Genomic DNA, 144,179 nt, shown 5'->3' on the forward strand with positions numbered 1-144,179 from the left:
CAGTGGCCACTAGTTTTGCAGGTCGGCACTCAATCCACTGAGTCACATTAGCCAGAGCTGTTTCTCATTTTAGACATTTCTGTACAGGCTGAACTTTAAAAACATGTACAAGGATCACTTCTATAAATTAAAAGCATTTTAAAATACAAGAAATAAGTAAAATAAAAAGCATTCATCATTCAGTGATTGCTTCAATAGACATGCAATACTATGTAGGCAATGGAAAAGAACAAAGTATATCTATTCAGATTTTAAGTAAGAAAAAAATTACAGAATGATATTATATGGCTAGGATAATACCATTTACATCAAGTGTATGTGTGTGTAGGTAGATCTGTATATGTGCACACCGCACTGGGAGGGTATTATCAAAGTGATATCAAAGTGGAGAGGAGAGAGACTTGTATTACTTATTATATTTTTATACCTCTCTCTACTGTTTGATTTTTTTCCAGAAGCATGCTTTGAATATGAATGTATATGGAGTATTCTGCAGGTTCAAAGCTGAAGTGATTTTGAGTGTTTCCCTTTTCTTTCTTTGTCATGGAAGAGCCAAGTGTGGCAGTATTGGGTTATGCACGAAGGTCAGGATCTTACACTGACGTACAGTGAGGACACTCACTGGTTCTCGGCCCCTCAGTATCATCACGAAAGGGAAGTTTGTGAATTGAATTGCTCCACTCTCATGACTCAGTGTCACCACAGAGCTGACCAAAGTTTGATTCATGTTTCTTTTTATGTTGCTAGATTTCCTTCCTCTGCTTGGTTTTGACCAGAGCTCACCAGGATTATGCAGGATTCAAATCACCAAATCCAGTATCTGATGACTGTAACACAGTATCTGTCCCATTCTTTGGAGTCTTTACTAACCCTGATACTTGTTAGAATCCTTTTAGCAATTCAGTTATTTTACTTTATTGTGGAAAGAACACAACACAAGAAAAATTTAAGTGTACAAGACAGTATTGTTGACTAGGGTACAATATTGTACAGCAGATCTCTAGAACTTAACTGTTATCTGAAAATTTTTGTTTATTTTTGAATTTTAATTTTAAAATTTTATTTGTTTGTTTATTTTAAGCAGTAAGCATTTATTTAGCTTCAGAGTTTGCAAGTCAGCCATTTGGGCTTAAGATTCAACTGTGTAGTTTTCTGTTCTCAGCTGCACTTGTGCATGTGTAGGTACTTGGCTGCAATTGGGTTTGGAGGTAACAAGCCATATATGTTTTTTATTGTTGTTCAATTACATTTGTCCCCATTCCCCCCCGCCCCATTACTCTTCTCCACCCTATCCACCCCCACCTCTCACATTCAGTCCTCCCTTCCCACATTGTCTTTGTCCATGGGTCCTTTAAACGTTTTCCTTGACAACCCTTCCCCTTCTTTGCCCCGTTATCTCCCTTCTTCCTCCTCTCTGGTTACTGTCAATTTGTTCTTCATTTCCGTGTCTCTGGTTATATTTTGCTTGCTTGTTTGTTTTGTTGATTAGTTTCCACTTATAGGTGAGATCGTATGGTATTTGTCTTTCACTGCCTGGCTTATTTCACTTAGTATAATGGTCTCCAGTTCCATCTGCACCAGCCTGTGAACTCTTTTTTTTTTTTAAATGGAAGAAGTTAAATTTATGCACACCTTAAATTAAGCTGTGAAATTTGTAGTGAAAAGAATAAATTCTACAAAACAGAGATTTTGCTAGTATGCAAACTCCCAGTCCATTTGCATTTGACATCTTCAATCTACTCAATTGATTTGTTTAAATGGTAATTTTTCTGACCAAATTCAGTTATACGAGTGATAGCTATGCCCTTGACAAAGATGACAAGAGTGGTATTATTGTGACTGAGAAAGTGGAATATATTTCTTGTTTGGTAGAATTCACCAGTGTAGCCATCTGGTTCCGGAGTTGTCTTTGGTGGAGAGTTTTGATAACTGACTCAATATCCATACTAGTTATAGATCTTTTCAGACTTTCTATCTCTTCATGGTTTAGTCTTCAAATAGGTTGTAAACTATTTCTTCTAGTTTATGTAGGTTGTTGGTGTGTAAGTGTTCTTGAAAGCCTTTTATGATTTTTAAAATAATTTCTGTGACATCAATTGTAAAATCTCTTCTTCCATTTCTGACTTTATTTGTGTATTCTCTTTTTACCTTACTTTCTCTAAGGGTTTGTTGCTTTTATTTATCTTTTAAAATATTTACTCTCAGTTTTACTGATTTTTTTCTGTTGCTTTCTTTTTTTCTACTTCATTTATCTCTGCTTTAATTTTTGTTATTTCCATCCTTTTACTAACTTTGGATGGGTTTTTTTTTCTTGCTTTGAAGTGTAAAATTGAGTTGCTTATTTGAGATTTTTTTTTTAATGTAGGCCTTTATTGCCCTCCTGCTGCTTTGGTACTAAATATGGACTGCTGAATAAGTATTGGAATGTTGTGTTTTCATTTTTATTTGTCTTGAGGTTCTTTCTACTTTCCTTTTTAATTTATTCTTTGACCTGGTGGTGGTTCAAAAGTATGATTTTTGTAGTTTTCCTCTTATTGTTGATTTCTAGTTTTATCCCATTGTAGTTGGAAGAGTGCTTGGTACGATTTCAGTCTTTTTAAATTTGTTAAGACTTGTTTTGTGACCTAACATGTGGCCTCTTCCTGGAGAAAGGACAATGTGTCCTGGAGAAGAATGCGTGTTCTGCCGCCGTTGGGTAGAATGTTCGGTATGTGTCTCATAGGTCAATTCGATCTATGCTGTTATTCAAGTTCTCTTTTTACTTGTTGATTTTTTTAAAAAATTATTATTCAGTTACATTTGTCCCTATTTTTCCCCCATTACTCTTCCCTGCCCTACCCAAACCCCATCTCCCACATTTAATCCTCCTCTGATTGTCTTTTTCCCTGGGCCCTTTATACATGTTCCTTGACTTGACCCTTTCCCTTCTTTCCACTGTTATTCCCCTCTTTCCTCCCCCTCTGGTTACTGTCTGCTTGTTCTTTATTTCCAAGTCTCTGGTTCTATTTTGCTCACTTATTTGTTTTGTTGATTAAGTTGCACTGATAGGTAAGATCATATGGTATATTTCTTTCACTGCCTGGCTTACTTTACTTAGCATAATGCTGTCCAGTTCCATCCATGCTGTCGGGAAGAGTAGGAGTTCCTTTTTCTGCTGCATAATATTCCATTGTGTAAATGTACCACAGTTTTTTGATCCACTCATTTACTGATGGGCATATAGGCTGTTTCTAGAACTCGACTATTGTAAACTGCACTGCTATGAACATTGGGGTATGTAGGTTCTTCTGAACTGGTGTTTCTAGATTCTTAGGGTATAATCCCAGCAATGAAATTGCCAGGTCAAAACACAATTTAATTTTTAGTTTTCTGAGGAAATTCCCTACTGTTTTCCATAGTGGCTGCACCAGTCTACATTCCCACCAATAGTGCACCCTTGTGCACTGTCCTCCACATCCTCACCAACACTTGTTGAATTTGTTTATGATGGGCATTCAGACTGGTGTAAAGTGGTATCGTATTGTGGTTTTAATTTGCATCTCTCTGATGGCTAGTTGAGCAATTTTATATGTCTATGGGCCTTTTCTATGTCCATCTTTTTAAAAAAATATTTTATTTATTAATCTTTAGAGAGGAAGGGAAGGAGAGAGGGAGAGAAATATCAATGTATGGTTGCCTCTGCCGAGGACACACAATGTATCGTGTGTCCCCTGCTGGGAACTGGACTGCAACCCATGCATGTGCCCTGACTGGGAATTGAACCGCGATCCTCTGGTTCGAAGGCCCGTGCTCAATCCACTGAGCTACACCAGCCAGGGCTTATGTCCATCTTAAAGAAGTGTCTCTTCAGGTCCTTTACCTATTTTTTAACTGGATTGTTTGCCTTTCTGGTGTGGAGTTGTGTGAGTTCTTTATATATTTTGGGGAATGAAACCCTTGTCCGAGGTATCATTGGCAAACATATTTTCCCATACAGTTGGTTCCCTTTTCATTTTGCTGATGTTTTCTTTGACTCTTTATTTTCATGAAGTTCCATTTGTTTATTTTTTCCTTTATGTCCCTTGCTCTAGGGGACATATTGGTGAAAATATTGCTGCATGGAATATCTGAAAATTTCCTGCCTATGTTCTCTTCTAGGGCTTTTGTGGTACTGCAATTAATATTTAAGTCTTTTGTCCATCTGGAGTTTGAAGAGGGTATTTTTCCTTCATCTTACACTTCTGTCCTATTTGTTAAATATTAATTGACTATAGAGATGGGTTTATTTCTGGGCTATCTATTCTGTTCCATTAATTTATGTGTGCGCTCTTATGTCAGTACCAGTCTGTTTTGATGACTGTGTGGCCTTGTAGTATAGTTTGATATCAGATATTGTGACCCCTCCTATTTTGTTCTTCTTTTACAAAATGCTGAGGCTATTTGAGGCCTAATAAGTGAATTTGGCAAAACAGCAGGATACAAAGTCAATATTCAGAAATAGAAGGTATTTTTGTATACCAACAACAAAATATCAGAAACAGAAATTAGGGAAAAAAATCTCATTTGTTGTAGCAACAAGAAAAATAAAGTACCTAGGAATAAACCTAACCAAGGAGGCAAAAGATTCAGGAAACTACAGAATAGTGAAGAAAGAAATTAAGGAAGACACAAATAAATGAAAATACATACCATGTTCATGGATTGGAAGAATTAACATCATCAAAATATTCATACTACCCAAAGCAATTTATAGATTCAATGCAATCTCTATAAAAGTACCAAAGATATATTTCACAGATATAGAGTAAACATTTCAAAAATTTATATGGAACCATAAATGACCCTGAAGAGCCTCAACAATATTGATATTTTGTCTGGAGGTTCTGTTATTGAAGGCAGGGAACTGAAGTCTTTTACTGTCACTGTATTGCTGTCTATCTCTCCATTCAGTTCTGTCAGTTTCCTTAACATATTTAAGTGATCTGATATTACGTGCATATATATTTATCATTGTTAGATCTTCCTGGTGATTGACATTTCCTCATTATATAATGTTCTTCTTATTTTCTTGTGGCAGTTTTTCATTTAAAGTCTATTTTGTTTGATGTAGTCATAAGTATAGCCACACCTGATTTCCAGAAATCCCGATGTTATGTAAGAAGTCCATCTACCCAGAAGCCACCATAGCTTCACCCAGAGAAGCCATGTATAGATGCTCTAGCTAGCAGTTCCCTCTTAGCTTGGTCTTCTGGCCAAGATACTAGACATCTGAATGAAACCGTCTTGGACTGTATAAAACACTCTGTATGTCAGATGAATGCCATATGTCCTCTGTCAATGAAACAGATTTCTCCAGGTGAGTCCTGCTTAAATTCATGACCCATGAAATGGTTTGGAGGTAGTTTGTTATACAGCCATTTGTAACCATTGACTCCTGTTATTCCCATTTCAGATTAAGCCCAAATATGGACTAAGTTTATACTCCTTTTTCTCTCTCTGCATTGAAATTTAGATATTAAAATATTATCCTTTTGATTATCAATAAATACACATATATTTTTACCTGGTAGTGACCCAATATGCCTATTGTTTTCTTCCCCTTTGTAATTTAATTTTATTTGGTATTTTCATTATAGTAATAAATATTTGGTCTATTTTAAAGAGCTATATCATATTCTAGATGTCATAGTAGGCATAACATCCTTCTTTTGTTGGCATATCTGCCTTTCTTCAAGCATATACCTTGCAGTTAGGTGAGGCCATCTGAATGAGTTCTGGCCAATACAACATTAAAAAGTGCCCTGGCTGGTGTAGCTCAGTGGATTGAGCACGGGCCTGTGAACCAAAAGATCATGGTTCGAGTCCCAGTAAGGGCACATGCCTGGGTTGCAGGCCAGTTCCCAGTGGGGGACGCATGAGAGGCAACCATACGTTGATATTTCTCTCCCTCTCCTTCCCTTCCCTTCTAAAGATAAATAAAATCTTAAAAAAACATTAAAAAGTGATATGTGCCATTTCCAAGTCTGTCCCATAAAAAGTACAAGTAATCATCATATCTTTTCTAATCTACTAGGTTAATGGAAAGAACTCTGAGAACCTGGAGCAAGGCACAGACACATAATAGAAGGAGCGTGGGGCCCTAATTGACCGTGTAAAGCAGAAACCTTACAACCTGCTCACCCCCACAGGACTGTATGTTGAAGGAGAAATAAACATTTAATTAGTTAAGACTTAGAAATTGTAGGGTGCCTCTGTTATGGCAACTGGTATTTTAAATGCCTCTGGTTCCATCAGGTGCATTTACCCAGCTGATAGAGTAGGATAGTAATTACTACTGACTCCAAGTAATCATTACATTTTCAGTTAGTTAATTTTAGGGGTCCAGCTTGCATTTTAAATTTTTGAAAGAACAATTTTACTGGTCTGTCAAAGGTAAAGCTGTATAATGTCTATATGCAAAACAAAAGAAAACCTTGAATTATAAATTTGTGTCTTAAAAATTACTTACAGTTAGTGTAGAATAGAGATACTAGTAGTATGTTGTCTGAGGTCACACAGTGAAGTGCTTCCACCATTCATTAGTTTGTTCATTCATTCTTTATACCGTCAATAGGGACAAGACATTGGAAACCCAAAGATAAAGGAGACAGACACACTTCTTTTAACCATGGCGTGTACAATCACGTATTTACCTGGATGGCCATGGGAAAGCCTCTAACCTCTCTGAGTTTCCTCCATTTGTAAAATGAAAACAATATTACTGTTATATTCACTTCTATGGTTCTGGTGGGGTTTAAATGAGATTAACCATATAAAACGGTGCCTATCATGTACTAAGTGCTCAATAGATATCAGTTTTTCTTTTTTAAAAGCATCATTCTAACTTTCTACCATTCTTGATAGCTGGGTAACAATAAAGATTATCAAGGTGGGATCCTTAGCCTTAACTTTTTTCCCAAATAGGCAGCACCAGAACTTCCGGTCATCTTGCTGAGAAACTTCCTTGCATTAAGGCTACTGAGTCAACAATATTCTCCATAAAAATAATTTTTAAAAAATATTTATAATTACTCATTATTTTCTCTGGTAAACACCTAGTAATGGAGTTGCTGGGCTAAGGGATAGATCTAGGGTAGAAACTACCACTTTCCGAAGTGTTTACATTGTTTTATGTCTCCATTAGAAAAGTGTGAAAGATCACTCCTCATCCGCACCAACATTTGGTAGTATCAGGTTTTTCATAATTCTGATGAATCCCAACTTACCTATTTCCTTTACTTGTGTTTTCTGTCCTAAGAAATTAGTGCCTAATCCAGAGTCATGAATATTTTAACCTATGTTTCCTTCTAAGAGCTAGTAGAAGTCATGCTAAGAGTATTCCTTCTAATAGCTATTGCTATTACATTCAGGCCTATAATACACTTTGAGTTAATTTTTGCATAGGGTGTGAGGTAAGGGTACAAACAGATTCTTTTGCATGAGGATGGATATTTGTTGAAAGCAACATTTGTTGAAAAGGCTGTTCTTTTCCTATTGAATTGTCTTGGTCTCTTTTTAGATGTGAATTAAAAACCATTTGACCACAATGTGTGGGTTTATTTTTGGACTCTTAAATCTATCCCATTGATCTATCCTTGTATTGAGTTGGCCAAAAAGTTTGTTTGTCCATAACATGGCTCTAGTAATGCTTAGTCATCTCCAGCTTTATTAAAAACAATTTTGTTAGATTGTATTGTGACAGCTGTCATATCAGCATGCATTTTAAAAAAAGTATCAACATTGGTGAATTTTTGTGTAGCCATTTTAATATAGAAGATGGCAGAAAACACAGTATTTTCAGCATATTATGCTTTATTGTGTCAAGAAAGGTGAAAACATAACTGAAATGCAAAAGAAAAATTTGCATAGTATATGGAGAAGGTGCTGTGACTGATTAACATGTCAAAAGTGGTTTGTAAAGTTTTGTGCTAGAGATTCCTCAGTGGATGGTGCTCTGGTTGGGTAGACCAGTTGAAGCTGATAGCAATCAAAGAGAGACATTAATTGAGAACAGTCAATGTTATACTATGTGGGAGACAGTCAACATCCTCAAAAAATCTAAATCAATAAAGTTGTTTGTGAAAAAAATGCAGACTTTTTGGGCCAACCCAATACATATCTTTAAAAAATATATCTGCATTTCTCACCTTTAATCTATTTGTTATAGAATATGAAAGCCTCTACATTCAGCAATAGTAGCTATTACTGAAAACAGTATTACCACAAACTTTGTGGCTCAAATGAGGCTGCACTCAAGGCATTGCTCAGGGATATGGTCTCCTCCCAGGTTCCACTGGGGACAGTTCTGTTTCTGGGCTCATGCAGAGTTTGGGTTCTTGTGGTTATAGGACTAAGGGCGTCCATGTTTTGCGACATCCAAAGAGCTGTGGATGGCCTTTCACAGCTCTTTGCTTTTGCATAGTTTTCATTGGAGTAATTCATTGTAGTTCTAACTTGCATTTAATTTGTATTCCCTGATGACTAATACTTGCCCTAGAAAGTTCCTCCTTGTCCATTTTAGCCAATCCCTTGTCTTACCCCTTAGAACTAACTACTGTTTTTCTTAGTTTCCACCATAGACCAGTCTTTTCTGTTCTAGAACTTTATGTAAAAGGATTCACACAGTTTACATCCTTTAGTATAGTTGTCTTTTATTTAGCACACTGTTTTCAAGATTTATCCATGCCATTGTGTCATTAGTTTGTTCCTTTCAGAAGAAATTTTTACTGTAAAGATTTTCTATTTCAACTTATTTTCATGTAATTTCTGTGTGAAACATTCTAGCTTACTAGCTTATTTTATTTTTTTACATTTCTCATCTAATTGCTAATTCCTTTAGTTTTAGGTGCAGTTTTAAGTTTGTCCAGTTTTGGATCTCTCACTTTTGGCTTATTCCTGGTTTTATCACACCAAGTAGTTGCTTGCTTAGACTCATCAAGGGTCATTTTCTTCTTTCTTTCAAAGCTCACATACTTTGTCATCTTTTTGCTAACTTCCCTATTTAAGTGTGTATTTTTCCAAACATCCTATTTTTCCTACCTTAGATTGTATTCTTGCTTCTGAGTTATTCAAATAAAGAGTCTAGAATTCATACTAGTTTCTGGAAAATTAGGAGAGAATTATTCACACATGGTATGAATATCTAGAGTGTTTTTGGAAAAACATTACTAGAGCCATGTTGGAAAAACACTCTAGATATACAAGGAACCTGATTCCCTCTCTGCTCTCTTTTTTTCTCAGGTGCCTTTGACTTTGTGGGTGAGTCTGGAAGCATTAGCTGCAAAGGCATGCATTTGCCTCTCTGGTTGCATGACAGAATGGAAATGCATAAAAGAAGCCAAAGTGAGCGTGTGCTGTTCTGAGGAATAACTTCCATGCAATCTTCAGATACTAGGTTCCATTAGAAAGTCAATACTCCCTCTGTGCTCCCCTTGCTGCCCAAAAGTAAAGCTGCTGATGAAGAGTGAGTTTGTGGTGCAGCCTGCCCACCATTCCTACCTTTCTTTACTCTGTACTCTTTGTCCTCTGGTTCCTGTCTTTTCTGACCTTTCTATTATTTTCCCAAATAAAGCCTGCTTTATGCAGAAGTGTCACATTAACTCCCTAGTCAGTACTCCATTTGCTGCCTGCTCCTTTTCCTTTATTTCTTCACACAAGCCTCTGCTTGCCTAGCCCCCAGCTCTTAGTAGGGTTCAACCAGAGAAACAGAACCAGTAGGGGATATGTCTTAAGTGATTTACTGCACGGAATGGGCCTACGTGATTGTGGGAGCTGGCAAGGCAGACTGGTAGAGTAGGCTGTCAGAAAAGGCAGACTGAGACGCCCCGGCACCTGCTGAAGCTGTTAATCACAGAGGAATTTCTTAAAGGAGCCTCAGTTCTGCTCGTAAAGCCTTTTAATGATTGAACCATTCCCGCCTAGATTATTTAGGATAACTTCTCTTCAAGTCAATTGATTATGGATTGGGTTCACATCTACAAAATACCTTTACTGTAATACCTAAATGAATATTTGAATAACGGGACAGTAGTCTAGCTGAGTTGATGTGTAAAACAAACCACTACACTCCGTATCCTTTAGGATTTGGCATTTATATACTGGTTTAATTAGTGACTAAAATGTTAACTGGCTGGAGCTAAATGCTCCCCAGGGCTGTTTTCATTTTATGAGGAACTCTTCAAGATTTATCTCCTTTTCTTTCTGTCTCTCTCTTTCCCTCTCTCTAAAAACAAACAAACAAACAAACAAACAAACAAATAAAATCTTTAAAAAACCTTCAAGAAATGATGGAATAATGCAATGATAAAATAAAAATAGCTGAGGAATGTATGGATGGGGGTGGGTAGGCATAGGAATGAAAACCACCACCTATTTTATAAGGTCAGGACCACCCACAGGTATTGTCATTCCTCATTGTCCCACATCTCTCCTGGTATATCAATTTTCTGGTATATCAATCATTCTCAATCTTTTATTTTTATCTCCACATATTCCTCCAACACCTACCCACCAGGCCTCCAGGTTTCCTTCCATAAATACACCTTGAGATCTATACATAATACATACATTTGGGCTTCCCTCACCCCCACAGTACTGGTCACATATTTATGGACCACAATTTTCTCCCATGTGTAATGTGTCTCCTAAAGTTATAGGAGCTTTACAAAATTACAGAAAGCTCTTGTAATATGAAAGCCAAATTTCTTATTCATCTATTAAGTTTATCTAGGGCATCGGCAGGTGGTATATACAAAAGAAACAGATTCAGTTCCTCGGCCAAAGGACCTTGGTTTTTAGTGCGGGGGACATAAGGAAATAAGTCCAGAACAGAGGAAGGAGCATTGACTCTGACTGAGAGATTTGGGATTTTGTTTTCAGTCCTCTCCTTCCTGCTAAAGGCCATGATTCTCCTTGACGTAAAGATAAGGCAGAGGCCTTTACCTTGTAAGACAATATGCACCCCCACCTCGTAATCAACCCCATCTCCCCTCCTGGCCACCAGACTAATTACTAGGGTTAAGTAACAAAATAACCTAGCATTTTCTTTAGCCGCTAAAGGAAGAAATGGACTATATACTAAAGGAGCCGTAGGATGTAGCCAACAGGTAATGGCAGGAGCTAAGAGAGTGTATATGGGACTGGATCCTAAAGATCCTGAATAATGGTGGTGAGATAACAATGTTTGGTAAAGAAGAATTTATGCATATGAGAGCATTCTCTGTAACACAGGACTTAACCCCCAGGGAAATAGCGTTAAATTGGCGCAGGAAGCTTTGGAAGGTGAAATAGAATATTCAGACTGCTTTGGAAGACAGTGAAGGATCAAAAGGCTCAGAGATATGTATACTCTAGAATGGATATATTATGTGTCCAACAAGTCTACCTTCTGACTATGTTCTGCAGAAGAATCCAGGCAGTGGCCTCAACTTCTGACTTGATAAGGAATGTGCTGGTAAAAGGGACACCAGAATCACTGAGTGCCTATCTTAAATGATTGTAACTATTAGTGGTGACTGCCTTCTGTGGGACAGGGCTACAGAGACAAGCTATGCTGTTACAATGCTGAGCTCTCCTCCCATAGCCATGGACATGGTAGGATCTTAAAGTAACAGAGGTCAGCTTGTAGGACTAAAACCATCAGAAGCAAAGTGGATGCAATTACAATAAGAAAAAAGGGAGTATGGCACTCAGGGGAGTCTGACATAGAGCGCTATAAAAATGGCTAAGAGATTGTGTGTCTATGGGTTAACGTGAATGGACAACCAATAAGAGTTTGGAGTTTGCTCAATCTATAAAATAAAATAAATCAAGGATGGATCATCAGGAGGATGAGGGCTGCTATCTAAAAAAGTCGTGATACTTTACCCAGTTTCTGTATCTGAGTCAGTTTTCAGATTCAGAGCCCAACAGGTGAAGTCAGCTGTGTCAGATGAATTCTTGCCAGAGATTACCATGGCCTCTGGAAGAGACTGATGATTTGAGGAAGGCATCTCCTTGAGAATAAGGAGCAGTCTGTGTTCCTGTGGGATGGACACAGCAGTATACCATGATGATGATGTTCTAGGGCTACCTTAAGTTTCCATCCTCCAATATAACATAGGCCAAAGGGATCTGAACCACCTGGAGATGTAGAACATAACCTTGGTTTACTATGTGGCTTCATTAGACTGAATGGACAGGAAGCGACAAGTATGTTGGTGACTTTGGAAAGACGCCTGTGTCCCAGTGAGTGGGAGATAAATCCTATGAAGATTCAGTGGCCTACGACATCCGCGACATTTTTAGAGGTCCAGTGGTCTGGGCACACCGGGACATTCCCCTTGAGACAGATTATTGCAATTGAACCATGCCTTCATGGATTTCTTTGGGTTCTAGAGGCAGCATATTTCACATTTCAACTCATTAACTGAGTAACACAGAAGGAAGGCTTCCTTCTCCTTCGCTCTCCCCCTGCCAATCTCCCAGCCTCCAGCCTCACCACTGGTCACACCCAGCTGGGAGCCTACTGCCACAGAGACCAGGGAACATGGCCCTGTGATCAGGCATAACGGTGAGGTGAAGGGTGGATCTGAGGGCAACTGGGACTGGCAAAGTCCTGCAGCAGTCACCGACAGTAAGGTAGACTAGTTCCATTAGGTCTATGATGAAATATAGACAGATTATATTTATCTCTTTAAGTAAATTAAATTAGAGTCTATTCCCCCCTACCTGAGAACACAGGATAGAGACTTTTTCAAAACCTTAAAAGGAAGAGTGCTATTCTGAAATCTTTAGCTTTGTTAAAAGATAAACTGAGGTTTAGGGGAGGAAAAATAATTTTTCTTCTACCCTTCTAAATTCTTCTGAGTAGTCCAACAATCAAATTGATAGGAGACAGATTAAGATGTAAAAAATAAATTGATTAAGTATGTACATATGAGAGTTCATAAGGACAGAAGACCCTGGGATGAATGCAGCCATTGAGGCTTATCCGCCACCCTGAACTAAGGAGAAAGTGGAGTGTGTGGTTTGGGACTTCAAAGGGCAGGAAGGCAATCACATGGAGATGGAAAAGCAAATGTTTGGTTAACAAATGTGTTTTCTGGACCACCTTTCACAACGGACAAAGGGAGGACTTTGATCAAATGGGCCTTGCTAGGTTTCTCCCTGTCTGTCACGTTTAGTTGATATTAAACTATAGTTATCTGTGATGATAGCTCTTTTCCTGGAGCAGGTCTTCTATCAATTCTTTTAGGCAAATAAGGAGAAGGTCAAAGTTTTTTCCTGAGTTTTTCATTTCTTAAAAGTAATCAACTTAAAATAGCATATAAAAAAGCCATATTTGGGGGTGGCAAATTCTGCTTTCCCCCAGAGACATAACAAGATTTTTAAGATTTTGTTTGAGCAAAAATCAATTTGAATCAGGCAGCATCCAGCCTTGCAGATGGAAGGGGCTCTGAGGAGCTGTTAGAAGTGAAAGACTTTTACAGGCCGATGAAAGCAGGCACAAGGAAGTCGTGCAGGCAAAGACGTGAGTTGGTCGTTGTAGTTACTTTCCTTGAGGGGATGGCAGAGGACCTAACTAGTGCTGATCAAGTGATTCCTGGTTGGCTGCTTTAAGGTTTCATTTCTGGTAGAACCAAAACTGTAATTCAGCCTCTGTGTGGTGACATGGAACTTAGCATAAGCAACTCCATTATGGGACTTCTTAAAAATTAATTTTGAATACTTTTTATTTTACAATTATGGTCAACATTCAATATTATATTAGTGTCAGGTATATAACAGACTGATTAAACATGATATAACTTACAAAGTGATTGCCCAATAAATCTAGTACCCATCAGGCACCACAGTTTTCACAATATTGTTGACTATGTCCCCTGTGCTGTACTTTACATCCCTGTGACTATCTGTAACTGCCAGTTTGTACTTCTTAATCCCTTCCCCATGTTCACTCGTCCTCTTAATCCTTCCCATCTGGCAACTGTCAAAATGTTCTTTATATATCTGTGACTTTTTTATCTTGTTTATTTTGCTTTTTAAGATTCCACATATAGGTGAAATCATATGGCATTTGTCTTTCCCTGTCTGACTTATTTCACCCAGCACATCCCTGCTGCAGATGGCAAGACTGTACTTTATTTTTTGTGGCTGAGTCATATTTCTGGACCTGTTATCTTATTTTTAATAGCTGTTAATAAAAAATTAATGCTTTTAAATGTGCTATTTCATCTAGTAAATTAAATGAGCAGTTTAAAAAATACTTTAAGATGATGGTAAGTTGATGATTATTACTTTTAAAGACAGAGCACTTTCATAAAATAATTGAAAAGATGTTGACAAGAAATATAGGAAGGCCAAAGTCTAGGGAAGTAATTTAAAAATAACTTGACCCACTGGAATTTTTAAATTGAAAAAGGAATTGGAGACTCTGAACTCTGTACTATTGACCTCATCACATTACAAAGAAATTGAATTTTTATGTACCTCTCTCACCATCTGCTGTGGAGAATCTTTGGAAACTATTTATATTTAGCAATGGAAACACTTTGAAAAGAATATTTTAAGTAAGAAATAAGGGCTATTTTGGAAAGCTAATGCATGTCCTACTTTTAGCAATTTTGAATGAGTCATGATTATTAATATAACTAGCTAATTTAAATAAATTCATCCTAAAAGTAAAGTTGAGGTTTGAAATAATTTATGCTGCACATAGGCAGTAAAATTTCATGTTCTGCATCACATAGAAAGAGAATAAAGCAATAGTGGTTGCTGCCCTCTTTGGTATTTACAACACTAAGGGTAACAAATGAATTTTTGTGAAGACCCTGAAGTGGAAGATTCATTGTCTTTGAATCACCATAAGCATATGAAAAAAGCATTTGAACATGTAAAGTTCTTGAAAGAACACCAAGAAAACAATGCAGTTTAAAAAAGGGCAAAAGACTTAAGTAAATGCTTCTCCAAAGAGGACATACAGATGGCAGATAGACAGAAGGAAAGATGCTCAACATTGCTAATCATCAGAGAGATGCAAGTTAAAACCACAATGAGATATCATCTCACACCTGTCAGAATGGATATCATCAATAAATGAACAAACAACAGGTGCTGGTGAGGATGTGGAGAAAAAGGAACCCTTGTACACTGTTGGTAATGGAGACTGGTGCAGCCACTATGGAAAGCAGTATGGAGATATCTAAAAAAATTGAAAATAGAACTGCCTTATGATCCAATGATTCCACTTCTGGGAAATTATCTGAAGAAACCAGAAATACTGATTTGAAAGAATAGATTCAGCATTATTTACATTTTCAAATCTTGCCAGCCAAGATTGGAAAGTGGCCTGAGTGCCCATCAATAGATGAATGGATAAAAAAGCTGTGGTATATTTATATTATGGAATACTACTTGGCTGTAAAAAAGAAGGAAATCTTACCTTTTACAACAGCATGGATAGACCTAGAAGGTATTATGCTAAGTAAAATAAGCCAGTCAGAGAACAACAAATAGCGTATGATTTCACTTATATGTGGAATCTAATGAACACAATAAACTAGCAAAGAAAATAGAAAAAGATGCATAGATACAGAGGACACACTGACAGCTGACAGGTGGTGGGGCAGGGACCTGGGTGAAATAGGTGAAGGAATCCAGCAAACCCCACCCCCCCCCAAACCCTCATAGACATAGCTGTCAGCATGGTGATTACTAGAGGGAAGAGGGGTGGAGGGAAATAGGTGAGGGTAAAGGGGGATAAATGGTGATGGAAGGAGACTAGACTATGAGTGGTGAACATATACAGACGATGTATTATAGAATTATGCACTTGAAACCTATTTCATAACCAGTGTAACCACAATAAATTCATCAGAAAATATATATGTAAAGTTCTTTGAATCAATAAAATTTTTGCCACTAGTTTTACTAATAGTCCAGAAGCACTGATGATATTTCCAGTGATTGTCACTCAGTATTATGAATATTTGTTTACTCATGAATAATACCATGTGTCAGACATTATAATGCTAAAAAAGCACTGGGGGGGGGGCTGGGATGGGAGTAAAAGAAAACTGTACTTGAACAATAAATAAAATAAATCAATAAAAAACCCTAAAAAATAAATAATTTTCCCTTTGGAAATTAAACAAACAAACAAAAAAAAGAAAGTAAGACACCTCATTCTCCATCTCACCCCACCCCCAATAAATGCAAGGGAAGCCTTGGTGATGGTGCTGTTCTCTGTACATCAGGTCTTAGCCCTGAACTCTGCAAGTCTGGAACTCCAGTTGCCAGCTTAGTCACTGGAGGTGGAGCACCAAAACACAACCTTATTGTAGGATGCTGATTTGTACAAAAGAAGTGAGTTTGTAATAAAACATGTAATTGCCAAACTCTCTAATATTTATTTAAACCATTTACTCTCTCTAAAGGGAAAATGAGGTATACGTGACATTTCATGCTAATGGTGAGGTAAGGCAACTTGGGGCTTCAGAGGGGAGGGAGGTCCATCTGCAGGATGATAGGAAGAACAGATGTTTGGTAATTAGAAGTTTGCCCTGCCCTATAGATAGGTTATAAAAAGTTATTTCTGGTGATAATATTTATTATGGGCAAAGTCCCTAATTTAAATTCTTCAAAGGAGAGGTGAAAGTTTCTCATGAACCTTCATCTTGATTATCTCCAGCTCAAAATAATCCACATGTCAAAGTGCCTATCCTGAACCCCTTCAAACCCAAGTGAGGTTGGTGAGCGTATCTTCTGGCACATAATAAGTGCTTAGTTAAGGGATGCTACTATTTGCAATAGTGCTTCACAGCTTACAGAAACTTTTCACATGTTCTATCAAGTCTTTGATTCTCACAAGAACTATGTCAAGTAATGGGTCTGGTTTTACATCCGTTTTGCTGGTGGAGAAAACAGCAGCTCAGAGAGTAAGTGACTTGACTGAAATCTTGTAACGGACACAGTTGACATCTGTTGCTTTGGTTGGAACAATTTCCTTCCTTCTTTTGGAAAGAGGACTCTGATTTTCCTTTAAGAAACTACCCTGTGCCTTTGTATAACTCCTAGCAGGACTGTCAGTCAAGAGACCCGGCTCCTCCTGTTAACATGTGACCTATGCTGGCTCATCAGAACCCTCTCTATCTTCTGGATGTGGACTGGTGTACAGGTAGGCATGCGATCCAAGTAATTTGCGGCTTTATTTGTAAAGACATAAAATAAATTAATTCGAGGAGAGAGTTGGCTTTGCTTGGGAGTTGGAAGGACCATAAAAACTTGGATCTATTTTCCATAGAGCTGCTATAGCGAAGCCAACACAGAGGAAAGCCTGGGGTGGGGCGGTGAGAGAGAGAGAGAGAGAAAGAGAAAGAGAGAAGGAGAGATTCTCATTTCTTTTGAGGAAATGGATATTACTATGCCTGAAGCCAGAAAAACTCTTAGATTTTCAAGTTCAGTGAGTCAGGAAATTGTTTAGGTAGATTTGGACTTCTTCACTTGCAACCAAAGAACCCTGAAGAGCAAATGTCTTAGCTGTTGTTGAAACATGTCTTTTGACATCAAATGCTTGGCTATTTCCACTGCTGCAAACTTCAGAAAGGTGCCCCTACATATAAATGTCAAAACCGATCAGGCACCTTGTGGTAGATTAGGGAGCCTACCCTCTTTTCATGGAGAAACACCATTTTAGGTTCCCTTCAAGTTTTCATTTAAAAAATTCTGTCAAGAGAATGAGAAGACAAGCCACAGACTTGGAGAAAATATATGCAAAAGACATATCTGGTAAAGGGCTGTTATCAAAAATACACAAAGAACTCTTAAAACTCAAGAAGAAAACAACTTGATTAAAAAATGGACACTCTAAACAGACATCACACCAAAGAAGATAAATGTGACAAATACACACATGGAAAGATGTTCTGCATCACGTGCCAGTAGGAAATACAAATTAAAGAAACTATGAGTTACCATGACACTTCTATTGTTGATGGGATGGCCCAAATCCAGAATACTGACAACACAAAAAGTGTGTGAGGATGTGGAGCAACAGGAAGTCTCATTCATTGCTGGTGGAAATGCAAAATGGGGCAGCCGCTTTGGAAGATAGTTGGGTGGTTTTATCATATGATCCAAGACTCTTGCTACTTGGTATTTCCCCAACAGAGTTGAAAAATTATTCTGCACAAAAATTTGCACGTGGGTGTTTACAGAAACTTATTCATAATTGCCAGAACTTGGCAGCAGCTTAGATGGCCTTCAGCAGTGAAAGGATAAAGGAACTGTGGCACCTTCAAAAAATGGAATGATACTCTCTAGTCTATGCCAAAAAGAAACCAAACCACTAAGCCATGAAAATACATGAAGGAAATTTCAATGCATGTTACCAAGTGAAAGAAGCCAATTTGGAAAGGCTATACCGTGTTTGATTTCCAATATATGACATTCTAGAAAAGGCAAAACTATGGAGTAAAAGGATCAGTGATCTCCAGGGTCTAGTGGGACAGAAGGATGAGCGGGCAGTGCACAGAGGATTGGTTTAGGGCAGTAGAAATACTCTGTGTTGTGCTATAGTGGTGAATACACATCATTATACCTTTGTCCAGTCCCATAGATTACACAACATGAATAGTGAGCCCTAATATGAGTGATTATGATGTGAAAATGTAGGTTCATGAATTGTAACAAATGTATCACTCTGGTGAGGAATGTTCATAATGGAAAGGCTGTGTGTGTGTGGGCGTAGGAGGTATATAAGAAGTCTCTGTACCTTTCTCTCAATTTTGCTGTGAACTGAAAACTCTAAAAAATAGTCTATTGAAAAATTTGAAAAGCCATAGCTCTTGGCCTCCGCATATATTTTACAAACTTATTGGTGGTAAGGGGAATGTGTTGGCGAAATACTTCACATAAAAATGTTTTTTAAATAATGCAAGGAAGGAATGATGGAAAGTGTAGTAGAGTTGCATTGGGTGGAAGTATTTTAGCACTTTGCTGATGTGAAAGAATATTTGTCATGTAAATATAAGAAGAGAAAAGTGGTTAAAATTCCTTGAGAGTCATTTTCAGATTGGTTAACTATAGGCAAAATGATAAACTGTTTTTATGTAGTACCCCAAATTCTCTGATTTTCTATCTTCAGTTCTTTTCCTTCCTTTTAAAAATTACTTTGCAATCACAGCACCCTATATGAATGTGTGCAAATTTTTAACACTTCAGTACATTAGAAGTGTAAGGTCATGGGCTGTAACATCTTTCTTTTGGACACCTTACCCTTTCCCATCCCCTTTCCCTGCAGTTCCTGGTCCCTACATCCTTCTCACTCAAGTATTTTTGTGCCCCTGCCTCTATCCTTATTTTTGGAAAATGATGGAGAGAGATAAAGTGGAGGCGGGGGGAAGCAAATCCTGTAAGAGAAGTAGGCCAAACTTGGAGTAGATTTTATCAAATCTTAGCACATTCTAAATATAGGACCTCCTCCTGATTATATTCATGTATTAACATTTTTCTCTACTTGAGTCTCCCTCCTATCTACTCCATTTTAGCAAAAATAAAGGATGCAAGACAATTTAAGGAAAATAGCAAAATCGAAAGGTGGATAAATGGTTTCGATGTATTTATTGCATTATATTCGCTCTCCTGTTTTTTTGGATTTCAAGGTCCTTGGAATCCAGTGGACTTATTTTCCTTTTGCTATGAATATATAGTGTTTAACTCTCTGTGGATATCATTTCTTTGGATTAACTTCTTCAGAACTGTATGATTACATTTCATATTTTGTCTTGTTTTTCTTTTTAATTTAAAGACTATACAACACTTTTCTCCATTAATTCTTTTGCTAGCTACTTAATCTGTGTTACTCTTGTCTTACCCAAAAGACAGTTAGCACCTTGAGGTCCTTGAGTCTGAAGTATACTTTTGCTACTTCTGGTGTTTTTCCTGCTGAAGGCTTTACTAATTTTTCTCTGCATATTACATTTGACCTGTTTTTCCAAAGTACAGCTTAAGTTCATTTCCTCTATTAAGCTTTAAAAATTTCTTTAGTTGCTGTCAGCTGTACACTACATAATTGTACATCTGTGGTGGGCTGGAATAATGCCCCCTTCCATGGAATTCCACCTTCAATTCCCCAGAATCTGTGAATGTTACCTTACATGGCAAAATGAACTTCTCAGTTGGTCAAATTAAGGACCCTGAGATGGAGAGATTATCCTGGGTTATACAGGTGGGCTTAGTGTAACCACAGGAGTCCTTATAAGAAGGAGGTCCTTATAACGGGGGGGGGGGGTGGTGGAAGATCAGAACAGGAGAGAAGACGATGTGGCAATGGTGGTAGAGGGAGAAGAAACAACAAGATGGGCCAAGAGCCGGGTCATGTGGGCAGCTTCTAAAAGCCAGGAAAGGCAAAGAAACAGATTCTTCCTCAGAGTCTCCAGAAGTAACCACACCTGTTGACACCTTGGTTTTAACCCAGTGAGACTGACTTTGTACTTCTGAACTCCAGAACTATAAGATCATGATTTTGTGTTGTTTTAAGCTACAAAATTTGTGGTTATTTGTTGTTTGTTATAGTAGCAATAGGAAACGAATACGATGCCATTCATGTCCTTTACAGTTCTCTAGGTTAGTTCCAAATAATTTAGCACTTTAGTTCCATGCTAATTCTACTGTGTATAAATGGTAAAATATAAATTCCTGGTGGGTGGAATCCAGAACTTTTACCTCACTTTTCATACCCTAAGTGCCCTGTCCATTCTTAGGTATTCAGCTATTTGGAGTGGATTCTATCTCTGGCACATAAAAGAGAATGGCTACCACCAGTGCATTTTGAAAGACATATGTAACTCAATGAACCGTTTACTTCCTTGGCATCAAATGCAATCTTTTGTTTTTGGTCTCTGTCTCACAAGCAGTGTTAGATGCACAGTACTTGATAAATGGAGGCTGGAACACAGAGAGTCTCTAACAAGCACTTGACATGTTCAGTGGAAATCTCTGGGAGTAAAGAAGAAAAAGGGAAAAAGAGAAAACCAAGATGGGTCAGGCAGACAGTCCTCCTTATCTATTAACCTGATTCATTTATGTTACCTCAGGAAAAGTTACAATGCTGAAAAAAGAGCATTCATCAAACTTTCTAACATGAATGTTTCCTTAAAGCAAAATAGAAGAGAGGGAAAGATAGTAAAAATAGGCAGGGCGGGAGTTTAATTTTATCAATTAAATTCAAATAACCAGTATTTTCAAACCCAGGTTAAATATGCTTAATACTATGCTAAGAGCTAGAGGTCACAGATAACCCATAGGACATGGGTCTATTCTAAGGGGCCTTAGTATCTAGCTGGGAGATAATAACAGCAGTGAACTGTTGTTACCAGGCAGTTTATCAAGTGTAATCTTGTGTGATTCAGACTTTGGAGATCAGCGATATTTGGAATTTGGGGATAGAGAATCAGTACTTCATCCAGCAAATATTTTTTGAGAAGCTATTATGGTTCTCTGTGAATAATAGTTTCAGTTTGGTGTTTGCAATCTAGTAGAAAAGTCAAGAGAAATAACTAATGTGAGAATGGATTAAGTGCTAAATAGCAGGATGCTTTGTACTGAGAAAAGGTTACTTTTGTAATTTCTGAAAGTTGAAAGGGGATGTAGAATTGTATTTTTAAATTAAAGATATTATTTAGACCAAGACTTGAAAGATCAGTAAGACATTGACTAGAACATTCCAGGCTGAAGCATGACCAAGAGCACTGAAGATGTTTTATGCTTGGATGGAGCAAAGGATCCTTGAAGGGTAGTGCATTACTTTCCTATTCACATGGTAACAAATTGCCACAAACTTAAAGAAATACAAATTTATTATAGTTCTGTAGGTCAGACATCCAATACAGTTTACATTGGGGTAAAATCAAGGTGTCACAAGGACTGAGTTTCATTCTCAAAGTTCTAGGGGTGAATCTGTTTCCTTGACTTTTCCAGCTTCTAGAGGTCATCACCATCATGGCCAGTGGCCTCCTTCCTATTTTCAAAGCCAGCAATGCTGTAATTCTCTAATCATCCTTCACAACTGTTACCTCCCTCCTGACTCTCCTGCCTCACCCTTCCAGTTTTGAAGGCCCCTTTGATTATATTGGGCCCATTCAATAATCGAAGATAATCTATCTTTAAGTCAGAAGACTAGCAACCTTAATTACTCTTTTTGGTGAAACTTAATATATTAACAGGTTTTGGGGATTAAGACTGTGGACATCTTGGGGTGTAGTCATTATTCTGCTTACTGCATAGAAAGGGAGAGCTGCTTTCCAGAGGGAAGGCAAAAGAAGGGGTGTGAATGCACTGATAAGGGCAGTGGGGTTACAGGTGCAAGTTTCTGAGGTTTGACATAAACTCTGACGCTGTGTTGCCTGCAGCATAGAAAAGTGTTTGGACGGCCAAGTTTGGGAAGCAACACTAGGAGGCCACTATTACAGTCCAGGTGACATGGTTTAAGGTAGGGAGAGCATAGCAGACAGTTTTATTTGGTCTGAGGCTGCTTCTGCCCATTTCTACGTGTTTTTCATCAAAATTCATGACATTGAGATCTTGTGGATTCATGAGATACACAATATCTCAGCAAGTGCCATTTCTACTAATATGGATGCATCTGTTTTGTAGATGTTGCAACCCAGGCCTTAAAGCATTCACAACATACAACCAAGAAGGGGAGACAGGAGTCCTGGCCAATACCCCAATTAGCTAGGCTGAAGCTCATAGAGAACTAACCACTTAACTTTTTAATGGTCCAAATCTCTGGGAAGGAACGAAGTCCTTGTTCTTAAGGTGTTGCCTTAACACGGATACAAAACTGAAAAGCTGTAGAGAGTTACAGCTAACCAAGCTAACTGCTGTTCAACAAAGCTCTTCCGGTCTTCGAGAGTCCCCTGGAGCAGCCCCTTCCCGTCACCGCCCACTTTCTCCCTCCCACCGTCTCCCGTCCACTCCTTGCTCGCAGGCACGCGAGCCCCGCAGAACGGACTCAAATGACACCGCGTCCGTCACGAACAACGACGTCAGCACGGAGTGCCCGGAACAACGGGATGGAAGACCTTGGAAGCAGAAAGGGTTAGGAGCCGTCTCCGACCCGCGGTCACGTGCCCCGCGCCCCGCGCCCCGCGCCCGCCATCTTCCGCTTCCGTTTCTTCTGGGTGCGATCGCCGCATCTGTCCGGCTGGGCGCAGGACTTGTTTGATTCTTCCATACTGTAGCTGATCATCTACACAACTGCCCCTTCCCTGGTCCCAGCCGGAGGGACATGAGTGTCCCCGGGCCTCCAACTTCGGACGGGGTCTTGGCACCGCCACCCGGTGGTCTGGGGGCTGGGGAGCAGATGCCGGGTACGTGCTATCCGCGGGGCGGGCAGCCGGAACGGAGTGCGTGGGTCTTCCTGGCCGCCCCGCCGGAGTAAGCTGCTGTGGGCAGCTGCGGACCTGCGCCTGTGGCCCCTGCGCAGAAGTGGGGAACCGTGCCGGCCTCCTGTTCTGCGGAATGGGTGGGGAACGAAGTTTGCAGGGCAAGTGGTGTTTTTTGGGTGCGGTTGGAGGCAGTTGATGGTGAAGTCATTCTGCGTTCACGTGACTCCTGTTCTTGTTGGCTATTTATTACACGTTGGTGGTTGAGGGTGAGTTTGTCAGGAGGATGATGGCTTTGTAATTTAGAGATTTGATGTACACATTACTGCATCTGTATTCTTTCAGCAGTCTTTCTTTACTCCAGTTCAGAGGTATTTGAGCCCCAATGCCCTAAGGCTTCCATTGAATGTAATGGGTTGACTTGCTCTGCATCCAGAATGGTACAGTTGCTCTACCACCCTTGGGAGAGCTGAGAAGGTACTCATTCAGAGCAGTTTCGTGTTCTGTGATTCAGATGAGAAACCCTGGATGAGAAGGGCTGTAGTGCTTTGGATGTGCCTTTTCTTTTACCTCCCTTTCTAGAAACACAGGTGTTACCCCCCAAATAGCGCTCAGTCCTTTTTTTTGGCCATGCTTTTCCCCCATGGTCTCCCTCTTTTCCCACCTTCCTAAGTTGCTTCTATAAATAAGACTTCTTTGTATGTATATGCAGTTGTGTACCTTTCAGCTTGCTCCTCTGTCTGTTCACTGGATGCTTTGACATGGCTCTTTAGCACTAACCTCACAGCATGTACACAAATAAAAGTAGATGTCTGATCCTATTAATGGTACCAAGTCACTCTCACTTGAAACTTTGATATTACTCTGGATTCTTTCCTCTCATTTGCCTTCTACCTCTTTAATTTAGGGGATTCTACTATACAAGTTCCAACTCCTTTTTGTATTTTCACCCTTAAAACAGTAGTTGTAGTGCTAGCCTGCCTTCAGTCTCTTACTCTTACTTCCCATCTAGTCCCCTACTGTCACATCGGTGCTCCGAGGTGAAGCTCCACTCGGAACATTTCCTGGCTTGGAAGATCTTGCTCTCCTCTGAATTCCCCACTAAGTGTCTGTTTCTCTAGTGGCACTTTTCACATGCTGTAATCCTTCTGTATTGAAACCTTTCAAGGAGGGAGGCTTTCCTAATATATTGTTGTACTCAGAAACTAGTACCTAATATATATGAACATGCAGCAAATGTTTTTTGTATGAGTAGGTTAAGGACCCTTTTTGTTTGATCTCCCACATAAAGTACTTAGTATGTGGGTAGTACTAAGTACTACCTTGTACTTAGTAACATTTAGTGTGTATGTAAAAACATGAAAACTTAGACACTTCCACTAAGTGGAAGATTGAGGTAGGGTAGGGAAGGGATCTACCAGTTATAATGTCTATATAGGTGGGGCAAAAGTAGGTTTACAGTTGTTTGTATGGAAAATAATAGAATAATAAATAATACAAGAATAGGCTGTGTTTTGTGTACTGACATCTGTAAACCTACTTTTGCCCCACCCTGTATATTGTAAGGGGGGTGTATTATTCCTTAAAGTTGAAATGTCCTTATTGGGCATTTCTGTATAATACTTATGTTTTCCATATAAGAGAGTTGCTGTTGTTTGCAGTACAATTATAATCAACCCTTAAGCAATGGCATAAATTCTTAGCTATACTTGTTGCCATTCTACATGATGGTACATCAGTGGCAGTATCCATAAATGCTCCACGTTTCTCATTATATTTTTGTTTCCTTTGTGGAGTGCTCAGTTTTTTAAGTTAGTTCTTACCTGTTTGAATATTGCCTTGCAACTATGAGAATTCCATAGTTTGCTCGTGTTTTTCAGGATCAGAAGAAAAAACATACTGTTTCATTTTGATTTCTAAAAGCTTATTTTGAATGTGACAGCATGTTCTTTTTCTTAATCTTGCAAAATTTAAATGTGTGGTAAAACCTATACATGGAAATGGGCTATTAAGCAATGCATTATGATAAATGTATTCTATGTAGTGTTCTGTTTTGATGTTACTGAATATTACAAGATTATGATTAAAGAAAGATTATGATTTAAAGAAACTAATATTAACTAATTAATATTAGTTTAAAAATGTTTTTGGAGTACAATTTTAATAATGGGACCATTTCATTTTTTTCTCATTCTAAATTAATGATTCTAAGATCTTACAAACCAATCACTGAACCCTGTTTGGAAATTGTTTTATACTTTTCTCAGTAGTAGTAGTGATTGATGGGTATTCATTTTGAACACTTTTGAATGCCTGGCATTAGTGGTTACGGTTCCTTTATTCAAAGGAAAAGTATGAAGCATAGTTCCTCCCATCACATTTAGATTTACACACAAGACATAATACATTATTTTATATAGTAAATTAAGATACTGATCTCAATAAAGGAGAAATTCTTAGAAAATTTCTCTCCTAACAAATGACAAAACATCCCTCCTTTTACATATAAATAACATATCAAGTTATATGCCAAATAGATGTTGACCCATATTTTTACTTCCATAGAGATGAAAAAATATTTTTAGGTATTGCGTTTTTGAAAAGAAGAATTTTGTGTTTTCATTCAGTGACTGCTTCCCACTTTCAGACCTCAGGTTTCCTTAACAATCCATTGAAAATTATAAATGCTTTACATGAAATCCTGTCGTGAAACACACATAAACATACAGAATTTTGCATATTAATATTCTATGAATCTAGACTTTGTATTATAGTAGTAGCTTTAAAACATTTTGAGTGCTCATAATCCACTTTTTAGAGAACACTCAGAAGGTGAAAGTTAAAAAAAGCGGAGGAAAAGGTTCTTGTACCACCTCATGCGTATGCACTGAACCTCATTGCCAACCTTCTTCCCTGCCTCCCCACTGTTCTCTGATCCCTGTGTCAATTTAAAAGCTTCCTAAATTTGATTTTTGCTTGGGAACAGGTTTAGGTGACACTTCTCCAGATGAAGGGTTAATAGAGGACCTGACGGCAGAAGACAAAGCTGTGGAGCAGCTGGCGGAGGGATTGCTTTCTCACTACCTGCCTGATCTGCAGAGATCCAAACAGGCCCTCCAGGAACTCACGTGAGCTAACAAAAGGCAGAGATGCACTCATTTCCCTCTGACAGAGTCAGCGTTTACTATATAAGTATATACAGTATATACTGCATTAAGTCATTATTTTGTAACATTTCGTGCAGTCGAGTATTTATTGTTAGTGATAGCAAATGGGAGTGGAGGAATTCATAGCAATCTAAATATAAAAAGTGAAATGAATACTTGCAGTGTTTGGGGTCTCAGAAGTACCCTTAAATCTATTCTAGACTCTTTCATTAATTTTGGTGTTTTACCATTATTTTATAACTCTTGTCTATTGGGAATGTTGCATGATGGGTATAGACCTATTTCTGAGTTGAGATGCAAAATTGCTTCCATAAGAGTCACATTTGTATTCAGTTACTAGTTCACAAGTTGCCAGAAACCCTTAAGTACCAGTTGTTATCTTACCATTTTCTGAATCGACTGTTCTTCCTCCACTGCATTATCTTAGCTTTTTTTGCCAAAGAGCACTTGATTGTATTTGTGAGGTTCTAAGAGTTTTGCACACTGTTCCATCGATCAGTGTATTCTTTCTCCAGTGCCATGCTGTTGTGGTTTCTGTATATAAGTCTTGAAATCGTGTAGTGTATGTCTTCCCACTTTGTTCTTCAGTATGCATCGACTATTCTAGGTCTTTGCTTTCCATGTTAATTTTAGAACCGGTTTATTGTATCTACAAAGTAATTTGCCTGGATTTAAATCATGTTTGCATTGAATCTTACAGATCAAGTTGGGAGGAATTGATACCATAATGTTAAGACTTTTATTACATGTACTTGGAATAGCTCTCCATTATTTACATCTTTTTAAAATTTCTTTCTTGAGAGTTTTACATGTAGAGCCTATACAAATTTTGTTAGATTTATACCCAAGTATTTCACCTGAGGGGGTTATTGTTTACTGCTGGTGCATAGGAAAGCAACTGACTTTTGTGTATTAACCTTGCATCCTGAAACCTTGCTCTACCGACATACTAGTTCCAGGAGGTGTTCTGTTGATTTTTGGGGTTTGCCACATAGGCATTCATGTTGTCTGTGAGCAAAAATAGTTTTATTCTTTTCTTCTTAATCTGTATACCTTTTATTTCCTTTCCTTTTCTTGTTGCATTAGCTACAACTTCCAGTATGATATTGAATAGAAGTGGTGAGAATGAACATTTTTCCTTGCTCCCAGTGTTAGGGGGAAAACATCTAGATTCTCACCACAAGTGTGATATTAACTATAGTTGTTTTAAAAAAATGTTCTTTAACAAGTTGAGACAGTTCTTCTCTCTTCCTCCTGAGAGTGTTTTTAATCCGGAATGGTGTTGGACTTGGTCAAATACTTCTTCTGCATCACCTGACAGGACCCTGAGATTTTTCTTGTTTAGCTTTCTTCTTTTCGAGTATTGAACCAGCTTTGCATGCATTGAATAAATCCCACTTGGTTTTGGTGTGTAATTTTTTTTTACATTGTTGGATTTGATTGCCAGTATCTTACTGAGGATTTCTGCATTAGTGTTCATGAAATATGTTGGTCTATAGATTTTCTTCTCTTGTGATGTCTTATCTGGTTTTGGTTTTAGGGTAATGGTGGCCTCATAGGAAATGTGCCCACTACTTATGTTTGGTCCTGGTGTTTTATTTCTGGGATTAATTCAGTTTCTCTAATAAATATGACACAGTGGGCTGTTAAACAGACATGAACAGAGTAGGCCAGGTACAGAAGGTCACCAGGACCCAGGACGGAAAGCCCGAGTGCCTAGCAAAACTGAGAAAACGAGCATGTAGGGTGGGACCTTGCTCCCTGGGTGACCTTTCTTCCCTTAGCATATTGCTAGTTATTCGGGGTGGACCCTCCCCTGACCTCTTCTCGACCTGGCATGTCCTCCCTTAGAGGAGGAACAAAGGGGCCGGAGAAGAGCCTCGTGTGATTCCTACACAAGCCCTTACAAGACCACTTCTTCGAACATGAAGCCCTTAGGACAGTGAGGTTCTAACCCACATCAGGAAGAAAGTCTTGGATCTGTTGATCACGAGGCAGTTTGGGTCAAGCTAGAGATAACATCTGGGCCACTGTTGTGTTCCAGGCCCAGAAAAACAGTAAAACCAGATGAAGCTACACCATGGCTGACATCAGGACCAGATGCATTGACTAATGACTCCCTACCCTACCACCGACCAATCAGTAGACACCATGACCCTGAAGCTGATGACACCTGGAAAGCTGATGAATATTCTATTGAGATTCTGCCCTAAAATTCCCACCTTTAGGAAACAGATAAAACTACATAAGAAGAAGGACCCAGTTTGCTCACTTGCATGCTCTCTCTCTCTTTTTCTGTCTGTCTGTCTGTCTCTCTCTCTAGCATGCCCATGCCTTTCTCCATCCCCTTCTTCCCTCAGGTGCCCTCCCACCCTCTGCCTCTATTGTCTCCCTCCGGTCTCCCCTTCCCCTCTCTCCCTTACACACACCTACATCTTTTCTTCTCCCTTTCTTCTCCCAGGCTCATTACCTCTGCTTTCTTTTTCTAAGCTGTAAGGGCCCTCCTTTTGCCTCTGTAACTTGTTTCCTGAGTATATGCAGCCCAGCTGGCTTCCTTCTTCTATGGCTCACGTCTTGTACCTCTGTGATTTTCTAAGTAAGTTTTCACCTGTATCTGAGTTCTTGGCTCTGAATTGTTATGCAAGTTCAAGGACCAACATCTAACATCTGGTGCCATTTGCTGTTAGAAATAGGCCTCCTTAGATTATATTTCTCCTTGTGTGAGGTTTGGTAGTTTGCGTCTTTCAAGGAAGTAGCCATCTTTATCTAAGTTATTAAAGTTATGGATATAGGATTGTTGAAATTATTCCTTTATTATCCTTTTAATGTCCATGGGATCAGTAGTTATGACTCCTCTTCCATAAATTACATTAGTAATTTGTTTTCTTTATTAGTTTGCCTAGAGGTTTATTAATTTTATTGATCTTTTGAAGAACCAACTTTTGGTTTTGTTGATTTTTCTGTAATATTTTCTCATAGTAACAGCCTCCATTTGCTTTCCTGCTTATCTCAGGTCGTTGACTTGCTGGTTTTTCCCCTTATCTGTTCTCTGTTTCACTTCCTGTGTTCTCTAGTTGGAGCTGAAGGGACAAACCTATGACCTCTGGGGTCTGCCAAACTCAGTGCTGGGTGGTGGTGATGCTGTGACTGCCCTTTAGTCTCCTCCTTGTTATTTCTTTTTCTCATCATTGTTTCTTTTTAGCAGAGTTTTGCAAGCAAATCATGACATATTTTTTTTGTCTATGGTATTCTTTGAGATATTTAATGAGGTGACCCTTCCATGTCACTTATTCCTGTGATCCAAGCATTGATGGACCTAGAGAAGTATTATTAGGAAAGTTGGCTTCTCTTTCTCAATAAAAGGTTTTGAATCAGAATTTTTATGAGGAACCTTTGAAATTACATTGTTTGACCTTCTCACTTTATAAATGAAGAAATTTAGGCCCAAAGAAATAAACTAAAATTTCTAAGATCACACAATTGGTTATTGGTAGGGGAATCTTATAATTCCTAGGGTTTTTTTCATCTTCCTATTTATTCCTTTAGACTTGATACAGCATTTTCCCCAACTGTAACCTAAAAAGTAACTGCTGCTCATTGACTTTGTGGTGTTCTTCTAGTTTTAATATACATGTAAAACATCAAGTTTCTTGGGCAAGATATTATAAAAAGATAGTATTTGGGGATAATACAGGAAGTTGTTAAAAGTAGTAAGAAATAAAATGAATTTTAAATGATTTGGTGATTTTGGTTACTAGAATCTGAAACTGAGGCAAGAATAAAAGACACATTTAGTTTTTAGATATGGCTTTGCAGTATTATTTTGAAAAAGATTATACTAATCCAATAAGCCTTGAAGAACCAATAAGTTTCACACTTAATTTCTACCTTTAACATTAACTTACAATACATAATGCTTACTTGGTTGTGTGCTTTTTTTTTATATTTTCAGACAGAACCAAGTTGTATTGTTAGACACACTGGAACAAGAGATTTCAAAATTTAAAGAATGCCATTCTGTGTTGGACATTAATGCTCTGGTGAGTGTGAGTTAGCGGACATAACTTAGAGACTTTAGAAGTAGGTAGGTTTATCCTCCCAGCTTTGTGTTTGGGATCTTGTCCTCTAATTTTTAAAGGTTCAAATTTGTCTTATAATAGGAAACTGATTTACTTTATTGGAACATCTATTATTTTAAATTGTTATCTTTGAAATGTTGAATTTGTGATAGGAAATAGAACTTATTTATGAAAGTCTGGAATAGATCTTTATTTTTATAAATGAGACTAAAAGTAAGAAACTTTGGGGATACTGTTTTTCCCCTTAAGGAAAGTGTATCTTTTTAAATCAATTACATGGTTTTTAAATTCATATTTTATTTAACTGTATGGTATTTAATAATGTTATAACAAATTCATGCAGAAACAGACCCTTTGAAAGTCATTTACAGACACTTTATATCTTTCAATATAAACAACAATAGTTGAAACTCATCAGAAGCTTTATAACTTTTTGATGAGGGGAACTGATACTCTTTTTTTAAGAAACAAGAATTAACAAAAATTAGGAATTTAGGACTGCCTTTCTCTTTACCATGAACATTACAGGTAGCTTGGTTTACATGATTTTATGGACTTTTATGTATTGGACAAATGGTGGCTTATTAATGTTTTCTTTTTATAACAATCAGAAAGAAAGTTCATCTTGTCTAGCATCAGGCAGAGGCCTGTGGTAGTAAATACTGTGTCTTCTGCCCTGTAGTTCCTGACTTCCCGTGAAGGAGGTGGACAAGGCTCCGCTGACTTACGAATATTTGTTGAGTGAATTAGTGATAAATGAACCAAGCAGATATAAAACTGTTGTTTCTGTCTGAGGGGCAGAAACTAGATCTTCCTTTTTCGTCTTCTCTCAGCCCCAGAGCATTCTAATTGTCATCTAGGAACCGAAAACTGGAAGGTTGAGAGAGACAGGGTCTGTGAGCCGTAGGGCTCACCAGCTGTGACTTTATGTCTAGCTGCACGAGGGTTCCTAATCTATTGACACTTCTCTTTTTCTTGTCACCTGGTGACTGTTACCTTGACTGAGAATGTGGTGATTTTTCCCTTTTCTGCCATTTCTGGCTGAGATGGAACGTCCATACCTATAACTCCTTCGGAAGAAAAGCATCCTTCCAGAGGTTCTTCTGCTCGTTCTGACTTCAGAAGCCCACGTCCCTTTCAGGGCCCTCTAGACACAGCTTGGCTTTTCCTGATAGCTGGTCACTTAAACTGTCCTTTGTGTCCTGGCTTGGTCTTGCCCTTATAATAGGCAGTAGGGAATGTTTTACTTTTGTCACATGAAACTGAGGGCATTATTTGGTAGCCTTACTGAAATTTTAGGGTAATACTGCATGTTTTTAAAGCAAAATGTTATCTATGTACAAGATAAATATCTATTTTATGTTTAGTAACTTTTTTTATCAATCTGAACTGAATCTTTTCCAAATTCTACTAATGGTTTAAATAAAATATAAATATTGGAATTAAATTGTGGATATGAATAAGGCGTTAAAAATTTGACCAATTTAGGAAGGATGAACTGTGACTTAGGCATTGATTTATTTATCCATTTTGCTGTTTCAGTCTATTTTAACTTGGCTTTTTGTTTATTTGTCCATGGTAAGTTCACTGAAGCGAAACACTATCATGCCAAGCTGGTGAATATAAGAAAAGAAATGCTGATGCTTCATGAAAAGACATCAAAGTTAAAAGTGAGTTGGAAAGTTTGTTTACATTTTTTATAAAAGTAGAGGTTTAATTGTCTGTTTTTCTTTAGTAGTCATTTTCTGACTTCTTATATGCAATATATACTTACGCAATAACATACTTAATTCATGGTACATTTTTTAAAAATTTATTTTTTATTGTTTTCTTTTCAAACGTTCTTTGGAACTCCACTCTGGGTCTTTTTACGAATAGCTGGGCTGGTAGGCTTGTGTTCTCTGACTATGTCACTGCGATTCTCATTTAATGGAGTAACACATTGTTTTTTATTCTAAGGAGACCTTAAATTATCCAGAATGAATTTAAAAGTTAAATATGAAATTTATAAATGTGTATTGATCACCTCAGATCGAAGCACTGTTACTTTTAAATTAGGCCCTAATCTGTAAGCCTTGATTGTTCTCTTGGTTTTTGAATTTTTTGACATAGAAAAGAGCACTTAAACTGCAGCAGAAGAGGCAGAAAGAAGAGTTGGAAAGGGAGCAGCAGCGAGAGAAGGAACTTGAGAGAGAAAAGCAGCTAACTGCCAAACCAGCAAAAAGGACGTGAAAAGTTGGGTGTGTGTGTTCTTCCTTCACCTGTCCCAGAGTCTGGATTTAAGACGACTTCAGTGTAGACTGAAGTTAAGGTGGTGCCTTTTACTGTGTGTCCTGTGTTGAAACCCTTTCCCCAGGAACGCCGTCCCTGTGTGTTCATTTTAGCCATTTAAGAAGCTACTTTTTTCCTCCTAAGTAGAAGACACCATGTCACTTGGTTTGGATATTCATGGGTAATTTTTCCACTTTCGTTTCGCTTAATTTTAAAATTCATTATAAATTCATTTGGCCTTGAATCATTTATAAACTGGAAAGTGGTTTGATTGTTTTTTAATAGTATAGACTTTAAATCGGTAAAAATTATTATTTGGCAATACAATTCTGGGTTTTGGCAACTGCCTTTTCATTGCTTAGGTAAGAAAAAGTGCCACCATCCAATCACATGTTGCTGGGAAAAAGGTGGTATAGCTTGTGAAGGATACGGTAGAACGGTGTGTACACCATGGATAATAGCATCTTAGATATAGGAGAGGTGAGCGAGATGCCAGACAGAGTCCACGAACCGTACACTTTGCTTCCTAGCATTGTTTGCCATTTAGTTCTTATGTAGCTTCTAGGTTCACAGTAGATTGTTCTTCCTAAAGTTTGGCAGGGGTGGTGGTAAAGCTGTCACACACTCAAATATGTTTAAATATTTATAATACTTAGAGTCATCACACATAGAGATATAGTTGTCAAGCTGATAAGATAGTGAGCTCAACTTTCCGAGTGCAAAATCTCATTGCTAGTTCTGCCCTCTGATTTGCTGTGTGGCCTTATATGTAGTTACTTTTTTTGAGCTTTTAACAAATTCTTAAAGTAGAATGGTAGATACCAACTACCAATTTTATAGATAATGACAAGAAATGTGGAAAATTGGTAAATGGCTTCTGCACAGAGGAGGTAGCATGATGCTGTTAGTGTTTTCTAGATATCCACGCTCCCCGATATTCTAAGTAGAAACTTACGTGAGGGAAATATGAGGTTTCATGTTTAAGACTGAGAATATATTATTTACTGTTTTAGTATTCTGTAACATCCAGCTGGTCTCCAGTCTGTTACACAGGGACTACAGGATCTGTAAAGGTGCGTGATTAGAATGTGTATCTTTTGTAATCCACATTACATTTTTGATGAGCTGGAATCAGTACCTCTGGTCACATATCAGGATAATTGGTGATGAAGAAGGCATTAGATTTAAGTTGAGTGCTAAGAGCTGGTCTCTTTAGACGTTTAGTTTGTTTGACAGCTTTTCCTTCTTTAATGAATGAATTATGATCTCACAATGTACTCGACTTTGACCTTATGTTAAGAATATAAATATATTTTTATTTTAAAAGGCTACCTGCTGCCTGAATTGCTGAATGTACTCATTTACAATCTGAAGAAGGCTGGGCACTGTTTCTCAGGGTGGTCTGTGGACCACCCGCAGTGGTTACTTAAATGCTGGTTCCCAGGCACCACGCTAAATCTGCTGAAGCAAATCTGGTTTGCTTTTTTAAAAAGTTTCCTCAAGTGAATACATGCACTTTAAAAGTTGAGAACCACTGGTCTAGTGGCCTTGGTCAGAGGTCCCCCTGTTAGACTGTCATTATCACCTGGGCACTTAAAAAACCCCTAGGCATACAGGAGGATTCTTACTCCTCAGTCCTGAGGCAGGACTCCTTGCAGATTTTAAAGAGCTCCCCACACTGGTCTAGACTGTTTAGTAATTTATACTTATAAAGAGTGAAATAGTTTAAAAACCCATCCGGTAACTTTTGGGATTAATCTTGTGAAATAAATTCTGAATTGCTGCTTTTGATATAAAGTCAGGTTTAAGAGTGAAATATATAGCAGACAGGAAATAGAGAAATCTGGTTAATTAATTGAACTTTTTGTGACCTGTATTAAAATAAATCATGTTTACTGAATAAATGGCAATACACATAGACTTTTAGAGTTGTATTATTTTACTTTTGAAGATTTTTTAAAATGTTGAGTATATTAGCATCCACTATTTTTAGGTCAGTTGTAAATCAAAGTACTGTTACCATGGTAATTAAAATCTAACTTTAGCTGTATTTCAGTAGCTTAGAAACATATCTTACTAAACCTGGATAGAACCCTTAATTAGTCTTACTGTATTTTTACACAAAATAATGAATTGGTACTTGGGTTGAAAAAAATTGCCTTTGATTTTTGGGTTGGAAAATATGGCCTTTGTTTGGAAACTGTATCACATGAACTGAACTAAAATGATGGAAGCTCATTTTGTAGGATGTTATTGTGTAGATACATAGATGTGGAATGTATCATGGATTGTGTCGTCTGTGAGTTTTTGTGTGGATAGTTTATAAATATGACAGTTAAAAACCCTCATGTACTTGGCTGATTTTTGAGCTTACAAAATAAGGACTACTTTTTACACATTTGTTTTAAAGAGCCTCTGAGTTACCTGAAGTCATTGATCGATCTCTGTGGTGTTCGCAGCGCTGGGTGCATCACGGACATCATTTCAACCAGCCCTCCTTTGCTTTCCTCTCCTTTCCCCTTCCTCCTAATGTTCTCCGTATAGTGAGTGGGTCACCTGATGCTGGTTCACTCCCGAAATGTTTTTCAGAAAGTGATAGGAAGTATTGGGAAAAGATTCTAGCTGAAATAACCCAACTTCATAAAGTTTTTATTTCAGAATAAAAATAATAGCTACTATTAGTGGTTTGGTAGATAGAAAGTGCTTCGTAAGGATTCCTGCATCTGCGGCCTATACATAATCCCCACTAACAGAATATTTTAGATCATGTTTGTTATTATTATTTCTTTAATTTGGGAGCATTTGGACCCCTGGAAGAGGGACTTTGGTTGATGACATTTGGAGGAAACATGAACTCTCATAAATTTCTCATAGAATTTTTTATGAATGTGTTCCTGTGATTGGGTTTGTGTGTGTGTATATATACACACACATACACCATTTCCTCCAAAACAATGACCCAATAATTATTAAACCTCCAAACCTAACTGTGTACGTAGTAACACCGGTTATTTAGTTTCTAGGTTTTCAGCTTGGATGAAGGTAGTTCTGTATTGTGTATTTGTTGAGACATTGTTTTTGTACCAATTTGACAGATGTTTAAGATTTGTTGTGTTGTTAGCTTACTCATTTTGTCTTAGCTCTTCAGCATGTGTGAGGCTATTGGGGTGAGACTAGGTTTATTTTCCCAGCCATTAAGAGAGTGAAGGAGGTAGTCAAGGGAGACAGTTACGACTAGTTTAAAAAACACTGAAAGCAGAAATTCCAAAGAAATACAGTGTGAAGGCAGGGCAGTCGGAGAGAAGATAGGTAAAGTTTGGAGTGGAATAGGGGTGATAACAGAAAGAGAAAAGGAAAGGCAAAGAATGAAGTAGAAGGGAAGGGTAATGTGTCTTTTGTGTGCCCTGAATAAGGTACATTTATAGGCATGCAAAGGATAATAAATTAGTGAAATTCACCCATTTTTAGGATAAGGTCGCCCCCTACTGTCACTTCATTCTGGTTTAGATCATAAATAATTCCTAATGTGCTTCTGAAGGCCTGCAGCATTCAAATCTGGATAAGAAGGACTGAAAATCACTCAGAACATGTGGGTGCTGCTCACCTGTGTACCAGGTTTGACTGTTATTAGGGCTTTGGAAGATAGTCAAAAGTGTAGTGAACACTTTGTGCGGGGAATATTAAGCAACAGAAACATGTACATACACTTGAAGGTTCTTGGCTTCTACTTTGATCATAAAATTTAAATTTTTACAGTATGTATGGCCTAAGTAATATTGTGGTTAAGATCACGTACTTTGAAGTCAGTCTGCTGTAGATTATATTCCTGTTTGATGTGGGGCCAAGGACTTGCTCGAACCCTGTATACTTAAAGTTTCCTAAACTGTCAAGTTGGGGTAAGTGTTTCTGGCTTCCTAAGGTTTTAAGGTGTTATGATATCCATAAAAAAGCCCTTAACAAAATTGTAAACCTTAAGAATTGTCAGATGTTGTGTCATAGTATCTTGAAGTCACACCCACATGGGGGTGGTACTTATTTTGCCCCTTTGTGCATGTGTCTTTTTGCTCACAGGTTTCCACTGCTTAGGGTCCTTCCTCCTGTGATGTCTGCTTGTTGGACACCTATTCATTCTTTGCAACTCAGTTGTCACTGTTTCATAATTTTTCCAAAGCACCTCCCAAAGTTCTTTTTTCTTGTGTTCTCATAGTACCGAATACATATTGCCTTAGCACTTGCAGTATTAGGTATGTATTCCCGTATCTTTCAAGATTAAGGACATTTCTTAATCATATTATTTTGTAATGCAGTAGGGCCTGGCCTATTGTTGGTGCATTAATTGGGGTTCTCCAGAGAAACAGAGCCAGTAGGATATGTGCGTATGTGAGTGAGAGAGAGATTGGGAGAGAAAGAGACTGAGCAGTTGGCCCACATGATTGTGGGGGCTGACAGTTCCTGAGTGATCAGGACCAGCTGGCAGCTGGAGACCCAGGAAAGAGTTGATGTTCTGGCTTGAGTTCAGGGGCAGTCCGCCAGAATTCCCTCTCCCTCAGGGGATCTCTGTCTTTTTCTGATAAGGCTTTCAACTGATTGAGAGCCACTAAAGTCTACTAATTTAAATGTTAGTCTCATCTAAAGGATGTTTAGAGTGGCATTTGACCAAATATGTGGGTGCCGTGGCACAGCCAAGTTGCTACACAAAATTAACCATCACATTTGAGATCACATTGACTCTAGGAGGAGACAGATATTAAAAATAACTATAATAACTAGATTACATAAATGCTAAATAAGGAATATCACCATAAAAAGATTTAAATTCCTGCAATACAAACATGGTTTGGGGATAGTCCAAGCCATGGCTTCTGTGCCTAATTACATATTCAATTAGACTGGAAAAATGGTAGCCAGTCCCAAGATCTCGGGAATCAAATGGACTGAGAGGTAATAAGCATTCTGGACGGCAGAAAAATGGATGTCACATTTGTTGTTTAGATTTACACCTCTGTCAACTCGGGGCTGCCCAGGCCTCTTAAAAATACGGGGACTTCAAGGAAGAGTAGGGTACTTCTAGAGCCTGCCTGACGGAGAAGCACGTAGCCTGAGAAAGCGTAGACGGGACAATGCTGCCATCTTGTGGTACTTGGCTCCCCTAGGTCTACAGATGCTGTATTGTCTTGATTAGTTTAGTGGAGTTTGGCTTATGCGTTTTCAACTACTGTAAACAGTGTTTTTCAGTTAAGTCAGGATTTTCGGTGTGATCTGAACTTTTAAGCAGTGAGATGTTTGAAGGTGACTTATGTGGATGGAACATTTGATAATGTTTAAAACTACGTTTTCCTAACTTTTTTAAGTCTTAGTTTGATGTTGGGCTTAAGATTTTTAATTTTTATTTATTTATTTTTCCTCCAATCATGTAATCTATCACCATCAACAATTTTCTAAGAAAACATTACAGGCCAAAGATTTTTCTGGGGGCAAAGGCTCTAGGAGTCGTGCGTTTTTATTCCTCTGACCCTCCACATCAGGTCTTTGCTGGTAGGATATGGGTTGGGCACCCGGCCCAAGGGAAGCCAACCCGTGCTCTAATTGGTGAAAAGTTAGCCTGACAGGAGAAACCCTGCCTAGATGGGGACTATGGGGACAATTCCAGCGGCTTAGTCAACGATGGCCTTGGGAATATGTACTGGAATACTCACTCCGAATCGGCCCTTAAGTGAATAAAAAACTGAGAAGACACAGAAGCAGAGGGCATCTGAGTGTTCAGTGGGCAGGGGTAGGATCTATGACCTTCTGCTTTTGAAAGAGGATGAGGTCATCAGGCCCCTCAAAATGCTGGATCCTGTGTGGTTTTCCAAATAGCTCAGTGTGACTTGGGTGGTGGGCTTCTCTTGGGTTCCCATGGGACTTAATTACTGGACTGAGATTCCTGTTTTCCATAAATATTTCACAATACCACCCTTTTATCCTCTATTTTCCCCATTTATGAAATAACCTTGACAGATCTCTATTCATTGCAACTATAAGAACCTAACATTATCATTGTCTTTTGGGTTCCTCTAGCATGTTCTGTTTTTCAAAGTGTTTCACTCTGCATTATCTAATTTAATAATAAGGATGCTACTTAGGAATTTATGCATTTCCATGCCTGCTAAACCAGGAATCCCAGGAAGAAGTTAACAATGCCCGGGGTGCAGACGTAGTCTTGCTGCCAGCTGTGCACCTGTCGTCACTGCTTGCTGGGCTTTTCCCCTTGTTTTGTCCAATTGACACAGGGTGTCCAACCTTTTGGTGTCTCTGGGCCACAATGGAAGAGGAGGAGTTATCTTGGGCCACACAAGATATTAAATACATAAATACTAGCGAAAACTGATGAGCAAAAAAAAAAGGTTATAAATAAATTGGTAATTTTGTGTAGGGCCGCATTCAGAGCCATCCTGGGCTGCATGTGGACTGTGGACCAGGGTTGGACACCCTGGTATAGTTTCATCTCTGCCTGGATTTCTAATTCCCCGACTACTACTAGCTCATTCCCAAGCCTAAAATTCAGAGCCCCAGCTCTGTTGAGCGTCTGTTTTACGCCAGGTGCTTTACACAGGTTATCTCGTAGCAGCAGCCTTGGTGGTATTCCCGTCACCATTTTACAGAAGAGACACAGATGAGGACACATCGAGTTTGAGTAACTGCTCAGATCACAAAACTCAAGTGGTGGGGTTAGGATGCCATTCTGGAAAGAAACCCAACCGCCTTGCTAAGTTTTCTTAGGCTGGAGGCCCTAGGAACAGAGAGAGAAATAGACCTCAGGAACTTCACTTTAAATATTTTGATAAAACTATAGCAATGATAGGGAATTATATGAATATACCACCTCCCTTGCTAATTCTCTTAATCCAGTCTGATAGCATTGGAAGAACGGAAGTGGAGGAGGCATGAGTGTCCCGGTTAGGAGAGCACCTAGTGGGAAGAATGCTCAGAACTCTTTGATTTTTCTGCATGGCAGATTTGTTTCTACACCGATCGTGAAGCGCTATACCTCTCTGGTGGAAACAAGCAACAGTGATGCTGGATCTAAGCAAGATGCGGCTCAGGAGCCTTCCCTGGAGATGATGCTGGTGCTGGAGCAGACGCAAGAGAGGCCGAGCTGCTGGGAGAAATGAGCGACTCAGAGTGGCCAGGACATTCCCATTCATGGCTGCTTTGAAACATATTTCACCATCACCATCAGCACCTCGAGAAGGACTTCTTTGTTGATACCTCCCTGGATCTGCATTTCTGGGTCTTCAGCTGACGATCAGCTCTGTTTCTTGTACACCTTTGTGGCTTTGGGGAGAAATGCAAGTAGGATTAGAAGCCAGATTTTCTCCCTGGAGGGCTCTGAGCGATTGTTTCCCTCCGGGGTAGTCATGCCTCCAGAACTAACATTCTGAGACACCTTTTATCCCGTGGCTTTCCAGGATCGCTGGCTTGTTGGCTGTAGTTTTCACGTATGATGGCACCAGTCCATCTGCTTGGAGCAGTGGCAGCATCCAGGCACATGTGCTCATTTCAGATGAGACGTTCCTGACCTTTACCTCACAACCTGGGCCTCCAGTGAATTTACCTTCTCAGAATGGGGGAGCAGGAGGAGGTTGCTTCTGAAGGGGGGCCGGTGCGCCTTTCCTGCCTGGATGGGAAGTGTAATGGGAAGGAGAGAGGAGGTGGGGCACCCAGGAATCACCTTGTCCCTCTGCAGTCGCCCTGGAGCCCTGTGTTCTGACTCACCCTCCTCTAGCCAAGAGCAGTGTCATCCTGAGTGGCGGCTTGTGCCACCTTACAGGCCGGACCAGTTATTAAAGATGCAGACTGGGAGTAGAAGCAGGCCGTGCCACACCCACCCTGATCTTTGTTCTGGGTTCCTACGGTGGCCATGAGAATATGTCTTACACACCTCTACTTACTACCATAACTGACCAAGGGCCCAGCTGCAGTGCTCCCAGAATACCTGCATTTGCACTGAGGCATGCTTTCTACAGGCCGCTCGTAGCCAATGGCCCGCTCCTGGGAGATGTGGGACTTCTCCAGTGGGCTAGTTTGGCTCAAGGACTCCCCATTGATTTACTGAAGCTCTGCTCTGCAGTTTAGGAGGCTTCTCTCAGCCTGCCTTCTCTTCACTCCAACGAAAGTACAGGAAGGAATAAAGAGACAGGCATGTTGGAGAGGATCCATTATGTCAGCCCAAAAGACCCACCATGGGCTCTGTCCTGTGAGAGGGCACATGGGACACACCATTTGCCGAGCCATCCAAGTGTGCTGGTGAGGGGCACCAGCGCCACTAAGGCCAGGGATGATGGAAGGAGGGGTGTTTACAAACTGAGCTTGTTAGTATCTGTGGGATGTTAGAGGGCAGGAGGTGGCTCTTAACTGCCAGAAGCCAGGAGGCCATAATTACCTTCCCAATGGGCAAGGTTGGAGGACAGTCGATAGCTTTACTAAATGAAGTTGTGGAGCTGGTGAGTGGTGCCAGTTTAGCACTGAGGGTCAAATTAGGCAGACAGTTGTTGACCATGCTCCTTAGCATCTATAACAGGGATCAGCAAACTTTTTAGGTAAAGGGCTAGATAGAAAATGTTATTTATTTTAAATGCTTCAGTTGACTTCATTATAGCATCATGAAAACACAGAAGACATTATACCCGCAGAGGAAGACTGTGAACTAATCAGAAGGTCCTCTTGGACTTGTTCACTTCCTGGAACTGTCTGCTGGTCACCCAGAGAACTCTGGGATGCACTGACAGGCTGGGACATTTCCTCTTGCACCTCCTCATCACCTAACTTTGACCCGGACCTTGCCTTTGGTCCCCAGAGGCAAGGTGGTTTTCGTGCTCTCACATGTCACAAAATCAGCCTGTCTCAGATGGGCCAGGTCATTCTAAAGTCCGGATGTTTTCTGCCTGCTTAGCCTTTTGATCAAATCCCAAAGGAAAATCCAAGGAAAAGCTAAAGGAGTCAACTGACTAGACAGAGAAAATTTCAAGGCCTAGGTAGTAAATGAAGTGGCCTATTTCTGACTCTTCATAGGGTTTATTTCCTGTCCTCGGTAGTGCATGCATCTTACTGGTCCGTTTAGCATATAGCCCCTTCTTGCTCGTCCTGTCCAATCCAAGCTTTAATCAACAGTGTGATGGATCATTGTGATATTCTCTTGGGTAGCTAAGAAGTCCAGCTCTCTCAGACTCTTTAACAGTAGCAGGTGGGAGCATTAATAGCCCTAAGGCAAACTGTAAATGAGAATTGTCTGTTTTTCCTGCCCACAGAGCCTCTGCGGGCATTTCTGTCTGGATCCACAGGTACAGAGGCCCACAGAGCAGAGCATCCAAGTGAGGAGGTGTGGGAGTGGGTCATGACCTTGGGATCCTTGGTTGTGTCTTGTCCTGCACCACCCTGAGCTAGAGCTGGTGAGTGGGAGGGACTCCTTTACAGCTGATGGTTGGTTCTTTGTCAGTGTTGGTTCCTTCAAGGTGCTGCTTCCCACCCTTGCCTTAGTTCTAGCAGTGAGCCCTGTCATTCCCAATCTCAATTCCTTTGGTACTTTATGTCACAGTTACTGATTAGCCCCTTTGATAAAGTGATGTATAACGTGAAACACTGCATCTCTCCAAGAACAATGTAAACTCACTGAGAGCAGGTACTGTCTTGTCCATCTTTGTCCCCAGGGCTTAGCTCTGTGTTTTTCACCCAATAAAAGTGTGTTGGCTTCAGCAGAATGGTTCCTAGATAGGAAATGGGCACCAAAAATGAGCTAAAACAGGCTGTCTCAGAAGACTGTTAAAAATCCAGTAATTTTATAACTTACATTTGGTAAGCACCTGGAGGGTTAGCATTCGATGAAAAACTCAGGAGTTGGGGGGAGTGTGGGGAGTGATGGTCTTCCTGACCCCTGGGGCAGGGAGCAGTCCCTCTGCTCCTTCACCTGTCTCTTTCCTGTGCATGTTTGGAAACATGGGAAGAGTCCATCCAGAAGGGACCTTGGGGAGTTAGGAAGTTGCAGAGCTGAGGTTCTGGGCAGCGAGCATTTCCCTGGAGAGCCTGGTGGTGCTTTTGAGTTGGAAGGAAAACCTGCAGCATTATTTGCCCTGGAGGATAGATTGGGGCCTCTCCCACTTTTTGCTTCATGTATTGAGAGGATTGAGTCCACTCTCAGGTTCAATTTTATGTCTAAGGGGCACTTTGCCGTGAAGTACATCTGCCTGTACAGTAGGTAGTTAGCTTTTCCACACCTTAACTCCCATCTTTGAGAAATTAGATGTAATAATTATATACCAGGCCCAGTGTTCATACCAGTCCATTTGCCTGGCAGTCATGTTGAGCTTCTTCAGTATCTACTACAGCAGCTGCCTGAACATCAGATAACAGCAATAGCTATAATATCAGTCACTTTAGTAATTACCCTTTGTTACCTACCATACACTGAGTACCTATTCAATGCCAGGTATAGTATTGATACCAATCACTGTATCTGTATTAACTCATTTAATTTGCAAAGGGTCCTATGAGGTAGATACATATGAAAATACCCATTTTAATGATGCAGTAAGATACTTCCTCTTTGAGAGCTATGGTGTAGGATACAAAGATAGCCTTTGGTCTTCAGAGTCTCTCATACTCTGAGGTGCCTCTGGCCCAAAAGACATAGTGTTTATTTTCCCCACATATCCCTGAGGCGGGCAGACAGGTTTTTATCTCATTTAGAGATGAGGGAATTTAGGCCAAAAGAGTTGCCCCAAACCGAGTTTGAGACACAACTTCTGACAAAGACGAGTCCAGATTCAGTACTTTTTGCTGCATTCTAGGAGACCCCTCTGGACGGAGAGGCTGGATCTCCCTGTGCCGCACACACCCTTGCTCTCCAGCACTCTAGTATAGACAGATTTAACAGAACTCTTGGTTGCTGCAGGACTGAGGGTTTTCACTGTTATGCTACCTTGCTTACATATGTAGAAAACAATGTATATAATAAGTTCTTGTATTTATGCAGCCTAAAGTAGACATCTTCCTTTTGTTTTGGCTTCCTGGTATTCAACCCTTTTTCCCATTAATAAGCCTCCTGGTGGAAGTAGAGGGGCCAGGTGTGCTCTGTCCCTGTTCTGACAGCTGTGACGCTGGCCCTTGGCATAGATTTGGTCAGTGGGCAGTCCACTGAGCACCTGAATTCTCATTCCCTTTATACTGGGTCACTCCTAGAGTCATTTGCAAAGGCTACTGGGGTATTCCGCGGGTAGCAAGGCTTTTCCTGCTGAAAGCAGGTGTTGTGATTTCTGCTTTTTGATTCTGCACAGCTATCCTGGTTTCTTTCCAGTTTTCCTGCCATCATTAACCTCATCATTTCGATGGTTCTGTGAATCCGTGAAAGCCTTTAATCTCTCTTTTCTGTGTAAGTTATCCAGAGCTGGGTTATTGCTTGCAACCAAGAATCCTTATTGAGGTAGAGCCTTTGTAGTTTGTGAAGCACCTGACAGCAACTTATGTTATTATTTGATATGTAGGATGGCTGTCAGGAAAACAGCACATTTGCCAGTTGTTGGGATCGCCTTTAGAAAGCCTGGTGTAATACTTGATCATTATATTTTGTCTGCTGCACTCCCTCACTGAGGTTCTGAGACCACTCAGTGGTGTGGCAGCATGAACACGGAGCTGCTTGGTCCCTATAGGAGGGACGAGCTCCCCACAAGTCTCGCTGCAGCTGCTTAGAAGCTGGTGTCCCCTCGGCTGTGCTGATCTCTGAGCGAGGGAGGGTGTGCTGGGGCCAGTGGGTGACAGCTGCTTCTCTACCTACTTACTCATCCAAGAAGTTGCTACAGAAAAGGGATGAGGATGGGGTTCGCTGGTTTGGCAAAACAGCGGGTGCTATTTAAAGTTGCATACTTGCAGGAACAAACTCTACCATGCTCTTCCTCCAGGGCCTGTCCTTCCTGTTTTCAGAGGGTCCCTTCCTTGTTTCATTTTCTATTCCAGCCCAATTCCCATTGCCAGTCCTGCCTGCTCACCAGCCTGCATGTCTTCCTAAAGCCCCGCTGGTTTGCTTTTCATTCTCTAGGATGTTGTTGAATTGGGGTTTGTTCCTTAGTGCCAGCTCCTCCTCTCGTGTCCTCATCCCCCTCTGTCCCTAATGAGGCTTCTCCCAGTTTCCACCTCCCCAAGCACACATTTGCCACTTGCCAGCCCAACATGGGTAGGAACTGAGTCTGATTTTGTCCACAGTGTATGACTAGGCAGCAGGTACCGGTCTTGCTTGACACGTAGCAGTCAGGGACTCAGGGAATATCCACCAAGTGAAAGAACATTGCACCAGCGAGTGAATAAACTCTGGGCCCCCTCCTGGCCATCTGATGCAGCAGTCCCTTCTTTTCAGAGGAGGAGGGGTCTTAGGTGAGGTAATAGAATGAATACACATAGGAGCCCCCAGCATGTGAGATCTGCCCAGGACACATTTCTTACCTGGCTCTGATTCCGCACCCACTAACTTCAAACCATCCCGCAAGCAGCATGTCTCCTGTGAGTCTTTCCTGCCTGCAGTCTTCCCAAGTAAACCAGGGCTTCTTAACTGGGAATGGGAGGTTGTGGGGCCGGGATGTGGGGTGGGGCATTTTTGTTTGTCAGGGTGATTGGAACAGAATCTATTGGCATTTAGAGGGTGGGAGTCAGGGATCCTGTCCTGTGTGGACAGTGCCACACAACAACCGTCACGAGTCCTACATGATTCCTGGTGTCCCCACCTCTTGCCACAACACTCAAGTATGAAAAAATTTTTTAAATAAAATGTAAATTGGGTTCTAGTTGAGATAATTACAGATATGCAATTTTGCACAGGGTTAAATTCCTAGGAATTAATTTATTGGAAAAACTAAGAAGATTATACTTATTCAGAGCTTTCATATAGTTTTGCTGTTTTTTTTTAAATTAAATTTATTGGAGTGACACTGGTTAATAAAATTACATGGGTTTCAAGTGTGCGATTCTATAACAGACCATCTGTGCATCACGTGTTCACCACTGCGAGTCAAGTCTCCTTCCGTCCACCCCCGTGTGACCGCCCTCCCCTTACCACCCCTCACCCCGTGCCCTCAAGTGACTACCATAATGTTGTCTGTGTCTACGAGTTTTTCTTTCTTTCTTTTGGCTTCATTTGTGCTTTCACTTTTATATCCCACACAGGAGTGAAATGATATGGTTCTTGACTTTTTCTGTCTGGCTTAATTTTATTTAGCATGATATTCTATAGACCCACCCATGTTGTCCCAAATGGCAGCATTTCATCTTTTCTTATGGCTGAGTAGTATTTCACTGTACATATGTGCACATCTTTAGGCAGTTGTTTATTGAAGGGCATGCCGTTGTTTCCATGCCTTGGCCACTGTAAATAATGTTGCAATGAACATAGGGGTGCACATGTCTTTGTGAATAAATATTTCCAAATTTGGGGGGTAGATACCCAGAAGAGGGGTTGCTGGGTCATATGGTAACTAACTCTATTCTTAATTTTTTGAGGAGCCTCCATACTGTTTTTCCATAGCAGCTGCACCATTTATATCCCCACCTGCCGTGATGTGGGTTCCTTTTTCTGATCAGAGCTTCTTTCCCAGAGTTGTTCCCCTTTCAGAAAATCATGTCAACCGAAGCAATGCTGTAGGTTGAACTGAATTGCCAACAAAAGTCTACCATCTGCACTTGTGGTTATAGTGTTCATGGTGATTTTATCATAGATACAGTGTGAGTCCCTCTGATTGAAGATAGAAAACAATTTGTAACAGAAAACAAAAAATTAATTATTCAAAAAGTGCAAAACAAAATAAATGCAAAGAACGTAAATAATTATACTTTCAAGGTCTTTTTGAGGGGAAACCTTGAAACATCCCAAGTTTCAGTAAGACTCTTGGGGCACCCTTTATTTATTATTATATTAGAATAATATTAAAAGGAGCTCTAAGGCCTGATATTGTGGAGAACCACTTCCTTTGCACCCACCTGGAAAGAGCAGTCAGTTGAAACAGTCCAGTCAGGAAAGTATGCCGAATCGCAATGTGAAGCCAAATGACCCTGGCCTTACCCCTGCTCTCACCAAGGCAAGCCGTGGGTGGGGCTTTGCAGAGGCAGGGTTGTCTAATCTATGAAACGAGTACCAGAGGCAATTGCAGTCTTCCTGAGCAGCCGTGGGAGCCAGGTGTGTCCAGGACGCACTCGAAGACTCGACACAAACCTGCAGGGCCTCTGTCCACGGCCCGCCTCCACCTTCGCCCCTCCCAGTTATGCAAAGCGGTGCTAGATGACTGGCTAGGCGGAAAGCGGCGGGTGGTCTTCTAGCCCTCAGCTGTAATGCCCGAGGGCACCCGACCAGAGGCTCTCCAGGGTGTGCTGGGAGTAGGGCGTCAGCCCCCCCGCCGGCAGCGCCCCAAGCCGGCTGGACCCGAGTCTCTGCTCTGCCCTCTGTGCCCTCACAAAGCCCGGCACTTGGCCTTGGTGCCCGGGCTGCGGCGTCCGGTGAGGGAGCGGCGGGACCTTTCCCAACTTCTCCAGGGGGGGCACCTCGTTCTCCCCGCCTCCAGCCTCCGCCCCGGGGCGGGCGGGGCCCCAGCCCAGGCCCAGAGGCCCCGCAGGGAGCCGCAGCTTTTGCTGCGCCAGCGCTGTGGCCCCAGGCTCCGCTCGCCACCGGGTAAGAGGCTTTCCGCCGCCGATCCCTGGCCCTCGGTCCGGGACGGGGGGCTGGGCGGGGACAGAAAACACCCCTGGACCTGGCTGTAGACCCAGGTCTGCTCTCGCAGCTGGACTCGGCGGACTTGTGCCGCGCATTCCATCCCGCTTCGCACTTATTCTCCCTACCCAGTACCCACCCGCAGCTCTTTGCTTCCTCGTCTGGAACTTGGGGCTTGGGACTCCTGCTTCCCTCTAGGAGTGTCCGGCCTTGGGGGCACCGAGGGGTTGAACCTTAGGGGCAGATAAAAACTGCAGAATTCTGTCTGGGTGTGGGAATTTCTGGCGCCTTCCACTTGTTGACTGTGTCACTCAGCACCGTCCCGAGCGGGGTGGGTGCACAGCCTCCAGTTCGTCAGAGGTTGGCGTTACCCGGCCCGCCTGCCACAGCACGAACGCACTCATCCGCCGACCGAGCGCGTGGGGCCGGTGGGCACTCCCTGAGCCAGCTGCACCTGTGACGCGTGCTGAACTGGGTAGGCGTAAAGGGGCGAAAGAAAGGGTCTTCTGCAGCTTCTTTTCTTTCCTGTTTATGTTTCCCTTTAATTACCAAAGCTCACACCTAGCTTCTTGCTGAAAGACACAGAGCAGAGCCTCTGGCTTTGTGTGGGCTGCACCTCTATAATGTAGGGTTCTGCCCCATTTTTGTGCCATGTACCCCTTTAGCGGTTATGGGAAGACTTAAGAACCCTTTCTCAGTACACTGCTTTTAGAAGTATAAAATAAAAGGCACAGTATTGTAAAAGGAACCAATTCCAAAGCACTTGAATATGAAAAGAATTTATTATGTAGTAATAGATGCCTTTAAAAGTAATTCATTAAATAATATCTAGCAGTGGATCTAATAACTACCATAATTTTGAAGTAGTAATGAGCAGAGACAATATTTCAAGATATAGGCAACACCTGTCATATCAAGGGGCAACACCTGTAATTTCAAGATATAAGAAAACACCTGTGATTTCTATTGGTGACAGTCATAACTACTAAATTGCTGTGGGTGGGTTTTTTGTCTATATGTAATTGAAGAACGTGTTAAATTTTAGAGAGTGAAAAATAAAGATATAAAAGTTGTTTATTTTTCCCCACTCAAGTTCGTTAAGGTTCCCTGATAGTGGAAAGGATGCTGAAAGTTAGGGGCCATGGGTTCTCATCTCGACACTTCCATTGACAAGCTGTGTGCCTTTTGGCTTTTGAAATTTTTTTGTGCCTTCTCTTCACTGTACAGTGGAGAAAATCATGCTTTACAGTGTATTTAAGGTGCCCGGCACTGCACCTGGTGCAGAGGGGCGAAATAAGTACCATTTATTAGAACTTGCCTGTCTCCCTCACTGGACTGCAAGCTCATGGCCATCACTGTATCCTGTTTCATGGCCAATCCTGGTACATGGAATGCACTCAGTAAATATTTTTAGAATGAATAAATGGATTGGAGAGGGTTGCTTGTGGCTATATCTAAAAAACCAAAAATTCATCAAGGAGAGAGTTGGTGGTTTGAGAAGTAAATGTTTAAAATTTGGGCTTAAAAAACTTAAAAAATAATTTTTAGAGTGAGAAGAAGATGAGGGAGAGAGATTTATTGTTCCACTTATTTATGCATTCATTTGGTGATTCTTGTATGTATTTGTCAGTCAGGATGGGCTTCTTTTTTCTTTTAAACTGGCTAATAAACTAACAAATATGTAAATGACACATCTGGAGTTGGAGTGCGTGAAACATCAGTCAGGGCTCATGGGTCTGGGTGTATAAGAACCTGTGGCTGGTGTCCTGCCAGAGAAAATGAAAAGGAGGATTTCTTTGCACAAAAGTTTCTCCTCCACCTCGCTTGTGTCTCAGCTTGTTAATCCAAGATGTTGTAACACAGGAAATGTCTTATAGGGAATGGAGTGATGATGAACCCATCATTACAGGGAACCCATGATGAAATATTTCTGGCAGAGATGAACATTTCTCGCTCCTCTTTTCTTTTTGCCTTTCCCTGCCCTACCACCTACTGCATAGCTCCTTTTTGACCCTGGGGATTGGGTAAATAGGAGAGGTGGTTGAAGCTGCAGAGACTAGGCCTGAAGTAAGTTAGTTGCTTTTGAATCCCCAGCCTTAAAAGTCTGTGTAATCTAACAAATGTGGATGGTAATAGTCAAAAGGAAAGTAGGTCCTGCCAGCCATCCCTGTGATTTACACTGTGAAAGTGCTACATTGGGGCAGGAAGGTGGGGAGCAAACTTGTAAAGAACTGGAGCTTAAGAGCACATTGGGGGTTATCTACACTGATGACTTTGGAAAGCGCAAATACTGGTGTTATGGATTAAATTGTATCCCCTCAAAATTCGTGTGTTGAAGCCATAACCCTCAGCACCTTAGAGTGTGAGTGTTCGGAGACAGGACCTAAAACAGTAATTAATGTTAGATGAGACTGGTCCCAATCCAGTAGGACTGGTGTCTTTGTAAGAAGAGGAAGAGGCACTGGGGCAGGCCTGGTTATAAAGCCTTGCCATTCTTTGCTGCAGTGATTCACCGCTCGGATCAATCTGAGACATGAGTAGAACAGGTATTCCCATTTGAGTACCTGCTTGTGAACCTGTACTTCCCTTTTCTGCTCATTTAGAGGGTCACAGAGTTTTAGAAAAGGTAGGGACCTTTGAAGCCATCCAGTGCAATCCTTTATCCATTGAAGAAGAAAGAATGTCCAGAACAGTAAAGGACTGGCCCTACCTGGCACTGCCTGGGGTATGAATCTGGGTCTCCTGGCTCCTGATGCACCTCAAGACAAAACCTCACCAGGATGGGGATCTGTGCCATTTGGTTAGACATAGGGAAGACATGAGCTGGGGGAGCCCGGTACACCTGTGACCTAGCCTACTCCTCATCTTTCCTAAACTAACCAGTAAAGGATTCAGTTTAGCATCTCTTCCATCATTTTCAAACAACAAATGTATAACTGGTCATTAAATAGTCTTTTCTCATTGTGTTAAGCTCTCACATGCTTATTTTCAGGAAGTAATATGCCCGACTAATGCATGGCCAGTGTCTGTTTAGAATGAAACCCCACTCTTTGAGTCTCCTTGTATGTGAGACGCTGAGTGGGAATCCCAGCACTTCTGAGGCTGGTGAGTGAGTTTACTGTGACCACCTAACAGATTCAGGAGACGAGGCCCAAGCTGATCTCTGCTGTGTGACTGGGGGAGTAAATGAATTCCACATCAGGCCTTTCCTGAAAAGAAACCTTCCGTGTACTTTGACTAGGGGCTGACTGCGAAGGATGAACTTGAAGGGGAATTACACTGTGGTGATCTATGCACTAGAACATGAGTGTTCAAGGTCCCCCTGGCTAAAGTAAGCAGAAAAACAGGGCATATAATTCAGTCAAAACCTTTAACTTTCAGTTGAAATAATTCAGTTGACTTATTTTCTGCTTCTGGAGCCATAAAGTAAGCATTTTCCCTCTGTAAGTATATTTTCTGTTTTCTGCTTAGAAATGTGTGACTTAGTGAAATCATCAGTACCTCCCCATTAGAAGGCTTTCTGGTGGTAAAATGAGTGGAGGCCAGGGACGCTTGCAGAAAATCTCTCAGCAGCAAAGGGAGCCACTGTTCATTGCCAGCTCCTCATTAGTAACCGTTAATCAGTGACTCTTTAAAGAAAATTCCTACCATTTGCCTGTAGGGAACTAAAGAAGCCTAGTATGGCTAAACCCTGAATCATTAGGGAGCTGGATGTGATTGTTTCCTGGACAATTTGCTCCTCGTCCACTACCAAAGTCTTTCTTCATAGCTTAATATTTAAACAAATGTTTGATAATATTTACTTTTTTATTTTATCGATTTTTAGAGAGAGATAGGGAGAGAGAGAGAGAAAGAAACATGAATTTGTTGTTCCACTTATTTAGGCATGCATTGTTTGTTTCTTATATGTGCCCTGACTGGGGAATTGAACCCGCAACCTTGGTGTGTCGGGATGACACTCTAACCAACTGGGCTACCCAGCCAGGGCCAGTATTTAACAACATTTAAACAGCTTCAAAGGCAGAGTTTTCCCTGGGCTTTGCAGGACTGAATGGAGATTGCTTCATGTTCTTTATCTGTTAACAAAATAGCAGTCCAGCTCCGGAACACGCATAGTGCTGCCATTACTTAATAGGGGCTGTGCCAAGAGGAAGGGCGCAGCCGAGTAATCCCTTCGTGGGCCACTCATTTCCTGCTCTCACCTCGCTTCGGACCTTTACTGCACTTTGAGCAATACTGTTGTTGCTGACACCCTCTCTTCCTTATCTCCTCTGGAACAGTCATAGTTCACACTCTTCCTGCTTTGTCCTTTATGGCTAATTTTTCATAGAAATACCTTCAACATGTGTTTTGCATTTACACTTTTGTCTATGTTCTCATTGTTTAATCTAAGCTTTTACTGGTGATTGAATTTCTGCAACAGCCACTTACGGACCTTCACATTCTGGGTCTTTCCTGTTACAGGATAAACAGACTCTTCCTGTTCATCACCATCTCTGCAGGGCCTAGCACAGTGCCCAGTACATAGGACACACTCAGAAGTGCTGAGCTCAGCTGAATTGCTCCAAGTTGTCCTCTCAACTTTCCCCAAGGCGTCTTTGAAGACATCTATTTTGTTAAGAACTTCTAAGGACTCTCACTGCCATTATTAGCAGGGACCACAAGCTGCAAATGGGTGCCAGGGGCCAGCAGGTGACATACATAAGTGACATAGGCCACGTGGGGCTGGCATGAACGGGATCCTCATGCAGGATGCGGATGGGCCATGACTGCTCAGCCGGGTGTTGACATGTGACAGTGTGGGCCCATTGTTGTCAGAGAGGCTGAACACCTGGAAATTTTTAGTCAAGGTACGCAAAAATTTTAATCTTGGCACTAATTGAAAATTTAAGAGAACACTGTGAGCCGAACAAAACACAGCTCTGGTCTGCATTTGGCCTGCAAGTGGCTACTTTGTGCCTGACCCCTAGCTGGGGTTATGATTGTCTAGGATTAAGACCCCACACCAAAACTTTGCTTACATATGTCTTTCCAATCTAGTTTCTTTCTCTTCCCAGGGGACATCTACCTTAGGCTGCCTTCTTCCTTGACCACAGTTATGCGATGCTCATTCTAGGTGATTCTACTTCCCAAGCCTCAGCCTACCTACCCTAACCCAGACAGGCCCTTGCCTTCACTGTGCTGTTTCTACCCACACAATTCCCCTCTATTCAGCCACCTGGATGTCAAATTTGACTTTTTCCCCCCCAAGGGCCCTTCCTACCTCTCATGCCGTCATTCCCCCTTTCCTACCTCTGTCTTGGCTGAATCTTTATTTGTGTTCCTAACGCCAGCACCTAATCAGGCCCTTGTCACTCACACCTAGACCACTGCACTAGTCTGTCTTTCAGAACTGGTTTTGTCTCTCTCCTAATTTAATTTGCTCCCTCACACGAGATTCATTTTCTCAAAGCTGCTGCTCTGTTCCATTACTTCCCAAAATTTTGATACTTCGCTAGAAAGCTGCAGGTCCACAGCATGGCCCTTTATAATCGGCCTATGGTGTTCCTTTCTTGTTGGCTCCTCACAACATCAGTCAAATTGGGCTGGACTTGTGTTGCCCAAACATACTCTAGCCCTTCCCACCTTATCAGCGAAGAATTGTGGGAAACAGTTGGTACACTCAAACATGTTATTAAGAAAGGCTTAACAAAATACCTATTTACAAAGGTGTGGGCAAGGTTAAGGTGAAGCCATGTATTGCTTTGGGGCCTGAAGAAACAAGGAGAGGGAGTGATTTCTAGTGGCCCAAGAGGGAGGGGTCTGAGGAATAAATATCCCAATCTTGCTCTTTTTGCAGCCTCTAATCTGGTTGAACCCAACTGGAAGTCAGAGGACAAGGCAGGCCAGATGGTACCTGCCCTGTAGGTCAGTGCTCAGGGCTCAGAGAGGGCAGAGTGGGCTGGAGAGAGATCTGGAGGGCAGTCACTGTCTCTTAGTTCATTTATTTAATGCTGTTTCCTCCTCTTGGTGTACCTTCCCATCGCATTTCTGCTGTGAAAAAGCTGCCCGTCTTTTACGTCCCGCTCAGACTCTGTCTGTTCCATGAAGCTTCCATTGATTATTCCTACTCTTGCCAAAGCACCTAAGGCATTCAGCTCATATTGATTACACTGCATTTTGCTTCTCCTAGTTACATCTAAACTGGAATATCAACGCAGGTTTTTGGAAGCCAAACCGAACTCCCCTTCCACTCATCCAGAGATGCTATAGGTATTGGAAAATAATGGTAGCCCATTTCTTACAATTGTTCCTGAGAAGGTGGCCAGAGACATGAGTGCTACAGTCTTGGCAGACTGCAGAAGTTTTCTGTCTAGACCACCCCAGGGGGTGACTAGAAGGGCCCAGATACTTCACATATGTCTGTGGGGCACCAGTCTCCAAAAACACTGAGAGGTTTCAATCTCTATGGGGGAAAAAAATGCATTGAAATGCCAACAAGTAACTGAAGGACAACAAAAAAGTTGGAAGAAGGGCAAGATAAGTAACAAGACTTACAGAATCATCCTGGGCTGGTGGAAGCTGGGACTTGGGCCATGGCTAAAATAGGAAACAAGAAAGGGCGTTTAAGAAGGCTCAATAGAGGCAGGAAGAGGGATGAACATGTATTCCATTCTACTAGATTGTAAGCTCTGTCAGCACAAGGACTTATGTGACATGTTCACTGTTTGTTTTTCCTCCCAGCACCTAGGACAGCACATGACCCAGTGAAGCATCTCAGTAGGAGTTTTAGTTTGTTTGGGCTGCTCTAACAAATATTTGGTGGCTTGTAAAAAACAGCCTTTTACTTCTCCCGGTTCTGGAGGCTGGGAAGTCCAGGAGCAAGGTGCCAGCATGGCTGGTGAGGGCCTTCTTCCCAGCTGATAGTTGATGCCTTTCCCCTGTGTCCTCACATAGTGGAAGGGGCTCAAGGTCCCTCTGGACCCTCTTTATATGGCACTCAGACACTCACAGGGGCTCCAGCCTCATGACCTAATCACCCCCAACGGACCCACCTACTAATACCATCACCTTTGGGGGTTAGGCTTGCAATATATGAATTTCCGGGAGACACAGACTTTCAGACCATGGAATGAATTAATGGATTGATGGATTTATTCAATACCTTTATACGTCAGATGTGTACATATGAATGGAAGTAACACTTTATTCAAAAACTGTATTGGGTGTGGAGGAAAACACAAAGCACTAGGACCCATCTTTACTCAAGCTAGACAGAGATATGCACCTCTGACAATGCATAACATTCCAGTATTTACTCAGTCAAATTTTAAAACATTTTCTGCAATATCATCTTTTTTACTGTATTGTTTCCATTACCACTTCTTTCCCTTATACCCCCTCCCATCCCAGCCGTCATCACACTTGTCCATGAGTCCTTTTTTCTTTTTGCTTGATCCCTACCCCTGCTCCTTAACTGCCATCCTTCTCTCTATCTATGAATCTGTCTCCATGTTGCTTAGTTCAGTCTGTTCATTAGATTCCACATATGAGTGAAATCATATGGTATTTGTCTTTCTCTCACTGGCTTATTTTACTTAGCATAATGTCTTCTAGGTCCATCTATACTGTCACAAAGGGTAAAATTTTCTTCGTTTTTTGTGGCTCAGTAGAATTCCATTGTGTAAATGTCCCATAGTTGTTCTATTCACTTAGGCTGCTTCTGTATCTTGGGGATTGTAAATGACTCTAATGAACATAGGGATGGGGTGCTTATGTTCTTCCAAATTAGTGTTTTGGGTTTCTCAATGTATTCCCTGAAGTGGGACCTCTGGGTCAAAAGGCAGATCCATTTTTAACCCTTTGAGGTATCTCCACACTGCTTTACACAGTGGCTGCACCAATCTGCATTCCCACCAACAGTGCAAAAGTATTCTCCTTTCTCTACATCCTTACCTGCACTTGTTTGTTGATTTATTGATGACAGCCATTCTGACAGGTGTGAGATGATATCTCATTGTGGTTTTAATTTGCATTTCTCTGATGACTAGTGACATTGAGGATCTTCTCCTATGTTTATGGGCCATCTGCATGTCCTCTTTGGAGAGGACATAGAACATGTCTATTCAGGTCCTTTGCCCATTTTTTAAAAAAGATTTTATTTATTTATCTTTAGAGGGGAAGGGAAGGAATGAGGGAGAGAAATATCAATGTATGGTTGCCTCTCGTGCATCCTCTGCTTGGAACTGGCCTGCAACCTAGATGTGTGCCCTGACTGGGAATTGAACCGCAATCCTTTGGTTTGCAGGCCTGCTCTCAGTCCACTGAGCTACACCAACCAGGGTTCCTTCGCCCATTTTTTAAATGGGCTATTTGATTTTTTGGTGTTGAATTTCGTAAGTTCTTTATAGATTTTGGATGTTAATTCCTTACCAGATATATTAGTGAGTATGTTCTCCCTTTCTGTGGGTTGTCTTTTTATTTTGTTGATGTTTTCCTTTGCTGTGGAAAACTTTTTAGTTTGATGTAGTCCTATTTGTTTCTTTTTTTCTCGTTTCCTTTGCCTGGGGAGATATATTTGATAAAATGTTGCTCCAAGTAATGGCTGAGGGTTTGCTGCTATGTTTTCTTCTATGGTTTTTATGGTTTCAGGCCTAACATTTAAATCTTTAGTCTATTTTGAATTTTAACATTCTAATATTTAAATTAGAAGTTCTAATATTAAAAATACCTTTTTCTTGAAATTTGGCTTACCTTATTTTTTTTTAAATTTATTTTTATTTTTATTTATTTTTAGAGAGTGGGAAGGAAGAGTGAAAGAGAGGGAGAGGAACATTGATGTGTGAGAGAAACACCGGTTGGTTGCCTCTTTCATGTCTCCAACTGGGGAGCTGGCCTGCAACCCAGGCATGTGCCCTGACTAGGAATTGAACCAGTGACCCTTAAGTTGGCAGACCAGTGCTCAATCCACAGAGCCACATCAGCCAGGGTGGCTCACCTTATTCTTGACCTACATCACCAATAGCTGAGAAGCTCTGCTATTCTTCCCTTAGCACCTAAAGCTAATAGGCTGGGCATGGCACCAGGACTGGGCTGGGGAAATTTCTGTCTATCAGCACGGGTCCTTGTGTGTAGTAGGTGCTCAGTGAGTGCTTGTGGAAGCATTCTTAGATACAGCAGAGTTGTGACCATGCAGGTTTCATGTAACTCTGTTCTTTCTGTAATGATATATATATATATATATATATATATATATATATGAATTATATATATAATTTATGTAGGGAATAACTCTGTAAATAAAAATATAGCTTAGATTATGTTTCTTGGTTTTCGGTTCTGCAAATTTAGGTACTCTATGATTGAGACAAGTGTAACGTAGGCATAAACCTGAATTTGCATGTGTATTTATATCCTGTAGAAGATTCTCTTCTTAAACACCTTTCTCAGTGCTTCTGGCTGGTGACACTTGCCCTTTATCAAAATTAAAGAGTAAAGACATGTGAAAACTTTCTTCAGTGGAGAAGCTATCTAAAGTTTTAGGACAGCAGGTGGCAGAGTAGGACAAAGGCAGACCAGGTGCTGTGTTCTTTCACAGTAATTATTTCATTAAAAAAATCATATTGTAGCTGTATTATTTAGCTACAAGAATTTAGCCTACTTACCCACATGATTTTAACATTCTACAATAATATGTAATTAAGTGTCTTAAATGCCACCCGACAGATCACTGGATATGTAAGGAGAAGAGCAGGGCAGAACTGTGTTAAGCATGTATAATTTTCCATCTGGACAGTCAGTGAATGCGTGTTAAGGTAGGTTATTAAAATGTACCTGGGCTTTGTTTTAATTAGGTGTGGTGAGGCCAGCACATGGGGAGATGACTGCCACGAAGGAAGACGTTTTCCTTACAGTTACCTAGGAACAGGAGGCGTTGTACACCACGTAGGGCTGCACGTGGAAATACTCGGGTTGGTCAGGAGGCAGAAAATTTGAGGGGAAAGCATAGACAAAAGCCTATATGCAGTTTTTGTGAGGCAGGGGGAACAAGCTGACCAGGTTTGGGATGGGCTGATCTGAAGGATTTTCATGCGCTCTGGGGTATAGAGGCCGCCCTCGAGGTCTGGTGTCTGGCCCTGGGTTGATGAGGGCAGAGGAGTGCCCCTTCTCAAGTGTAACGGCCAGGCGGACCAGGTGGGTCTCATAGGGGCTCTGGGCTGGTTATCAGAGACGCGTTCCTAGACAAGAGGCTTACTGTCTTCAGGAGCTGGCTGGTCCGGGGAGGGGCAGTTTTTTCTAATTTCTCTTTTTTAAAAATTCATTTTTTAAATTAAATTTATTGGGGTGACATTGGTTAGTAAAATTATGTAGGGTTCAAGTGTGCAATTCTATAATACACCATCCGTACGCTGCGTTGTGTGTTCACCACCCAAAGTCAAATCTCCTTCCATCACCATAGGTTTGACCCCCTTTACCCTTTCTAACCCCGCTTCCCTCTGGTCCTCCGTGTCCTAACCCTGCTGTCCTCCGTGTCTGCGAGTTTTCCTTTGTTTTTGCCTGTTCATTTGTTCCTTTTAGTTTTATAGCCCACGTAGGAGTGAAATCATATGGTTCTTGACTTTTTCTAACTTACGTTGCTCAGATTAATATTCTCGAGATGCAACCATGTTGTCTCAAATGGCAGTGTTTCATCTTTTCTCACGGCCGAGTCGTGTTCCATGGTGTGTATGCGCCACCTCTTCTGTATCCAGTCCTCTGTCAAAGGGAACTTGGGTTGGTTCCATGTCTTGACCAGTGTGCATAATGCTGCAGTGAACTTAGGGATGCATGTATCTTTGTGAATGAATGTTTTCAAAATTTCCAGGTAGCTACCCAGAGGGGTTGCTGCAAATTTATTGATTTTATGAGCGCATGGTAAGTCTGTTCTTAATTTTGGGGGGGAACTCCATAGTGGCTGTGCCAGTTTACATTCCCACCAGCAGCGAAGGCGGGTTCCTCTTTCTCCATGACCTCGCCAACACTTGTTGTTTCTTACTTGTCCTGTTGGCAACAGCTGTTGTAACAGGTGTGCAGCGGTATCTCATTGTAGTTTTGATTTGCAAGAGGGGGGCAGTTTTGTTAGGACTAACAAAGCCCCAGAATGTCAGTCATAAAATGTAGAAAATTTAAAAATGAAAAAACTGTTGTCTAACCCAGTGCCACAAACATGATGGCTTACTTTACTTGCATGTACTTCAGATTCCGAAGAGATCACATTTAGATCACCGTAGCACTTATGGCATAACATTAGGCATTTTCTTGTCACCCAAAGTGGTATGGATTGGTCACAGGAACCTGAGCCTTTTCCAGATTTGGGCCTGTCCTTTTATAGTTTAAGTCAGAGGGTATGGTGGTTCATTCTTTGTGTCCAGTCATTTTGTCACACAGTATTCTGGGCGTGTCTGTGAGGGTGTTGCCAGAGGAGTTGGCAGCCTGCATGACCCAGATTTGGCTACCCCGGCCTGCCGCTCACTGTGGGTAGCTTCTTCCAATCAGTTGAAAGTCCAAATGGAACAAGTAGGCTGACCCTCCCACGAATCCTTTCTGCCTAACTGGGTTTTCTCCTGTCTTCTCACTGGAACCGCAATGTCCGCTCTTCCTGGGACTTGAGCCTGCTGACCTTTGGACTGAAACTACATTGTTGGCTCTCCTGGGTCTCCACCTTGCTGACTGCTGGCTCGAGACTTGTCAGCCTCTATAATTGTGTGAGTCAGTTCCCGGGAGTGTCCTCTATGTGCCAGGGAAAGTGATGACCTTTGCTTTGGGTCCCTCACTCGCCCTCTTCCAAGCCCTCTAGCTGAATCCTGGTTTTGTCCTTTATTGGCTATGTGGCCTTGAGGATGTAACCAGTTTCCTGGAGCTTTTTTTTTTTCCAGTTGTAAAGTGGGGAAGATCCTTGTACCTTGAGCACCTAGTGTGGGGCCCAGCACAGAGGAAGCTGCTGTGGGGCTGTGATGAGCCAGTTTCACAGTAGGAATCAGGACCTAGCTCCAGACTGTCCAAAATACCCATGCTATCCTGGGAAGGGGTGGGGACTGACAGAACCTGGGACTGGTTGAAGGAGGGTACCACTAGTTCAGCTTGTCCCAGAGAGGTGGCCAGAGTGCCCTGGAGGAGAGTTGTAGGTGCTAGAGGTGGATTTGCTCAGAAGCAGATGAAGCAGAAGAGGGCCTCCCTCTTGCCCAGGCCTGGGTGGGTGCAGGGAGCTCTGAAGTGGTCCAGGAGAGGAGGGTTAGCCAGGCTGTAATCCGGAAGCATTTTTATGCTTGTGTGTATTTCTGGTAAATTGCCTGAAAGAGATCTCAGAATAAAGAATCCCAACTCTCCAAGAATTCAGACATTTATTGTGATTTTTCCCATTCAAAATTAATAGTAACTATTATATTTAATTTCATATTTATAATTTTGATTCCCTACATTGTATAGGTTTTAATGCCCTTTAAACCTGGATCTGCCCCTGCCTGGAGGCCTGGTCCTCTGGGAGGTGGTGGGTGGGCCACTTAGTGTAGCTCTCCCGTCCCGCCTGCCCAGCAAAGAGGCCAGAGGGAGCTGGGAGAAGGTCCAGACTGGGAGCTTCTTTGCTTCTGAATTGCTAGCTCCTGCCGATGCCTGCATTGTTGCTCCAAAGGGCATTCAGACTGCTCACTCATTGTGTGACCTTCAGAAGATCACCTTTCTTCTTTCAGCCTCAGTTTCTCCACTTGTAAAGTGGTGTTCATACCTTTAATGTGGCTTTGTGAATTGTAGAGCTACAGAGCTATACACATAGAGGGAAGTCATTATAATTTTGATACTATAACTTGTATTTCTGTTATCTTGCTATTACTTGAAATATGCCCAGGGCTTAATATTTCAGTGACTAAAGAGTGAAGCCAGTGTCCACTCTGATACTCTGATTTTTGTTTAGACCAGGGCCTGGAGCCATTGGCCAGTGATGTCAGTGGGAGGTGCCCAGCAGGTTGTCTCCTCTTTCAATCAGCAGGCATTACACTTCTCCAGTTAGACTACAGGGCCTGGAGCCATTGATACACACACACATGTACATATATATATACACATATACATATTCACAGCTCCAAAGTGGGATATGAAGTAATTCCAGTTATACATTATTGCCCTGTATTTTTGTTGTCTTTGGCACAGTACCGTGCCCCACCTTCTCCGCAGACAACATTAGAATATTATTCTGGTTTTTCTGATCTGGAAGTTAAGCCGCTTTATATCTATCATTAGAATGAGACTGTTGTTGAGATTTTCAGGAGTTTTGAAACTTGGAACATTTTCCCTCACACATTTTTTTGGTGTGTTTTGGAAATTGTTTCTACTATGCAAATGAATTTTGACTGCAAAGCCCAGGCATTCTGCTTGACGGCTGTTATTAAAGAGGATAAAACTGGTTTGGGAGGACTTGGTGTTTATAGATACCCATTCCAGAGATGAGCGTGGGTAATGGCTGAAGTGGAAGTCACCTGCTTGTCTGAGTGCAGGAAATATTTACGTAAACGCTTCCTCTTTCGGGAGACAGCCATGGCGTGTTAGACTGCAAGGGAAACTGAGGCTGAATAATCTCACGTGCAGTGGGAGGAAATTAGAAACTTAGCCAGGCCTCCTCCTAGATCACAGTTTTAATACATAGTGTTAGGACCATGAAAAAGTGGTTGCCCTTTTCTGGGAAGTCACAAGTTTCGCCGTGATTCTGGCATTCTATGGGTATTTTAGAAAAGCAGATATGGCGACTTTCTATTCACCATAAAATATCTTTTTCCTTTTCTGCCAAACAGCAACATCCTAATTGGGGATCTCCTCCACTCCTCAACCATAAGAAAAATCAAATTGAGTGATTTAAAAAATTTAAAACACTACAGTTCATCAAAGAACACTTGAGAAAAGCACTAATGAGATATGAATTACAGTTATACTAACACATTGCTCATATTTAGGTGTCAGTACCATGAAAAATGGTTTTGCTCTTTTCTGGGAAGTATGGAAAGTGTATCTTTAAAAAATTCAACCTCGGCACATTATCACTGTCTTGTTGTTGTTGATAAAGATCACGGAGATAGTAGAGTGTAGTGATTTAAAGAAGGTACTGGCACCAGAGTGACTGAGTTCAAATCACCATCTATCACTTACAGGCTGTATGACCTTGAGGGACTCACTTAATTGCTCCCTGCCTTAGTTTTATCATCTGTAAAATAGGGATGATAATGGCAGCCTACTTACAAGTTAAATGCTTATAAAAGACTTAATATATGTTAGTTATTATTATCAAAGTATTTTATCTTGAGAGTATCATGCTAAGAGAAATGTCAGTGAAAAAAGCTAAGACTCATAGGATTTCACTCGTATGTGGGACGTAAAACTGACACTCATAGACACAGGCAACAGTACCGGTGGTCACCAGAGGGTTGGGGGTAGGGGTCAGTGCAGGGTAAAGGGGGCCACATATATGGTGATGGAAGATGGTTTGACTTTGGGTGGTGGGCACACAGTGCAATATATAGATCATGTATCACAGAATTGTACACTTGAAACCTACGTAATCTTGTTAACTAGTGTCACTCTAATAAATTTAATTTAAAAAGGAAAAATTATCATTGCAACATTAATATATTATATGGTAGAAATTTCATACAATACAGAAAAGCAGCATAATCAAAATTAGCCATTATTGTAAAACCTAGAGAAAACCACTCACCCAGGGTTAACATTTTGCCGTCTTTTTTAGTGCATTTTCTCTTACTGTAGTTGAGCTCAATTTCTCATATTGTATTCCAATTTGCATACTGATCCCAACATGAGCACTTCCTCTGCTCTTTGTAAATATGATTTGGAAGGACCTATATAGTCTTTTATAATGTCTTTCTATAATCATCTTGTGTAAACGTATTTTACTTAACCTTTCCCCAAAGTTTTGACATTCAGACGGCTAAGCCTGCCCCCCTAACCCCCCATATTGAATTGAAATAATCGTAAATTAACCTTGGTTGAAATAGTCTGGGACCTGAGCTTTCCCTGGCCAGGGTGGAGTTTCTCCTGTGACCGGGATCCAATCTAAAAACCAGTTAACCAAGGGTTGGCCCTGCATTGTGAATGAATATGTGAGATCCATCTTGGTAAAGGTTTGTCTTCTTCAGTATTAGAGGTTATTTCTTAGACTGGAGTCCCAGACATGGACATACAGGGTCAAAGGATGATCCATGTTGGTTTCTAAAAGGGTCTTACAGACCTGGCGCTTGCAGCAGCAGTGTATGAACCTGCCTCACTTTCTGTGGGCCCCCACATCACGGGGTCACTTCTCAGATCTGAAACGTTGGTCAAGGTGCCAACACACTGCAATCAAGTTCATCCTAATTCAAGTCAGCTCTCTGGCTCTTCCTTCTCATTTCCTCTCATTTCTCCCTCCTCCAGGGCCTTTCCTTCTTCCTGTCAGAGCCCCTTTCCCTCTCAGCATTCTCCAATCCCCTTGTGTGGCTTTTCTTTTCCAGTTTTGAGGGAAAGTGGTATGACTAAACCACTCCCATTAAGAAGTTAGTGATCTGAGCAGCTAAAAGTGTTAACCCCAGCTTCGTCCTTGCATTTGAATAGAGGGTTCCTGGAACAGTTTGTTGAACCTGAAGGAGTGAACCTGATGTTGGAATTTGGGGCATGGTAATACCCAGGGAAGGAGATATTTTGGTTCTGGGCCCTTCCAGTTCTTTAAGTAGATGGATGGTACCCAAGACATCAGGCCAGTTCTGAGGGTGGGAGGAAGCCAAGGCCTGTGTCTGAGAAGCCTTCGTTTCCTTGCTGCCTTAATATTCAGAGCAGATATGCCTTTTTCTAAAGGTTAAGTGTGTCTCCCTGAGAAACTATTAAGGGGAAATTATTTACTGGTTGTGTACAATAAAAGATTGGTCAGCAGCATGTGTAGATTCTTTACATAAAATATAATTTTATGATACCAGGCAGAACTCTTTTTATGGCCTTTTTATCATCTGGTTGAAATTGCCAAAGGTGTGAAGGGCCTTTGCTTGTGTGTCTGTAGCCCCTGATTTGATGAAATGGCGTGTCCCCAGGCAAGCAGAGTCAGGAGGCTCTGAGTGGGGCCCAGGCCCTGACTTCCTTGGTGTGAACTCTGACTGCAGAGGGTGGGTTTCCTGCTGGACTATTTCCGTTTTAGCAAGGTCTCTGGGGCCCTATGCCAAGGATGTGTACAGGTGTTAATTTGCGAACTCCTGTGTCTTTGGTGGACTGAGAAGACAAGGAGACAGTCGAGGTGTGTGTTTGAGAGGAGAATGGGTGACAGCTGGAGGCAACCACAGGGTGCCCTAAAACTTTTGAATGGACAAGGATAAGTACAGACAAACTATTAGAACTTAAAAGGTGCAGCTTACTGGGTTCAGACAAAGTCCTAGATGCCCTAAAAGAAGGAGGAAGGGGACAAATGGAAGTTTAGCCTGTGGTTCGTTACCAATCTGTGCTGCCAGGAGACTTGGGCACCATGGCCAGCTGGGGAGGAGGTCTTGAGGACAGATTGTGGGGCTGGGTGCCAGCCCCCTTCCTCTGGAAAAAAGTGCTTTGGTCACATAGTGGTTCCTTCCTCACTCATAGCCTTGTCTGTTCCTTTCTAGCTGCATCTAGTGTGAAGATGACCCCGCTGGTCGCTGTGGTGTCTGGCCCCCAAGCCCGGCTCTTCACCTGCTTTCTCAGGCTGGCTGCTCAGCAGGCCAGCCCACTTCAGCTGCACACAGGGGCCGGCCTCGCAGCCAAGAACCACTATGAGGTGCTCGTGCTGGGTGGGGGCAGTGGTGGGATCACCATGGCCTCCCGTATGAAGAGGAGAGTGGGGGCAGAGAATGTGGCCGTTGTGGAGCCCAGTGAGGTACATCTGCAGCTTCTGAGTGTGTGTGTGTGTGTGTGCACGGGTGTGTGTGTGCTAGGGGTGGGGTGGGGTGGGGTGGCTGTCAGGCACTGGGCTGTCAAGTCCCCAGGTTAGTGCTTCTGGGCACAAAAATCAGTCCAAAAGGACTGGAGAAGGCAGTGGGAGGGAAAGACGACAGATCTTTTGGCTTTTTATGTTCTTCTTTGTGAGAATTTCTTAGGCCTGTGTAACAGATCACTGCAAACTGAGTATCTTAAAATAAGAGATACTTATTCTCTCACAGTTCTCTTAATTTGATTACATCTGCCAATACCCTATTTCCAAATAAGGTCATATTCATAGGTACTGGGTTTAGGACGTCAGTATAACTCAGCCCACGAGGCCCTCTGCCTTCAACATCATGTACAGAGGAGAACCGATGGTCCTTGCACTTTGCTACCTCTGGTCCAGTCTGGAGAAAGGGCGTTGAGTGCAGGGACAGGGAGGCCCCTGGGATGGTATCAGTGAGTTTCAGGAATTTAAATACAAGGCATTATAAACAGGTTATAAGGCAGAAAAAGGCAGTGAACACCAGGAGGGAAGTTGGGAAGTATTTGTATGTAAGGCACTGTTTCATGAAAAACATTTAAAAATTGTCCAAAAGCAACAGATAAATATTCAAGATTTTTGGTGGTTTGTCTACGTTTCCTAAGGAACCAGGAGTGCACCAGATGGGAACTGTTTCCTTTTGGTGTGTGTAGGAGGAGGAGTAAAACGGATCTGGAGCCTGTTTGGTGGGGAGGGAGGGCAGGAAAGGCGCACTGCTTTCCAAGAAGTCTCTCCCCTACCGGGGTTGCCTGGCTTTGTTGCAGACCCCGGCTGGCATGCTGCCGTCTGAGAGGAGACCAGGGGGTGCTCTCTGTTATTTTCCTTCTAAAGTGACTAATTCAGGGACAACATTTTGAATGACAATGGTCTGAGAGCCATGTCCGGTGGCCTGTTGTAGCTAACGCATAGACAGAGGCTACTCTCTGTAATGAGACAGTGGCCTGGACACAGCTCAGGATGCCAGAGCACGTCCGGGTTGCCCCTTGTCTTGAAGGAGCTGCCAGTGGCTCACGCGGTTGGCACTTTCCCTCCTGTGTCTGGTTCAGGGATTGCTGGGGCTGATGCTTATTTGTAGTGTAAAAAAAAGAAAAATCCGGGCTTGTGTTTTTATTCCTTTTTCTGTCCAAGGAGGACTTGAAATCGTTCAGGTCTCCCACCTGGAGACCTCCGCCATGTCCTCTGGGATCACGTCCATTAGTAGCAATGAGGAGATTGCAAAGCTATTTTCAGTTCACCCCTCCACGGGCAATTCTGCCCAGCCAAGGCTGAGGTGTTGGGCAGCACTGAGAACTCTGGGTCCCCAGTGCACTCCACCAGTGAACTGGGCTTCTCAGTGCCATTGAACTAGCTGCCCTTAGCCCCTTCACAACTACCTTGGTTCCTGAGTGGATCATCCGAAGCAGGAGGACTTCAGAAAACAGTGGGAGTTTGGGCGTATGTTGAATTATGGGGTAGCATCTGCTGCCTCCAGGCTTCGGGTGTAAACCCTCTTAAAAAGGAGAAGGGGGCTAACAGGGCTGAAAGGGAATGTCTGTGCCTTCCACAGGCTTGGTACACACGGTTGGAAGTTAATGAGGTTTTGAGGATTCCCAGAGTGGCTGTCAACTTTTCAGACTTGCCAGAGTCCCTATGAACTTCTGAGGAGCCCAGGCTACTGGCCTTACTCTTTCTTTATATCTGTGCTCATAAATGTATCCATGATTGTGGGTATATGTACATGTATGTATAACATGTACATGTTAAGCCCCAAATCAACTGTCAGTAATAAATAATACCATGGTTACTCATGATAGTTTACGGCTTTTTTTGGTGATCTTGGTAGAATTCTTGTAGGTGACTGCCCTTCACAGTTGAACATGCCAGGAGACACTAATGGCAGGTGGGGTGGGGAAGGCTCACCTGGAGACTTTCTGTGTGATACCCCAAGGGTCAGGAGGGAGTAATTGAGAGTCTGGAACATGCATCTTTAGCTCTGACACTTTGTCAGCCTCAAGTTGAAAGGAATGTCCCAATGCTTTGTTTCTCAGAGACATTTCTACCAGCCGATCTGGACGCTGGTGGGTGCTGGTGCCAAACAGTTGTCCTCGTCTGGCCGTCCCACAGCGAGTGTGATTCCGTCTGGTGTGGAGTGGATCAAAGCTCGAGTGGTTGAGCTGAACCCAGACAAGAACTGCATCCGCACAGACAATGGCAAGGAGGTAACCACTGGATCCTTCCGCTTTTGTTAGTCTGAGGGCTTGTGTGAAATGCACAGCTATTCTCAAACTGAACAGCTTCATGGTGGGAGGGTGGTATTTATACATGTATACGTGTGTGTGAGTTAAATACTGCACAAGAGGATTAAATACTGCACAAGTTAAGTACTCCCACATGGTGGGAGGGTGTTTGGTGAATGGAAGATGGGATAGACGGAAGGACTGAGTGATGGTGAATTTAATAAATGAACAACGAAGACAAGTATTTGCGAATACCTGCTGTTTGCCCTATTGCTTGGTACAGTATCTTGCATCGGAATGTTTACTGAACAAATAACACTGCTATGTGTTAAAATAGGAGACATCTTCCTCCCTTTTCCTTTGAAGCCGCCAGCTTCTCTATTTGACAGCTGGCTTCCCAGAGGAGGGGCATGTTTGAATATATCCATTCCAGTCACACTTGGGGGCACTCTGCCAGAGTCCTAAGGGAACAGTGTGACTGAGGTTTGTACCAGGGCTAAGGAGAGTTGTGGTCGCTGGAGCTTGAGGCTTGTAATGGATCAGCGCCATTTGGAAGTCTCCTGCTACCCCCACCACCCAGGGATCAAAGCGTTTTAGAAACTTCTGCCCCTGCATTTGACCTGGAGCATGAGAACAGGATGGTGAGACCACAGGCTAAGAAACCACCTGCAGCATCATGTCCCCTCATCTGCCTCTGAGCCGAGGATAGCAGAAGGCAGCTGTCATGCTGCACCCTGCCTGTTCCAGCCTCCCATGGTTCTGGGGGCCCTGGGGTGTTACTGGCCATAATACCCTTCCTGCTCTCTCCAAATCGGGCACTCTGGCATTTAAACAGAACTATAGAATTTGAGAGTTGGTGGGAACTGAAAGGGTTTCAAGTCCAACCCCTTGGCAGGAACTCACTGGCTGCAGGCATTCTTAACCTTTCCTTGGGTCGTGGACCTTTTGAGAACCTGATGAAAGCCTGCTCTAGAAAAATTCACGTATGCAACAAATTTTGCATTTAATTCCATAGAGTTCAGGGATTCTATGTAGCTTTTCCCTGAACCCAGGTCAGGATTACGTGCCTGCCTTCTGGCCTCCCTTCTTTTCTTTTTCTTCCTTCCTTCCTTCCTTCCTTCCTTCCTTCCTTCCTTCCTTCCCTCCTTCCCTCCTTCCCTCCTTCCCTCCTTCCCTCCTTCCCTCCTTCCCTCCTTCCCTCCTTCCCTCCTTCCCTCCTTCCCTCCTTCCCTCCTTCCAATATTTAAGCATCTACTATAAGCTAGGTAAATTCTAGGGAATATATAGGTGAACAAAAACAGATAAAACTCCTTACTGTCCTGGATTTTACAGTCTAATGTAGGAGGACATACAAAAATAGACATATTAAGTAAATTATATAGGGTGTTGGAAGGTAATGAACATTGATGAAAAATAATAGAGCCAAGCAATTGGCATTGGGGATACATGAGGGGGAGAGGGTTGAATTGAAAATGGGTTGGTGTTTATGTGTCCTGGGGTCAAGGACTTCTCTGGTGTTATCCTTCTTCATTTTTTTTAGACAGACAAGTTATGTGAAAGTTTTGTCTTTAATGGGTCAGAATCCACCTTCCTGTAACTTTTTCCTGTTCTTTCCTGGGCCCGCGGGGGGTTCTTGGACTTAATATCTTCCTTATTCCTTATTCTTCCTGTAGCGTGGGAGAGAATGTCTTGTGTGTATGGAGAAACCCTTCCACTATTTGAAGATGGTTCTTATTATAATCCATGTCAGTCTTTCTCTTCAGGCAGACTTGTCCCCTTGCCCCTACTTTTCTCAACTTTTCCTCATATTTCATGGGCTTCTTTTCCCTCATCATGTTCTTTATCCTGCTTTAGACATCATCATACTGGTTAGTGCCTCCATGAAAGAGGTGCCTGGAAGAGTAAGCAACTCCACAGCCCAGCCCAGAAGAGCCTGGCACCATTCCCTATACAGTCAGAGACAGCCTAAGTTAGCATTTGCCTTTTTGGCAACAGTTATCACAGTGCTGATTCATGCTGGGCTTGTGGTCAGTTCAAGCCTCTGGGTGTTTTTTTTCCCCATGATCCACTGCCAAGTGGGGCTTCTCTTATCCTGTTACCGAACCCCACCAATGCTGTTCTGGAACAGTTGTGGGGTTTGATTACCTGTCACCGAGAAGCATGACTCCCAGTGCAAGAGTTTGGTGAAAAAGGAAAGGGATCTTTTACTTATTTAAAGGTTAGACAGATTTAGAATGATTGCAGGTTTCTGCCATAAAGTCTTGCTCCCTTTAAAAACACCCAAAAGTACTCAGTCCTGCCTCCCTTTGCCAAACCAGGCCAGTTTCGGAACACAGCAGTCAGAGGTACTGTCTTTCAGAAAAGCTGAGGTCTCCAGCCCAGCATTCCGGGTCATGGTTCAGCTCCAAGTATCTCTCACAAATCAGGGTGGCTGAGCAGGTCCCTGCTGCACCACCAGCTCTGGCGATTCTGAACTTCTGGCTTTCAGACCTCCTCTCTCTTATTCCAGACCATGTGGCTCTCCTTTTTCACTGCAGACCTCGTGGCTTTTCCCCTTACACACCAGACCCGCTTCTCTTTCAGCCCGCCCTCATTTAAAATGCTGGGCCTGGAACTTCCTGTGTGATCTCATATCCAGCCCGTCCTGTGATGTGTTAGTGTCTGCCAGTTTTGCCAGCTCCTCAATATCTTTCACCTTCTTTTGGCTGCCATCTTTAGTCAGGGCAAAAGTTCCCAGCAATACATGGACGTGGAGAGTGGGCATCCACCCCTTGCCTCTCTCACAGGCGCTGTATTCTGGCTATGTCCCAAGTCTCTGAACATTCTCAGTCAGGTACACAATTTGTTGTGGCAGCCCACTTCCCTTCAGGAAGGCATGGCTATTAACTTGCCATTGTTACGCAGTGTATCTTAAACACCTTATCATCCACTCCCCTCTCCCCAATCAAAGATTGTGGGGGATATGCCCTGTACCCTGTTACAATCCTAGAATAAATAATATTTAATATATTATTTAATAAAATATACATGTATTTATTTTAAATTAAATTTTTATATATTATTTCCCCCTGTTGATGAACTTATTTTCCCCAGCATCTCTAGAAGAGCAGACTGAATGAAACACAAGATTGTTCTTAGTTCTTCAGATCAAGCTTTGGAACTCATTTTCCTGGCCAGTCTGCTGCCAGCTAATGGGGCTGGGAGACTCGTGTCTTATAACCCACAGCATTCCTTTGGTACAGCAGTGCCTGCCTTTTTTATCAGACCTCTTTATATTACAGGAGTAGCTAAGAGCCCTTTGGGGCTGGGTTTGTGTTTATTTAAACTTGTCTCATCTCTTGAGAATGAGAGGCATTTGTAGGTGTTCTCACTTCGGAGCCATGCTTAGACTTCTCGGGCTTGGACCCTCAGAAAAGCTGTAAAGTTTTGCTTTAGGGCTGGGGAAGAAGTTGGTGCAAGCTGGTGGGACTTTCTTCCACAAGCTTTAAAGTAAAAGTATCCTGTAGTCTACCCGAAATCTGCGTGTAATGTCTCATGAGAGATAGCATCTTGTCAGTTACATAAAGTATGTTCAAGAAATGTTACTGTTATTATTTTTAAAAGAATAAATGAAAATAAAGGAAAAAAGGAAATAATACATTGAGTATCCACTATGTGCCAACATAGTTCTTAACTGTTGACTGACTAAAAGCAAGTCTGCATTCTAATCCCTGTTTCCGCTCTTTTTCCAAATCACCAAGAATCATCCATTCAGTAGATGAGCCTGGAGCTTTGAAATGAATGAGCATCCTGTTTACTAAGTTGCTAGTTACCTCCCCCATCCCTTGTGTACAATTAGAATATTTGCCCATATTTAGCCTTCTGGGGAGGCCTGCACTGTTGTTCTCTGCAATTGCTCAAAAGTCTTGTCTACAAGTTTTTGTAGTTCCTTAGGGTTTAGATCATTTGGCCTGGAAACTCAAACTCATTTGAAGGCTTGAGGCTTTCTTTTTCTTCTTTGCTACCTTAGGGTTTTTTCTCCCTTACTGATTTCTTGTAATTTCAAGCTTATCTGTTATTACTAGTCCTAAGAAAATAATATTTTGCTCCAATAGAACCATCAGGCAGGCACAAACCAAAGGCTTTTCTTGTTGACAGTGTCCCTGTGTTTTACCTGTAGCCTATCACCCCCAGACCCACGCCAACTCTGACCTCGTGTACCTTGCAGGCTCAACACAGCTCAGTCAGCCTTGTAATGGGCCTGGTACACTTTCCTACAGAACAAGGAATTTCGGGGTACCCGCTGTCTATGGATAAGCAAATCATATAGACGATGATGTATGTATTATCTACTCACTTTGATAAGCTGTACTTTCACAAGCAACTAGAATCCACCATCCATCCTTCCATTCATCCTACAAACATTGCCAAGTTCCTCACTTTAATTTGGCGACTATGCTAGATTCTAGGAATGTAAAGAATAAGACACAACCTTCATCCTCTAGGAGTGTGTGATGTGGTGGGAAAGGACGTTACTGCTGTATAACTCGACAAGTGCTACAAAGCATGATGTGCGCTGTGCTAAGGGAGCTGCAGGGAGGAGCCAGCAGAGAGGAAGACTGAGTCATGAGAAGGCCTCACTTGGAGGTGACCATGGAGCTGGGTCTTCTGGATGCCAGGGCCGGACCTCTGCAGTGACTTCCTTCTCCTGCTCCCCAGCATGAGCTGAGAACTCTAGCATCTTGGAATCCTGCTTCTTTAACTGTATCTGCACAGCTTGTGTCCTGCACTTCTCTGTTTAGTACAAGAGTGCGGCAGGCATCACCTGATGTTCTTTCTGGGCTCCTGACTTTCATTGCAATCATTCTTCATCTCCAGTTCCCTCGGCAAGTCCTTTTACTTTGCATCCTTCTTGCTGACTTTTCTGGCTTCAACTTGTCTTCCTCCTGATCTTCAACCTATATTTCCATCACGATGAGTATGGAGACTTACCCTCATCATGTATAATCACAGTGCCCGTATTTAAAGAGGGGCCTTTTAAATTGCAAACAGATCATTAAACCATATCAGATACATTGCAGCACATCCTTTTCAATAACCCTCAAAAGAGCAGTTTCTCAGTTATGGTATTGATCCATCCACATGACAGGTCAGATTTGATTGGGATTCATGCGTTACCCCATAGATTTTTTAAAAAGTTGATAGTTTTTAATATTAGAAAATCATTCTCTCCCTCCTCAACACAAAGAACTATTAACATAAGCATTGCACAAAATGTTGTGGCCTCTTTGCCATCCTTTTCCGTTGTCTCAAGCTCTCAAAAGCCAGCAGGTTACACAATGTTTGTGAAGCAGTGAGGGGTGAGAATGGTGGGTGTGATGACAGACTGGGGCATGCACCCTCGCCCCCCATGCCCTGCCCACCACCCGCAGCCCCAAGTCATCCATATAGAACAGTGGAAATACTCGTTGGCCCCTCCATTCTAGGGCCCGAGTTAGCCCTTGCACGGCCACTTTCCGGGTCCTGGTCTAAAGTGGCATCGTTCTGTGTTGCAGATCTCCTACAGATATCTTATTATTGCTCTTGGAATCCAGCTGGACTATGAGAAGGTACGTTTCAAACTACTTCTGTGTTCCCTGACCTACTTATGACAACATCAACCATGGGCTTTAGTGGCTTTATATTCATTTCGACAAGAAAAAGCCCTAAGATATCCTCCTCTCATTTTATTTCTCAGAAGTCTTTTTATGGTTTTAAAATAAGCCTTCTCTAAGAGTCTGTCAATAATATGATCTACTCTAAGCTTTAATCATAATTCAACATGTCCATGCCCTGATGGGAATTCATGCAAAAAAGCAACTTTTTCTACATGTACAAGAAAACTACCTTTCTGTGTGGGACTGAGTTGGCTGAATTACAGATTAAAATTTCTCTTGAAGGTGTGACTTGGATCGTGAATTCTTAAGCAGACTTTAAGGGTAGAACACCAGCAGTGAGTTTATCAGGAGCTTTGGGCTTTGCGGTGAGGAGCCTGGGTTTCTTGGTACAAAGTGCCTGACGGTGTAACTACTACCCTGGAAATTCCTTCGGTCTCCCTTTTCCATGAGTTAGGGAGTCAGAGGCTGCTTGACAATTGTGGAGTTCAAGTTTAGTTTTCTAAACCACTGTGGAGTAAATCAGTAATTATTATGATTCCCAGAAGTTTGCTGGGAGCTCTGGGTAAATAGCTGGAGCACAGAAAGCATGGTGATAGCCAGGCCACACGCTCCAGGAATGTGACGCAGGGAAGGGCCTCATCCAGGCTGGCTCAGTAAGAGTCTCTGAAGTGTGTTTCTGCATCAAAACCGGAATCATAACATGTCCAGGGTGAAGGTGGTGACAGTGTCCTGGGATGTGTTCTGTGAATGTTCAAAGAAGCCACGAGTTGATATGAAGGTTGTGATGAGTTTGGGTTACGGTGGCGTGGCCGTCAGCCTACATAACGACAAGCTGTGGAGTAGACTATATGGAGAAGGGTGCCAGTTATGCCCAGAAGTGCTGACTTTGCAGACACAGTGCATCCCCAGGGCACTGCCTCCCTCAGAGTCCCGGTGCCTTCTGAGGAGGACTTTTGAAGGGACCGGTGCTGAGAGTCCTTAGCAGCCTTTTACAATAAACCAAGAAACAATACTTTTAAACATAATCTCTACTATGTACCAGGTAGGAGTATGTACCATGCTAGGGGTCTAATATTGATTTCTTATTGCTACTTTAGAGAGAGGTATTTTTATCTCCACTTATGAGATGAGGAAACTAAGGCTACTGTCTTACCTGGTACTCTTTCATTGCAGACAGTAGGAAACTGCGCAGGTTATTGTAAACAGAAGGGGGATTTATTTGATGAGGATACCAAGGTGTCTGGATCCCTAGGGCGGAAATGTAGCTGGGTCTTCAGAGGGCTGGGTCTCTGATCTGGGGTCTGTTGAGCCCCAGGCAGCCTCTCTCTGCCCGCAGTCTCTGTCCCTTTCTCCTGCTCACTGGCCTGGCACGTGTGGTAAGGTAGTCCATGGCTCCCAGCGTACAGCCTATTCCTGTGCAGCCAAACGGGGGTCAGACCTCATCCTTTCCCCTGCCTCCCTCTGCTTCAGAGTTCTCAGAGAAGCACTTAGATCGGATGAGGGGGCAGTAGACTGCCCTTTATGGCCAGATCTCCCACCTTATGGCACCTTTCCCTTTAACAACAGCTTCTTCAGTTAGAGAAAAACAGTGAAGGCAGTAGGAGAGCAGCTGTTTAGCTCTTGAATAATTTTGCTTTGGAAACAAGGAAGTACGGAAGTCTTGTGGGCAGGGCCCCAGGCGGTGGGCACGAGCCTCGGTGTCTGGTTCTGTAAGATTCCACGTGGGTCTCTCAACCTTGCTTTACTCCAGTTTCTTCATCTGCCAATAATATTTCCGTCACTCCCTCAGAGGAACAGAGTGAACATCCAGTGTTAGCATAGGTGTGAAACTGCAGCAACATTAAAATGCAAGGCGATGTTAAAATAATAAATGATTATTGTTGAAACTGCTGACATTACAACTACTTAAACTGTAGCAGGAGATATGGTCAGTAATCAGGAGTAGTTGCTTGACATTGAGTGTGATAGAGGAGATCACAGGACTCTTTTCTTGAGACCTGATAGGTGTCAGTGACTCTGGAGGTGGTAGCCCTACATTCTGGAGAACAGCCTGGGGAGGTTCTGGAGGCCCAGCCCGTCTTGATGATGTGTTTTTGAGTGTTTCTGTCCCTTTTACTGGAAGAACCAATGCTTGAGTCTCTTATCTCAATTTGTGCCATTTTCATTGCACCCTATCAAGCTTCTTCTTTTTTTGTTTGGTCACCACAGAATTTTAATTGTTAAAAAATATTAAAACCGCAAACGAAGGTCATTTACTAAAGACTGGTTGAATCAGCTTTGGTATGCCCATACTGTCAGACACGTACTGCACCACAAAACAGAGCAGGTCACTCTGCAAGTGTGCTCAAATGAAGGATACTGGAGAAATACTAGTAAGACATTTCTGAAGCATTGCCAAGAAGTGTGTGTGGTGGATGCAAACCTTCTAACATTTAAGACAAGCGCCCAGTTATCTCACCCACTGGAGTATGTGTGGGCGTGTTTGGAGCACTAACCTGTGCATGTCATTTTTGTGAGCACTTGCACTGTGGTCTCCTTTACTCCTGCCAAGAACCCTCTGGCGTTGTTACTTTTGTTCTCTTACAGACCATGAACATTTTCAAGACTCAGTGCCCATTGAATCTCCTTTTAAAACAGATTTCTGGGCTTGTTCCCAAGTTCCTAATTCAGTAGGTCTGGGGTGGGGCCTGAGAATGTGCATTTTCAGCAAGTTCCTAGGTGGTGCTTGTACTGCTGGTCTGGAGATCACACTTTGAGACCCACTGGCCTAGAGATATTAGTAAGTTTACCAAGGGTTAAAACACTCATAAATGGAAATGCTAGGACTGAGGCCAGGTCTGTGTGAAATCGAACAAGTTGGCATTCGTGCTGCCTGTCACTACCAGAACCAATACATAGAGACGAGGACTGAGTCTTTATGGGCGCTTGATTCAGATGTCAGCGATCTGAGAAGATGGCAGGTTATGTACCCTAAAGACCATCTGAACATTTCATCTCAAACTGACCTTTTTATAAGGAGAAGAAAGGGTCAGCAAAGGGTTTGAAAAAAAAAAGGTTAATTGGGTAAGAGTTGCAGTCTGACACTGGTTTTCCCAGTACTTCTTTACCTGCCGACCGACAGGTCTTTAACCGCTGTCATGGACGTTCCCTCTCTGGAACACAGTGGCTTGGACCACGCATTCCAAGTCCTGGAATAACAGCTTTCCACGTGCATTAATCACCTAAGCCTGTCGACTAGGACTGAAGCTAAAATCTTTAACTCTTGAGTTCCCCTTTCATGTGGGGTGCCCAAATCAATGTTTTAAATTCCCTGCCTTTACCAAGAGTTTGGTCTGGTACAACCTGATGAAGGGTAATTTAAGTTTGCTATCATTGACATCGTGGCTGTTGGTTCTGCCTATCCCTCTTCTTCCCAGTAAGGCAGCTGGTTCTCCCAAAAGGAAGTATGCCTGGATTCTTGTCCTCACTCTCACGGTGGGAAGAGATGTATGCAAATCATGGTCTCAAGGACAGCGAGGCGGAGGGGGTCCCCTGGGCTGAGCCTACTCTGCAGCTTGACAGGTGACTCCAGGTGCTACGGCTCTGGTCTTAGCAGAGCCTTCACCTGCCTGCTCCGTTGTGTGTGAGGCCCGGGGGCCGATAATGCTACTGAAAATTGCAAGGTTGTATGAATTGCAAAGAAAAGCCTTTTGTACTTCTGTTCAAACATTTATTTTTACAGTTTACTTTAAATTTAATTTTGTATTGGTTTTAGGTGTACATCTTAGTGGCTAGACAATCATATACTTTACATAGTGTTTCCTTCAGTATTTCCAGTACCACACATAATTGTCACAATATTATTGATTGTATTCCCTATGCTGTACTTTACATCCCCATGACTATTTGTAACCACCAATTTGTACTGCTTAATCCCTTCACGTCTTTTGCCCAGGCCCCCCACCCTCTCCTCTCTGGCAAGCACAGGCGGCTCTCTGTGTCTAGGAGTCTGTTTCAACTGTTTGTTTGTTTCTTTTGTTCTTTAGGTTCCACACAAAAGTGAAAACATGTGGTAACATTTTTTCTTTGTGTCCTTTGGTGCAGATTAAAGGGCTACCCGAGGGTTTTGCCCATCCCAAAATAGGGTCCAATTATTCAGTCAGTACGGTAGAGAAGACATGGAAGGCTCTGCAGGACTTCAAGGAGGGCAATGCCATCTTTACCTTCCCAAATACTCCGATAAAGTGTGCTGGAGCCCCCCAGAAGATCATGTACTTGTCGGAAGCCTATTTCAGGAAGGTACGCATCCTTCTCAGGGACAGAGACCAGGGTGGGGTGGGGGAGTAGGCGGTGGGGGGATAGGCGGTGCTAATTTGATGGTTGCCAGAATTTCATTTTATCCATGTCAGAATACTTTTTTTATTTCTAAATTTTTGTTACATAGGTATGAAATTATATAACCGTAAGTTTATAAAATAGAAAAGAGGGAGAAGTCGATCATGGTCCAGTTGTTTTAAAATGGCTGTAGTCATCAGTTTGATGTGACCTTCCATTTTTTCCCTGTGCATGTTTTTTAAACCATGGTTACACTCATACTGTACCTACACACTTACCTGGATTACAGGTTTTTAAATAGTTATTGTAACATACTTAAAAAAATCCTCCCCTGAGGATAATATTTTTATTGATTTTTAGAAAGAGAGGAAGGGGGGGCGCGGAGAGAGAGAGACAGACAGGCAGACAGACATCTATCGGCTGCCTCCTGTGTAGGTCCCAGCCAGGGACCTAACCCGCACCCTTCCTGGTGTACAGGACGATGCTCCAACCCACTGAGCCACCTGGCCAGGGCTATGACACACTTTTTAGTGTGTGTAAAAGTCTGCTGGGGAGGTTTGTTGGGGGCTGCGGAAATATTTCCATATAGTTAGACAACTAGTTGCACATTGTACATTTTTATATGTAATAATAGCCTCGGATGCCCCCACTCAAGTTCAAGGTTATGAATATTCTCTGGCTTCTGATATGTATTTTGGAGTCTAATAGGCAAATTGCTAGTTCTAAAGGCAAAAAAAAAAGTTCACCTAGAATTTCAAACCTTAGTGGAAAGAGAGATTTGGGCGGGGACGCATTTGCAGCATTCCGCAAATACCCTCTGCGTCGGAGCAGGCAGGTTTGCAGCTCGAGAACACGAGAACACGTGGTTTAGAGCTGCGGGAAGCTGCTCTTGCCCTCCTGCCCTTCCGTGGGATGTCACGTTAGGTACACCAAGGCATGGTCCACCTCAAGGCAGGGGCAGGGTTCAGAGCAGCCTGTGGTTCTGTAAAGGGACAGGGTGAGGAGGGGAGGGGGTGGTGGGACTGAAGAGATGTTGAATGTGTGCTTGGGAGCCAGCACCAGGAAGGCCTTCGCCTGACTCATGGAACCCAGCACCAGCCCTGTGGGGCGTGGAATTAAGGAACGGTACCAGTCATCATTTCTGTTTCTAAGAAGGAACTTTCTGGATTATGAGAATTCTGTGTTGGCACAGCCCTTTGAGGTTCGTATCTAACTTTTTTTCAAATGAGACCCAGGTGAGCAAATCTTAGAAGGAGCTGAACAAAGGCAAAGACTCAGAGACTAACTGTGTCTTTCCTCCTGGAAATTCTCTTTGCTTAACTCTTTCTCCCAACCACTGAGTGGCTGTGAGAGAACTCTCTCAGTTGTCATAAAGTCTTAGATGTTTGGGAGAATACTAGCCTCTTTGAAACACAAATGATACTGTAGTGTACGAGCCAAGGGGACTCGGGAGCTTCGTCTTGTTCACTGCTGTCCCCTCAGCACCGAGAACAGCGCTTGGCCAGCTCTACAACCTCATTAAATATTCATTGAATGAATGAAGAAGTGAATATATGAATAAACAATCCAGCTCTATCTCTACCTGGAATAACTCCCACCTGTGGCCTTCAGTCGAACAGTGCCCACCTTAACCCCCTGACTCAAATGTGCACTTAGTTGCTGTATTGCTGAGAAAAGATAAGATGGAGACAGTGGATTGGTCCTCACCTCACCCCACCAGATGTAGTGATGGAGAAAGCTGGTGAGATCTCCTCTGAAGATTTTAATTCTTGTCTCAGTTGAAAAAAAAAAGATGACAGGAGTATAATGCTTTGGTGGTTGTTATTTCTATTCTTTCCTTTTTCTCAGACAGGGAAGCGATCCAAGGCCAATATCATTTTCAACACTTCTCTTGGAGCAATTTTTGGCGTTAAGAAGTATGCAGGCACCCTGCTAGACATCATTCAGGAGAGGAACCTCACTGTTAACTACAAGCAAAACCTTGTTGAAGTCCGAGCTGAGAAACAAGAGGCTGTTTTTGAGAACCTGGACAAGCCCGGAGAGACCCAAGTGATTTCAGTGAGTGGTGAGGTTAAGATGTCAGGTGAACAATGTCATATATGCAGGTGACATTGTGACTCCTGCTTCCCTGTCCATCACCATTGTGTGCGGGGGGGAGGCTGGTTGCAGTGCGCATCTCAGGACAGTGATGGGGGAAGGGGAACCAACATGGGTGGGTAAAAGAAAGAGGGAGGAGACTGTGTCCATGGGACGTGAGGAGGGTTTATCTACTGTTCCAAGTAGATTTTTATCCTGTTTTATATCTCTTAACTTTTCTTGGCGCTGAGTCACTTGAAGCAGTCAAATATTTCACAACTTCAGTTACTGCCTAGAGTTCAGGAAGGGCTTCTTTAAATGCAGGATCTGGTGAGTGTTGGAGTGTGTGGCATGGGAGAAACAGCCGCCCCCTTTGGGGGTAGTTCAAGAATGCCAGGGGTGTCTTTCCCTTCTGAAGAGGCTGTCTTTAAACATCTTTTCCCTGCGTGCTCCAAACTCCTTGGAAGATCTGGCTTTGCTGCCCCTTGCTTGGAAAGAGCTGGCCTCTGTATGTGGCCTTGGCTTCTCCGTGTCTCAGTTTCTTCTTCTGTGATTGGGAAGAGGAGTGTGTGAGGAGTGAAAACAGGATGAAAAGTCACTTGGAGAAGCAAGCGTGGAGGGATCATTTGTTTATATCATCCTGGCAAGAACTGTTAGTGATGAGAAAATAGTACGCAGGTGTATTTTATTCCTTCAGCATTCTTAGAGGAATGATAGGTTCCATAAAAATGAATTCTGAAGTAAAGCAAAGATTGGTCTCCTAAGCATCAACACTTCACATTATAAGCTTTTCTAGCTCAAGCTCTTTCTGAATATATTCCACACATCTTTTTTTACATGGTGTATATAGACTATCATTTAAAATGCCATTAATGACTCCAGGTCATAATTTATAAAACTTCTTTTTGAAAATAATCTTGACTTAGAGAAAGTTGCAGGAATAAAAATACCAAGTGTATAAAAATATATAAAACTGTATATAGCCTTTACCTAGATCTACTATTACCTATTATATAATATATAAAATACAAAGTTTTATTCCATTTTCATTATCATTTCATTTCTCTCCTTCTCCCACTCCCCCTCCCCCTCCCCAAAGCACTTAAGGATATGTGTCACACATCAGCGCCCTTTCCCCCTAAATACTTCACTGTAAGTTTCCTAAGACAGGAATGTTGTCGTGCATTCCTATCCACAGTACCGCTCTCAACTCGATTTATTTAGCATGGATGCAATGTTTTAATCTACCATTTTTAAATCCTCACCCAAGAATATGTTTTTTTAAAAAGTTGATATTAGAGACGAAGGGAAAAATCGAGAAACATCGATGTTAGAGAGAAACATCGATCAGTTGCCTCCTGGATGTGCCCCGACCGGCAATCAAACCTGCAATGTAGGCATGTTCCCTGACCGGGGAGTGAACCCACAACCTTTTGGTACACAGGATGATGCTCCAACCGACTGAGCCACCTGGCCAGGGCTACCATTTTTTAAAATTGAATTTCCTGGGGTGCAACTTGCAAGTGCACAACTCGGTAAAACATCACTGGCACACTGCACTGTGTGCCCATTGCCCCAAGCAAAGTCTCTTTCATCCCCGTTTGCCCCCCTTTGCCCACCTCCACCTACGCCACCCTCTTCCCTTCGGCCATCACCACAGAGCTGTCTGTGTCTGTGTGTTAGGTGGACGTGTTTTGTTTTTGGCTAATGCCTTCACCTTCCTTCACCCAGTCATTTGTATTCCAGTTTTGTTTTCAATAGTGTTTATAGTCCTTTTTCTCCTCCAGGAAAGAACCCCGTCTGGAGTCAGGTGTTTCACTGAATTCTGTCTCTTTAGCTGGCCTCCTTTAGTATGGAATGTTTCCTAGACATTGGCGTTTTGGAATAAGACAGCCCCCCTCCCACCACTTTAATTGTTTGATAGAATCTTCTTTATTTGGGGTTCATCTGTACCTTCTTGTGATTACTTTCAGGCTATTCCTTTCAGACTGAAATGCTGTATGAGCAATGGGTGTCATCTGGGGTGGCGTGTGCAAGGGCACACTGTGGTCACCTGCCCCCCTCAAACCCCGCCCCCCCCCCCCACCATGCTGCTCATTTAGACCAGTCCAGACTCGGCCTAATTTCTCCTCATGTAATTGTTCTTTTTCTCCTTCGCTGCTCCTAAGACTGTGGGGAGACGCTTAAAAGACCAGGTAAACACCTTCCTCCTCATTAATATTTCCCCTGGACTTAGCATCCATTGGTGATTTTTTTTTACTGTGGTGGTTGCAGAATGATGATTTCCCATCTCTTTTTTCTATGTTTACCAATAGGCTCTTGATACTCTGTCAGCAAAAGCCCTCCCTTCCCTTAACTCATTATTGGTATGAACTAATAAATTCCCATTGATCCCCAGTGTTTTATAATTTATTATTTGGTGCCCAAACTGTCGCAGATTCGAGGAGCCCTTTGAGATGGTTTCTATTTCCTTGTGACATGTCCGCTTCACGTTTTTGAGCACTTTCTTACTTTCTGGAGCCGTGGCTCAGCATCGTAATTATGAATAGCTCTTATATAGTTATGCTCCCAGGGGCCTACTGGGTGGTTTAGTGTTAGTTAGCACCTCACAGAAGCATCTCAAAGTGCTGTGTTCTTTGAGGTGGTGTGTGTCCCAGTTTCTTCTATCCTGGCTGCCAAAAAGTTGTGAGTGACTTTGGAGGTCTTTAGCTGTTTTTAGTTGCTGCTTCCAACATTTTACTGGGTGGAAAATGAGATGGCCAGATGTTAAATTTTATGTAAAGTAAAAGCGAACGGGCTATGAGCAAGGGCCCAAAACATACGTTTCGGGCAAAGTATATGAGGAGCGTGGGTGCCTGAGCTTTGCTACTTTGTTTCTCAGCTGAGTTCTGCATAGTCGAGTTTACAGACTGGAACTTGGATAAATAAATGGTTATTGTACTACAGGAATTATAGAGAAAGAAGGTATCTGTGTTCCTTTTGAATTATAGATTTCAGATCAGATTTTCTTCCCAGACTCAATTCCACTTTCTTTTTTAAAAAAATTATTTACTTATTTATTTTATTTATTCTTCCAATTACAGTTGAAAAACAATGTTGTATTAGTTTTAGGTATACAACAGTGATTAGATACTTATATAGCTTGCAAAGTGATCACCTGGTGAGCCTAATAACCACCTGACACCACACATGGTTGTTAAAATATATCTGATTATATTCCCTATGCTGCAATTCACATCTACATCACCATTTTTTTAAATAACCAAAAGTTTGTACTTCTTAATCCCTTCACCTTTTCACCTGTTCTCTACCCCCTCCCATCTGGCAACCATTAGTTCTCTGTATCTATGAGTTTCTCTTTTGTCTGTTCACTTATTTCAATTTTTAGATTCCACGTATATGTGAAATCATATGACATTTGTCTTTCCTTGGTTTATTTCACTTAGCACAATACCCTCTAGGTCCATCCACATGGTTACAAATGACAAGATTTCACTTTTTTCTGGCTGAGTAATATTCCATTGTGTATACGTACCACATCTTCTTTATCCTCTTGTCTATCAGTGGACACTTGGGCTGCTTCCAAATCTTGGCTATTGTAAATAACACTGCAGTGAACATGGGGGTGCATATATTCAAGTTAGGGTTTCAGGTTTCCTTGGATGTTTTTCTAGAAATGGAATTGCTGGATCATAAAGCAGTTCCATTTTAAATTTTTTGAGAAAACTCCATACTGCTTTCCACAGTGGCTGCACCAGTCTGCATTCCCACCAACAGTGCACGAGGGTTCTTCTTTCTCCACATCTTTGCCAACACTTGTTTGTGGATTTAATGATGATAGCTGTTCTGACAGGTGTGAGGTGATATCTCATTGTGGTTGTAATGTTTATTTCTCTGATGATTAGTGACATTGAGCATCTTTTCATATGTCTATTGGCCATCTGTATGTCCTCTTTAGAGAAGTGTCTGTTCAGGTCCTTTGTCCATTTTTTTAGTTGGATTGTTTGTTGTTTTGGTGTTGAGTTGTATAAGTTCTTTATAAATTTTTGATATTACCTTCTTATCAGATGTATCATTGGAGAATATGTTCTCCTATTCAGTGGGTTGTGTTTTCATTTTGTTGATGGTTTCCTTTGCTGTGCAAACAACTTCTTATTTTGATGTAGTTTCATTTTTTTTTGGCTTGTTTCCCTTGCTTGAGGAGATACATCAGAAAAAATATTGCTGTGAGAAATGTCTGAGATTTTACTGCCTATGTCTTCTTTTACTATTTTTTATGGTTTTAAATCTTACATTTAGGTCTCTAATCTATTTTGAGTTTATTCTTGAGTATGGTGTGAGAAGGCGGTCTGGTTTTATTATTTCGCCCAGTATGCCATTTGTATAGGATATTAGCTCCAGTAAAACATCATGCCTTTATGATTTTTATGAAAAATATTTAACTTCAAGTTATCTGGAATTCATAAGGTTTTGACTACAGTTTTTAAAAAAGTGTGTGTAGTTAACTGAAGCGATGCGGACATGGCCTTGATAAGCTGGTGGACGCTGGTTGTTGGCCATCATTCCATCTGTTATCCCACGGACATGGGTTCAGTCTCCACGCTCACTAACAGGCCTGGCCTCGGGGACCCATCCCACTGAGGAGCCACCCAAGGTTGCCCTGCGGGGGAGCACTGAGGGTTTTGCAGCACTCCTTCTTCCCTGAGGTTGATTAAGCTGATCATTGTTTGAAAGTGGGAATAAACGCAAGGCTTCCTCGTGCCATCGGTGATTGACAGGCCATGATGAACGCCTGAGCCTTCTCATGGAAACTAGGGGCTTGTGACTTCCACAAGGTTGGAATTGTCTAAGATATTAAAGTTTTCACCTTAGTGAAATGTTTTGTGGACATTTGAATCAATTTGATATTTTTAGATGAAATTTATTAAATCTAGTTAAAAAGGATGAATTACAGAAAGTCGAAGAAACATAAAAAACCCAAAGTAGCCGTTAAGGTTAATCCCGATGGGTCAGAGCACTGTTGCCATGACCTCATCTGCCTTTTCTAGGTCAGAGGGGCTGTTTCCAGGGAGGGTGCCCCAGAAAGAGGTGTTTGGGGGGAAAATCTGATGCCTCCTATACTGTCGGTAAACCCAGTACTGAATCAGACCCCTCTTCTTTCCAAAGTGCTAGCCAATATTCTTACCACCCTTTATTTCATTTTGAATTGGTGTTTTGACTGCTTCCTTTTGGGGGCTGACCCATAATTGGGAATGGTGCTCACTTGCCAGCTCCTCACATAGCCTTTACAAGTTTCTCCTTTACATAGCCTCTGAGAACCTCTCTGCAGTTTGAGACTTGCAAGTTAACAGAGAGGGCCAGGGAGAGCGCAACTGAAATGTGCCAACACCTTTGTTTTAGTTTCAGTAACAGGAGAAACATCAGTGGGTGCTTTCAGAATGTTAGTGAGGTTCACTCCAGTATCTTGGAGCCCCCCATGCCTGCTGCCAAAGGGATTGCATAGACTCTGTGTGGAGACCATGCCCACCAAGAGAATGGTTGGTTACTTTATCACCAGACCCCCAGGGAGCCTGTGCGATCTTGGAGAAGGGGTGGATTAGTATAAGCACTAATCGTATGGTGCAATGTGCAGCCACAGCAGTGAGGGAGTTGGGGGACAGCTTGTGGGGCTGCAGAAATATTGGAAAACTCACAAATATGGCTGCTGTCCTTTTTCATAGTATGAAATGCTTCATGTTACACCACCCATGAGCTCACCAGATGTCCTCAAGTCGAGTCCTGTGGCCGATGCTGCCGGCTGGGTGGATGTGGATAAGGAAACTCTGCAGCACAAGAAGTACCCAAACGTGTTCGGGATTGGGGACTGCACCAACCTTCCCACCTCGAAGACTGCTGCTGCAGTAGGTAAGATATGGAGCCAGTTCCTTCCCCTCTTAAAATGATGTCACCCCAAGGCCCCATCATAACAGAAACAAAAATTTGGCACAAAGTGCATTCCATTAATCATAAAGAAATGTTTGGGGGCCAAAAATGACTTTGACTTTCCTGCCACAGAATCAAGTTGTTGATGAGCAAAGAAGAAAGAATGTGTCGAGGGCTTGCACCCAGGCAGCATGATCTCATGGGCCTTTTCTAGGTCAGAGGGTTGTTTTTAGGGGAGGGTGCATTAGACAGAGGGTACCATTTTCCAGGGCTCTGGAATTCTGTTACTTCTCGCACTGCCGTGGACTCATTCCTGTCCTCCTCCACCTGTGACGCCAGGCAGGTTGGCAATTTTTCTTCTGCCTGTAATACTGTAGGGGAAGTATTTGTTTCCCAGAAAACACAGGCAAGTCAGTGAATGCCTGCAGACCAGAAAATTGTTCTGTTAAGACAAATACCGCAGAGTGTGCCCTGACTGGTACACCATTAAGACTGCAGCCTGGAAAACTAAATTCTTCACCTCAGTGTTCTGCACTAGCAGTGATGGGAGGAATTGCCTTGTAGATTCTGTCCTCTGCAGACAGGAACTGTCTTCTCTGTAGGCTGTAAACACAGGCCTCCCTGCTAGTGGCGATGGCAGTGTTCTGTGTGAATTATACACCTGCAGCTCATGTGGCGTTACTTTCACTGACTACCTCAGCCTAATGAAGACTTTCTAGGGAACCCACCGAATGCCTTTGCCACTATTAACAGTAATTTCCCGGGTACTTTTTATTTTTAAAAGAAAGCCTCACACCTATGAAAACTTTGAAAGTATAGTGAATGCCCTTATACTCTTCAGATACTGACCAATTATTAATATTTTGTGATGTATGCTTTCTCACTCTGTGTGCATTGTTTTGGCAAGTTATTTGACGGTAAGTTTTGACATCAATGTACTTTACCCTGAAATACTCCAACCTGCATCTCCTGAGAAAAAGGACTTTCTCTTCTATGTCTACAAGACCATTATCATGGCCAAGAAACTGAACATTGTATCATAAAATCAACTCATATGCAATCCAGTTCGAATTTCTCCAGTTTTCTTACAAATGTTCTTTAGGACCCAGCCCCCCCTTACATGCATGAGCCAGTCATGGACCACATGCCACATTGGTTGTCAGGTCATCATGTCTCTGGTTCCTTTTAATCTAGACCACACATTCTAACAATTTGTTTTGCTTTTATGATATTGGCATTTTTGAAGATTCTAGGCTGGTTATCTTGTAGAGTATGTCATAATTTTGAATTGCCTCCACAAGGGAGACTGTGTGCTCTCGCTGTGGGGCCCCAGGAGCTGGTTGTGCTAATTTGCCCCCTCCTTGGTGAGGCTAGATTTTGAGGGTGGGTTCTCGTCAGTGTCAGAGTATCTTTTGTCTTTGTGATTTATAGTCAGACTGCGGGTGGTTCTTTGAATTTGCACTTCTCTTACTGTGAGCCTGCTGAGTTTGTGTTGAAAATACCTGTGCTGTGTGTGAGGCCCAGAGGACCCAACGTTTGGCCTTCTTCCAACAAACACACATCTGATTCAGTGTGCCAAGTAGATATTATTAAATATGATTAAATAAAAAGTCTGAGTGAAGTCTTGCGCCCAGCCCTACCTTCCACCTCCCGAGCTCCCACCTTTCTCCTGACCGAGTACAGAATGTCCCCATCGTTTTTTACTTTTTTTTTTAAAAACAACCTGTCTTGTATTGTATGGTTACTTCAGAATTTATTTAACAAGCCCACACTTGTATTTGCATGGTCTCCAGCCCATGTTCATTCAAACTGTGCTGCAGCGAGTGCTTTTTTTTTCTGTGTCTATTTGTTCTTCTCTTTGGTGTCTACACAGCAATAGTCTTAACTTTCCCTGGGTGGGTCTGCATGTCGCCCCCTCCCTAGGTCCTCTGAGGACCCCTGGCAACTTTTATGCTTGTTCCACAAACCTGTCCCTGGCTTTACCTGCCACCAGCCAGGTGTCTCACCTCAGTGGAGACCATTGGGCCATAGAGAGCGAGGGCCTGTTTCGCCTCACTGAGTCTGGCTTTCCTGGGGTTCATGCCTCTTCCACTGCTTCTCTCTGCCCCAGGATTCTTCCTGAGTTACATCTGCATGGCAATTAACAAAAGTTAATGGAGGCTTGGGCGTAACAAAGGGGGATTATGATACAGGAAAAACCCCTCAGCTCACATACATGCGTGCGCGCGCGCGCGCACACACACACACACACACACACACACCCTTTATACCTGGATGGCATGGCTGCTTCCCTGGTCTAAGGGCCTGCCTCTCTGCAGGTGGCACCCTCCGGCCCCTTTCTCTCCTCTTCTGTTGGCCTCGGTGCCCTGCTGCAGGGGCCACTTTGGGTTTTCTCACTACAGATTCTAAACTGTTTCTGGCCTGCAAGAGGAACAGAAGGTTCCAAAAGGGAAATACGATCTTGAGAGATGTCATCTTGCCCACAGCAGAGATAGTTTGTTAATATTTTTTAAGCAGAGTTATTGATTTATTTTTTTCTGAATTCCCTCATTCCAGTAAAAAAATTCATTGTTCTTTTGGGCATCAGCAAAGCCCCGCTTGCTGCCTGTTTTTGTACGGCCGGCTGAGATGAGTGCTACACACGAACACTGATAATCGGTCTGATGGTAGGGAACGCTAACTTTTTTTCTCATTAAAAAAAAAAGAATTCCATTCTTCTCATTAGTAGACCGATAGTCTAAAAATTATTATACTTTTTTTAAAAGATTTTATTTATTTATTTTTAGAGGGGAACGGAAGGAGAGAAAGAGAAACATCAATGTATGGTTGCTTCTGGTGTGTCCCCTGCCAGGAACTGGCCTGCAACCCAGGCATGTGCCCTGACTGGGAATCAAACCGCAATCTTGTGGTTCGCGGGCCCGCACTCAATCCACTGAGCTACACCAGCCAGGGCAAAAAAATTATTATACTTTTATATTTTTAATTTTGTTAATAAAAATTTCTGTCTTCTTTCTCACTGTATAATGTCTTTGGTTTTGCCTGTTGCCCCACAAGGTCTAAAATTTTTATTTAAACAAAAAGTTTACTGATTCTTGATTTTGGGGATTGCAAAGTAATTTACTGTAATAAGAGCATTTTATATACAATATGTAGGTAACCCATCTCTTCTCCAAAGGAAATCCAGTCTCATACCTCTAGAGACACAAACTGCTTGCATTTTTAAAAGGGCAGTCTTTTTTAAAATGTATTTTTCAATTACAGTTGACATACAACATTATATCAGTTTTGGGTGTACAACACAGTGATTACACGTTTATGTGCCTGCGAAGTGGTCACCCTGATGACTTGTGCCCGCCATCACCACACACAGTCATCACAGTATTGCTGACTGCATGCACTGTGCTGCATTCCACATCCCTGTGACTGTCTTTATACTGACATTTTGTGCATCTCAATGCCTTATGCTTTTTATCTGCTTCCTCAACCCCCTCCTGTCTGGTGACCACCAATTTGAAAAGGCAGTCTTAATTATTAAAAATTGAACGCAAACTGGGATTAGATGATATTAAGGAGTCGTTGCTAATATTTTGGGTGTCAAGATGTTGTTGTGTTATGGGTGAATTGTTGTGAGGTTTGCTCTAGAATACTCCAGGAGGAAAAGTGGCGGCATGTGTGATGGGACAGATGAAACAAGGGTGACAGGGTTGGAAAATTTTTGTAATAAAAAAGGCAGTCTCCCATTCTTGGCCCCAGAACCTCCCCAAATCTGTCTGTCTGTCTGTTTGTTTGTCTGTCTATATCTGGTCGAACCTCAGAGAGGGCAGTCCAGTACAGAGGAAAGCCCACTGTTTTGATACACCTAGAGCTATTAATCTAGGCTGGGATACAGGGACATCCTGGGGACACAGGGTCACAGGAACATCCCTGGTGGCTGGGGGATACTGGGCACACAGACCAAGCTGACAGCCATTGAACTCTAGGAGGAGGGGGAATGGGGTTGGGTATGGCCACCCAGACTGTTCTTCTGTTTGAACTTGCCCGTCCTCCTCTTCGAGAGAGCTGGCTCATCAGCTTTAAACGTATGGAGACATCTGTGTAGGCCTTTGATGCACTGAAGAACTCCTTCCGGTATCTGGAAACTTCAAATAGTGAGAGTCATGTTCTAGTTATAATTCAGAAGGACGGGGAATGGAGTCTTCTAAACTGGCTCACATTAAAGTAATTTGTGAGTCCTTTTTTGTGGGAAACCTAGATGCTTATATTTTTCTGACTTTTCCATTTCTCTTGTAGCTGCCCAGTCAGGAATACTTGAAAGAACAATTTCTCTGATAATGAAGAACAAAACCCCAGTAAAGAAGGTTCGTGTGCTTTGTAAGAGTCACTGTCTCAATTATCATCTTCCATTCTGCATGACAACAATATTTTTCTACAATTTTGCCACTTTCTTAATCAGTTTCTTCAATATGGGCATTTCAATTTTTGCCTTTACTACTACTTTTTGTTATACAATTCCCATTTTTTAACTGTACAAAAATTAGAATATACAAAAAATTGCAACTGCTCAGAGTAAAGAATAAATTCTAGAATCTAAGGATCTATATAACACCATGAAAAAAGCCACTTTCCGACTCAGTCTCTTGTACAATTTTAGTATGATGGCTACACGTCATGCCCACTGGTGACTGGCTACAGCCGTGTGATTCTTGCGGAGTTTGACTACAACACACAGCCACTGGAGACCTTCCCCTTTGATCAGAGCAAAGAGAGACTCTCCATGTACCTGATGAAGGCCGAAATGATGCCCCTCCTGTACTGGAATATGATGCTGAGGTAAGTGCATCACAGGGGTAGAGGCGCATCTTCTAGGATATTGCACCCACTCATGCCGGGCTGCTGTTTCAAGGCCTCCCAGACCCTGAGCAGGTCTGGTGAATGGGACCCACCGTGCGGGGCCATTTCTCTGGTTTAGTGATAGCAGCCTGCGAAGGGAAGCCTCAGCCACACTTGGTGGGAGAGAGGCCCTGGGCGAGGGAAGGGAGCTGCAGCACATCCAGCACCCACAGGGGATGCGGCCTCTTCCTGGCATCATTGGCAGTGACTGAGTCTCTGTCTTCCATGTTCTGGCTTTTTCTTGCTGCTGGATTAATAATAATAATAATAATAATAATAATAATAATACTCGTGGTAAATCACTTCACATCTTAGGTACTTTTTCATCTGTTACCTTACTTTAGTTTTATTGTGTTATAAGAAAAATAAAACAGTGATTAATAGCATGAGCTTTGGAGTCAGACCTGTGCTTGAGCCATGCATTTGTCACGAGCTGTGTGTCTTTGGGTCAGTTGCTTAAACTCTCTGTGTTTCAGTTTCTTATCTGCAAAGGAAAGTAACATCGCCTACCTCAGAGGGTGGGGATTAATGAGATAATGCATTAAAAGACAGCTGCCTATTTGGCATTCAATAAATAAAGTAACAAAACGTAATTTCTTTTCTTTGTTTCAAACGATGACAATCTCATTTGACTTGTCCAAACCATTAGGAGATAAGTAAGTCAGGATATCTATACTAGTGGTGTTCAACCAGGATGATTTTGTCCTGCAGGGGACATTTGGCAATATCTGGAGACACAGTTCATTGTCACAAGTGGAGGGGATGCTACTGGCATCTAGAGGTCAGAGGCCAGGGGTGCTGCTAAACATTGTGCAATGTTCAGGACAGTTCCCATAGCAAAGAACTACCTGGTCCAAATGTCAGTAGGGCTGAGGTTGAGAAGCCTGGAGCTATAACTTATTTACAAGCAAATGAAAGTAGAGAGGATTATCGTTTTCATATAGCAGAGGTTTCACATGAGTTTGCTGAACTGAATCAGCATGTCCAGGCTCCCACAGCAAGTCAACGCCGAAACCAGAACTCAAACCAGGTTGTTCCCTGCTAGTCACAGGATCATTCTACCTCATTAGACAAATCTGGCTTTTTGTGCTGATAAGCAGGGCTTGTGAGCAGTCTGGCTTTCCTTCCAACATCCTGCTGACTGAGGTCACCCCCATCTTTTCTGATGCAAGTATCTTTTCTACATCATTTCATTACAGGGGCTACTGGGGAGGACCGGCCTTTCTGCGGAAGTTGTTTCACCTTGGTATGCATTAAGGATGGCTCCGCGCTTGCTCTCTTTGTATGGCTTCTGGACCAAAATCACAGTCGATGATTGACCAAGAGCAGCATGAAGAACTCCAATCCTAACCCCATAAAGAGTTTACTGCTGGATAATGGACGATGGGACTAAATGCCTCCCGTTCAAGTGCCTCTGGGCAGCCACCATGCAGGCTGCCCAGGATGAGCTTGATTCTTTGGAAATATGAAAATAGAAGAATAGACTTCTATTTTTATCTAAAAACGTGTCATTGAGATTCTATGAAAATGTTTTATCTGGGCCAGTGGAATGAAAAGTCGTAGTACTCGGGAGGAAACGGTGGGGGTGGAGGAATGGCTTGCTTGTTACCTGCTATGAATGTTCAACCCATAGCTGGCACCACAGTCTGTTTGGATTCACAGAAAACAGAGTCATTTCAGGGAGACTATTATTTTAAACAGTGTGTGTGGTAGCCCTGAGCACGTGTTGCTTAGAACTCTTCCTGCGGTAGCACCGTGGCCCAAGTGCGCAGCCCCTGCCCGGCTCTCTGCTCCACCACGTGTTTGTGCTGAGGCCACGCCTTCCCCAGCCAAGGGCGGAGCGGTGGGCACTAGTGCGGACCGTTGCTGTAGGACCGGACATCTCTGGCTGCAGGATTCCCCATTAACGTGGCTGAGACTTTTTTAGAACTGTGCTAGGTCTGAGATGCTCCTTCTCCCTCTTCGTTTCCCAGGTGCCCCGCCTGTGTCATGGTCTGAGACCCTCCCTGCCTTCTGTAGCCTTCACAGGCATTTCTCCCCATGAAATCTCGTGCAGCTCTAACTCTGTCATGGTGCCTGCTTCTCAGAGATCTTACCCACAGAGAAGATGGGGTTAGAGGAAAGCTGATGTGTGCAGAAAGCTTTTGCTTCATTTGGTCCCGATTTTGGCCATGAAAATTGTGAATGAGTTCACATTGGAAATACTGCAAGAAATAGCTCCAGTTTAGTTCAGCAGTGACTTCAGAGCCATTTGTTCCCAATGAGTTTGTTTGTAGAAGTTTACAGTTTCAGTTCACAGGGTGTTTGAGGCTCCACCAAAAGGAAATGCATAGCTCTCTCTGCAATGCCTTAGATTTTTACACCACTTTAGAGTTCAAACCTTAACGTGTTACCTGGGATTGCCAAGTCTCTCTGTTGTCTTGGAGTTCCCATGACTTTGGCAACTTGGCTCAGGCATTCATTCATTAATTGGCATATTTACTGAGCGCCCACTACCTGCCAAGCACTGTTCTTGCCTCGAGATGCAGAGGTGAACCAGGCATGTAAGGGCTATGCCCACATCTTTGTGGTTCCTGTGATAGTTTCCTCTTCTTTTCCTGGGATGCCAGGGAGCTTCTGAACGAGGCCTTGGTTAGATTTGGAAAGTAGACTTTCCTTAGGGGCACGTGTTCTGGAAGAGAGTGGGCACCAGCCCTGCAGCAGAACTCTAGCTTGGCTCTAGCATGGAACATATTTTTGGGGGTCACCACATGTCCTGCTTTGTCTGAGATTTTCCTGTTTAACATCCATTACACTGGCATAGCTGTTAATAGCATCTCCTTTCATTCTCCAAAAAGTCCCATTTGGATCATGGATTATATGACCACTTGTGATCACACCGTCCCTCCCACCCTCCACCCAGCCCCGAGTGGGAGAGCAGTGCTACGAATGAGGTGCTCGTTGCCTTGTTTGCTCTGTTGTGACCACTCGACCCGGTTCTCTGAATCCTGGCAAAGAAGCCTCCGTCTTTTCCCGAGCTCCTGCCTGAGAGCTGCAGTCTGGTTCCTGGTGCTCACCCAGCAGACATGTGAGGCAGGGAGAGCTGGGGGCTGCTCACCTCAGGTAATCTTCCTCTGATGTGCCCAAGGTGTCCTGGGAATAACCAGCCAGCACTCTCTTCCTGGGTGTGAACAAAAGTTCTGGCAAGGCCAGTTTCTGCATTTCCAGGGGCTGTGATTCTCGGAATGGCTGAGGCTCTGTGTTGAGTCACTTGAAATCCCTTGCAGAGTGAACTGGAGCCTCCTGGGTCTGTTTATGATCATGTGTTCTGCATAAACCCAGGAATTGCTTCCAGGTTCATGTTACCCAGGGCAGAATTTATTGCCAAGGCTGGAGGGAGCAGTGGCCACCATTGGCTGGTACATTGGCCTCCAGCTTTCTTTCCTCTGAGCTGGGAAAGATTATACTTGTACATGCCGAATGTCAGAAAAAGCTTGGCTTTTAAAACCTAATCCCAGCCCTGGATGGTGTAGCGCAGTGGATTGAGCGCGGGCCTGCGAACCAGACGATCGCGGTTCGATTCCCAGTCAGGGCACATGCTTGGGTTGCAGGCCAGTTTCTGGCAGGGGCCAGTTCCCTGCAGGGAATGCACGAGAAGCAACCATACATTGATGTTTCCTTCCTCTCTCCTTCCCTTCCCCTCTAAAGATAAATAAATAAAATTAAAAAAAAACAAAAAACCTAATCCCCTTAACTGGGCATGTGGGATTAGCCAAGGGAGAGGTCTTCCCTGGGCACTGCCTGTCGTTATCAGGGCCCTGAAGAGGGAAGAAGGAGTGAGATCAGGACAGGGACAAGGGTGGGTGGATTCTCTGAAGGTGGCGGCTCAGGGTGGAGTGAGGGCTCTGACTCCGTGGCTGATGCCTTCAGAGTCCAGAAATGACACCGGCTTGGACGGCTGACTCGGGAATTCCCTCCTCACTCCTTTGTCCCTAGAATTCCTAGGAATTAAAATTCCTGCCTTGGCATCAGGGCGAGCTGTGGGTGTCCTAGAATCAGAGCTGGGGTGGCAGCTTGGAGACCGCTGGGATAGAGGAAGGAAACAAGGCTTAAGTCAGGGTGGGGGTGGGCAGCACAGGGTTTCAGGGTTAGTAGACTTTTTCTGGTACTAAAAACATTTTTTAGTTTTTTTTTTTTTATGTTTAACTTTTGTGAAAAATTTAGAGAACAGAGATAAAAGGAATAAAAATCACTCCAAATCCATCACCCATTTACTGGAACAACTGTTGGTATCTTTTTATCTATTGACCTAATGTTTCATATGAATGTCCTGAAAACAGTTAGGATTGCACTGTAAGTACTGTTTTGTGTTTTATACTTAATGCGCATTGAAGACCCAGTGGTTGGCTGCGGAGGGAGGAGGAGGGGATTGGTGAGTGATTACTCAAGGAGCACAGATCATTCGAGCTGGCCAGAAAATTACTAATTAATTAATGTAACAAATGTGTGTCCTGTGCCTGGCAGGGTAAGGACATGTGATTGGAACTAGCTACTTTTCTCATGAAAGTCAATGATAATCTAATGAAGGGAATTATGAAAGAAGTGGGATATTATTCCTTTTGAGGAAGGTGGCTTTAGTCACCCAACAATGAAGATTGTTTCAGTGCCGATTGTTTTCATGGACTGAACATTTTAAAACCGGTCTGATTTTAAAACCAAGTACCCGATTCGTGCCCTAGGACCACAGACGGAGCTTTCTTTCAGAATGGGCTCATTGTGATCATTCCAGGGAGAGAAGGAACAAGAGAAATGCTTTGGGTAAGATGAGGCTTTCTGAACAGATTAATGAAAACCAGGTTTTAGGTTAGGTTAACTGCCAAGGAGCTAAGGAGATTTCCTGTCTAAATGCTGGAAAAAGTTAAGGTAAATACTTTCCAACAGATAGGTAGAAAGGTCACAAGAGAGTTGAGAAAGACGGGTGATGAAATACTGGACAGTTTTCTCTCCCTACTGATTTTTAAAAAGCAAGTCCCCAGGGTAGAGAAGAACACGCTGTGGACCACCCTGAAGTCAGTCCCAACTTGCCACATTTGCATGCAGCAAAATTCTGAGCGTGCATCAGCAGGTATGATTCAGGGCCACTCCCAGGCCCACAGCAGGACACGGGTGCTCTAAAGGCACAAGCTGGGTTTGAATCCTCTTGAGGGGCAGCCCAATGGGACACGGGGTTTGGAGCCCAGACCTGGATTTGGTCCAGGCGCCCCTGCTGACTTTCGACTCCAGCATCATCATCACTACTTCCTCCCCTGTAAATGAGTAGTGATACTTGCCTCACAGTGTCGATGTGAGTATTAGACAAATAGAGGTATAGAATCGAAGCACTTTAGCTATTGTTGTCGTTAACTCCAGCAGTCAAACAGAGTGCTCAGAAATGCAGCTTCCACTTAAGCTAGACATTCCTGCCCACTTGGGAGAAACGATGTGCTCGTAATAACTGGAAGGTGTGTGGGTCCTGTTACTGACATCACCACCTTTTTCTGCCTCATTTCAACAGATTTTTGGAGCTGGGAAATTCCCAGTGTTACAGATTAACCAGTGTGGGGTCCTAGCTGAGAGCACAGATCTGGATCCGGCCTGCCTGGGCCTGAATCCCAGACTTGCCTCTTGCTGGATGTGAGACTTAGGGGAAGTCACGGCAACTGTCTGGGTTCCAGCCTGCTTAGCTAGAACACGGGGAGTACAACAGCATTTACCTTCCTGGGGTCACAGTGGGGATTCTTATGTGCTTACCATATTGTGGACACTATTGGGTATAAGCTGCTATTAATTGCCAGAAGTCAAAGTTCTACTTACAAGTCAAAAGGCTACTTCCCCGTGACTTGTCACGAGGTAGCTGGAGAAACAGCTGGGCTCCTCTCCTGGAGGGGCTGTTTGGGTGAAGTCAGTTAGTTTAGATGACAGAAACCCTTTCTCTTCAATCTCTCTTGATCTCAAACAATCTCTCTCTCCAGGATATATAAATACATACGATAGACATATATTATTGGATATACTACCCCTATTGGTTATAGGGGTTCAGTGACTACAAGAATTAGCAATTATTCACAGACATTTTGGGGCATCTAATGTACACAAGGCCCTGGGGGCTAGGAGACAAGAGTGCTTGTCCTCAGTGGCTCCTTTTGATGACTTATGTGCAGTGCCAACATAAATGTCCTGTCTGCATGTGTTCAGAGCCTGCGGACTATGCCGTTTATTTATACCAGGCATTTGAAAAGTATCCAGAAGAAGATAAATTTTGAGCCAAGTCCCTGTATAAGTCAAGAGGCCTTTGGTTCCAAGTGACAGAAATTCAACCGAAATATACCTAAGCAAAAAAAGAGGGATTTCTTGGCTCATGTTACAGGGAAATTCAGGGTTGATTTCAGCTTGGCTGGATGTAGGAGTTGAGTAACACAATCAAGGTGCTCTCTTTTCACTCCACTTTCTCAAGTCTTCTTCCCTCTGAGTCAGTCTTCTGTGGCAGACAGACTTTCTCAGTGAGGCCAGGGAGGAGGAGACGCCAGCAGGGGCGTCTGGACCAAATCCAGGTCTGGGCTCCAAACCCCGTGTCCCATGCAGTTACCTCCATGCATGACCTCCTGGCTTGGCCTCCCCAGGAGAGAGAAGGAACTTTGCTTTCTAAATGTCCACAGACCAGCTCTGGGAAGGAGTATGATTATCCCCTGATAAATAAATGTGTGTTCCCTGTCGCAATGAGCACAGAGGTCTGTCTTCTCTTCAGTGCTGTATTAGTTGTGCCTAGAACAGGATGGCCTAGAACAGCACACAGGAAGTTCTCAATAAATATTTGTTAAATGAACTCATCGGCTATATTTTGGCTCTGTGCCCACTCCATAATTAGGGGAGTGGGGTGCTACTAAAAGGATATTGGTAGAAAAATGTGCTGAGCACCCTCAATTATTATGGTTTCTGTGGTCCTGAAACAGGAGAAAGATGTGGCCAGCAGCAGAGTAGAAGCTTCCCAGGCACAGGGCACAGTACGTGTAAAGGAGTGGAGGTGGGTGGGTCAAATAGGGGGCCACGTGAAGACAGAGCAGGAGAGGGGCTTGTGGAAGATCTCGGGCTGGGATCTCTTGTGCTGCTCTTCGTTCCTCCACTTTCTGCACCCTGCTGTCTGCCCTGGGAGGCCAACCGCGTGGGCCATGGGGACGCTCTGTCCTGCTGCCTGGTTTCTGGCTAGCTTTGTTGGCAGAGGTAGGAGAGAGGGAAGAGAGTAAGATTGGGGAGTTAATGCCTCCGATTCCCTCCCTGCAGGCTCTGTTGGCCGCATGGTGAAGTAAGAACAGAAATAGAGAGCAAGAGTTTAGAAACGTTTATCCCAATTTGATAGAGAGATATTTTATCTGTTGACTCTAAACTAAAAAAAAAAAAATGGCTTTGTCTTTTATGTCTTCTCATTTCATTTTTTTCTAATAGTTAATTTTGAATTCTATTTTACAGAAGTACTAGTTGAAAAAAATTAGATTAAAAATTTTCAAACAAAAGAAAAACAAAATCCCCAAACTCGGTCCTTCAGTATGGATGGTTTGAGAAGCCCTGCTCTGCACAACTCTCTCCTTCTGGGTTCTAAGCGCTGCTCCCCACACCCATCCTGATGGGCCCAAGGGGGCAAACAGCTCAGCTGCAGAGCCTGGGTGACAACGCCATGCCTGTGGTTCCCCTCACCTGGCCACCTTTGTAAATGAGCCCACCTTACGTGATCCTGATGTGCCTGGCACAAGGTGACCTCGAAGGGATGCAGAGCCATCAGAGGTTTACACAGGAATGACGGGAGGCTGTGGAAGTGTGAGTGAGGTGTGGATTGAGGAGAAGGGTCCAGATGGAATGACTGAGGCCTGGCCCCACTAGCTTCAGGAGGAGATGATGAGGGCTTGAACTGAGAGTGTGCAGCTAAGGATGGAGGGGAGGAGAAAAAAACATGGATATTTAAGTTATTGTATCAGTTAGGATGACAGAAACCACTACAAACAGTTCAAGTAGAAAGGAATTAAATATTGAGGAGGTCTGCAAACTATGATCTGTGAGCGAAATTAAGCCCACTGTCTGCTTTTATAGATAAAGTTTTATTGGGACACAGCCATGCTCCTCCGTTTCTGTATGCATTGTTTAGGGCTGCGTTTGCACTACAATAGCAGAGCTGAGCTGTGAGACAGAGACTACATGTGGCCCTCAAAGCCTAAAATATTGGCTGTCTGGCCCTTTACAGAAAAAGTGTACTGACTCCCGAAATATTGGGAAATAGGCACGTACAGAACTCTATCTATGGCTGGGGAACAAACATCATGGAAAACATCATGGAAAACTACTGCAGTTTTCAGGGGTTGGGAGGCTGCACACAATGCAAAAAATATTGACCCCAGGGACCTCAGCTGTCTGCCACATCAAAGCAGGTGACCGATGCCTGCAACCTCAGGTCCACAGACACATGTGCCCACCGTCAGAGAGGGCTTCTCTTTGGTGCGACTCTCCCCGGGACCTCTGCAGACTCAATGCAGCTGCTTGTCTTTTCCCAGCTTTTCTTCCAGATGCAGAGGTGAGTGTAGAAAGACTAGGAAACACCAGCCCAGGGCATTGGGTTGACTAGTAAGGGGTGAAGGATATGGAGGCTGGGACAACCCCCAGGCCCGGTGACTGTGGTGGATGGCAGTGTCACCCACGGAGAGGGAGAGGGACGGGAGTGAAGATTCTGGAGGAGAAGAGAAGCACTGGCAGAAGGTTAGATGTCCAAACCCCTGCCCCCTGTGCCATCACAGCCGTCATCCACAGAAGCTTTTATTGACTCCATCACCTCAGTGATATTCAAGGAGTAAAATCATAGGCATTTTGATATAAAAACTGGTATTCCAAGCCAGGGTTTAATTGATCTTTCCACAAATGATGAATGTCCAGCTTTCAGGCTAAAGCAATTACATCTCTTCCTTTTGGTAGACCTTGGCAGGAACTGGAAAACACTGGCAGTCTCTTTGGCCCATAGGCCCTGCTGGCCTGTGGAGTCCTGTGAATGGCAAACAGGCCTGAAGCAAAACATTGAAGTGAGAAGAACAGACTGGAGGGAGAGGTGGTGAGAGGCAGTGGTGGAGAGGAGAGAAAGGGGTGTACTTGGGGACAGACCTCATTAAAAAGGTGAGAGGTCACCTAGTCCTTGGGGGCAGTGGGAATACGTGGGGAAAGAGCACTGGTACAACTGCTGACCAGCCCTAGGCCGCTACCCCATTTTGTTCACCATCCCTGTGGTCAGTGGGGCCCTTCCTCCCAGAGTGGGTGCTCCACTATTGATGGGGGCCATGCTCCCAAACCGAACAAGATGGTGGCAGAAAGCTCTCCTGTACCCTACTTCTTCCTCATCTGAGGAAATGGAGGCAACGAGGATCAAGGGCCTCCACTGTGTGCCTTTTCACTCTAGCAAAGCTGATTTTATTACCTTACTTTCTCCAAATACATAATAGTCCAGCTTGTAAATCCATCCTTAGATCCTGTAATCCACTTTATATCTGACTAATTAGTGGTTGTCTTCTAAATGAGGAATGCCCTCTAATGGTTTTTATGTGCAAATGCAATACTATAGGTGCTTAAACATCAGTAACTGTTGAAAACAAAGGCCCGGACCCACTAGCTTCAGTAAGAGAGGATGAGGGCTTGAGTTTTAAGACAGTGTCATTTGGGAAGGAGGGTTGCAGAAAAACAACATAGTAATTTGAACGATTATAGTTAAGATGAAACTTTTCTAGAGCCCAATTCATAAATCTAGAAAAGGGTTGTCATTTGTGACCAGGAGATATGTGTTCCTTGGCATGAGGACTAAGGATTTTCAAGATCACGTGGCCCATGAAAAGCAGAATTAGGATCTGGAACAGTGTCTTGGAAAAATAGCTGATAACAGGATTTCTACAGCACTTCTCATAGTTCAGTGCTGTCGTATGTCTGCTCAGAAGTAAAAGAAAAAGAAGAAATGTTTTAGTTTAAATTCTCTCATTTTCCAAAGCAATTCATAGGCTTACACATCTAGAAGTCTGGGAAGGAGATTGGGTATGGCTGGATCCAGAGGCTCAATGTCTTCCTCTCTTGCTCTCACTCTGCCTTTGTGTCAGTTTTCCCCTCTGTTATTCCACTTCACATATTGACAAAGTGGCCCAGGGTGGGGGTCAGGCTTACCTGGCCTTAGAGCCCATAGTCCCTCTTTTCTGTTAAAATTGTAACAGTTGGGGAAGAGATGTGATGGTCCAAGCTGGAATTGTGACTTTTCTTGAATCAATCACATGGTCAGTCTCCGGGGAGAGGACTGGGTCCGGCCTGTGTGGGCCACATGGACTGAGAAGGGAGTGGTGGTCATTCTCCAACGAGATGCTGGGGTCAAGAATCTGAAAACTGCAGGGATAAGAAGGTGGACACATCTTTTCTTCTCCATTATCAAAGTTAATCTTATTTATTCGTTCGACAAATGCATATGTTGCAGGCGTGGCCGCAATTGGGGTGGGTTCTCCTGTGAGTAAAATGGGTTCCTGCCTTGGAGGGGCTTAGGGTCTGAAGGAGCCGGAGTTCTCAGGAAGGTCCTTTGAGACACTTGCAAAGCACTCTCCTGGCTCAGAAGGGGAACTGCTGCTCCCCCTGGATGCCTGTTGACACCAGGGATTCCTGCCAGTACCTGCCCGCTGGGGCCCTTTCAGCTGCACGGGCCTCTCAGTGGACAATGTGATAGAACCAGCGACATATCCGTCCGAGACCAGCAGCGAGTAGAGAGCGAGCCCGGCCGGATGCTGCAGCCCGCGCTGCTGGCCGCTGCGGGAGAACCCGCGCTCCTTGCTGCGGGAACCGCCAGGTCCTGCTGGGTTCTTCTCGATCTTGTTTAACAAACCGGGCCTAGGAGCGGTTGGTTTGAAGTAACGCTAAGCTGTGTACAGTACCCCCTGCGCTGTATTAATCAACAGCTCGGTCGGCGCTAAGTACTGGCGTCCACACCCAGAGTCACGGGAAGCCCCGGCGCATCTCTCCTGCCCCCTCCCGCTGGTCCCCCACCGCACCCGGCGGCGCCGCACCTGTACCTTACCATTTTCTGCTCAGGTGAGTCAGCTCAGCCATACTCACAATCGAAATAATGTCATTGCTACAATTTGAGTACTTCGAGGCAGACACCCGGCTAGGCGCTTTGCATCCACTTGCTTATTTAATCTCTAGGATCACCATGTGGGAGAGAATTTTTACCTTTTTTTAAATTTAAATTTTATTTTATCTTGTTTTTATCGTTCAGTCACAGTTGACTTGCCTTTTTCCCGTTGCTCTCCCCTGTCCGCACAGCCATGCTCCTCTCCCCGCCACACCCCTCGCTCCCACAGTCAGTCCCCACCCCGCTGTCCGTGCCAGCTACGGACAGCTCTATTCGTTTTCCTTGAGGGGGCTGAGACTCAGAAGTAACTTGCCCAGCTGGTGACAGGTAAGGCCAGAACCACAAGAGGGCGCTCCTCCATCTTTCTATATCTCCTATGGGTCCTGCTTTTCCTGGGATTAGACTCACATATAATTATCACAAATGTAAAAACCCACGTAAACACCTTGTGTGTTTGTTTGTTTATTTATTTGAGGAGATGGACAGCACTGGGAATATAGGCTGTAGGTAGGATGAGCACATATCTGCACTGGAAACGACACTACATCTGGTCTGACAGGAGGCAGAGGTTTTGAATTTAGGAGTCTTGCACAATCTGGGATGTGGGTCATCAATACCAGAGGGGCTGAAACTTAAAAACTGCAAGAGGCCTTCATTATTTTTGGCTGACAAGCGACGTGGTGTGTGTATGCATGCAAGCTTGCACACTTACCTAGAGCTTCCTCTCAGGTTAGTCCCGGGTTCTCCCTTGCCTGGTAACTCTGAGCACTAAAGTTTAAACCAGCTGCTTTCCTCTACCTATGGTACTCTAAAGGCACCAGTCTTCTATTTCTCCACTTTTCTCTCCCTATTTCCCCTTGTTCCCAATAGCTGGTCTGGCTGAGGGTTCTGGCTGTCCAAATTCTCTCATTCCTTGCAGAGGAGGATACTGGTATCACAATAGGCCACGTCTGGGTGCCCCGTTTCACTAGGCCATTTCTGGTTGTGAGTAACTGCCTAATTATCAATTGATTTAAAGTGATAGTTTTAAAACCTTCATTAAGGAAGTTTGTATTCATTGATCCTTTCACCAGATTTTAGGTTTCTGGAGGGCCAAGTTTCTGTCTACTTTGTGCACTAAAGCCTCACTATGTACCTGTGTGGGCCTTTAAACGTTTTTTTGTTTTATTTTATTTTTTACTGGCACCATTTCAAATGCTCCCATTTTCCTCCTCCTTTGTCTGCCTCCACCTAGCCCATGCTGGTTCCCCTGCTCCGCCCAATCCCCCCCCACCCCCCTCCCCAGTGCCCCCCCCGCCCCCCCAGTTCCCCCTCCCCCCCTTAGTCCCAGCCTTCACCACACTGTTGTTCTGAGCCTATGGGTCAGCCATGTGTATTCTTTGGCTAATCCCCTCACTTGCTTGCATCCAGTCCCTCCTCCCCTCTGACAGCTGTCAGTCTGTTCCAAGTGTCTATGCCTCTGTTTCTATTTTGTTTGCTACTTTTTTTTGTTCATTAGATTCCACATATAATTAAGATCATATGGTTATTTGTATTTCTCTGACTGGCTTATTTCACTTAGCATAATGGTCTCCAGGTCCATCCACGCTGTTGCAAACGGTAAGATTTCCTTTTGTTTTATGGCTGCGTAGTATTCCACCGTGCATCTGTGGCTCCCAAACCTGGTGGGACAAGCAAAGCTTTTGTCTGAGGATCAGTCTAGATCAGTTGGGGCCTAAGCCTGCAATTTGTGTTCCACGCACAGGTGGCCCATCCCCATGGCATGTACCTCTGCAGCACTGATGCCTCGCCCAGCTTATATTATGGCTTTGTGGGGTGGGGTGGGGAGACCCCTATGACACTGGGAGAAGAGCTTTGGTGGGGGTGTTGTCAGGGGTTGAAAGTAGGCTGCTGCCACACTAAAGCCCCACTTAGCAGTGGGCCTTAGCGTAGGCCTTATGAACTACTGTATGAGAAGTCCTCTCAGTGGACAGGGCTGTGAGCTGTGCTCTTGTTCGTTCATTTGTTTGGAGGATGAGGGGGCCTGAGGCAGTTTGCCAGGCAGTGGTGAATAATCTGAGGGGTCTGGCAGGAGCATGATTGGAGGATTCCAGACCAGGAGTCTGGGGAAGAGACCTATGACTGAACTTTTGGGAGTGGACACAAAGTATGCAGGTCTTTGTGTTGACCATCAGTACTCAGCAGGGGGGTCACTCAGCACAATGTAGACGTGGTGACTTGTGTTGCGACCATTCAAGACTGGACAGGTTCACGGGATTCAGGCAGATGGAAGAAACGGGGGCAATGTGAAAGTTTAGTGGGGTGGGGGGTGTTGACAGGGGCAGCAAACAACTGAACAAAACCCAGAAACATTTCCATAGTCTTTCTTTGTCTTTTGTAACATTGGCATGTTTTTTTTACCTTCACTGAGATATAATTGACATATAACATTGTATAAGGTGAAGGTGAACATGTTGATTTGTTACACTTATATATCGTAACATGACCACTACCATAGCACTAACACCTCCATCATGTCATATCATTACCATCTCCCATTTTTTTTTTTGGTAAGAACATTTAGATCTACTCACTTAGCAACTTTCAAGTACGCGGGATAGTACTGTCAGCCACAATCACAACACTGTGCGTTAGGTCCCCAGACCTTACTCATCCTCTCACAGGAAGGTTGCCCTGCTGGACCAACCTCTCCCCATTTCTCCAACCTCTGGGCTCTGGGAATCACCATTCTACGTGCTGTTTCTACAGATTCAGCTTGTTTTAGCTTTGACAAATGAGGTCGTGTAGTATCTGACTTCATTGTCTTGGTTCTTTTATTCGTGCCCCTTATGGTCACTGTGGATGCATCCTTCCAGCCTCCACTCAGAGACTAAAGGCCTTGAGCAAGGGAGCTGTGTGAGAGAGTGGCCTCTGCGGAGAGAGAGCGCACCCTCGAAGGTGCAGAGGGGGGAACCAGGGAGAGGCGGCACTGTGTGGCAAGGGCCATGGCTCCTGTGCTCAGGAACATGAAGGTCAGACTGGACCCACTCCATACTGAGGCTGAGTACATAATCAGAGCATTTTCCTTCAGACCTTGAGAGATGCGTCCAGGGTCAGCGAAGATTAGGTTTGTGGTTGTGTGTGTGTGTGTGTGTGTGTGTGTGTAAGTTATGAGTATAATCTTGTTTTTCCCCTGAAAAGGTAAAACGTCATTTTAATTATTAACTTAGCCGTACTCTCAGGTCTCTGAACAGCCACTTCTTCATAATAATAACTGTAATAATAATATTAAAAACCCAGCCACAATAATGATAATTGCCTGGCCCCCTGGGGTACTGTGAGGATGAAATGAGGTAACGAACTCAAAAACGCTTTGCAATCCAGAAAGGTCTGTACGGGCATGTTGCTGAATGCCCACTATTGTCACTGCTGTCGCCGTGTGGACCTCGCTCTGGTATGCCCAAGAGGGAGTTTATGTGACGTCAGTCTTTACTTTGGACAGAGTGTGTAGAGACAGCCTTCAAACATTTTCTCTCTCTGTTTCGGGGGGAGACAACGAACTTGTAAAGAAGTTGGACCAGATGTCAGATGGGTTTATAAGTGCCACCTTATGTTAATTAAAAATAAAAACCTTGTTATTGTATATAGTAATTTTTCTTGCTCTTTTCCCCCCCGAACCAGTTAACAGCAAGCTGGTGATGCCCCCGCATGTCTAAACAATGCTCCAATGGGCCTTTCTCCCGAAAGGGCACTTTCCTGAAGCGCCAGCAAAGAGTCTTCCAAGTGAAAAAAAAAATCAGCATCGATACATTTCCATCCAATCCACAGACTCTTGAACTGTCCCAACAATGTCATTTCCCTTTCTGGTCTAGGACCCAGCCCAGGATCACGCCGTATTTAGTTGTCATATGTCTTCAGTCTCCTTCAATCTGTAATAATTGTAATTTCTCAGTACTTCGCTCTCCTATGACTAGAAAGACTTGACGACTGACCTTCAACCTGGGTCTGTCTTACGTGTTCTCATGACCAGACTCAGACCATGCATTCTTGGCAGGAATTCCACAGAAATTTGAGGTTGATTTTGAAGAAGTAAGGTTTGCCCCCTCCTCGTGAAGGTTTCCTTGATTGCCCTGGACCAAGCGATCCTTTCCTTCTCTGATCGAACAACACTCAGTGGAAAACACGGATATGCATATCAGCGCACATTATAGTAAAGTGATTCTATATCAAATTATTCTAGGCAGTTTTTGAGGTTAAGAACTAATCTCATCTTTGTATTTGTTTTCTCCTCTTCTCTCTGTACCACATAGTAGATGCGTGATCAGCTGGAATTAAAACATAAATGAAAGTACCCAGTGAAGATGGACTCGGGAGGGGGGAAATAGGGTGGGTCTCCAGGAGTTAGTGCGAAGATGATCGTAGCAGCCCTTTCCGTGGCCTTCAGCTGTGATCACAGTCACTTCCAGCTTCTGTAAGTGAGGGCACTCTCAAGCCCCTTCTGCTAGGGTTTTTATTTTATACATTTCAGAGATGGCAGATGATTGATCGACGGTTTCACATCAGATTTCAACGTCAACTGCTCTTGTCAGTTATTTCTCATGGATTTTTCTCTTTGAAGAATTCTTGCAACAGATCTTAGAAAAAAAATCACTGTGTCAGAATTTAATGCTCTAAGCTTAAAGCAGGTGAGAAAGCAAGTGGATAAGCCTATAACCAATCATCCCAACCCTTTTCCTGTTATAAAACTTTTCTGTTTTTCCCATACGCAGGTTAACAAGTATCAGCTAAGTTTAAAATTTAGGTTGGATACCTTCTGCCTGTGCAGGTACCAGAAGGCTTCTGCCAGATTGTTTCTGCTATTTCAATGCTGCCTTTGAGGAAGGCTATGATGAATTGCACCAACGGTGCTGTAGGTGGCGCTGTGTACTCGGTGCTCGGCGGTCCGAGATTTGCGTTTGAAGAGATGGCGTCTGGCATGTTTTTAGTTAAACTTGATCTATCTGCTCAGCTTCTGTCGAGCAAGTCTGGGAAACAGATTAGCCAATTTCTGACCCTAAACGGAAGGTCAGCCATTCCGTGCTTAAATGGACAGTTCACCATAGGCTGGATCATGTCGCAGGCTGGGCTGTGGAATTATGCCCATAGGCTGTGAAAATGACGCTAAGGTATTTCTTCGGATCCTTTGCCTGGGGAGTCTTTTTCTGGGTTTTGTACTTGGAAGCAGAGGCTACATTAGAGTCACATTCTAACCGTGTGAGGGTGGGGGAGTTGGGCTGAGCACAGCTCATCAGCTTCCTTGCAAGCAGCACCTGCTGGGTGTTTTAGCTGACATAGTTCAATTTCTAAACCCAGCGTTGCATTTTAAACCGGGCATCTATTTGAATGAAGCCTTTATTGCCCCACCCTGTACACTCCAAAGGAGTCTTTGGAACTCCTTTTTGTTAAAAATCTTCATGATTGTTCAGGAAAGCCAGTCTCACGACTTTATGGGGGCTCCGTGATTCTGCACCTAAGGGCAGGGTGCTGAATGTGTTGTCAGCTGCAGGATCATAAATTCTTCGATTAAACTTGGAGGTTTCAGGTTTCATAAAATGAATCTGTGTCTTATTTTTACAGAATTCGAACATGTAGAACTGAGAGAATTGAAAAGCATCTTACAAGAGTGTGCTAGTATCCTTCTAGTATATTACAATTCTAATTCCCTGAATACATTCACTGAAGGCATGTCTGATTTCAGGTGTCTCTTATATATATTTTTTGCATTGGAGGGAATGAGATGACACTTCCCATCACATTTCTATAATGACATTATTAAAGTTGAATTTGATTATTTTTCCTGTTTATTATTTTTAGATGACTTTTCTTTTTCCTCGTCACCAGTAGATGGCTCTACAGCCTTCCTTGATTCGACACACCTTAGTTTGGTGCTGCTTAATGTACGAAGCTGATTCACGTTTGCCTTGGCTGGAGGGGAATCTTGAGCTGTTTTATTCAGTCCTACAGGTGAGGAGAATGGAGGATGAAGGTTCTCCCCATTCCCCCCAGGACCACTCCTGCCCCCCATCACTGTCCGCATCCTCTGCACGTGGATCTTTGAGAACCGTAGGTTGTGTGTGTGTGAATGTCCACTGGAGCAGTCAGAGAATGAAGCAGCAGGTACTGACTAAGTCTGGGGCAGTGGGCAATGTGCTCGCTAACAGATATTCCCCAGATGGCAGAGAAAGGATGATTAGCATGGCTTCTCCGTTCTGGGGCTGTAGAGTGCCTGCCTGAATGGACTGGGATCTGGGCCCTCTGTGAGCGTGAACTCAGCTTCCATTTTCTCTCTGTTGCTGAGGACTGTTGCTTGAATGCAGGCAGAGTACAGGAGTATGTCTTTGGATGTTGCCTGTGCTGCTGTCCCTGTGGTCTCTCCAATCCCCTTATCACTTCCTTTTCCTCACCCTTCGCTCCCCACCCCCCAACCAATCACTTACTCCAGGGGTGGGACAGACTATGTCCAATCACATATCTTCTAAACCTTTTTGCTTTACCCTTGTGAGGTAGAGATTTCTACGTTCTTCATATCTGGTTCTTTCCTTCCTGGGCACATACCCAAGATGATAAAACTTTCCAGCCCCTCTTGTAGGTAGGTGGTGCTGTGAGATTTGTTCTGGCCAATAGAATGTGAATGGAAGCAGCACGTACTGGTTCTAGGCAGTTGTGGACTGAATTGCGTACCCCTCCAAATTAATGTGTTGAAGCCCTAACCCCCACTGTGTATTTGGAGAGAGGGCCTTGAAGGAGGTAATTAAGTTTGGATGCTGTTAAAAGTGTGGGTACCTATCTAGTATGATTGGTGTCCTTATAAGAAGAGGAAGAGACCCCAGGGATGTGTGCCCAGAGGAAAGGCTGAGGGAGGACATAGAAGGCAGCCAAGGCGGGAGGCCCCGGGAGAAACCGGACCTGCCGACACCTTGATTTTGGACTTTCGGCCTCTGGAACTGTGGCAATTCATTTCCGTTGTTTGAGCCACGCTGTCTGTGGTATTTTGTGATGACGGTCTGAGAAGACGTACACACAGGCTGAGGAATTTAAAGTTGGGCGTGAGCTCTCCATTCCCTCTCTTCCTCTGCAGCACTGACCTTCAAGTCTATGTGCCAAGATGATGTTGCTAAAAGATGGAGGAGGAAGGCCCAACTCAAAACTTACCTTGTGCCAATCCACCGATATTTCTGGTTCAATTTTTGCTGTGGGATAACCTAACGTTAATTAGGCAGGCTAATTCAACCTGGACCTTGCCTTTTCAAAGAAAAGGCGAAGCGTCTGATCCTTTGGTTTTGTAGTGTCTCTTCGAGGTAGAAAATACATCATGTCTGGATGTATGAATGGGGTGGCTCACAGGGTGAAGAGAATTGGTTAAAACATCCAAATATTATACTGCTACAATTATGTACAGTCCCAAGGGACCTAAGAGGTTTCCTCTTAGTGTTCAAGCTGTGCCCTCCAGGTCTCAGATTTGCTAAGATGTTTGAATTGAGGTAGGGGTCAAAGTCAAGGTGGGACTCTGGCTTTTCTCTCTTTAATCAGAGTAACTGATTAAATGAGGAAGCCAGAGGGTGAGGAGCCCTGTTGATGCAGACCAGAGGCCGGCCTCAAGAGTACAGAGAAGGGATAGTGGACCTGGTAGGTGGGATGAAGAGTAACCAGCACAGAGAAGTAGCTGCACCTCTTGCTTGAGAGCAGGGGCACGTTCATGGCTGTCTCTGCAGCACCTGGAACAGTGTTGGACACATAGTGCTCAACACATCTTTTGAATGAATGAGTAAAGTACCCCAAGTAACTGGACCCATGGTGTTTGTAATGCCCTACCCAGAATTTAGGAGTTACTGAGGAGTGCTAAATCAGTGTGAGACATGGTGTTTGTCCACTGGCTTTTGGGAGGTTGACTTTTGGCATATGATTAAAAAATGTGTTTAATGTGATTCTATTCGCCTGCAAAGAGTTGGTGTGAAGCTCCAATAAGGTTATATATTTTACAAAGAACTTCCATTTCTATTTCAGTTATCTATTGCCATATAACAAATCACCCCAAAACTTAGTAACTTAAAAGAATCCACTTAATTTTGCTCAGAATTTTGTGGGTTGGGATTTTGGGAAGGACTCGGCTGAGTATCACGTGGGTGGCTGGGGGCTGGGAGGACCCATTTTTAAGATGGCTTCTTCACTCTCATGTCTGGTGCCTTGGGGGGCTCATAGACCTCTTTTCCTCCATGTGGCTCTACCCTAAAGGGCTTCTTCACATGGCTTGGGAGTCTCACAGTGTGTTGGTTACAGGGTAGCAGCACTTTTTAATGGTGGCTGGTCTAGAGCTGCCAGGAAAGTAGAGGGCTGTGCCTGGAATGGCCACATTCACTTCTGCTGGATTCTGTTAATCAAAGCAGTCCCAGGGCCAGCCCAGATTCAAGGTGGTGGGGACACGGTACGATGGGCGAGTAGCAAGTTCACACTGCAGAAGAGCAGAGGATGGGGAGTATTGTCGTACCAGCTTTGGAAAAGGCAATCTATTGGTATTCATTCATATAGTCCTTTATCCAGCTTGTTTGATGGTTCCAGTTCTTTCTCAAAGCCCTTCTCTGGACTTTAGCTACAATTTGTTAACATCTGGTGTACATGAGGCACTGTACTAAGTGTTTGAAGTGCATATCTTCATTACTCCTTATAATCAGCTACTGATGAGTTAGATTCCATTATTCCTGTTTTATAGATGAGAAAGAAGTACATAGAGAACAATGACCTTGCCTGAGGTCACTCGGGTAGTAACTCTGGCCTTATTTCAGAAAGGATTTGTGGTGCATAAAATATATATATGATACCACAAAATAGAATAAAATCAGTTAGGAAATTGTAGCTGGGAGGGAAGTGGAATAAAGTGGGGTGGTGGTTAGTGCACACAGGGCCTGCCTTGGTTCTGGAACTGGCCTGGGGTAGGTCACACCTTTGGCATTGAGATGTCTAGTGGCTAAGGCAACAAGGAAAAGATGAGCAGTTCATACAAGAGAGAGGAACTGGTGTTACTTCTGATGCCAAACTCAAGAAAACATTCCTCTTATGGGCTGCCAAAATGTAACAAGCCTCATCTTCAACAACCTCATTGTTAGGGTTCATAGGGCTGTGTCTTTTAAAATGCTTGGGGCAGCCCCAGATCCAGACATGGGATAACATGAGATGTCAGAAAGTAATGCCCGTCATTAAACCTGTGCCCACTGCCCAACCCAAACCCCGGCCACTCAGAAATGTTAGCCTTGGAGAGAGTTACATGAGGGTCGCTCAAATCTCTTTAAAGTGCTGGGGGACCCACAAGCTGCGGGGCAGGGGCAGCTGCAGGGGGACTTCAGGGAGAAGCTTTCCAATCTCTGCCCAAAAAAGGTGGGATTTTTCTCTCATCACTACCTCTGCAGGTGATTATAAACCAAATCATAAAGCAGGAAAAAAAAAAGTAGGAGAAGAAAGAAAGAAGAGAAAACTTAATAAAAGCAGAGTAGAAGGCTAAGGGAATATTAAAACGAAAACATTGAGATTTCATAAGAGAAAGTTGAAAAAGAGTTGAATAAATATTACAACAAAAGAATAAAAGCCCAATACAGATAAAAGGCTAAGACTTAAAGTAATTGTTTTAAGCTGAAGGGAATAGAAGAATGGAATCATTGAAAGGAAGTAAGAGAGTAAAAGAAAAAAAAAGCTAAGATGAGATAAATGTTAAAGCAAAGCATAAATGAAATAAAAAGTAAAAATTAAGAATAAATATAAAGTTAGGATAATAAATAAGATTTAAGATAAAAGAGACAATAACGTAACTCAACAAGGTAAAAGATTAAACACATCAAAGTAAAAGAGATGAAAGAGAAAGAGGATAACAGGCTCAAGCCTCAGGGAAAAATGCTAAAAACATAAAAGTGGCTGGGTGTGAAGCTTAAGTACAAGATGAAGGAATTAAGAATGCTCTTTGAGTGCTAATACTTTAGCAAAGATGATTAAGAGAAAAATATTTTTAAAAGAAAATAAAAGAAAGAAGCTTGAACTGAGAGGGATAGATAATATGAGAGTAAAGGAAGGGAAAATTTAAATGAGCACAAATCAAGACAATAAAATTATCAGTAATAATGACAAGAAAGCTACAAATCTGTGATAATCTCAGAACGTTTCAATAACACCAACAACTGCTCAAACGAATCTATTGCAGTATCTACTATAAGTTGCCAAGGTGGGTCTGGGGCCCCGTACTGGAGAATTCAGCACTCAGGGTGAGATGAAAAAGGCAGGATCCTTATGAGCTACCCTTTTGCCTAAAAGCCTGCACTCTCTGCTTTGAACACTTCCTTTTGCGGCAATAGTGTGACAATTGCTCTGTAACTCAACTAGAGGGGATTGGAGAGGGGCATAAGCAGTGGCCATCACAAACTGTGGGAACATTTTGGGCAGACATTGCATGAGGAAGTAATTCTACAGGTGGTAGGTGGGGTGAAATGGAGGTGGAAGATAGGAGGGATTAAAAGTAGCTTTGCTTAGACATACAATTGGCCAATAGCTACATGAGAAGTTGCTCAGCATCATTAATTATCATGGAAGTGCAAATCAAAACTGAAATAAGATACCACCTCCCAGCTGTGAGCATGGCTGTCATCAAAAAGATAAGAAATAATAGCAAGTGTTGGCAGGGATGTGGATAAAGGGAACCTGGGTACACTGTCGGTCAGAGTGTAAATTAGTGTATCCATTATGGAAAATGGTATGAAGGTTTGTCAAAAAATTAAATATAGAACTATCGTATGATCCAGGAATTCTGCTTCTGGGTATATAGCCAAAGGAAATTAAAACACTATCTCAAAGAAATATCTGCCCTGCTCCCCATTCAGTACAGCATTGCTTACAATAGCCAAGACATGGAAACAGCTTCAATGCCCAGTGATGGATGAATGTATAAAGAAAGTGTGGGATATATGTATATATTATATATATTTAACATAAATATATATAAATGTATATTGCAAATATTTATATACATATAAAAATTATTCATCCATAAAAAGAAGGAAATCCTGCCATTTGTGGATGGCAGGATGTGCAAAGTGGATGGGCCTCGAGGGTGTTATGCTAAGTGAAATAAGTCAGAGAAGGACAAATACCATATGCTCTCACTTATATGTGGAATCTAGAACAACTGAACTTATAGTTACAGAGAACAGATTGGTAGTTGCCAGAGGTGAGGGTTGGAAGTGGGAAGAAATAGGTAAAGGTGGTCAAAGGCACAAACTTTTACTTATAATATATTCAATATATAATTTCTGGGAATATAATGTGAAGTACAGTGACTAAAGTTAACAACAGCATAGCATATATTAGACAGTTGCTAAGAGAGTAGATCTGAAAAGTTCTAAAAATGCTCAATGTTATTAATCATCAGAAAAGTGCAAATTCAAACTACAATGAAATATCACTTCATACCTGTCAGAATGACTATCATTAATAAATCAACAAACAGAAAATGCTGGTAAGGTTGTGGAGAAAAGGGAACCCTCATGCAATGTTGGTGGGAATATGGATTGGTGCAGTCACTGTGGACAATAGTATGGAGTTTTCTCAAAAAATTCAAAATGGAACTGCCTTAGGACCCACCCAGTGATTCCACTTCTGGGAATACTCATGTGCCTGAAGAAATCTGGAACACAAATTTGAAAGAATATGCATTCCCCTATGTTCATTGCAGTGTTATTTACAATAGCAAAGATTTGGAAGCCGCCCAAGTGTCCATCAATAAATGAGTGGATCAAAAAGCTGTGATACATTTACATAATGGAATACGACTTGGCCATAAAAAAGGAAGGAATCTTACCCTTGTGACAGCATGGGTGGACTTGGAGAGCATTATGCTAGATGAAGTAAGCCAGTCAGAGAGAGAGAAGTACCATATGGTTTTACTTACATGTGGAATCTAATGAACAAAATAAACTCACTAACAAAATAGAAACAGATGTAGATAGACTGACAGCTATCAGAGGAGGTGGAGTTGGAGGGCTGGCTGAAAAAGGAGAAGGGATTAAGCAAATAACCCCCCAAAGCCCAAAACTCACAGACACAGACAACAGTATGGTTATTACCAAAGAGAAATGGAGGTGTGGGAAGGTAGGAGAGAGTAAACGTGTCATAAATGATGATGGAAGGAGACTTGATTTGGGGTGATGAATACATAATACAACATACAGATGATGGATTATAGATCTTTATACCTGACACCTATATAATTTTATTAACCAATGTCACCCCAATGAATTCAATAAATAATTTTTTTAAAAGTTCTTGTTACAAGAAAAATATTTCTAGCTATGTAAGATGGATGTCAACTAAACTTATTGTGGTAATCATTTTATAATATATACAATGATCAAATCATTATGTTGTGCACAAAAAATGAATACAATGTCAATGATATCTCAACAAAAAGAAAAAAAAGCTACTATTTAGAAATAGTAGCTCTACTAAGTGAAACAGGAAGTGGGGCCATCTTCTGAGAGCGAGATGGTGGGGCCAAGGGTGACTGGGAGTGAAGATGGCAGGGTGCAGATGCCGGGTGGTGAAGAGGCCTTCAGCTCAGTACTTCACCCCTTGTAGGGCACAGCTCTGGTGGAACAGCCTGACTTTTCTATTGTGACCGGGTAACATCACACTTCCATGCTGATTCTCTTATGATGTAGGATCACTCAGGTATGTGGTATGCAGGTGGGGGGAAGGCCAAGAGCAGCCAGACCCTGTGATATTGGTAGAAGCAGAGTTAAGTGTATGAGCCTGGAGACTAGCCAGGCCAGAGGGGACTAGTTGGGTAGAGAATGGGACTGAATGTTGGGCAAACAGCAGGCTCAGTGGGAGATGGGACTGGGACCCAGGGAGAGGTATCAGTCAGCTGGGACTTTCAGAACAACTGCACTTAACTTGAAGTTTTGGAGGTAAAACAGGTCCATGCTCACGCAGCTTGTGAGGGTGTTTTTAGGAGAGGGGTAAAGCCACTGGGTGTTTAAGGACCTTTATGACGTTCACATCTTTGAAGATGGTGAAAGGAGTTACTGGCTACAAGTGTGGTAACAAGGTTGGAAAGTCCCTGAGGAAGGCAGGGAATAGTTCTGAATGTCAGTACACAGCAGTGATGGGAAAGCGGAGAAGGCGGAATAATTGATTCAAGAGGATATGAGTGGAGTTGGTGAAGCAAACTAAGGAATATGTGGATCCTTCCTTCTGGATCCTAGGATTAGAGTGAGTAGGAGAAGCTGTGGTCTTCCTCGGAGACCATGGAGAAGGAGGAGAGTGTTTCAGCTGAGACAATGTGGAGGGGAAGAGGATGTGGAGGATGAGAGGCAGACAGACTCGAGGAACCTCTGTCCTGATTTGAACATGGCGGAAAAGAAGAGAAGGCTTGACTCAGCCTGGGGTGGGGGGCAAGTGGAGCTGAAAGGAATCTGAAAGGAAAACATGCGTGTTATTTGAGCCTAGGAGAGTAACCGTGGGCCACTGGGGCAGAGAGGCAGACCCTGCTGGTGTTGGGGGAGGGCGAGAAACGTGAGGAGTGTCCAAAGGGGTTTCTTTATTTGCCCTTGGGGTTGGTGCAGTTGATCCCACTTCAGCGTTTTGATACGGACATGAAAAATTCTGCTTACACTAGTAACACAAGGACAATTTTTATTGCTGTGTTTTTATTTATTTATTTATTTTTTTGGTGGGGACGTATTCCACCAGTAGAGGAGGAGCAGTGGGCCATTTGATATTTACTACCAAATTTTGATGGATTGGAAATACAGTTACAATCAAAGATGAATAGTGAAATTTTAGGACTTCAGAGTAATTGGAGAGAATATTGGTTTGAGACTCATGGCACCAAAGGGGTTATTACAGATAGTTGGATGGTTAATATCACTGCAAAATTACCTTTGATTCCTGGCATATTAGACAATAGATATAAAATATTCCTGTGTGCTCAAAAAATTTTTCTGGGGCCATAGCTGCTGGCAGCTCTTCTGTAGGTAATTACAACACAAATTCTCACACATCTGCTTAGTGGATGGCCTATCAGTGATGCTTAACGATGATGATTTGTTTCTGGTTGGATGTGTTAAATTGTCAGCTATCAAAAATTTTATGTGTGAGACTGCTGGGAATGATGAGATTGCAAGAGCTGTTTCAAAGAACATCCTCCGCAGGAACATTGCTGCGTCCTGTGCCTCATCCAGCATCTGTTTTTGTGAAGGAGAAAGAGTCTGGACCATCAATTTGAATACCAATTAAACGGCTTAAAAACGTCCTGGTAAATGCATTGATTCTGGATAACCTGGCCCCAACGAAAAAGCCATTGGCTGACAGTGCCTGGTGCAGAGTTAGTTTCCATAACTCTTAGCCGGCTAGTATTGGTCCAGCCACACAAATCCCAACATTCTCTGGAAACTTTGTGTCAGGCACTGTTATAAGCACCTTTCATACACTCATTATTAGAAGCATTGTTGCCATAAAATAAAAATAATAGGGAAAACCTGGAAACACATTCCCAGGTGTTACGTGTAAACATTAAGAGAAAAAATTCAGTGCTGAGTGAAATGATAGTAACTTGCCCGAGAAAACATATGCATGTAGGAGTTTGGTGACAAGAAAAAAAGGAGTCACAGAATTTAGAGGAATACAAAGGTTCTGACGGGGACATATATTAAGGGAGGGAAATTCCAGGTTCCAAGAAAACCCTGTGCGAGTGGGGTCCCAGGCTCCTTAGCCCCTGAACATTCCTGGGGACCAATCTCAAAAGTTTCCTGGTTAACACTTTGGTACTTGAAAGAAGAACAGGTAGATGATCATCTGAAAAGAGAAATTATTTAAAGTATGTTTATTATAACCCCAAACTTAAGTATCCTCACCTTAAACACAGTGCATGGTTTTTCTTTCTGAGGCAGTCAAGAAGATGAATAATTATAATAAAAACATAATGTTTCAACCATGTGTTGTGTAGGTGCCTTAGACAGTGTATCTAACTTAATACTCACAACCAATTGCTGGGAGAGTTATTTCTTTCCCACCTTTTACCCTGAACAAACTGAGGCTCAGAAAGTTAAGTAGTTTATCCAAAGTCACGTGTAAGTTAAATGGGATGGTGCTGATTATGTATGATATGTTATCGAAAAAATAGAACCAGCTCCTTTAGCAGACAGCTTTTATTCAGTAATAATGAGATTGCTCTATATCCACATTTGGACTTCTGTTGCCCCTAATTGTCACTGTGTAAGAAGCCTGACACCTCACAGTACTGTGTGGCCACAAAAAGGATTGAATCTGTGCTTATTTCCCTATTAATAAAATGAAAATTGTATCTATGTGATCTTCCCCCCCTTTGGCTACTGTGGGAATTTAAATTCACTGACAGAGGTTACCGACTGACCAGTGTTCCAGGGTCCCTTGGGGATATGTGGAAATAGGACAAATGATTTCTTTGACCTTGGTCACCTAAGGGAGGGGTTGTGAGAATTCTCCCTGGAGACAAGCTGGATGGGAACATTTCAACAGTTGTATTAGAATCATATTTTTCTCTTCTTAGTCTTTTTTTTTTTTATTTCAGTAGGTGAGGAAAGGTTAGGTAATGTGCCTAAGGTCATATAATTATTTCTTGTTGAAGGAAACATTTGAACTCAGTCTCTTGTCTGATATTTAGAGGGCCTTTTCTTTTTTTACCTCTTTTGTGAAGTTCACTCATTCAGGATGTTAGTCTGCTTTCAAAATAATGAGAAAAGTTGTCATTCGTGTGTGTGTGTGTTTTCTGTGGTATTACTCTAATAGGATGAAGCAGAGATTATCAGGGACTGTTGCAAAGTGGAATCAATCCCACGGAAACAAGAGCCTGCTTCCTCTGGGACAGGTGCACCCGAGCTTATGGAGTGAGCGTGGGAAGGGCTCATCCTGAGGCCTGGCCTGAATGCTTCTGTTGTACCAAGTCCAAGGACACCAAAATAGGCAGCTTCTAAGTTGGCTCCCAGTGAGCCCCGACTTCTGGCATTCAGGCCCTTGGGTAATCCCCTCCCCTTGAGTGTGACCTAGTGACTTGCTTCTAACCAATAGAACACAGCAAAGGTGATGGGGTGTCACTTCTGTGATCAGGTTACAAGAAGACTGGCTTCCTCCCACACCCATTGGCTTGCTTTCTTGCTTGCTCACTCTAAGAGAAACAAGCCGCCCTGCCGTGAGCTGCCCTGTAGAGAGGCCCACAGAGCAAATAACTGAGGGAGGCCTCCAGTCACCAGTCAGTGAGGAACTGAGCCCTCAGTCCAACTGCCCACAAGGGACTGAGTGCTGCTCCCGCCCCTGTGGGTGCTCCTGGAAGTGGTCCTCCTGCAGCTGAGCCTTGCGATGCCCACAGCTTCCGAGAGACCCTGAGCCAGGAGACAGACCTAAGCCCTCCAGAATTCCTGGCCTACAGAAATTGTGAGATAATAAATGTATTTCTTAAACCAGTAAATATTGGGGTATTTTTTAATGCAGCAATAGATAACTAATGCAGACACATTTACCTTCATCTCAGAGTGGTTGTTGGAAGGCTACAGGAGAGCATTCGGTTTTACCTCCCCACATCAGTGTTTTTAGAACCATAAGCTACTGCCTAGTGCAAGGAAATGCTTTGCCACAGGTGTGAATTAATCTTTGGACTGGTTTATTGTTTGACATTTAGTGCTCATGAGATTCTGATAGTCAACCACCTTCACAGCATCACCATGACCTTGTGTCGACTGAGTTCTGAGGTGATAAAATGTTTACGGACAAGCATCCGAAGTACCCTGAGAATGAGGATTTTCAGCCAGTGCTTTTGCATTAACAGGTTGCCTTCACCATCAAGCCTGGCCTATCAATTTTTCAACTCATAGTTAAGGGCTGGGGCACATGTAAGTTCTGTGCGAGATCTCACGGATTCCCCGTGGTTCTGGGCATTTGAGGGCTCACCATCCCCTGCTGTTTGAGAGCTACTCACTTACTTAGACATTTGGGAGCAATTGCTCCCAGACTCTTTTCCTTTGTTCAGTTACGTGAAGTGCAGGTTCAGACAGGGACAATGTGCTGGGACACAGCCTTGGTGGCCAGGGTTTTCCACAGCAGTGTCCACATCCAAGGATCATTTCTGATATTAGTTCTAAGGCAACATAAAAGCTGCAGCCAGAATTTAATTGTTTGAGAGTTAGAAATTATGTAAGAAGAGAGATATCAAAGACTTACTTCTTTGAGTCTTATCTGCTAAACAGACATGAGGCATAGTAGGAAGTGATGGTAGAAATAGCAAAGACTTGGGAGTTAGATGTATCTGAAGGTTCAAATGTAGGCATCATCTTTTATTAGCATGTGACCTGGCTGCATATCACTTATTCTCTTGAGCCTCAGTTTTACCATCTGTAAAATGGGGATAATAATACCTAACTTGAAGGATTGTTACAATTTGTTTAATAAGGTAAAGACATACAGAATGCCTAATCTCTATATACTGCCCCCCAAAGAGTAACTCTTAATGTTACCTGTTGAGGTCCTACTATTAGTCTCCCAGGATAAAGACACATAAGCCCGGTTCACCAGATAACCCGAAGCCAAAAGGGGCATAAATACAAGCACCATGACTTACAAGTGCCTGCTCTAGGAAGGATGGATTGTTCTGTCATTTTCCTTTCATTCATAGGAACGAGTTGGGTGTGTGGATGTGGGAGGGCCCCACCCACCCAGGCCCCACCCACCCCTGGACGTTCTGACTCCAAATCTGGTGTGGGGGGTGGTTCCAGCTCCTCGGGTCATTCAAATGCACAGCCAAGGTGACAGTCACTGCAGAAAGGACAGAAATTGAATCAATTACCCTTTGGGTGTTCCAAGGTGGTTCTGGTTAAGGATAAAAGAGTTGAGTTACTTCACTTCAAGAAAAGTACATACATGGTAATCGTTTTCAATTTATAGTGGTTTTCTCTGATGTAATCTAATGCCCCTCCAATTACCTGTAATCACTCTGGAGGAATCCTGTACACAGCCGGCTCTTGTTGGAGGTGGTGTGAGGAGAGTAAGAGGGGATTTGTTCAGTGTTGAGGGGGGGCATCGAAGGTTTTTAGGCAAGTGTTCGTGTAATCACATTTATATTTTAATGATACTCGAGCTAGTATACAGGATAAATTGGAGATAAAGACTGAAAATAGCAGGCCAGTGAGGATGCCGTTATAAGGCTCCAGGTTGTAGAACAACAGATAAATTGAAATTTAAAGGGGAGACAGATCTTAAGGTTCAACCTTCAAACATATTCAGTGTGTCTCTGTGTGTTTGTGTTATGTGTTTGCTTATGAGTCTATCTCTTAGTGTGTGTTTGAGTTTCTGTATGTGTGTGTTTGTGTCTCCCCTGTGTATTGGTGTGTGTGTGCACAGTATATTTGTGTATGTGTTTGTGTATCCGGAAGGCCATTTCTTCTCAGGGAAGCGCTTCACCAGCACAAACCTCAGAGTGTCGCTTTGGGCGGGACTGACCCGATACCCTGTGTCTGTGAATGGGGTCACCCTCAGGGTGGGAAGTGCTTCCCCAAAGGACCCTTTTCAAGAGCATGGCAGTGAACCTTGATTTCCTTTTCTCATTAGCACTGAAGAGTAATCTTCCCTGGCATTGAAAACCTTTTTATTTTGAACTAATTTAAAACCTACTGAAAAATTGCAATGCACAAGAACAGAAAGTGGCACCAAGAGCTCCAGTGTTTACTTCATCCAGTTCTTAGTATTTTGCCACAGTAGTGTTCTCTTTCTTAATCTGCCTAGTCTGCGAAGTGATGAGATTCTTCTGAATCATTTGATAGCAGGCTGCAGACATGATTCCCCTTACTTCTAAGTATTTCAGCATGGATTTCCTAAGAACAAGGATATTCTTTCGTATGGTCGCAACACAATAATCAAATTCATCAAATTTAACATTGTAATATTATAATCTAATGCACATTTCATACTCAACCTTCAGCAATTGTTCTAATAATGTCTGTTTTTTAATTTTTCTTTTTTTTTCTGTGTTTTATCGTTGTTTAAGTACCCACCACTCCCCCTACCCAAGCTACATCCCCACCTCCCACCCTCGATCCTACCCCCTTTGGCTTTGTCCATGTCCAATAATGTCTTTTATGGCGATTGTTTCCCCTGGTCCAGGATCCAACACGAGATCACACATGGCACTGAGTTGTCCTGTCTCTTTAGTTCTTTAATCTGGGACAGTCCCTTAGCCTTTGTTTGTCTGTTAGGACACTGACATCTTTGAAGCATACAGACCAATTATTTTGCAGAACACCCCTCAGTTTGGATTTGTCTGCTGTTTCTTTGTAAGTAGCTTCAGGATGCCTGTTGGCAGGGGTATAATAGAAGTGCACCCAATCAGGAGGTACCGGATGTCAGATTGTTGGCGATATTAGCGTTGATTATTTGCTCCAGGTGGTGTCTCTCAAGTTTTTTCCACTGTTACTATTTTTCCCCCTTGTCATGAATGAGCAATTTTGGGGAGATAGTTCCTTCCATTTTCTGANATAAAGACTGAAAATAGCAGGCCAGTGAGGATGCCGTTATAAGGCTCCAGGTTGTAGAACAACAGATAAATTGAAATTTAAAGGGGAGACAGATCTTAAGGTTCAACCTTCAAACATATTCAGTGTGTCTCTGTGTGTTTGTGTTATGTGTTTGCTTATGAGTCTATCTCTTAGTGTGTGTTTGAGTTTCTGTATGTGTGTGTTTGTGTCTCCCCTGTGTATTGGTGTGTGTGTGCACAGTATATTTGTGTATGTGTTTGTGTATCCGGAAGGCCATTTCTTCTCAGGGAAGCGCTTCACCAGCACAAACCTCAGAGTGTCGCTTTGGGCGGGACTGACCCGATACCCTGTGTCTGTGAATGGGGTCACCCTCAGGGTGGGAAGTGCTTCCCCGAAGGACCCTTTTCAAGAGTATGGCAGTGAACTTGATTTCCTTTTATCATTAGCACTGAAGAGTAATCTTCCCTGGCATTGAAAACCTTTTTATTTTGAACTAATTTAAAACCTAGAGAAAAATTGTTCAGCAATTGTTCTAATAATGTCTGTTTTTTAATTTTTCTTTTTTTTCTGTGTTTTATCGTTGTTTAAGTATCCACCACTCCCCCTACCCAAGCTACATCCCCACCTCCCACCCTCGATCCTACCCCCCTTTGGCTTTGTCCATGTCCAATAGTGTCTTTTATGGTGATTGTTTCCCCTGGTCCGGGATCCAACACGAGATCACACATGGCACTGAGTTGTCCTGTCTCTTTAGTTCTTTAATCTGGGACAGTCCCTTAGCCTTTGTTTGTCTGTTAGAACACTGACATCTTTGAAGCATACAGACCAATTATTTTGCAGAACACCCCTCAGTTTGGATTTGTCTGCTGTTTCTTCGTAAGTAGCTTCAGGATGCCTGTTGGCAGGGGTATAATAGAAGGGCACCCAATCAGGAGGTACCGGATGTCAGATTGTTGGCGATATTAGCATTGATTATTTGCTCCAGGTGGTGTCTCTCAAATTTTTTCCACTGTTACTATTTTTCCCCTTTGTAATGAATGAGCAATTTTGGGGAGATAGTTCCTTCCATTTTCTGAGCACTTACTAAATACCAGGCCATATTAGGTACTTCACATACTATATCTCCCGAAACCTTCATTACAGACTATGAGGAAGTTTATTTTCGTATTCCCCACCACCCCTCCTTTCTCATCTTAGGAATGAGGAAGCTGGGGCCAGTCTGAGGTCGCACCCCAGGAGTGGGACTCCAAAGTCTACGCTTGTTCACTCTTACAGTGTTTCCCAGGGACAGTCACATATCCAGAACTTGTTAGTGGTGCCCAGACAAGGCGCGTTGCCACCCAGGTAAACCTGTGTCATTGGCAGGAAGGAACCAAAGGAGGATGCTGTGAAGGACTGACTTCATGGCTCATAAAGGAAGATGGGGAGAGTTTGAAGGAGCACAAGATCCTGGCTCTAGGACCCAGGTGAGAATGGACTGGGTCGGCGAACAGACTCAGGCCTGTGCACAAGTCCTTATCGGGGATAATTCACTGTGGTTTACAAGCCGAAGCTGACTCTCTGTGCTAATGCCATGGGGGTGGGCACATGCCCTGGTCATTCTCCACAGTTAGGGTACTCAGCAACTCACTGCTCAAGCAAGGTGGGACTTGCTTACCATTTGATGGTATTTTTCTTTAAGAATGGATCTATGACAGAGCAGAGGTTAGAGTAAGGACCATTATTAGCGATAAAGAAGGGCATGATCCATTAGAGTAATAATTGATAAAGTGGACTTCATTAAAATCTAAAACTTATGCCCTGTGAATGACACTGGCAAGAGAATGAAAAGACAAGCCAAAGACTGATAGAAAATGTTTGCAAAAGACATATCTGATAAAGGACTATTATTCAAAATATAGAAGAACTCTTAAAATGCAACAATAAAAAAGAAGAACAATGTAATTAAAAAGTGGGCCAAAGACCTGAACCTCATCAAAGAAGATATACAGATGACAAATAAGCATATGAAAAGATGTTTCACACAATATGCTATTAGGGAAATGCAAATTAAACCAATAATGAGATACCACTACAGACCTATCAGAACAACTAAACTCCAGAACACTGTCAATGCCCAACGCTGGCCAGCTCCACATGGTGTCTGCTGGGTAAGGGCTGGGAGAGCCAAGACCCTCAGCCAGTCCCATAGTGACCCTATGAAACAACAAGTGAGGGCGTTGAGGGAAACTCCCTACCTTTTGAAGACAGCCTTTAGTGAGAGAAAGGGAAGAGAGGAAGCAGGAGCCCTCTAATTAGGAAAGGGCTGCTGTCAGTGAGCTGGGAACCAGTCATGCTCCAGGAGGAAAGAGGCCTGCAGTGGTAAGTGCTGCAGGTTTGTGTTGGCTTGTCTGAGGCTGCAGGTGACACGAGGGAAGTGATTGGACTGCCTCGGGAGAAGGCTGACTCCTCGCTTTCAGCAGAGTTGCTTTCATAGTGAAATCAGCTAAGAAGTGGACTAGATACCTTTGGGAAAGTCCCTCCTAATGGGAATTGCTCAGAGGAGATGAAAGAGGAAGAAAAGAAAGCCAAAGCAAGAGAAAAGTAGTGGAGGGAAGAAGAGGAAAAAAAATGAAAGAACGATGGACGACCTGCTGACAAGATACAGGACATGCTGCTTTCACAGTCTCATTAAATTTCTTGACCAGGGTGTTTGAAATTAATGAGCAAGATTGGGCGGTTCACTCACTTAAGGGATCATTATACTTTGATAAACATCTCTCTGTGAATAAATAAGTGGATACATTTAAAAAACAAGTAACGGGAATCATTAAGAATGTTGCTGGACCCTGGCTGGTGTAGCTCAGTGGATTGAGCGCGGGCCTGTGAACCAGGCGATCAGGGTTCAATTCCCAGTCAGGGCACATGCCTGGGATTCGGGCCGGTTCCCCGCAGGGGCCAGTTCCCAGCAGGGGATGCATGAGAAGCAACCATACATTGATGTTTCTCTTCCTCCCTCCTTCCCTTCCCCTCTAAAGACAAATAAATAAAATATTTTTTTTAAAAAAAGAATGTTGCTGGTAAGTTTGGGTTTGTGTTTCACTAACATACTCATTTCTCAAAATGTTTGTCAGGCCGGAGAAGTTGTCAGAGACGAAGCTAAGTGTGCCAGCCAGGTGTCTTCGTGACCCGAACTGGGTCACCTCTGTTTGCTTACACACTCCCCACCTCCCCACCTGTCTTAATTTATTCAGGCTGCTGCAACAAAATACCACGACTGGGTGGCTTATGAACAATGGGAATTTATTTTTCACAGTTTTGGAGTCTGGGAGTCCAAGACCAGGGCACTGGAAGATTTGGTGTCTGGCATGGCCTGGTTCCTGGTTCAGAGCTGGTGGGACTTTTTGCTAATGACCTCACAGGGCTGAGAGGCTGGAGAGCTCCCTGGAGTCCCTTGTAAGCATGGGGGCCTCATGACCTAATCGCTCCCCAAAGGTCTCACCTCCAACTACCAGCGCAGTGGGAATTAGGTTTCAACCTATGAATTTTGGGGGGACACAAACATTCAGTTTGCAGTAGCACCCACTGACCCCCAAGTAGGCCCTGATTACATTAGGGTCTGCTAACTGTGAAAAATTGATAAAATTATGAATTATTAGGCATGTATCAGGAATGTATTATTGTTCTAATATTAGTTTATAGCATCTAAGGCAGGATTACCTACAATTATTTCTGTTCTGCACAGGAAGAAAGCAATGTTCAGTGACACGAGTGACTCACCCAGAGCCACACAAGAGGTGGAATAAGTGGTGATCTCATGGTGACCACCGTTGGTCTTGTCTTACTTTCTTAGCTCTGCTCCTTAGGCCCAGCGCAGCTCTTTGTATCATGGCTGCTTCTCAGCACTGGCTGCACACCGGTGTCCTTTGAGGAAGCATAAAAAATATGAGTGTTGGGCCCAACACTGGACTGATTTAACCAAAACTCTGCAATGGGAGCCCAGCATCGGTTTCTATTCAGATTTCCTCGTTAGGTTTTCTAATAAGCAGAGGAGAAGAACCTCTGATATATACAGTCCAGAATGTTTGGACTTTGGTTCTATCAAAAGCAATCAAGTAACATTGGAGGCTGCTTGATTGAGGTTACTTAATTAACAACCAAGTAACCACGAGGCTGCTTTCACGGGCCAGGGCTCGCCTCCCTCTGCCAGCAACACCTGTCCCCAACACTCTGACCATCTGCAGGGATCAGCAGTTGGTGAGAGAGCCAAGCAGTACCAAGTGGCAGATCCCTGGTGACAGAAAACCCAAGAAAGAAGTTGAACCAATAAGGGGCTTCATGTGGCCAGGAACTGGCCCTGCTGCTTGGGCAGAGGACCCTGGTAAGAAGACAGGGCTGCTGGGGATGATGGAGAGAGTAGAAGAACAGTGTTAAGTGTGTGAGCAGTAATATCCTGGTGAGCAGAGGTGAAGAGGCGATGTGGAGTTCCTCGGGCGTGAATGGCCTGAGAGTTAAGGCACAGTGGCCAAAACTGTGCCACTCCAGAGTCAGCCATGCAGGACTCAAAGTCAGTTTGTCAGGTCAGAGTTGGAACCCAGCTCTGGGGCACAGGAGCCACAGCACTGGGGTCCCAGGAGGAAGATGCAGAGACAAACATACAGGCTCGGAGAAGGAGGCTGCCCTCCTGCCAGCCTGGGGGCACAGGGAAGTTCCATCCAGTTTGTCCTGCTAGCCTGTTCCCAGCCATACTGTTTGTGGGACCTCATGCAGTATGAAAATGTGGGGCCTCTTGTTCAAAAAGTGTGAAGGAGTGATGTTAAAAATACTAAAAAAGTTTTTTCTTTCTCCCATAGTCTCTCACAACTTGTCATGGTGATTTTTATTTGCTATGTAATGTCTTTTTAAGTAAAGACAAATTGAACATTTAAATTATTAACATAAAATTTACTGTTCAGCTTTATATTATATCACACCAATTTTAAAAGCAAATACAAGGAGGTTCAATGTGAGTATGGAAGCACTGAAATTACACAATTTATGTTTCATGCAAAGTAAATGCTTATGTCTTTTGTTCTGACCAGAAGAGTGGAAACACAGCCCAAAACTAATCAACTGTTTTAATTTCACTTCTTGGTATATGGTCTACCAACACTTTCTACCTTTGCTCTAGGCTTTCCTTTCCTTTCATGTCATCATTTTCAATAGAATTGGTTTGAAGTAACTGGCAGGAACTCAAGTAACAAGAAAGGATGTGATAAGGTTCTGTGGGCATTCTTCGAAAACCATTGCTTTCTGTGTTTGAAGCAGGTTCTGGTCTGAACAGAAATGTGGCCTCTTGGGGCTGTCAGAGCCCCTGCAGACTCAATTCTAGACATAGCATGTAGCTTGTTATCACTCTGAGTCCTATAGATGCATCGTGAGTCCACCAGAATTCTAGGCTCATGGGGCAATGAGACCCTTCTATGTTAATGGATGAAAGGAACTACAGGGAATTTGCATATCAAGCACTTGCTTCTGCTCACTAGCATGCTCCATTGTACCACTGGGCTTCACTTACAAAACACGATTTCAAAGATAAAATCAGGAATTTCTAGGCAGGAACAGTGGGACATCAAGCCAAGTGCAGGGTGCTTCCGAGGGCAGGCGAGGCTCTGTGTGACTGCTCAGATTGTACTTGCATGAAGCTGGCTCTGCTTAAAAGGACGGGTTCTGCTGGCAGAAGCATTTGCAAGGGTAAGGAACTGGGGTCGTGGTTTGTACCAAAAATGATTTCTTTTTGGTTTTATTTTAATTTAGATTTTTAAAGTTGAGGAGCTCATTTTTATTTAGAAATGTTACCACTTTTGTAATTAACCCCCCATTACAAGCTAAATCATCTCCTGTCTAGATTAATTTGAGCAGGGGAATACAGAGCTGGGTGAGGTGCAGGCCTAGCAGCTGGGGAAGTCAGAAATCCCTGAAAAGCTGTCAATCAGGCTTGTTGTTGGAGCAGAGGGAAAAGCTAACTGCCTGGTTATCAGATCTGGGATGCCATTGTGAGACTGGGTTGTCCTGGAGGCTGGGAAACCAGCTGGGTGGGGCAGGTGAGAAGGAAAGTGGGCAAAGCAAACCCTGGGGGTTTTCAGCAGAGGCAGCTGGTGGCTGTGGTGGCTGGGGAGCCTCAGGAAGGTCATGGCAGGCATTCAGGCTGGCCAAATCACAGAGTCCGAACTTGTTGTGGGCAGTAAGTTTAAAGCATAGGACACTACTTTCTGGAGAACAGGCACAGAAGGTCAAGAAAGGCTGATTCCATCTCCTAGAGGAACTAGAGGAGATGAAGGCAAGTGCTCAGGAGCTCTGAGGACAATGCGGGCACTGGTAGAGGAGGCAGGTGTTTGTTGTAGGAAGCAAGGCGAGAAGGACTCCTGCCCCCAATCTAGGATCCAAGGTCTGGGCAGGAGCATCCACAGGCTCAACAGGTGAGTCCCAGAGGCTTGGTTCTTGTATTTCTCTGACCAGAGGATTAGTTCCAGTGCTGAAGAAGAGCAGGGTGGTCCCAGCTGGGGGTTTGGAAAGGTGCAGAAGTGGGGAGCCAGGGGAGCTCTTACCTTTTGTGCACCATTTCTGCTGGAATGTAATGGTTTGCTTCCTGATTTCTATTCTGTACATGGGGAAAAGAATTGGTCCTTTCCCCAAAGAACATGTAGTTGCAAATGATCCTGAAACATACATTCATGTTAGATGATTAATCAATTCTAAGGGCACAGAATTAATCTAATTCTGGGCTGGTTCTTTTTCCTCAAGAGTCCCAGTGCTTTGAGTCTTGTACGTGTGAAACACAAACACACAGATGAAAATTCACCAAGCAAATTTTTTAAACTTGACAAACTGCACATCAATCAATCAATCAATCAATCAATCAATCTCTGGATTGGAATCAGTTACCAAACGTTAAATCTTACAGTAATTTCTAAACTATAGCCTGTAGTCAAAATTTTCTGTGCTCAATCACATGGCGCCCCTCTTAGGTGACAGTGTACAGGTAATGTGACCTGTCACACTTCCGGAAGCTCTGACAGAGGCCAGGGTGCTGTGATTCCCCATCACTTAAGGGTAGGATTACTTTAGGATTCATCACAGTTCTGGAATGTTCCAACTGCAGATAATTGTACTTCTTTTTAGCCAGGGATCTAAAGGTGTCTTGTCACATAGGGCACAAGGCTGATGTGTGTGGGTTTGTGGGGCTGAGTGATGCAGGAGCCTATGTTTCCAAAAATGATCTCTCATTTTTCAGATTTTAATGACTGTAGTGCACCTTAATTATTCACATATTATCCCTTGGCTTCCAAATAACGACTCCTGAATCTGTGTTTTGCCTTTTTCTTTCTCTAGTCTGTGAGGTTTTGTACATGTTTGGGAAACCCAAGCAACAACTTTTCTTGGGAAAGGCAAGGGCAGGTGGTTTGAATTCTTTGGCATTTCCCTGAAGTGGTTTGTAGATCTGATCTGGCGACTTAGTTTCTCATGTATAATTAATTGGGAGCATGCCCACAGCTCGTGCTAAGCTCCCTTATTTGCACTGTGAAATTAGCAGATCCGGGCCTGGTCTGTCAGCCAATCAGAATTTCCGAGGACAGATAACACAGGTCATGAATGAAGATTGTGTCTTGACAGGCCTTGGAGGGAAGTGAAAATAACCAGGTTTTGATTTGCACCTATGGTCACTGCAGGCTCCGAATGATGTCATTTTTAGATATTTCCTGTGTTTTCCTTTAGAGTCACAGTACGTCAGGCGCAGCTAAATGAAGAACTAAATTAAAACTGTCATTTCAACTCATAAATAACAGATGTCTAATGCATTTAATTATTTATAGTCTTGAATCTTTCAAAAATGAAAATGACTATACACATTTTTAATGGAGTTCTTGGTAATTTGCCGCCTGACTGATAAGATTTGCCGATAATCTTGGCTTGCAAACATGAAAAATAAAACTGAGCCTGACTCATTTATTTCACGAGACTGCTTCTTTGCTCCCTTGTGGCTTCAACAAAATTTAAATTAAAGTGAAATCTAATCACAACAAAACGATGTTCATACATTCATATTAATAATTGAGTTTTCTGAGACCATGCGGTAGGCACCCGGATGCCAGAGGCTTTTGCACTGGCTGGGGGTCAGTGCTTTATTGTTCCCTGACTGTCTTCTTGCTGGGAGGCTGTGACTGGGCCGGTCAGGGTTTGACAGAGGAAACTTAAACATGTGGTCCCTGGGCATATCTCCTGGATCGTATTTGCAAGTTTGGTGAGGACTTAATGCTGGTTTGCAAACTGTCCCCAGTGCATGGAGGGCAGGAAGAGGCCAGAGAAAGAGGCAGACAATTCCAGACTGGTAGTTGGTGGATTTAATCAGCAAGGGAACTTACATACGAGGCTGATTTTGGATGGGGGAAAGATGAGTAGATCTCTGCACCCACGTGACAGAATCTCAAAAATTTATGTAGAGGCCTGGACAGGGTTCAGTCCCATGTACTGTCCAGATGGCCTCAACAACACATTGCTCTCAAGCCTGCATCCCTGAAAACGTCTCCCACGGTGGGAACGGTGGGCAGAATGTGCATTCTGAAGACAGGGGAGGGAGTGAGAAGCCCCCGATTACCAGGGTCCAACTGGTGGGTCAATCAGCAGTCATGTCCCCTTGATGACCTTTTCCAACACCTAAGTATGGTTTTAAAAAACCAATTTTGTGACTTCAGCAACAGCAGGAAGTACCCTTCTACCCTAGAGTATTTATCTCTTTACTTTGGTGAAAAAATCATTCAGGTGTTCATTAAAACTCCAAAATGACTTAAATTTACACTAAGGTATTATTGGCTTATGTCAGATCCTGAGAGTGACTTTTATTAATAGGAGAGAAGAAAAGAATTAGGATGCTTCGATTATTTGAGTAATTACTTTCTTGGTGGACAAAGATAAACGTTTACTTTGGGCTAGTGGTATAATGAAAAGTGAATTAATTTGAGAGTTATGAAAACCTAAGTTTGAGTCTTGGTTATAACAATTATAAGCTAGTGTCCTTGAGGAAGTAACTTAGAATCTCTAGGGCTCACTTTCTTTATTTCTAAATTTGACATAACAACACTTGCTTCCCAGGGATGTTGTGCAGAGTAAATGAGGCCACATAGGTAAAACACCTGTTCTTAGAAGGTATACCAGAAATATTAAGGATGTTTGTGTTTGGCTGGGAAAAAAGCAAAAAATTATTTATTAGTGAAAATAATTATACTAGTTGTTCCCTGTGGTTCTTTTCAGCTAAGGTACCTGCACCCCCTGCTCCCCAGTCTTGTTTTACTTTTCAAAAATCTTCACTGACTTCTCAGTTCCTAGGGTTTCCCTTTGGGGTTTTCCAGGATCATTTTACTGGTCATTTCTGCTCTGACGTGTGCTTTGGAGCCAGGCTGTTGGCCCCCCTGCCCAGAAAGCTTTCCCCAGCTGTCCACAGTCATGGGTAACCCCCATGTGTCATTGGTCCATCTCAGAATTAATGGCATGTCCCAGAGGTCCTGGGGTGGCCAAACCCCGTGTCTCACTCATGAATGCTGGTAGGGGCCAGAAGCTCCAGGGAGAACATGGGGCCTGGGGTGAAACGGAGAGGTCAAGTGGAGAGGTGAGGCGCCTGTTCTTGACTCTGGGCGATTGCTGCTGTGCACAAATGAGGGCGCAGTGTTGCCAGGCCTTTAGGTTTTTTGACAAAACAGATACCAAGGTATTTTTGTGAACACTTCCAAGTTTTAACGGTGGCAAGCTATTCACATTAAACAATACAAAACAAAGCCCGTGAGGATCCCTGCTGTGCCATCTGCACGAAGCAGGCCTGTGGCTTCCCTGTGCTGACCTGTGGGCTTAACGGCGTTTCACTGCCGGACTTCTGGTGCCATCGACCTCTCAGGGGCCTTAGACCTCCTGGGAGCAGCTACTGTTTCTCCTTTAGTAGCTGTGAAGATTTCTTTCTTTCTCTCATGGAGTTCATGACATTTTCATATAGCCATCTGGTTGCTATAATGATATTCATATCTATTTTATGACCATAAAAAAGAGCTATTGAACTTAAAAAAATCAAGTGATGCCTTTAACTCTCACTTCGTCTCTGACTTTCAAGCCCTCATCCCCCCCATCCCTGAATCTCACTTCACCCCTAAGACTGTCCAAGGTAAGGAGTTCAGAAATAAGAATGTCTATGGTGCACAGATCTTGCATTTTAATGGTTTAAATTTTAGGCCTTGTGAAATGACTCAGTATTAAAACAAAACATCCTGATTAAGGTCTGGAAGAAATGAGTGTTCTTAGGCCTGCTTTCTCCTGGCAAAAGTTGTTCCTCAAAGACTGGAATATACTGGTTTACTGTTACTTTTTCTAAAACTTTGAACAGCTAGGTTTCAGAATTGTTTGAACTTTGAAAATATAACATATCTACCATAGAAGACCTCTAGGACAGTCTGGGACAGCACGCAATAATCAAATATATCAGTATTTCTATAGCAATATATGATTATTTATAGTGATTAGGATAAATAGAGACCATAAATAGCCACATATCAGTTCAGGCCAGGTTTTAATGCCAAATGAATGTCTGTCTTGGCTACCTCATTAGGAAGAGGTGGAAGGAATTTCCCCCTTGCCCATCAACCTCCTTTTCCTCTCTCCAGCCCTTAACCCTCACAGGAGTAAACAGGCCTCTGTGTTTCTACCATGCTATTAAGGTAATGGCAGGACACTGGTTTCGGTGGAGGAAAAGGCCCCTGGGAGAGGGGGAGCGGTTGCAAGTTCCGTAAGGATGGATGGGTGAATGGGCGGGTGCCTGGCCTCATGCTGGCATGATGCCTCTAAGGCAGCAGGATCTCAGAGCGCACCTCCCAGGGCTCTGGACTGGTTGCTAGCTAATTGTGGTGGTGTTTAGGGCCCAGATTACTTATCATGGAGGAAGCGGCATTGGGATCTGCTTAAGCAAAGCTGCATAGACCAGTAGCCACTGAAGAAGGCTTGATAGCACTACTATGAGGCTGAGAAAGGCAAGGGCAGGGAAGGCAGCTGATCCATCCTTCTCAGAGAGGGGGTCAGGGCCTTTCTTTATGGACTGTGTAAGTGCTTGGTGCCCTTGAACCATCCAAGCAAAAACAGGGAGTGCCTAGAAGGTTCTGTTGGACTTGGAACAGTCTTGAGAAAAGCATACGTGACCTTCCTTGCATCTGAAGACTGAAGCACTGTTTGTAATTACTGCAAGGGATAAAAATGATATGATATAGAAAATAATGATGTCCAAGTTTCAAGAATTAAAGTATTATCTGACCTATGTAATAATGTGATCAAAAGAGAAAGGAATAAATTGATCTAAGTTATGATATGCTAAGGAGACATTAGACATCTAAAGAAGGGTTGGAGGGGAGACAACAGAAAGAGACAAAGCTATGGAAATGCAGAGGATCAGAGGGAACCACTCTACAGGTTTACCAGGGGGTCAGCTACCTTCTGGGCAAAATCATAGTTAATCAGTGGTTTCCAGTTGAGCATCCTTTGACCCTAGAGGTCAATGTATATTTGTTCTGGGACTCTATGAGCAATTTTCTGAATCTCTAAAAGATAGAAATCTTGCATTTCCCTCTGAAATGGCTATATGGGCATGAACACCTGTCTCTTTTGCTTTGGTTATATCATGCGAATGTAGAAACAGTGTTTACCCACGATCAGAAGCTCTGTAGTTTTTTATCCTCACCTGAGGACATGCTCATTGATTTTAGACAGAGGGGAAGGGAAGGAGAAAGAGAGGGAGAGAAACATCAAAACTGTGGGGGCGACTTTGCCTGCAAAGTCCCCCCATCCACCACGGATGAAAGTGAAACTACCAAGATGTGATCTGCTTGGGGAGGAAAGGTGGCCAATTCCTCAAAGGAGAAGGGCCAAGAGCCCTTTCCTCAGGGGCTTTTATTGGGTTCATTTGCACAAGAATACGGGTAAGGATCAAACAATAGATAGCATTCAAAGAACTATGAGGGCTTATTCTCAGTCAGGGCCAGATAGCTAAAGAGCCATAAAACTTTGAGGAACAAACTTCTTGCTTGGACCCTTATCATTTAAGTGAGAGCATTATAAACAAAGCAGGTTTCACAGGATTTTGCATATTCTTTCTTAGGCCTGATCACCAGGGAACCCATCCTTTCCAGCACAGGGCTGCACCTCCTTCCTCATCATAGGTCTTTAGGCTTAAGTGAATTAGAGCCAAGAAGTGCTTCTCCCAGGTGGAACTGGGGACTCGGGCTATGACAGAATAGCTGGAGAACGAGGGTCCATTACTCCCTCTTTGTTGCAGCCCCCCAAGCCTTTGCATGATGGCCTCCCAAGTGATCGTATCTGGCTTAGGTTGTCCCCCTCTGAGGGGACGTACCCATCTCTCACTAACCGACCAAGAATTGAGGGCAGGGGATGAAGCAGAGACAAACTTTGTCTCCTAGTGGCTTGCATTCTGGAGGTTGCTCACTCAATCTTAGCCATGGTGGGCAGTTACAACTCCTGAAACCAGGCAGAGCAGTTCCCAGCAATCAATTGGTTTCCTTTTGTACGTGCAGGGCTGGGGACCAAATCTGCAACCTAGGCACGTGACCTTACTGGGAATTGAACCCATGGCCTTTTGGTTTACAGGATGATGCTCCAACCAACTGAGCCACACCAACCAGAGCTGTGAAGTTTTTAAAAATAGAGATTGTTCCAGTGTATTTATTTAAAAAAATTAAAAAATTTATTAATATGAGAAAGTGAGACATAGGTTTGTTGTTTCACTCATTTCTTCATTCATTGGTTGATTTTTGTATGTGCCCTGACCAGTGACTGAACCCACGATCTTAATGTATCAGGGATGATGCTCTAACCAACTGCACTACCTGGCGAAGGCCAGAAGGTGTGCAGAGTTTTGAGGTATATCAATGACTAATAGAAAAAATGGAGGTGAGGGAGACAAGTAATGGCCCACCAAATGTAGTTTGTTTGCTGGCAAATATACTGCCAATGCCAGCATTGTGTAGGGAGGCTTTACAAAAAAAAGGCTGCATCTGGGAACGGCTGGGAACCCTTACAGACATGGCTCTGTTTCCCACACTCTTTGGAACTGGGTAGCCAGTCATTTTCTGTGCCTTACTGTCCAGGTGAATGGCATCTGTTTCAGTGGGCTGTGCATGTGGGTGGCAGCCAACTCCCCCCGATGGAGCTGTTCCTTTAATCATAAAATCAAGAGAGCCTTTCGTTTTCAGAGGAGTGGAAGATTCTCATTTTTTTGTAGAGAACGCTTAATCATTCGGGTTCTCACCAAGTGTACTTGGACCAGTCAGTCCTCCTGTAGCTTTGCTGACACAGGACTCTTTGGCTCTTTGACTTTTTCTGCATGACCTTTATCACCTGCATCTTTCTCCAGCCATCTGTGGGTACCCTCTTCTCTTCCTCCATATGCATATCTCTGGCTCCTGTTCCTACTACTCTGCCTCCCAATCTGCCTCACCGCCACCCCCAGTCCTGGTCTGTTAGCATTTCTCCTTTAAACAATGGTTCTATCACTATGGAGCTACTACTATGTACTAGGGACTATGCTGGCTCATGTGCAAAGTTCCCTGCAAAGACTAGTTGCTAAGTAATATTTATCTCTTTCTATATTTTACACTGACTTGTTATGCAGAATAGATCTCATTTCCCTCTTTCCATGTTAGGTCATGTAATTAGGGCATAGAAAAATGTCATAGCTATGTGCAGTCTGTGCACGGGCAGCTGGATGAGGCAGAGTGTGCACACACACCGTTGCAGATCTGTCCTATGGATTCCTAAAGGTGTCTGTGCGCAGGGGACTGGATAGCCGTGTACAAGTAGATTCAGACCAAGGGTTGGAGAGAAAAGGGATGTCAGAGCAGTTTGACTTTCTTGCCATTTAAAATGGGAAGTAGGGTTTAAAGAATGAAGAGGCACGAAGGGTGTGTATGTTAAGAGGAGCATCACATGCAAATACAATGTATTTTGAGACCAAAAGCAGGGAATTGAAGCAGGCTGTAAATAAACAGCATCCATTTTCAGATGAAAAGAGGACAGCGGTCCCATCAGTCCCCCAAAGCATATCGACTCCGCAAACAGGTTTCACATTGACATTTGCCAGGAATGACAAAGGCAATTAAGTACCACCCCCCAAACCCAATCTGATTCCAGTAGCAGTGGTACTGATTTAACGATGTTTTTGCACCAGTGCCGAATTTCACAAGGCAATATTGGTGAGATGCTGCCCTTTCCAAACTTCCATGGAAATATTTTCCATCATTTTGACATTTCATTTAAAATGAAATATAGGAGATATTAAACATTCATGTTCATGACAGGTATTATTTGTTTGACTTTGAAATATACAGTGCACACACTGTTAATGAACAGTGAGGGAAGTGTCGGCATTGTGTGCGTGTGCATATTCATGGAACACTTCCCGACTTCAGAAGAAAACAATTGCAGAATCAAAGAGGGCTGACCTTTCACGGTTCTAAAACCTGTGAGTATGTGGTTATGAATAATTGAATATGGAATAATAAAAATGACCCTTTTTGGGGATAATTCAGGTAAAAGCAAAATGCCATGACTTTATCCTAGAAACACGAACCTCAATTATTTCTGAATTTGCATGAATTACATGAATATCTCACTTGAAACATTACCTGATGCAATCACATTAATTCACCCGACTGCCAGCACGCCATCTGCGTTTCTCCGTAGTCGTTTCTCCACCCTGAGGACTGTGCATGCGGTTCTTGGGCTTGGAGGGAAAAGGCTCCCTCCCTCTGAATCGTCTGTTCGCCTCCCGTTTAGACTCTGGGAGGAAGTTGCCTTTCCCTACGCTGGGAGACATGTTTTGTGTGCTGCTCTGGGTGAAGGGAGGAAAGGGACTGCTGTGTATGAATTACCATTGGCCCAAGAGAAGGTCCCCAAAAGAGAATGGAAAAAAAGACAGTGAGAAGGAGAACCTAGTTCCTCACTTATTAAGACCAGAATGGGTAGTCTTCTATTTTCTCTTAACTAAAAACATGATTAAATTTATTATTATTACTTTAAAAGATTCAGGTGTTGAGCTCTTGCGTTCTCAAGTTTTCTACCATGTAAAATTCTGTGAATACAACCTAGTTTTTGTACTGAGTTCCTTTATAAATTACCGTATTTTGCTGCATACAGTGCGCTCCAGTGTACAATGTGCTCCCATGCTTTTGTGCATGTTATACACGCGATTATGTGATCATCGTACCCATGTATAACACACATTCTTATTTTCCCCTAAAAAATCTGAGCCAAAGTGTGCATTATGCACTGCAAAATTCGGTAGTTTCATTTATTCACAAATCCTTTCAGCATGACTGCCACCTGCTGGGCACAGGGGAGAGACGGGTTTGGGCCTCACAGACCTTACAGTCCAGTGGGGAAAGACAATCAGGAACTAGGAAATGTGAATGGTGGAGGGTGGGTTACTGGAGGTGTGCATGACCAGCCCGGTCTGGAAGTGCTGAGACGGGCCTTTCTGGTGAGTCTTGAAAAAGGAGTGGGAGATGCCAGGGAGAGAAAACAGGCCCGAAGGCTTCCGGGGGGGTGGGGGGGTGGGGGGTTACCTTTCTAAGCTCACCTCCCAGCTGCCCAAGGGGTAACAACAGCATGGAGACACCAGGAGAGATTAGCGCACAGGGATCTAGTGCTCATTCTGTCATTGATTAAGGAACAGAGAGGTTGAGATAGTTGTTCACGGTCACACAGTCTGTTTTCTCATTTGCGATATCTGTGTGTGGGGAGCAGGGAGGAAGCATGAGGGGTGGATTTAGTGGTCTGAAATTTTATATTTGAATACTCAGTAGTCTATGTTTGTATATGTATGTAAAGGATATTGTAGATCAATATTAGTGCTTTTATTTTCCCTCTCTAATATTTTCTTTCAAAATTACACAGAAACTGTGGACAATAGCACAAGAATATAAGCTCTAAGAGAAAAGGAACATTATTCTTCTTGTTTACCACTGCCTAGGAGAGTTCCTGGCACATGGTGGGTATATAATAGGTAACTAAGGCAGAACAAATAAATGAATGTTATTAAAAGTTAACAACTTACCTGGGAGTTAACATCATAATGTGAAAAGCCAGTCTGACATAATGTTATGGACCGGGCCCCTCCCCACATCAGGTGGGGGTACTGGGAGGAAGTAAGGGGCATGGTGTCAGCAAATGGTGACCTTAGTGAAGGTTTCACTTTTCATCCAGGATTTTCATCATGGAGCATATTTATGTTTTATGTCAGAAAGTTTAAGATACCTTTATTTTCAACAAAGCAAAGACTTTCCTGAGTAGGCTCTAAGTAGGAGAAGCTGATGAAAAGGAGCAGAAAACAAGAAGGTAGGTAGGACGTCTGATTCACCACTGGAACAATGCTAGAAAAGCTAGTAGTTCAAAGAAAGTCTCACTCCTGATCCTTCTGATCTCTTTCTTATTTTTTTTTTATCAAATTCACGTGTTTAGTTGGATGCGTCCTATACTTCCATCCCACCTCGTATTTCTAGCATACGATTCCTGTCTGTTCTGTGGTTCCGGTAGGACTTTAAGATAGCAACTTGAGTGGACATAATAATATCTCTATGCTCATTCTGTAGCACAAAACCCTTTCAGAGATGTGGGCATTAGGATCTTACAGAAAGAGATCTGCATCTGCCCACCCTCCATATGAGATTTTCTTTATTCTGTAAATTAGGAAGTTGATGCATATGGCGAGGGGACCCCCCTGGGGTCACAGAGTGGCTCAGTGCCCGTACACTCAAAGCAGATTATTCAAGGAAGGTTTAACGAAGAGATGATGTGTTTTCAAAGGTTTGCGCATGGTATAGGGAAAAATCATAAGAGGTGGTGCAGAATCCTAGAGTTATAGGCAGTGGGGCTGTTACTGTGTCTAAGTCTGAAGGCATGAAGCCATTAGCAGAACCCAGAGACAGAGAGGGGCATACAGAGGGGCCCATCTGAAAGGAGCTAAGACCTTTGTGGAGGGACACAGTCACCACTTTGTGACACCACAGGGGAAAGAAAGCTAGGGGAACAAACACCTCTGCTTCCTTCTCCATCCTGCTGATGTGTTGCTGGTGCTCTCTATCCAGCAAACCCAGGTGTAGGCTGGGGGCAAGCAGGTCCATACGTGTCAATCTCCTGGCACTGAGCAGGTTGGGTAGGTGTGGACAATGATCTGGGAGGCAAAGGAAGATGTCTGTCACATCCAATCGGAGGTGGGGCTGGGACTAGCAGTCATAGCTCCAAATGCCCTTCTAATTTCTTATCCACATTCCATGCTTTCCTCTGGGGGAGAGATTCACCACACCTGGCCCCAAACCACTTGTGAGCTCTCTGCTATTTGATCCCTTTACCTGGTTAGAAAACTAAACTTTGGGTGGATATGTCATTTATCCACTTATTATTCCTGCACATCCTTAACTTGGACTATTGACAGTTGACTGTATATCAAATAACTGATTCTCCTGACCGTTAAATATGAGAATTTGCTTCTTTGTCTCAACTTCAAGGTGATTTTTGATATAGAACAACTGATTATGTACTTTAGCTGCGCACATCAGCATGTTGATTATGTGAAATCTCATAAGGAATTATAGTCAATGCCAATCACTGTGTAAGTGAAGGTCAAATCTTGCATGTTCTATTGGTGTCATCAGCATTTTTAGGATAAATCTTTAAAGTACACACATTAATATTGGGATACCTGTCAGCACTGAAGGCATCTGTGAGAAATTAAATGCCTGTGGACTGCATGAGAAAAAGTGTAGGAGAGAGAGAGAGAGAGAGAGAGAGAAACACCAGAGTCCCCATGCAGAAAATTATGGGTTTGAACCACAAGGACTATGATCAACCAGCTTTTTAAAAGTGCTAAATGTAGCTCAGATATTTGAGTTAGTCAAAAATAGTGCTTCCAAATTTTGAATTCTCAGTGAGCAGCTGTGGAAGCCTGCATGCATGTATGTGCACATGCACACACACGTTGCTGGAACTCAATTTAAAACTGGAGCTGGGGATGCATTTGTAAAGGCTATATATAGTACGATGATTAAAAGCAATCCCTCTGCATGAAGATAAGCCTGGGTTCAAATGCTGGCTCCACCACTTACTTAGCTGTGTGGTTTTCCTGAACCTCAGCTTCCTTCTGTGTAACTAGGAATGACAATAGTCCTTCCTCTCTGCCTCCTAGAGTTTGTAGCAGTTAGCTTTTACCACAAAAGATGGCGTAGAATCTCTCAGTGGCATAGAATAGCAGGGGTATAGAACACTCATTGCTCATGTGTCTGGGGGCACATGAATGCCAGCTAGCAGCTCTGCCGATCTTGACTGGCCTTGACTACTTTTCTGGGTGTTGACTAGCAACACCAGTCAAGCTAATCTAAGTTGGCTTCCTCTGGGATTACTTGGGTGACCGTCTGGGTGCCATGTGTCTTTCATCCTCTAGCAGGCTAGCGTGGGCATAGTCTCATGGGGATGGCAGAGGGCAAGAACAGCAAGCAGAGGCACAGAGGCACTTTTCAAGGCTCTGATTGTTTATGGTTGCTAATACTCCATTGGCCAAGGCAACACTGCTGCTAAGCCCTAATTCAGAGTGGGAGGGCACTACGAAGTTGCGTGCCAACAGTGTGGACACAAGGAGAGAGGAAGAGTTAGAGCCATTGATGCAGTCAATCTACGGCAGGATAATGAGGTTAAATGAGCTAATACTCAGTAGGTACTCAGCACGTGGTGACCATTTTTTTTTAAATCCTTACCTGAGGATATGTTTGATTTTAGAGAAGAAGTGGGGATAGGGGGGGGAGAGAGAGAGAGAGAGAGATCAATGTGCGAGAGAAACATTGGTCAATTGCCTCCTGTACATGCCCCAAATGGGGATCAAACCCTCAATCTAGAAACTGTGCCCTGACTTGGGAATCAAACTTGCAAACTGTTGGTGTACAGATGACACTCCGACCAACTGAGCCACCTGGCCAGGGTGCACATGGTGATCATTTAATAAACAGTAGTTACTATTATTATCATTCCCTATTCCCATCCAAACTAGCATCTATCAAGGTCTTTTTTATTTCTAAGCTGGTCTTTGTGTGTTACTTTATGGCCTTATAGAAATTGTTGCTTAAAACAGAATAAAGACATTTGAGCTCAAGGCCTGGCTATGAAATGAACTTTTGGTACACCTGTATTGTGTGATGTGGTGAGAAGCAGTGCTCGCTGGGAGTCCAGACCCTGGTTTGAATACTTTGACCACTTTCTGGTCTTTGATCTTGTACATTTCTTCTCCTCAATCTCTTCAGCTGCAAAATAGAGATAATTGTATTTATCATGCTGGGTTTTTGTGAAGATTAAATAAGAAAAATATATAAAATATATTTTAAATTATAAAATATATTTCTCAAAATTTGTCACACAGTTTGTGTTTAATGAATGGTAGTTATGATTATTTATAACCTTAGTAATCTATTTTTATAGAAAAATTAGGAAAACAATGACCGAATTTTTTTTTTAAGATTTTATTTATTTATCTTTAGAGAGGAAGGGAAGGAGAGAAGGAGAGAAATATCGATGTATGGTTGCCTCTCGTGAGTCCCCTGCCGGGACCTGGCCTTCAACCCAGGCATGTGCCCTGACTGGGAATCGAACTGGGATCGTGTGGTTCGCAGGCTCACGCGCAATCCACTGAACTACACCAGCCAGGGCAACAATGACTGAATTTATACTATACAGGATAATAACTATTAACATATTAATTATATTACCATAATTTTCTATGCATATATTTTCAATATTAGTATTAGATTACTTGTCCTAATCTATAAACCATTTTCTTTACTTAATATAACATAATACCCTTTCATGTGAACAGAGATCTACAGAAACACTTTTAATACATTATATTTTATCAACTTCATGCATATATTCTAATTTATTGAACCAATACTTTATTGTTTAATAATTAGACTGTTTCCAATTTTTCACCATATCAATGACACTGCTATGAATATCTTTTTATATCTTATATCAACTTGTTTTTTTAGGTTAAAATTTTGGAAATAAAATTGCAGGATGAAATGATATTCATTTAAAATGTTTTTATGATTAACTATGACAAACACATAGGAAAGCATACAAAATCTAAGTGTTCAGCTTAGCGAATTGCCATAAACATTCACACAGTCACGGTCCAGCTCAGACACCAGAATGATGCCAGCCTGCAGAAGCCTTCCTCTTGTGTCCCCTCTCAGTCGTTTAACTCTCTCTGTTCCCCGAAGGGTTGCCATCTGGACTTTCAACAGCATACTTTAGGTTAGCCTGCTTTTGAGTTTCATGCAAATGGATTCATAGCATATGCATTCTTTTGCCGTGGTCTGTTTTCAATCAATCTTCTGTGAGATTCAATCATATTGTTCAACATAGAAATAGTACATTCATTTTCAGTGTGTATTATTTCATTATATAAATATATAATTGATATGTTTTACTGTTGTTGGACAACCTGGGTCATTACCATTTGGACTCTTAAGAGTAATGTTGCTACTATAGTACATGCATGTGCTTTCTTGGTGTGTATGTGAGTGTATATCTGTTGGGTGTGTATATTTCCAGGACTACCTTGTTGGATACACATAAAATATGTGTATCTTCATCTTAGTGGATAGTGTCAAACTCTTCCATCATGATTGTTCTAAATGACACTCCCACCTGAAGTACCTGGGAGTTCCTATCTGTTCCACATTATCTTTAGCACCTGGCATTTAAAAACTTAGCTATACTCATGGGTGCATTGGTATCTTGTTGTGGTTTTACTTTGTATTTCTCCAATAACAATCAGGTTGAAGTTGAATACTACCTCATATGTTTACTTAAGCCATCTAGACATTCTGTTTTTGGATGTTCTTGTTCAAATCTCTTGCTCATTTTTCTGCTGGTTATCTGAGTTTTTAAGAAATTGATTTGTAGGCATTCCTTTTAACTCTGGATAAAGCACTTTGTTGAAAAACATGTTGCCAGTGTATTCCCCACAGTTTGCTATTATACTCTTTCATAGTCTTTTTATTAACATAAATTTCTTAATTCGAACATAGTTAATTTTTCATGCCCATCTTCCTTCCTTTTTGCTATTTTTTTAGTGTATTTGGGTTAAGAAAACCTTCTCAACTTGGAGGACAATGATCTATACTGTATTCTCTTTAACAATAGTTTTCTGTTGTTGTTTGTTTTGTGTTTTACATTTGGGCTTACAATCTACCTGGATTTGAGTTTTGTGCAGAATGAGGTAGTGGTCAAAATTATTGGACATTCCATTGTCCCAAGACCCTTTAGTGACAATGTGGTCTTCCCCACTGCTCTGGTGCCACCTGTACTTTAAAGTAGTGCCCATATATGTGTGTATCTGTCTCTGAGCTTTCCATTCTGTTCCACTGATCTATTTGTCTATAAACCTTAGACTCTAGAGGACATTAATTTTTTAAAAAGTTTTTTGTCACATATTGAAGAAGGTTATTTATTTGCTATCTTTAAAAAAAAGTAACAGGTTCCTTGAATCTACTTTTCTTACAGAAAGTCAGACTGATTCTGAAAAGTTTCCTAGTTGTCTCAGATATAAGCAAAATTGTTGAAACAAAGTCAGTCACTGACAGTTCATATTCTCTTTATCTACATTCCATCTTCCATTCCTTGTCCTTTTTTTTTTAGATTTTATTTATTTATTTACCTTTAGAGGGGAAGGGGAGAGGGAGAGAAACATCAATGTATGGTTGCCTTTTGTGCGTCCCCTGCTGGGAGTTGGCCTGCAGGGAACCGGCCTGCAACCCAGGCATATGCCCTGACTGGGAATGGAACCGTGACCATTCCTTGTCTTTTGAAATATCTCCATTGTCTCCGGGAAGCTACCATCTTTCTATCCAATTACCNCTACATTCCATCTTCCATTCCTTGTCCTTTTTTTTTAGATTTTATTTATTTATTTACCTTTAGAGGGGAAGGGGAGAGGGAGAGAAACATCAATGTATGGTTGCCTTTTGTGCATCCCCTGCTGGGAGTTGGCCTGCAGGGAACCAGCCTGCAACCCAGGCATGTGCCCTGACTGGGAATCGAACCGTGACCATTCCTTGTCCTTTGAAATATCTCCATTGTCTCCAGGAAGCTACCATCTTTCTATCCAATTACCTTCCTACAACTGGATGTCAGAAAACTGTATAGAGACAAACAGAATCATAATTATAATAACCTTTTCCAGAGACCTTTACATTTGAAAATGGTCTCCTTGGAACAAATGCCTCCAAAGTGGAAGTAAAGGATTTTTCCTGGTAGAATGTTAGAATGATAAGGGGATCACAGGTGGTTGATTTTTTCATCTGTTACATGGTGAGGTAGGACTGGGTAACATCTAGTTTCAGTGTCAACAGAGGTGACATAATTTGCTTGAAAGTCACCTGATTAATGGGTCTGAAACAGAAACAATAATCAGTAGTTAAAAACATATTTTTGAGTTTTTGGGGGGAGGGTCTTTTTAGTGATCTTAAAATTTTTAAATGAGTCATAGTTTATTCAGTTTTCTCCCAGGATGAGCTCTTTTCTTAATTATTATGGAAAGCAAGATTAGAATGCAGTCTTTCATTTACAATTCTTTTAAGCAAAAGTGAAAAGACAGAAAGGCCTTAAGGTAGACCTTCCTTCAGTAAAACAATGCTTGTCCCCGTCTGGCACCTGTAGTGAAATATTCTCTTATGTGCTGCCCCCACCCTGCCCCTGCTGATTGTGGCCCCGAGGCAATGTCTTAGCTGCTTGGGTCACTGTCTACAGAGGAATATTTCTTGTGAAGACCCTGTGTTATTTCAGGGACACAGCTCCTAGAAACTGGAAAGCCCCCAGTTTCCTAGCTCTGACCTCTTATCTCCTGCTCCTGCTCTCACCCAACAGCCCTGTCCCTTGGGTCCTCATTTCCCAGCCACAGTACCTTCTCAGCATATCCAATACTCAATAACGTGCAGATGTGGGTTTCCTTCAGGTCATAGGGGATTTTTTTTTATTGAGATAAAATTTACATATCATAAAATTAAGTATTTAAAGTGTACAATTCAGTGATGTTTAGTGCATTCACATTGTTGGGCAACCATGACCTCTATCTAATCTCAAAACACTTTTATCACCTCAAAAGAAAACCCCTATGAAGTAGCCATTCCCCACCCTTTCTCCCTCTAGCCCCAGACAACCACTAATCTGCTTTCTGGCTCTATGGTGGCTATACCTATTCTGGATATTTCATATAAATGGAATCATATAATATGTGAGTAACCTTTTGTGTCTGCATCTTTCACTTAGCATAATGTTTCTGAGGTTCATTCACATCGTGGCATATAGCAGTCCTCCATTCCTTTCTATGGTCCCATGATATTCCACCAGGTGCACATGTGCACACACACATCGTGTTTTGTTTATCCTTAGTCTGTTGATGGACATTTGGGCTGTTTCTACCTTTTGGCTAGAGCAAAGAGTGCTAATATGAATATTAGTGTACAACTATTTTCAATTCTTTTGGGTCTATACCTAGGAGTGGAATTGCTGGGTCAGATAGCGATCCTATGTTTAACTTTTTGAAGAATAGCAAACCTGCTTTCCATGGTGCCAGCACCATTGCACATTTCCACCAGCAATGTACGAGAGTTCCAATACCCACAACATGAGAGTAAAAGCTCAGTGATTTGATGCCCCTGTATTTACCCTGCTCTGTCACACTGAGGTTCCTCCCCATCTTGGCTGTCACCCCTTTGACCTCCCAGACCTGCGGC

At 42.8% G+C, this 144,179-nt stretch overlaps 2 protein-coding genes across 5 annotated transcripts; both read left to right on the forward strand.

Annotated features, from left to right (window-relative positions):
• Positions 1 to 22,960: 22,960 nt before the first annotated feature.
• Positions 22,961 to 35,249, forward strand: BLOC1S6 (biogenesis of lysosomal organelles complex 1 subunit 6). Of its 2 annotated transcripts, none has more exons than XM_037054549.1 (5): positions 22,961 to 23,369; positions 26,371 to 26,512; positions 30,504 to 30,591; positions 32,214 to 32,300; positions 32,743 to 35,249. In XM_037054549.1, exons 1-5 carry the CDS (start codon positions 23,288 to 23,290, stop codon positions 32,860 to 32,862), a joined length of 519 nt encoding a protein of 172 aa, XP_036910444.1. In that variant the 5' UTR covers positions 22,961 to 23,287; the 3' UTR covers positions 32,863 to 35,249. The 2 variants fall into 2 exon arrangements, with proteins under 2 accessions (XP_036910444.1, XP_036910445.1); XM_037054550.1 differs by lacking the exon at positions 22,961 to 23,369 and adding an exon at positions 23,660 to 23,755.
• A 12,232-nt stretch (positions 35,250 to 47,481) lies between these two features.
• Positions 47,482 to 91,150, forward strand: SQOR (sulfide quinone oxidoreductase). Of its 3 annotated transcripts, XM_037054553.1 has the most exons (11): positions 47,486 to 47,584; positions 59,229 to 59,344; positions 64,255 to 64,505; positions 66,620 to 66,790; positions 72,343 to 72,396; positions 76,528 to 76,722; positions 78,607 to 78,816; positions 84,555 to 84,738; positions 89,047 to 89,114; positions 89,408 to 89,586; positions 90,846 to 91,150. In XM_037054553.1, exons 3-11 carry the CDS (start codon positions 64,272 to 64,274, stop codon positions 90,901 to 90,903), a joined length of 1,353 nt encoding a protein of 450 aa, XP_036910448.1. In that variant the 5' UTR covers positions 47,486 to 47,584; positions 59,229 to 59,344; positions 64,255 to 64,271; the 3' UTR covers positions 90,904 to 91,150. The 3 variants fall into 3 exon arrangements, with proteins under 3 accessions (XP_036910446.1, XP_036910448.1, XP_036910447.1); XM_037054551.1 differs by lacking the exon at positions 59,229 to 59,344 and having other exon boundaries at positions 47,482 to 47,584; XM_037054552.1 differs by lacking the exon at positions 47,486 to 47,584 and having other exon boundaries at positions 59,254 to 59,346.
• The last annotated feature ends 53,029 nt before the right edge of the window (positions 91,151 to 144,179 follow it).

This window comes from Sturnira hondurensis, unplaced genomic scaffold (assembly GCF_014824575.4).
Source record: "Sturnira hondurensis isolate 20B ecotype Veracruz unplaced genomic scaffold, ASM1482457v3 Scaffold0008196, whole genome shotgun sequence".
Classification (NCBI taxonomy): Eukaryota; Metazoa; Chordata; class Mammalia; order Chiroptera; family Phyllostomidae; genus Sturnira; species Sturnira hondurensis.

Excerpts from the sequence above, each read along its gene's own strand:
- BLOC1S6 (XM_037054549.1), top strand. The coding sequence starts at position 23,288 with ATGAGTGTCCCCGGGCCTCCAACTTCGGACGGGGTCTTGGCACCGCCA. Across the intron at positions 30,592-32,213 it reads TGTTGGACATTAATGCTCTG|TTCACTGAAGCGAAACACTA; the intron begins GTGAGTGTGAGT and ends GTCCATGGTAAG. Across the intron at positions 32,301-32,742 it reads AAAAGACATCAAAGTTAAAA|AAAAGAGCACTTAAACTGCA; the intron begins GTGAGTTGGAAA and ends TTTTTGACATAG.
- SQOR (XM_037054551.1), top strand. The coding sequence starts at position 64,272 with ATGACCCCGCTGGTCGCTGTGGTGTCTGGCCCCCAAGCCCGGCTCTTC. Across the intron at positions 64,506-66,619 it reads CCGTTGTGGAGCCCAGTGAG|AGACATTTCTACCAGCCGAT; the intron begins GTACATCTGCAG and ends TTTGTTTCTCAG. Across the intron at positions 89,587-90,845 it reads TACTGGAATATGATGCTGAG|GGGCTACTGGGGAGGACCGG; the intron begins GTAAGTGCATCA and ends ATTTCATTACAG.